General features: G+C 47.6%; 1 protein-coding gene across 2 annotated transcripts; it reads left to right on the plus strand.

The window, feature by feature from the left end:
- Nucleotides 1-14,395: 14,395 nt before the first annotated feature.
- On the plus strand, nt 14,396-104,009 carry LOC120990594 (zinc finger protein 420-like). Of its 2 annotated transcripts, none has more exons than XM_040419513.1 (10): nt 14,396-14,476; nt 46,803-47,033; nt 62,870-63,008; nt 63,113-63,274; nt 63,358-63,549; nt 65,585-65,734; nt 65,818-65,941; nt 66,055-66,152; nt 72,759-72,816; nt 101,603-104,009. In XM_040419513.1, exons 3-10 carry the CDS (start codon nt 62,901-62,903, stop codon nt 103,474-103,476), a joined length of 2,766 nt encoding a protein of 921 aa, XP_040275447.1. In that variant the 5' UTR covers nt 14,396-14,476; nt 46,803-47,033; nt 62,870-62,900; the 3' UTR covers nt 103,477-104,009. The 2 variants fall into 2 exon arrangements, with proteins under 2 accessions (XP_040275447.1, XP_040275448.1); XM_040419514.1 differs by lacking the exon at nt 14,396-14,476 and adding an exon at nt 46,302-46,339 and having other exon boundaries at nt 46,720-47,034; nt 62,871-63,008.
- The last annotated feature ends 40,170 nt before the right edge of the window (nt 104,010-144,179 follow it).

Here is a 144,179-nt window from a genome sequence, read left to right on the forward strand (position 1 = left end):
GGGAACGTCGCAGGGTGGATAAAAATCAACGATTTAAAAAAAAAAAGTTTATTTTTTTTTTAATATAAAATGCTTTTTGGAGGAAAATATATTACCATCAAAAGGTTATTCCATCATGAAATAAAGATTAGTTTTTTAATTATGTAGAATAAGGCTGTACGTGGACTCCCATATTGTGGAATGGATTAGGCAGTGGCTGAGGGACAGACAGCAGAGGGTTGTAGTCAATGGAGGATATTCAGACCAAGGTCTTGTTACCAGTGGGGTCCCTCAGGGATCTGTTCTGGGACCCATATTGTTTAATATCTTTGTGGTCCTGGCTACGGCACGAAGCCTAGCATGCGAGTCCTAATAACCTAATCTAACTAGGTAGGCTAGTGGTGTGCCCTTAGCCACGTACGAGGGTAGGCAAATAAAGGGGGCATACGCTGAAGGAGATGTACTGAAGAAGGGCCGGGAGGGTGGGGCGATAGAGGACCCATGTGCTGGGCGGAGGGGCTTATGAAGTCCCCTATGCCCCTCTTACAAATGCAGGCAGCCTGCTAGATTTGTGGTCCTGGCTACGGCACGAAGCCTAGCATGCGAGTCCTAATAACCTAATCTAAGTAGGCTAGTGGTGTGCCCTTAGCCACATACGAGGGTAGGCAAATAAAAAGGGGCAAAAATGCGAGTAGGAAAGGTTTATTGACACAACCTTTTTTTTTTTTTTACAGAACCAAGTCGGAAAAAGCTCTGGCGATCTCATCTTTCGGATGCGGGATGTACCGCGAGAAACACGATGATTGCCATCGTCCCATTTTGCGAATGATGTGAGCCGGGTCCCCGTGTTTAGATGCAGTCGGAGGCGGCTCCGATCCGGAAAGAATGACCCGTTATGATCCGGGGGTTAAACCCTGAACCTGATGCGAGGCTGCGCATGTGCTGAGTGAACTGCGTGGATGAGAGTGGCCGTGAAGGGAAAGGAAGTTAAGGGCTGGCTAGAGCCCGGTTACCTAGGGTGGCTAGTAATTTATTGAGGACGGCCACTGGGCACCATGGATTGGTAGTCGGGAAATATTCGATCCGCACGGGGGGCCCTACTTGCGAGGTTTTGGAAATGGGTAAGGTGAAGACGAAATGATCAAGTCTGCGGGCGAGTTGGCTTAGTACAGGACCCGAATTATGAGGGGAGGTGCTAGTAAATTCCCCAGGCCGGAGAAACTTAAGTAGAGGGCAGCTTTGAGAAGGCTGCTTTTAAATGGCCTAAAAGGATTGTCATCTAGGGAGGTTGAGATCTTCCTGAACAAGTCCCCAGACACGGGTTGCCTGGTGGGTTCGGACTTTGTGGAGCTCTTCTGAATGCCCCGCAATGTGGCTTTGATGACATGGGAGAAAAATATGGAGTTGCTGCCAGGGTGAAAGATCATGAGGTGATGCTGGACCCCTGACAAATACAACCTGATGGTATTATATGAAAGGTGAAGGTCCTTGTGGCAGTATGCCAGGAAAGCCATGATAAATGTGACTTCATCCGTGATGCCCCTAGAGTGAAGGTGAGAAAAAACCTTAAATGCCTTCCAGCCTGATTGGTAGTTTCTGGTGGAGTTCGCAGACAGAAACTTGCGTATGAGAGACTGTGCCACTGATATGTGCCTGTCTAGTCCAAGATCAGGGATTCGAAATCCGGGGGAGGGGGGGGGGTTATCCCGACTCTGTCGGCTTGTGGCATGACCTGGAAGAAAAGGTTAAGGTTTAGGCGTGACAAAGCATCTGCTGCTACGTTCTTGATGCCCTGGATGTGGGCACAAGAGATGTGGAAATTATATTTTAAAGCTAGCCAAGTGAGACCTGCCTTTGGTGAGGATGTCAACTACGGTGTGGTTGTCTGTGATGAAAGACCCTCCACATGGCTAGGTCGGCCAGGGCCTCTTGATCCAACTGGATAAGAGAGTCTTGAGCCGGGGCCGTGGGCAACAATTGGAGGAGTCTTGATGTGAAGGAGCGACCCTGTGGCATGATTCTGGTGGCGAAATTGAGAGAGCCCAATAATGACTAAGTCGCCCTTAGACATGGTCCTGGATCCCACGTGAGTGGAAATGGATGTTTGGAGCCTGTCTAATTTGTCCTCTGGGAGTCTGGCCTCCATCCTAAGGGTGTCTAAGGAGATACCTAAGAAAGTGATGACCGTGGAGGAGCCTTCGACTTTTGACGGTGCCACTGGGACCCATAATGCAGCGAAAATGTTGAGGAGACTTTCCAACCTGTTGTTTTTACCAATGGACCCATTAACATATGTTGGGACACAATACTACAATTATTTACAATAGGTCACGAGGACCATAAGTTGTCCCTAGGTTTACATAGGTTACTAATATATTTTATATAAAATGTAACGTTTATTGCTTGTCTCTAAAAATTACTACCTATAACTGACACTTTAAAATTATCAGCTGTGTCTTCAATGCTGTTTGTATATCGCTATAGTCAGCCGCGTCTATCGCTATAGTCAGCCGCGTCTATCGCTATAGTCAGCCGCGTCTATCGCTATAGTCAGCCGCGTCTATCGCTATAGTCAGCCGCGTCTATCGCTATAGTCAGCCGCGTCTATCGCTATAGTCAGCCGCGTCTATCGCTATAGTCAGCCGCGTCTATCGCTATAGTCAGCCGCGTCTATCGCTATAGTCAGCCGCGTCTATCGCTATAGTCAGCCGCGTCTATCGCTATAGTCAGCCGCGTCTATCGCTATAGTCAGCCGCGTCTATCGCTATAGTCAGCCGCGTCTATCGCTATAGTCAGCCGCGTCTATCGCTATAGTCAGCCGCGTCTATCGCTATAGTCAGCCGCGTCTATCGCTATAGTCAGCCGCGTCTATCGCTATAGTCAGCTGAATATCGCGATATACAAACAGCATTGCAGACAGAGCTGATCATTTTAAAGTGTCAGTTCTAGGTAGTAATTTTTAGAGACAAGCAATAAACGTTACATTTTATATAAAATATATTAGTAACATATGTAAACCTAGGGACAACTTATGGTCCCAGTGACCTATTGTAAATAATAGTTTCCAACCTGTCGGGCACGTGGTTGGGACTTCCGATCAGGAAGAAGTCGTCCAGGTAATGGATTACTCTGGGACAATGGCCATGGTTTACCAGAATCCAATGGAGGGCCTGGGCGAGCTGATGAAAGAGCCAGGGGCTGCTCTTTGACCCGAACGTGAGACGAGTGGCAAAGTAGTAGCACTGGTCCCTCCGTTTGATTCCATGAAACCTCCATAGATGCGGTTGGACTGGCAATAGCTTGAAAGCGTCAGAGATATCCGCTTTCCGCCCACCCCCATTTGTAATATCAGTTGCATTGCTTCCTCCAGAGAAGAGTATTGCATGGAATACTCCTGGGACGGGATCAATGAATTAAGGCTTGGAATGCTGGAGGCATGAGGCGCTGACAAATCGTAGATCAGACGCTTTTTATTGGTATTTTTCTTGGTGACCAGACGGATGGGGCTTACTCTGTAGACGTGAAAATGGGCCTATGATGAACCCCTTCTGTAGTTCAGCCTGCAGGAGAGAATCCACCGAGCCCGGGTCATCCGTGGCTGACACCAGGTTTGGTGTTTCCCATGAAACCTGGGGCAAGGTTACGAGACCGGTATGGAAGCCTTCGGTAAATCCAGATTGCACGAATTTGGGATTGTGATGATTTTTGAGGAGAGAGACTAAAGCGGGAACGTTGATGTCAGCTAGTCAGGAACCTTTCGCTGCGCGTTGGGAGCAGGAGGATTGAGGATGGGCCCGGAAGCAAATAGAACAAATATGGCGTTCCTTACACTTATTATAGTTGCAGAAAGTGGAATTATAATTGTTACACATCTGATTTTCCCCCAGGAATACTATGGGCCGACCTAATTTGTCCAGGGGCGGACCCGGCTTTTGGGGAGCTGAAGCGGTGGGCTGCTGTTTCGCTTGGGAAGTGACGTGTGAGTTGGGGCAATTAGAGCAATACGGGGCTCGAAGACCAGCAAAAGGCCTACAGAAAAGCTCCATATCTAAGGACGCCCAGTTGGTGACATGCTGAAACTGGGAGAGGGCGGCGGCGGCCTTCACCGAGAATGACCTAGGATAATCCTCCGTATTTGTACCCGAGCTCCGTGACCCTGTACAGGTATGTGTCGAGCTCCTCCCTTCTAGCCGGCTGCGCGGAGCAGATGATGTCCCGGTACAGTCTGAACGCTAGAACAAATTCTGGGATGGAGAGTGTTTTGTTGAGGTGCGTGTCCTTCGACTTGAGTACCACTGACACACCGCCGTAGGCGATGGTCCCGCTTTCAACGGTGTCATGGGTAGAAATAAGGACTGCCGCTAAGTAGACGTCCTTGCCTGCCAGTATGTCCTTGCGCAAGTTCTCTGGAAGGAAAAAGGAGGGAGCAATCTCGGGAACCCCAGAAACCCTACCTGGGGAGAAGGCCGGGAAGTGGAAGGACCTGGTGTGGGATGGATGGTGCCGACTGCCTGAAGTCTGGTGTTGATGTCGGAGATGGAACTGGACAGGTTATTGATGGACCAGTAATGGCTGCCTGCACACCGTTCACACCACCACTATTCGTTTCTGTTGTTCCGCTCTGTTAGATGAAGGGCTGGATTTTGGTCATATGTTTAACGTATACATAGAAGCTATATGTTACTGGACGCCTCAGACAGACGCCGTGCGGTGGCATCCATTACCATACAGTTCCATTGTAAAACACATATCCGCTAACAGAGGTCACAGGAACGCCTGTACAAGCGTCAGACATCAGGCTGTTCTACTAAGGCATACCACTACGCCGTAGACTTCGCCCCTACATTCGTCAGCGCTGTGAACGGCGCGGGCAGCGATGCTGCCTGCAATAACCAATAGCAAAGCTCCGGACAGCAAAGAGCGTTGTTATTGGTTGGTATAGGCGCGCACCGGAGCGATACGGGTCCTGCAGCAGGGGAAGGAGGAGGGGCCGGTCCGGGGGTGGCTGTTGTAAGGAGAGCAGGGCGCGAGGGCCCCGGGAAACATGGCAGGGGCGCTGGAGAGGTAAGGAGCCACGGACTCCGGTGACTGGTCCACGGTCTGAGAGAAGAGCTGAGTGGAGCGGGCTGGGGGAGTAGTTGTTCTGTCCATCTTGCCATCACCCCATGACTAGTACCCCCGTCCGGCTGCAGGATAATGAGGAGCGTAGTCTCTAGGTGTGCAGAATAGTTATGATGAGGACATGTCCTACAGAAAGAAGGGGAGAAGGTAAAGGGCTGGTCAGGAGGGGGTTAAAGCTAGGGATCAACCCATCCAATACCAATGAGGGCAAATACCGATAATCTGAACTTTCAGGCCGATATTTTATATCTCAGAATATATATTATACTAGTTGGTAGTCACTGAGGTGGTGGGAACGGGCATTGGGCGCTAGTGGATTAGAGATGTACGGAAAATTATAAATAAAGCCCTCAGCTGGTCGTCAATTTATAATTTACTAGTGCCAAATGCACATTTCTACACTGACTTTATTAACCCCTATCAGACCTCGGATCAGCCCTTTATTAACCCTTATCAAGACCTCGGATCAGCCCTTTATTAACCCCTATTAGACCTCGGATCAGCCCTTTATCAACCCCTATCAGACCTCGGATCAGCCCTTTATCAACCCCTATCAGACCTCGGATCAGCGCTTTATTAACCCCTATCAGACCTCGGATCAGCGCTTTATTAACCCCTATCTGTCACGGATGGTGTACAGGAAACAAGACAATGCCATATTGTGACAAACTGCCATTTGCCACTGGGCATTGTAGAGGACTTATGGCTAGCCTCCTGCCCTACGACTATGGCCCCGGGACATATTACCCTTCAGGAACAGAACTATGCCGCATGTCTGGACTGTTCTTAGGACCGAACGCGGTCAGCGGTGTATACTAAAGAATCTATGGAACTGTTTTGGGCAGGAAATTGTGCTTGCGGTCGGTCATAAAGGACTTCCACTAAACTTTTGATCCGCTGGAGGGATTTGTGTGATTTTTGGAAGTGTTTCTGTTTGATGTATGCAGAGTTTAAATATGTAATTTTTATGGAGATGGAATGTATGGTTTTAAAGTTATAGAGTATGTTTAAAAACTGTATTTTTACTGTCTGTGATAGTTATGTTAATCCATAATTATATCCCAGACAGAAGGGAGGTTTTTGTGTATTCGGGTGGAAATTCCTGCCCTATTGTTCCCACATGTGTATTCGTGGTTTCCCTTTGTCCTGGAAGATAATTGAATTGCACTTCGGGTGTCTCCAGAGCAGAGAGGAGGAAACCATGATGCATTGTGGGGACCTGCATAAATACGGGCGGGTAGCCCTCAATAAAGAGTTCATGCTCAGTTCATGTTTTTCTAACCCTTCAAAACTCAGCCTCGTCTCGTTATTGGAGGGAATTGCTGCATCACGCTGGGGATTGCTATGCTCTGCATATTCCCTGGAGGAGAGATTTTTCCCACACGGTCCTGAATGCTGGAGGTTCGTTCAGGGTGGAAGGAAGACGGCGCGGCTCCAGTTAAGCTACGGCGGTTGTGGAGTCTGCGGTGGTTGTGGTCCTCTGCGCAAGCTAGGAAGCGTCCATTAACGGAAGCGGATCCGTTACACATATAAACAATGTCTCTCTGGATCCACAACTAAGGAACAAAGGGAGACCCCTGCAATAGACCTGCCGCTCTCCCTCACTGCTCAGCCTATGCGAACACCCCAAAGGTGGGTGGCCGCATATCCACGTTCCTCGGCTATCTATTACCTGAAGGCCCTACAATAGTGAGGGGACACGACCACCGGCTCCCTACACTGACACGGAGGGAGTCAGGGTCACCTGGATCCAGAAAAGACAAAATCATAAATACATAAACAGCACTTATCTTGCAGACGAATGACGACTGGGGACTGGGAACAGCATGCACACACACTCCAGGAAGTTGTATCAGCCGCACACTACTGCATTATGGGGAGGAACTTAAAGGGTAGCGATCAGTCTAACTGCATGACAGCTGAGATAGACTAACGAGATGAGAAACTAAACCAAAACAAAGAAACTCAAGGAGGAGGATCTGAGAAGCTCCTGTGAGCGCTTCTCAGCTGTCTGGCTGTGAAAGTACCCCTCCCTCTAGGAGTGGACTCCGGACACTCAGGGCCCACCTTCTCAGGATGGGACCTATGGAAAGCCCTGATGAGACGAGAGGCCTTAATGTCCGTCACTGGGACCCACATCCTCTCCTCAGGACCATAACCCTCCCAATGAACGAGGTACTGGAGGGAACCGCGGATAAGACGAGAATCCACAATCCTAGAGACCTGAAATTCAAGATTTCCATCAACCATAATCGGAGGAGGAGGCAAAGGCGAGGGTACAATAGGTTGAACATAAGGTTTCAATAAGGACTTATGAAAAACATTATGGATCTTCCAAGTCTGAGGAAGATCAAGACGGTAGGCAACAGGATTGATGACAGACAGGATCTTGTAAGGCCCAATAAACCTAGGACCCAACTTCCAGGAGGGAACCTTCAATTTGATATTCTTGGTAGACAACCACACCAGATCACCAACATTCAGGTCCGGACCAGGCACACGTCTCTTATCCGCCACACGCTTATATCTCTCACTCATGCTCTTTAGATTATCCTGAATCTTTTGCCAAATAGATGACAAAGACGAGGAGAATCTGTCCTCATCAGGCAAACCAGAAGAGCCCTCTCCCGAGAAAGTCCCAAACTGCGGATGGAACCCATATGCACCAAAAAATGGTGACTTATCAGAGGACTCCTGACGACGGTTATTTAAAGCAAACTCAGCAAGGGACAAAAACGAACACCAATCCTCCTGATTCTCCGCCACAAAACAGCGCAGATATGTCTCCAGATTCTGATTGACACGCTCTGTCTGACCATTCGACTGCGGATGGAAAGCAGAAGAGAACGACAACCGAACCCCTAAGCGAGAACAGAAGGCCTTCCAGAATCTGGAAACAAACTGCGTGCCCCTATCAGAGACTATGTCTGAAGGAATCCCATGCAATTTGACAATGTGGTCAATAAATGCCTGCGCCAGCGTCTTAGCATTGGGCAAACCAGGAAAAGGGATAAAATGCACCATTTTGCTAAAACGGTCCACCACCACCAGAATCACAGACTTCCCCGAGGAACGAGGCAAGTCCGTTATGAAGTCCATGGACAGATGTGTCCAAGGACGGGAAGGAATGGGCAAAGGAAGGAGAGGACCTGATGGCCGTGAATAAGGGACCTTGGCACGAGCGCAAGTCTCGCAAGCTGCCACAAAACCCTCAACCGACTTACGAAGCGCAGGCCACCAGAATCTCCGAGCGATGAGATCCAGTGTGGCTCTTGCCCCCGGGTGCCCAGCAAGGACCGTATCGTGGTGTTCTTTAAAAATCTTGTGTCTCAAAGCGAGAGGCACAAACAACTAGGGATCGACCGATTATCGGTTTGGCCGATATTATCGGCCGATATTGAGGATTTTGAACGTTATCGGTATCGGCATCTATTTTGCCGATATACCGATAACGTATGGGGAACACAGAACGCGCTGCTGACTGAGAGGAGATAAGAGGAGGGGAGGGGCTGTGGCCGCTGCGCCACCAATGAGAGGAGAGAAGACAAGAGGAGGGGAGGGGCTGTGGCCGCTGCGCCACCAATGAAGATAAGCCTCTCATTCATTCATATACAGGAGGCGGGAGCTGGCTGCAGAATCACATAGCCGGCTCCCGGCCTCTATGAGCGGCAGCTGCGGTCCGCGGTAGTTAACTCCTCAGGTGCCGCGGATCGCAGCTACCGCTGATAGAGGTCGGGAGCCGGCTATGTGATTCTGCAGCCAGCTCCCGCCTCCGGTATATGAATGATTGAGAGACTTATCTTCATTGGTGGCGCAGTGCGCCCCCCCAAGCCCCCCAGTATTAATCATTGGTGGCGCAGTGCGCCCCCACCCCCATCCCGGCCAATAGTAAAAACATTGGTGGCGCAGTGCGCCCCCCCACCCAGTATTACTCATTGGTGGCAGTGGCCACAGGATCCCCTCTCCCCTGCTCCTCCGATCGGAGCCCCAGCTGTGTAAGCCTGGGGCTCCGATCGGTTACCATGGCAGCCAGGACGCTATTGAAGCCCTGGCTGCCATGGTAAGCTCCATGCTGCTGTGTGCACAAAGCACAGAGCAGCAGGGACAGTGCGAGCTCCTATTCACCCTGATAGAGATCTATCAGGGGGAATAGGACAAGGGTTCTAGTCCCTAAGGGGGGTTAAAAGTTAGTAAAAAAAAACACACAAAAATATTAAGTATAAATGAAAAAGATTTATAAAAAAAAAATACACATTAACAATAAACATATTAATTTTCAGCAGATTTGTGTAGGAATTTTTTTTTTTCTCAAAAATGAAAATTCCCAGAATATCGGTATAAATTATCGGCTATCGGCCTGAAAGTTCACAAATTATCGGTATCGGTATCGGCCCTAAAAAATCAATATCGGTCGATCCCTACAAACAACCTCCCAGGAGGACAAAGATCAGGAGCTTCTGACTGGGCTGCCTGCACCTCTGCCTCCAATTCAGAAAAAAGAGCAGAGACCACCACACCTTCAGCCAAAATGGGACCCGGGTCCTCAAAATTCCCACCTCCCGGGAAACAACGTGACAGGGCATCTGCCTTCACATTCTTAACCCCAGGGCGGAACGTGACAACAAAATTAAACCTTGAAAAGAACAAAGACCATCTGGCCTGTCTCGGGTTCAGACGCTTGGCTGACTCCAAGTAGGCCAGATTTTTATGGTCAGTAAACACGGTAATAGGGTGTCTGGCTCCCTCTAGCCAATGGCGCCATTCCTCAAAAGCCAACTTGATGGCCAACAACTCCCTATCTCCCACATCATAATTTCTCTCTGCGGAGGAGAGTTTCTTTGAGAAAAAGGCACACGGTTGCCATTTGGCAGGAGAGGAACCCTGAGACAAGACCGCACCCACCCCTACCTCAGAAGCATCAACCTCAACTATGAAGGGTAACGAAACATCAGGTTGTACTAGGATGGGAGCGGAAGCAAAGCTCTCCTTGATATTAGAAAAGGCCTTACGCGCCTCTCCCGACCAGGAAGAAAAATCTACCCCCTTTCTGGTCATATCAGTGAGTGGTTTAACAACAGAGGAATAATTCAGAATAAACTTCCTGTAATAATTAGCAAAGCCCAAAAAACGCATCAGCGCCTTCTGATTCTCAGGAAGCTCCCACTCAAGCACAGCGCGGACCTTCTCGGGGTCCATGCGAAAACCAGAAGCGGAGACAAGAAACCCCAGAAATTGGATCTCTGGAACCGCAAACACACATTTCTCCAGTGTCGCGTATAATTTATTCTCCCGCAGGATGAGCAAGACCTGACGTAAGTGTTCCTTATGAGTCTTGAAATCAGGAGAAAAAATCAAAATGTCATCCAAATACACTAATACAAATTTTCCCATTAAATGATAAAAAATGCTGTTGACGAAATGCTGAAAAACGGCTGGGGCATTCATCAAACCAAAAGGCATAACCAAATTCTCGAAATGGCCCTCAGGGGTATTGAAAGCCGTCTTCCATTCGCCCCCTTCTCTGACCCTAACCAGGTTGTATGCCCCTCTTAGGTCTAATTTGGAAAAGACTTTCGCCCCAACAACCTGGTTAAACAGGTCCGGGATCAGAGGAAGCGGATAAGGGTCACGAATAGTGATACTGTTCAGCTCCCTGAAATCCAGACAAGGTCTTAAAGAACCATCTTTTTTCTTAACAAAGAAAAAAACAGCGGCAACAGGTGACTTCGAGGGTCGTATGTGTCCTTTTCTCAGACTCTCAGAGATATAAGCACGCATCGCGACCCTCTCAGGTTGGGAAAGATTGTATAAACGAGATTTAGGCAGCTTGGCGCCTGGGATGAGATCAATAGGGCAATCATACTCCCTGTGCGGAGGTAAACCCTGAACTCCACTCTCAGAGAAGACATCCGAAAACTCAGAGAGGAAAGGTGGTACAGTCTTAGTAGAAACCTCAGAAATAGATGTTATGAGGCAATTCTCTCTGCAAAAGTCACTCCAACCATTTATTTGCCTCGCTTGCCAATCAATGGTGGGGTTATGTTTAGTGAGCCAGGGTAGCCCCAACACTAGAGGAGTAGGCAAACCGCTAAGGACGAAACATGACACATCCTCAACATGAGCATCACTCACAATTAAACGGATATTGTGAACTATGCCCTTTAATGATTTCTGAGAAAGTGGAGCGGAATCAATAGCAAAAACAGGAATATCCTTTCCCAAAGTGCATACCTGGAAACCATGAGTTATTGCAAATTGATTATCAATGAGGTTGACAGCTGCTCCACTATCCACAAAAATCTCACAAAAAAATGCTCTTGCTCTCTAGCGCCACCCTAGCAGGCAGGACAAAACGGGAACTACAAGCAAACGGAAAACCTTCAATTTCCGCCTCAACCCTGCCAATAGTAACAGACGGAACATTTTTAAAAGATTTTTTCCTTTTTGTCTCTTTATTACTCCCAGAAAACTGCCTGAATCTCCTAGAGGGACAAACATTTGCCAGATGATTTATACCTCCACAACAAAAACAAACCCTCCCATGCGGGCTGAATCTTCTATTGTCTGAGGCAATCAACCCCAGCTGCATGGGCTCCTGCTCAGAAGGGGCTGACAGCGACTGAGACCCCTGCGCACAGAAAGAGACCGCTGCACTGTCCCGGGACTGAGTATGACAGGAAGGAGAGATCTCTCCTCTCTCTCTAAGACGCCTGTCAATACGAACGGCCTGAGACATAGCAGAATTCAAGGAGGTAGGTCTTTCATGAAAGGCAAATGCATCTCTCAATCCCTCTGAAAGACCATAGCAAAATTGACTTCGGAGTGCAGCATCATTCCAACCCGTATCTGCTGCCCATCTCCGAAATTCTGAGCAGTATATCTCTGCGGATTGTTTACCCTGGCATAACAGACGTAGTCTAGACTCAGCCAGAGCAATACGATCCGGATCATCATATATCTGACCCAGGGCTAAAAAGAATTAATCCACTGAACGAAGGGGCCGTGCCCACTCCGGCAGCGAAAAGGCCCAGGACTGAGCGTTACCCCTGAGCAGCGATATAATGATCCCCACCCTCCGTTCTTCATCACCAGAAGAATGGGGAAGAAGGCGAAAATGGAGTTTGCAAGCCTCTCTAAAACGCACAAAATTCTCACTACCCCCGGAGAACGTATCCGGGAGCGAGATCTTAGGCTCAGCACAAACTCCATGAACGCAAGCTGAACCGGTCACTTGAAACTGAGAAAAAGTCTTACGGAGATCAGCTACCTCCAAAGAAAGACCCTGAAAGCGTTCAGCCAAAAGTGAAACCGGATCCATGCTTGAGACGGTTTAGGCGGCTGATAATGTCACGGATGGTGTACAGGAGACAAGACAATACCATATAAACAATGTCTCTCTGGATCCACAACTAAGGAACAAAGGGAGACCCCTGCAATCGACCTGCCGCTCTCCCTCACTGCTCAGCCTATGCGAACACCCCAAAGGTGGATGGCCGCATATCCACGTTCCTCGGCTATCTATTACCTGAAGACCCTACAATAGTGAGGGGACACGACCACCGGCTCCCTACACAGACACGGAGGGAGTCAGGGTCACCTGGATCCAGAAAACAGAAAATCACAAATACATAAACAGCACTTATCTTGCAGACGACAGACGACTGACGACTGGGAACAGGGAACGGGGAACTGGGAACTGCATGCACACACACTCCAGGAAGTTGTATCAGCCGCACACTACTGCATTATGGGGAGGAACTTAAAGGGCAGCAATCAGTCCAACTGCATGACAGCTGAGATAGACTAACGAGATGAGAAACTAAACCAAAACAAAGAAATTCAAGGAGGAGGATCTGAGAAGCTCCTGTGAGCGCTTCTCAGCTGTCTGGCTGTGACACTATCAGACCTCAGATCAGCCCTTTATTAACCCCTATCAGACCTCGGATCAGCCCTTTATCAACCCCTATCAGACCTCGGATCAGCGCTTTATTAACCCCTATCAGACCTCGGATCAGCGCTTTATTAACCCCTATCAGACCTCGGATCAGCCCTTTATTAACCCCTATCAGACCTCGGATCAGCCCTTTATTAACCCCTATCAGACCTCGGATCAGCCCTTTATTAACCCCTATCAGACCTCGGATCAGCCCTTTATTAACCCCTATCAGACCTCGGATCAGCCCTTTATCAACCCCTATCAGACCTCGGATCAGCGCTTTATTAACCCCTATCAGACCTCGGATCAGCCCTTTATTAACCCCTATCAGACCTCGGATCAGCCCTTTATTAACCCCTATCAGACCTCGGATCAGCCCTTTATTAACCCCTATCAGACCTCGGATCAGCCCTTTATTAACCCCTATCAGACCTCGGATCAGCCCTTTATTAACCCCTATCAGACCTCGGATCAGCCCTTTATTAACACCCTATCAGCCCTTTATTAAGAGGTCTGATAGGGGTTAATAAAGGACTGATCTGAGGTCTGATAGGGGTTAATAAAGGGCTGATCCGAGGTCTGATAGGGGTTAATAAAGGGCTGATCTGAGGTCTGATAGGGGTTAATAAAGGGCTGATCTGAGGTCTGATAGGGGTTAATAAAGGGCTGATAGGGTGTTAATAACCCCTATCAGACCTCAGATCAGCCCTTTATTAACCCCCACAGTGGCCACCAAGGATGGGGGGGCTCTTCTCCACAGTGGCCACCAAGGGGGGGCTCTTCTCCACAGTGGCCAAGGGGGGGGGGGGGCTACTTCTCTGCAGTGGTCGGGGGGGGGGGGGGGGGGCTCTTCTCCACAGTGGCGGGGGGGGGGGGGGGAAGGGGGGGCTCTTCAGTGGTTGTGATGCGCTGACATCAGCTCACTTCTCTACGTCATTCTGCCGTCACTATGGGCAGCAGTAAGATGAGGACAGGGTCCCTTTAATAGGAGGCGTCACCCTTTGTGCAGCAGGGAGGGGGGGACTTAACCCTTCACACCCCCATCACTCTGCTACATAAATTAGAAAGAAACATCCCAGTAAATGAGCACGTGACCTCTGACAACCTGACACCTCAGAGTCTGCAGCGGCTCCACTGCACCGAGTTCTCACATAACACAAGGCGCATGATGGGGGTTGTAGTCACAGTGACCTCACCACCACTTACCGCCCAAGTTCTCAGTCCGGCACCTCAGACTGAGCTGATGACGTCATGGTCGTTTGATATCAGCAGTCAGAGGAAGTACGTCAGTAAATAGGCGGGGCCTGGAATACAAAAGCCCCGCCTCTTCCTATGACATCATAACCACCTGGAAATATCAACTACGGAGTGAAGAAGAGAAAGTGTGAGAAGCCGGACAGTGTGACTACAACCCCCATCATCCTGCAGGGTCAGCCCCAGGTATTACAGTAGTGCTGTATATATATATATATATAGTATAGGACATTGTATACATGAGGACAGTGTGACTACAACCCCCATCATCCTGCAGGGTCAGCCCCAGGTATTACAGTAGTGCTGTATATATATATATATATAGTATAGGACATTGTATACATGAGGACAGTGTGACTACAACCCCCATCATCCTGCAGGGTCAGCCCCAGGTATTACAGTAGTGCTGTATATATATATATATATATATATATAGTATAGGACATTGTATACATGAGGACAGCGAGACTACAACCCCCATCATCCTGCAGGGTCAGCCCCAGGTATTACAGTAGTGCTGTGTATATATAGTATAGGACATTGTATACATGAGGACAGTGAGACTACAACCCCCATCATCCTGCAGGGTCAGCCCCAGGTATTACAGTAGTGCTGTGTATATATAGTATAGGACATTGTATACATGAGGACAGCGTGACTACAACCCCCATCATCCTGCAGGGTCAGCCCCAGGTATTACAGTAGTGCTGTGTATATATAGTATAGGACATTGTATACATGAGGACAGTACGACTACAACCCCCATCATCCTGCAGGGTCAGCCCCAGGTATTACAGTAGTGCTGTGTATATATATAGTATAGGACATTGTATACATGAGGACAGTGCGACTACAACCCCCATCATCCTGCAGGGTCAGCCCCAGGTATTACAGTAGTGCTGTGTATATATATATAGTATAGGACATTGTATACATGAGGACAGTGTGACTACAACCCCCATCATCCCGCAGGGTCAGCCCCAGGTATTACAGTAGTGCTGTATATATATAGTATAGGACATTGTATACATGAGGACAGTGTGACTACAACCCCCATCATCCTGCAGGGTCAGCCCCAGGTATTACAGTAGTGCTGTGTATATATATAGTATAGGACATTGTATACATGAGGTCAGTGTGACTACAACCCCCATCATCCTGCAGGGTCAGCCCCAGGTATTACAGTAGTGCTGTATATATATATATAGTATAGGACATTGTATACATGAGGACAGTGTGACTACAACCCCCATCATCCTGCAGGGTCAGCCCCAGGTATTACAGTAGTGCTGTGTATATATATATAGTATAGGACATTGTATACATGAGGACAGTGTGACTACAACCCCCATCATCCCGCAGGGTCAGCCCCAGGTATTACAGTAGTGCTGTGTATATATAGTATAGGACATTGTATACATGAGGACAGTACGACTACAACCCCCATCATCCTGCAGGGTCAGCCCCAGGTATTACAGTAGTGCTGTGTATATATATAGTATAGGACATTGTATACATGAGGACAGTGCGACTACAACCCCCATCATCCTGCAGGGTCAGCCCCAGGTATTACAGTAGTGCTGTGTATATATATATAGTATAGGACATTGTATACATGAGGACAGTGTGACTACAACCCCCATCATCCCGCAGGGTCAGCCCCAGGTATTACAGTAGTGCTGTATATATATAGTATAGGACATTGTATACATGAGGACAGTGTGACTACAACCCCCATCATCCTGCAGGGTCAGCCCCAGGTATTACAGTAGTGCTGTGTATATATATAGTATAGGACATTGTATACATGAGGTCAGTGTGACTACAACCCCCATCATCCTGCAGGGTCAGCCCCAGGTATTACAGTAGTGCTGTATATATATATATAGTATAGGACATTGTATACATGAGGACAGTGTGACTACAACCCCCATCATCCTGCAGGGTCAGCCCCAGGTATTACAGTAGTGCTGTGTATATATATATAGTATAGGACATTGTATACATGAGGACAGTGTGACTACAACCCCCATCATCCCGCAGGGTCAGCCCCAGGTATTACAGTAGTGCTGTATATATATAGTATAGGACATTGTATACATGAGGACAGTGCGACTACAACCCCCATCATCCTGCAGGGTCAGCCCCAGGTATTACAGTAGTGCTGTGTATATATATATATATAGTATAGGACATTGTATACATGAGGACAGTGTGACTACAACCCCCATCATCCTGCAGGGTCAGCCCCAGGTATTACAGTAGTGCTGTGTATATAGTATAGGACATTTGTATACATGAGGACAGTGTGACTACAACCCCCATCATCCTGCAGGGTCAGCCCCAGGTATTACAGTAGTGCTGTATATATATAGTATAGGACATTGTATACATGAGGACAGTGCGACTACAACCCCCATCATCCTGCAGGGTCAGCCCCAGGTATTACAGTAGTGCTGTATATATATATATATAGTATAGGACATTGTATACATGAGGACAGTGTGACTACAACCCCCATCATCCTGCAGGGTCAGCCCCAGGTATTACAGTAGTGCTGTGTATATATATAGTATAGGACATTGTATACATGAGGACAGTGTGACTACAACCCCCATCATCCCGCAGGGTCAGCCCCAGGTATTACAGTAGTGCTATATATATATATATATATATATATATATATATATATATATAGTATAGGACATTGTATACATGAGGACAGCGAGACTACAACCCCCATCATCCTGCAGGGTCAGCCCCAGGTATTACAGTAGTGCTGTGTATATATAGTATAGGACATTGTATACATGAGGACAGCGTGACTACAACCCCCATCATCCTGCAGGGTCAGCCCCAGGTATTACAGTAGTGCTGTGTATATATAGTATAGGACATTGTATACATGAGGACAGTACGACTACAACCCCCATCATCCTGCAGGGTCAGCCCCAGGTATTACAGTAGTGCTGTGTATATATATAGTATAGGACATTGTATACATGAGGACAGTGCGACTACAACCCCCATCATCCTGCAGGGTCAGCCCCAGGTATTACAGTAGTGCTGTGTATATATATATAGTATAGGACATTGTATACATGAGGACAGTGTGACTACAACCCCCATCATCCCGCAGGGTCAGCCCCAGGTATTACAGTAGTGCTGTATATATATAGTATAGGACATTGTATACATGAGGACAGTGCGACTACAACCCCCATCATCCTGCAGGGTCAGCCCCAGGTATTACAGTAGTGCTGTGTATATATATAGTATAGGACATTGTATACATGAGGTCAGTGTGACTACAACCCCCATCATCCTGCAGGGTCAGCCCCAGGTATTACAGTAGTGCTGTATATATATATATAGTATAGGACATTGTATACATGAGGACAGTGTGACTACAACCCCCATCATCCTGCAGGGTCAGCCCCAGGTATTACAGTAGTGCTGTGTATATATATATAGTATAGGACATTGTATACATGAGGACAGTGTGACTACAACCCCCATCATCCCGCAGGGTCAGCCCCAGGTATTACAGTAGTGCTGTATATATATAGTATAGGACATTGTATACATGAGGACAGTGCGACTACAACCCCCATCATCCTGCAGGGTCAGCCCCAGGTATTACAGTAGTGCTGTGTATATATATATATATAGTATAGGACATTGTATACATGAGGACAGTGTGACTACAACCCCCATCATCCTGCAGGGTCAGCCCCAGGTATTACAGTAGTGCTGTGTATATAGTATAGGACATTGTATACATGAGGACAGTGCGACTACAACCCCCATCATCCTGCAGGGTCAGCCCCAGGTATTACAGTAGTGCTGTATATATATATATATAGTATAGGACATTGTATACATGAGGACAGTGTGACTACAACCCCCATCATCCTGCAGGGTCAGCCCCAGGTATTACAGTAGTGCTGTATATATATATATATATATATATATATATATATAGTATAGGACATTGTATACATGAGGACAGCGAGACTACAACCCCCATCATCCTGCAGGGTCAGCCCCAGGTATTACAGTAGTGCTGTGTATATATAGTATAGGACATTGTATACATGAGGACAGCGAGACTACAACCCCCATCATCCTGCAGGGTCAGCCCCAGGTATTACAGTAGTGCTGTGTATATATAGTATAGGACATTGTATACATGAGGACAGCGTGACTACAACCCCCATCATCCTGCAGGGTCAGCCCCAGGTATTACAGTAGTGCTGTGTATATATATAGTATAGGACATTGTATACATGAGGACAGTACGACTACAACCCCCATCATCCTGCAGGGTCAGCCCCAGGTATTACAGTAGTGCTGTGTATATATATAGTATAGGACATTGTATACATGAGGACAGTGCGACTACAACCCCCATCATCCTGCAGGGTCAGCCCCAGGTATTACAGTAGTGCTGTGTATATATATAGTATAGGACATTGTATACATGAGGACAGTGTGACTACAACCCCCATCATCCTGCAGGGTCAGCCCCAGGTATTACAGTAGTGCTGTATATATATAGTATAGGACATTGTATACATGAGGACAGTGCGACTACAACCCCCATCATCCTGCAGGGTCAGCCCCAGGTATTACAGTAGTGCTGTGTATATATATAGTATAGGACATTGTATACATGAGGACAGTGTGACTACATCCCTCATCATCCTGCAGGGTCAGCCCCAGGTATTACAGTAGTGCTGTGTATATATAGTATAGGACATTGTATACATGAGGACAGTGCGACTACAACCCCCATCATCCTGCAGGGTCAGCCCCAGGTATTACAGTAGTGCTGTGTATATATATAGTATAGGACATTGTATACATGAGGTCAGTGTGACTACAACCCCCATCATCCTGCAGGGTCAGCCCCAGGTATTACAGTAGTGCTGTATATATATATATAGTATAGGACATTGTATACATGAGGACAGTGTGACTACAACCCCCATCATCCTGCAGGGTCAGCCCCAGGTATTACAGTAGTGCTGTGTATATATATATAGTATAGGACATTGTATACATGAGGACAGTGTGACTACAACCCCCATCATCCCGCAGGGTCAGCCCCAGGTATTACAGTAGTGCTGTATATATATAGTATAGGACATTGTATACATGAGGACAGTGCGACTACAACCCCCATCATCCTGCAGGGTCAGCCCCAGGTATTACAGTAGTGCTGTGTATATAGTATAGGACATTGTATACATGAGGACAGTGTGACTACAACCCCCATCATCCTGCAGGGTCAGCCCCAGGTATTACAGTAGTGCTGTATATATATAGTATAGGACATTGTATACATGAGGACAGTGCGACTACAACCCCCATCATCCTGCAGGGTCAGCCCCAGGTATTACAGTAGTGCTGTATATATATATATATAGTATAGGACATTGTATACATGAGGACAGTGCGACTACAACCCCCATCATCCTGCAGGGTCAGCCCCAGGTATTACAGTAGTGCTGTGTGTATATATATATAGTATAGGACATTGTATACATGAGGACAGTGTGACTACAACCCCCATCATCCTGCAGGGTCAGCCCCAGGTATTACAGTAGTGCTGTATATATATATATAGTATAGGACATTGTATACATGAGGTCAGTGTGACTACAACCCCCATCATCCCGCAGGGTCAGCCCCAGGTATTACAGTAGTGCTGTGTATATATATAGTATAGGACATTGTATACATGAGGTCAGTGCGACTACAACCCCCATCATCCTGCAGGGTCAGCCCCAGGTATTACAGTAGTGCTGTGTATATATAGTATAGGACATTGTATACATGAGGACAGTGTGACTACAACCCCCATCATCCTGCAGGGTCAGCCCCAGGTATTACAGTAGTGCTGTATATATATATATAGTATAGGACATTGTATACATGAGGTCAGTGTGACTACAACCCCCATCATCCCGCAGGGTCAGCCCCAGGTATTACAGTAGTGCTGTGTATATATATAGTATAGGACATTGTATACATGAGGTCAGTGCGACTACAACCCCCATCATCCTGCAGGGTCAGCCCCAGGTATTACAGTAGTGCTGTGTATATATATATATAGTATAGGACATTGTATACATGAGGACAGTGTGACTACAACCCCCATCATCCTGCAGGGTCAGCCCCAGGTATTACAGTAGTGCTGTGTATATATAGTATAGGAAATTGTATACATGAGGACAGTGTGACTACAACCCCCATCATCCTGCAGGGTCAGCCCCAGGTATTACAGTAGTGCTGTATATATATATATAGTATAGGACATTGTATACATGAGGACAGTGTGACTACAACCCCCATCATCCTGCAGGGTCAGCCCCAGGTATTACAGTAGTGCTGTATATATATAGTATAGGACATTGTATACATGAGGACAGTGTGACTACAACCCCCATCATCCTGCAGGGTCAGCCCCAGGTATTACAGTAGTGCTGTATATATATATAGTATAGGACATTGTATACATGAGGACAGTGTGACTACAACCCCCATCATCCTGCAGGGTCAGCCCCAGGTATTACAGTAGTGCTGTGTATATATATAGTATAGGACATTATATACATGAGGACAGTGCGACTACAACCCCCATCATCCTGCAGGGTCAGCCCCAGGTATTACAGTAGTGCTGTGTATATATAGTATAGGACATTGTATACATGAGGACAGTGTGACTACAACCCCCATCATCCTGCAGGGTCAGCCCCAGGTATTACAGTAGTGCTGTGTATATATATAGTATAGGACATTGTATACATGAGGACAGTGTGACTACAACCCCCATCATCCTGCAGGGTCAGCCCCAGGTATTACAGTAGTGCTGTGTATATAGTATAGGACATTGTATACATGAGGACAGTGCGACTACAACCCCCATCATCCTGCAGGGTCAGCCCCAGGTATTACAGTAGTGCTGTATATATATAGTATAGGACATTGTATACATGAGGACAGTGTGACTACAACCCCCATCATCCTGCAGGGTCAGCCCCAGGTATTACAGTAGTGCTGTGTATATATATATAGTATAGGACATTGTATACATGAGGACAGTGTGACTACAACCCCCATCATCCTGCAGGGTCAGCCCCAGGTATTACAGTAGTGCTGTATATATAGTATAGGACATTGTATACATGAGGTCAGTGTGACTACAACCCCCATCATCCTGCAGGGTCAGCCCCAGGTATTACAGTAGTGCTGTATATATATAGTATAGGACATTGTATACATGAGGACAGTGTGACTACAACCCCCATCATCCTGCAGGGTCAGCCCCAGGTATTACAGTAGTGCTGTGTATATATATATAGTATAGGACATTGTATACATGAGGTCAGTGTGACTACAACCCCCATCATCCTGCAGGGTCAGCCCCAGGTATTACAGTAGTGCTGTATATATAGTATAGGACATTGTATACATGAGGACAGTGTGACTACAACCCCCATCATCCTGCAGGGTCAGCCCCAGGTATTACAGTAGTGCTGTATATATATAGTATAGGACATTGTATACATGAGGTCAGTGTGACTACAACCCCCATCATCCTGCAGGGTCAGCCCCAGGTATTACAGTAGTGCTGTATATATATATAGTATAGGACATTGTATACATGAGGACAGTGCGACTACAACCCCCATCATCCTGCAGGGTCAGCCCCAGGTATTACAGTAGTGCTGTATATATATATAGTATAGGACATTGTATACATGAGGACAGTGCGACTACAACCCCCATCATCCTGCAGGGTCAGCCCCAGGTATTACAGTAGTGCTGTATATATATATATATATAGTATAGGACATTGTATACATGAGGACAGTGCGACTACAACCCCCATCATCCTGCAGGGTCAGCCCCAGGTATTACAGTAGTGCTGTGTATATATAGTATAGGACATTGTATACATGAGGACAGTGCGACTACAACCCCCATCATCCTGCAGGGTCAGCCCCAGGTATTACAGTAGTGCTGTGTATATATATATATAGTATAGGACATTGTATACATGAGGACAGTGAGACTACAACCCCCATCATCCTGCAGGGTCAGCCCCAGGTATTACAGTAGTGCTGTGTATATATAGTATAGGACATTGTATACATGAGGACAGTGAGACTACAACCCCCATCATCCCGCAGGGTCAGCCCCAGGTATTACAGTAGTGCTGTGTATATATATATATAGTATAGGACATTGTATACATGAGGACGGTGTGACTACAACCCCCATCATCCTGCAGGGTCAGCCCCAGGTATTACAGTAGTGCTGTGTATATATATATAGTATAGGACATTGTATACATGAGGACAGTGTGACTACAACCCCCATCATCCTGCAGGGTCCGCCCCAGGTATTACAGTAGTGCTGTGTATATATATATAGTATAGGACATTGTATACATGAGGACAGTGCGACTACAACCCCCATCATCCTGCAGGGTCAGCCCCAGGTATTACAGTAGTGCTGTATATATATAGTATAGGACATTGTATACATGAGGTCAGTGCGACTACAACCCCCATCATCCTGCAGGGTCAGCCCCAGGTATTACAGTAGTGCTGTGTATATATATAGTATAGGACATTGTATACATGAGGACAGTGTGACTACAACCCCCATCATCCTGCAGGGTCAGCCCCAGGTATTACAGTAGTGCTGTATATATATATATAGTATAGGACATTGTATACATGAGGACAGTGCGACTACAACCCCCATCATCCTGCAGGGTCAGCCCCAGGTATTACAGTAGTGCTGTATATATATATAGTATAGGACATTGTATACATGAGGACAGTGCGACTACAACCCCCATCATCCTGCAGGGTCAGCCCCAGGTATTACAGTAGTGCTGTGTATATATAGTATAGGACATTGTATACATGAGGACAGTGTGACTACAACCCCCATCATCCTGCAGGGTCAGCCCCAGGTATTACAGTAGTGCTGTGTATATATATATAGTATAGGACATTGTATACATGAGGACAGTGTGACTACAACCCCCATCATCCTGCAGGGTCAGCCCCAGGTATTACAGTAGTGCTGTGTATATATATAGTATAGGACATTGTATACATGAGGACAGTGTGACTACAACCCCCATCATCCTGCAGGGTCCGCCCCAGGTATTACAGTAGTGCTGTGTATATATATATAGTATAGGACATTGTATACATGAGGACAGTGCGACTACAACCCCCATCATCCTGCAGGGTCAGCCCCAGGTATTACAGTAGTGCTGTGTATATATATAGTATAGGACATTGTATACATGAGGACAGTGTGACTACAACCCCCATCATCCTGCAGGGTCAGCCCCAGGTATTACAGTAGTGCTGTGTATATATAGTATAGGACATTGTATACATGAGGACAGTGCGACTACAACCCCCATCATCCTGCAGGGTCAGCCCCAGGTATTACAGTAGTGCTGTATATATATATAGTATAGGACATTGTATACATGAGGACAGTGCGACTACAACCCCCATCATCCTGCAGGGTCAGCCCCAGGTATTACAGTAGTGCTGTGTATATATATAGTATAGGACATTGTATACATGAGGACAGTGTGACTACAACCCCCATCATCCTGCAGGGTCAGCCCCAGGTATTACAGTAGTGCTGTGTATATATATATAGTATAGGACATTGTATACATGAGGACAGTGTGATTACAACCCCCATCATCCTGCAGGGTCAGCCCCAGGTATTACAGTAGTGCTGTATATATATATATATATAGTATAGGACATTGTATACATGAGGACAGTGTGACTACAACCCCCATCATCCTGCAGGGTCAGCCCCAGGTATTACAGTAGTGCTGTGTGTATATATAGTATAGGACATTGTATACATGAGGACAGTGTGACTACAACCCCCATCATCCTGCAGGGTCAGCCCCAGGTATTACAGTAGTGCTGTATATATATATAGTATAGGACATTGTATACATGAGGACAGTGCGACTACAACCCCCATCATCCTGCAGGGTCAGCCCCAGGTATTACAGTAGTGCTGTATATATATATATAGTATAGGACATTGTATACATGAGGACAGTGTGACTACAACCCCCATCATCCTGCAGGGTCAGCCCCAGGTATTACAGTAGTGCTGTGTATATATATATAGTATAGGACATTGTATACATGAGGACAGTGTGACTACAACCCCCATCATCCTGCAGGGTCAGCCCCAGGTATTACAGTAGTGCTGTGTATATATATAGTATAGGACATTGTATACATGAGGACAGTGTGACTACAACCCCCATCATCCTGCAGGGTCAGCCCCAGGTATTACAGTAGTGCTGTGTATATATATAGTATAGGACATTGTATACATGAGGACAGTGTGACTACAACCCCCATCATCCTGCAGGGTCAGCCCCAGGTATTACAGTAGTGCTGTGTATATATATATAGTATAGGACATTGTATACATGAGGACAGTGTGACTACAACCCCCATCATCCTGCAGGGTCAGCCCCAGGTATTACAGTAGTGCTGTATATATATATATAGTATAGGACATTGTATACATGAGGACAGTGCGACTACAACCCCCATCATCCTGCAGGGTCAGCCCCAGGTATTACAGTAGTGCTGTGTATATATAGTATAGGACATTGTATACATGAGGACAGTGTGACTACAACCCCCATCATCCTGCAGGGTCAGCCCCAGGTATTACAGTAGTGCTGTATATATATATAGTATAGGACATTGTATACATGAGGACAGTGTGACTACAACCCCCATCATCCTGCAGGGTCAGCCCCAGGTATTACAGTAGTGCTGTATATATATAGTATAGGACATTGTATACATGAGGTCAGTGTGACTACAACCCCCATCATCCTGCAGGGTCAGCCCCAGGTATTACAGTAGTGCTGTATATATATAGTATAGGACATTGTATACATGAGGACAGTGTGACTACAACCCCCATCATCCTGCAGGGTCAGCCCCAGGTATTACAGTAGTGCTGTATATATATAGTATAGGACATTGTATACATGAGGACAGTGTGACTACAACCCCCATCATCCTGCAGGGTCAGCCCCAGGTATTACAGTAGTGCTGTGTATATATAGTATAGGACATTGTATACATGAGGACAGTGTGACTACAACCCCCATCATCCTGCAGGGTCAGCCCCAGGTATTACAGTAGTGCTGTATATATATAGTATAGGACATTGTATACATGAGGACAGTGTGACTACAACCCCCATCATCCTGCAGGGTCAGCCCCAGGTATTACAGTAGTGCTGTGTATATATATATAGTATAGGACATTGTATACATGAGGACAGTGCGACTACAACCCCCATCATCCTGCAGGGTCAGCCCCAGGTATTACAGTAGTGCTGTGTATATATATATATAGTATAGGACATTGTATACATGAGGTCAGTGTGACTACAACCCCCATCATCCTGCAGGGTCAGCCCCAGGTATTACAGTAGTGCTGTGTATATAGTATAGGACATTGTATACATGAGGACAGTGCGACTACAACCCCCATCATCCTGCAGGGTCAGCCCCAGGTATTACATTAGTGCTGTGTATATATATAGTATAGGACATTGTATACATGAGGTCAGTGTGACTACAACCCCCATCATCCTGCAGGGTCAGCCCCAGGTATTACAGTAGTGCTGTATATATAGTATAGGACATTGTATACATGAGGTCAGTGTGACTACAACCCCCATCATCCTGCAGGGTCAGCCCCAGGTATTACAGTAGTGCTGTATATATATATAGTATAGGACATTGTATACATGAGAACGGTGTGACTACAACCCCCATCATCCTGCAGGGTCAGCCCCAGGTATTACAGTAGTGCTGTATATATATAGTATAGGACATTGTATACATGAGAACGGTGTGACTACAACCCCCATCATCCTGCAGGGTCAGCCCCAGGTATTACAGTAGTGCTGTATATATATATAGTATAGGACATTGTATACATGAGGACAGTGTGACTACAACCCCCATCATCCTGCAGGGTCAGCCCCAGGTATTACAGTAGTGCTGTGTATATATAGTATAGGACATTGTATACATGAGGACAGTGTGACTACAACCCCCATCATCCTGCAGGGTCAGCCCCAGGTATTACAGTAGTGCTGTGTATATAGTATAGGACATTGTATACATGAGGACAGTGCGACTACAACCCCCATCATCCTGCAGGGTCAGCCCCAGGTATTACAGTAGTGCTGTGTATATATATATATATAGTATAGGACATTGTATACATGAGAACGGTGTGACTACAACCCCCATCATCCTGCAGGGTCAGCCCCAGGTATTACAGTAGTGCTGTGTATATATATATATATAGTATAGGACATTGTATACATGAGGACAGTGTGACTACAACCCCCATCATCCTGCAGGGTCAGCCCCAGGTATTACAGTAGTGCTGTATATATAGTATAGGACATTGTATACATGAGAACGGTGTGACTACAACCCCCATCATCCTGCAGGGTCAGCCCCAGGTATTACAGTAGTGCTGTGTATATATATATATAGTATAGGACATTGTATACATGAGAACGGTGTGACTACAACCCCCATCATCCTGCAGGGTCAGCCCCAGGTATTACAGTAGTGCTGTGTATATATATAGTATAGGACATTGTATACATGAGGACAGTGTGACTACAACCCCCATCATCCTGCAGGGTCAGCCCCAGGTATTACAGTAGTGCTGTATATATATATAGTATAGGACATTGTATACATGAGGACAGTGCGACTACAACCCCCATCATCCTGCAGGGTCAGCCCCAGGTATTACAGTAGTGCTGTATATATATATATAGTATAGGACATTGTATACATGAGGACAGTGCGACTACAACCCCCATCATCCTGCAGGGTCAGCCCCAGGTATTACAGTAGTGCTGTATATATATATAGTATAGGACATTGTATACATGAGGACAGTGCGACTACAACCCCCATCATCCTGCAGGGTCAGCCCCAGGTATTACAGTAGTGCTGTATATATATAGTATAGGACATTGTATACATGAGGTCAGTGTGACTACAACCCCCATCATCCTGCAGGGTCAGCCCCAGGTATTACAGTAGTGCTCTATATATATAGTATAGGACATTGTATACATGAGGACAGTGTGACTACAACCCCCATCATCCTGCAGGGTCAGCCCCAGGTATTACAGTAGTGCTGTATATATATATATATATAGTATAGGACATTGTATACATGAGGACAGTGTGACTACAACCCCCATCATCCTGCAGGGTCAGCCCCAGGTATTACAGTAGTGCTGTGTATATATATAGTATAGGACATTGTATACATGAGGACAGTGTGACTACAACCCCCATCATCCTGCAGGGTCAGCCCCAGGTATTACAGTAGTGCTGTGTATATATATAGTATAGGACATTGTATACATGAGGTCAGTGTGACTACAACCCCCATCATCCTGCAGGGTCAGCCCCAGGTATTACAGTAGTGCTGTGTATATATATATAGTATAGGACATTGTATACATGAGGACAGTGTGACTACAACCCCCATCATCCTGCAGGGTCAGCCCCAGGTATTACAGTAGTGCTGTGTATATATATAGTATAGGACATTGTATACATGAGGACAGTGTGACTACAACCCCCATCATCCTGCAGGGTCAGCCCCAGGTATTACAGTAGTGCTGTATATATATAGTATAGGACATTGTATACATGAGGTCAGTGTGACTACAACCCCCATCATCCTGCAGGGTCAGCCCCAGGTATTACAGTAGTGCTGTGTATATATATAGTATAGGACATTGTATACATGAGGTCAGTGTGACTACAACCCCTATCATCCTGCAGGGTCAGCCCCAGGTATTACAGTAGTGCTGTGTATATATAGTATAGGACATTGTATACATGAGGACAGTGCGACTACAACCCCCATCATCCTGCAGGGTCAGCCCCAGGTATTACAGTAGTGCTGTGTATATATATAGTATAGGACATTGTATACATGAGGACAGTGTGACTACAACCCCCATCATCCTGCAGGGTCAGCCCCAGGTATTACAGTAGTGCTGTGTATATATAGTATAGGACATTGTATACATGAGGACAGTGTGACTACAACCCCCATCATCCTGCAGGGTCAGCCCCAGGTATTACAGTAGTGCTGTGTATATATAGTATAGGACATTGTATACATGAGGACAGTGTGACTACAACCCCCATCATCCCGCAGGGTCAGCCCCAGGTATTACAGTAGTGCTGTGTATATATATAGTATATGACATTGTATACATGAGGACAGTGCGACTACAACCCCCATCATCCTGCAGGGTCAGCCCCAGGTATTACAGTAGTGCTGTGTATATATATAGTATAGGACATTGTATACATGAGGACAGCGAGACTACAACCCCCATCATCCTGCAGGGTCCGCCCCAGGTATTACAGTAGTGCTGTGTATATATATAGTATAGGACATTGTATACATGAGGACAGTGTGACTACAACCCCCATCATCCTGCAGGGTCAGCCCCAGGTATTACAGTAGTGCTGTGTATATATATATAGTATAGGACATTGTATACATGAGGACAGTGTGACTACAACCCCCATCATCCTGCAGGGTCAGCCCCAGGTATTACAGTAGTGCTGTGTATATATATAGTATATGACATTGTATACATGAGGACAGTGCGACTACAACCCCCATCATCCTGCAGGGTCAGCCCCAGGTATTACAGTAGTGCTGTGTATATATATAGTATAGGACATTGTATACATGAGGACAGCGAGACTACAACCCCCATCATCCTGCAGGGTCCGCCCCAGGTATTACAGTAGTGCTGTGTATATATATAGTATAGGACATTGTATACATGAGGACAGTACGACTACAACCCCCATCATCCTGCAGGGTCAGCCCCAGGTATTACAGTAGTGCTGTGTATATATATAGTATAGGACATTGTATACATGAGGACAGTGTGACTACAACCCCCATCATCCTGCAGGGTCAGCCCCAGGTATTACAGTAGTGCTGTGTATATATATATAGTATAGGACATTGTATACATGAGGACAGTGTGACTACAACCCCCATCATCCTGCAGGGTCAGCCCCAGGTATTACAGTAGTGCTGTGTATATATATAGTATAGGACATTGTATACATGAGGACAGTGCGACTACAACCCCCATCATCCTGCAGGGTCAGCCCCAGGTATTACAGTAGCGCTGTGTATATATATATAGTATAGGACATTGTATACATGAGGTCAGTGTGACTACAACCCCCATCATCCTGCAGGGTCAGCCCCAGGTATTACAGTAGTGCTGTATATATATAGTATAGGACATTGTATACATGAGGACAGTGCGACTACAACCCCCATCATCCTGCAGGGTCAGCCCCAGGTATTACAGTAGTGCTGTGTATATATATAGTATAGGACATTGTATACATGAGGACAGCGAGACTACAACCCCCATCATCCTGCAGGGTCCGCCCCAGGTATTACAGTAGTGCTGTGTATATATATAGTATAGGACATTGTATACATGAGGACAGTGTGACTACAACCCCCATCATCCTGCAGGGTCAGCCCCAGGTATTACAGTAGTGCTGTGTATATATATATAGTATAGGACATTGTATACATGAGGACAGTGTGACTACAACCCCCATCATCCTGCAGGGTCAGCCCCAGGTATTACAGTAGTGCTGTGTATATATATAGTATATGACATTGTATACATGAGGACAGTGCGACTACAACCCCCATCATCCTGCAGGGTCAGCCCCAGGTATTACAGTAGTGCTGTGTATATATATAGTATAGGACATTGTATACATGAGGACAGCGAGACTACAACCCCCATCATCCTGCAGGGTCCGCCCCAGGTATTACAGTAGTGCTGTGTATATATATAGTATAGGACATTGTATACATGAGGACAGTACGACTACAACCCCCATCATCCTGCAGGGTCAGCCCCAGGTATTACAGTAGTGCTGTGTATATATATAGTATAGGACATTGTATACATGAGGACAGTGTGACTACAACCCCCATCATCCTGCAGGGTCAGCCCCAGGTATTACAGTAGTGCTGTGTATATATATATAGTATAGGACATTGTATACATGAGGACAGTGTGACTACAACCCCCATCATCCTGCAGGGTCAGCCCCAGGTATTACAGTAGTGCTGTGTATATATATATAGTATAGGACATTGTATACATGAGGACAGTGTGACTACAACCCCCATCATCCCGCAGGGTCAGCCCCAGGTATTACAGTAGTGCTGTGTATATATATATAGTATAGGACATTGTATACATGAGGACAGTGTGACTACAACCCCCATCATCCCGCAGGGTCAGCCCCAGGTATTACAGTAGTGCTGTGTATATATATAGTATAGGACATTGTATACATGAGGACAGTGCGACTACAACCCCCATCATCCTGCAGGGTCAGCCCCAGGTATTACAGTAGCGCTGTGTATATATATATAGTATAGGACATTGTATACATGAGGTCAGTGTGACTACAACCCCCATCATCCTGCAGGGTCAGCCCCAGGTATTACAGTAGTGCTGTATATATATAGTATAGGACATTGTATACATGAGGACAGTGTGACTACAACCCCCATCATCCTGCAGGGTCAGCCCCAGGTATTACAGTAGTGCTGTGTATATATATAGTATAGGACATTGTATACATGAGGACAGTGTGACTACAACCCCCATCATCCTGCAGGGTCCGCCCCAGGTATTACAGTAGTGCTGTGTATATATATAGTATAGGACATTGTATACATGAGGACAGTGTGACTACAACCCCCATCATCCTGCAGGGTCAGCCCCAGGTATTACAGTAGTGCTGTGTATATATATATAGTATAGGACATTGTATACATGAGGTCAGTGTGACTACAACCTCTATCATCCTGCAGGGTCAGCCCCAGGTATTACAGTAGTGCTGTGTATATATAGTATAGGACATTGTATACATGAGGACAGTGCGACTACAACCCCCATCATCCTGCAGGGTCCGCCCCAGGTATTACAGTAGTGCTGTGTATATATATATAGTATAGGACATTGTATACATGAGGACAGTGTGACTACAACCCCCATCATCCCGCAGGGTCAGCCCCAGGTATTACAGTAGTGCTGTGTATATATATATAGTATAGGACATTGTATACATGAGGACAGTGTGACTACAACCCCCATCATCCTGCAGGGTCAGCCCCAGGTATTACAGTAGTGCTGTATATATATATATATATAGTATAGGACATTGTATACATGAGGACAGTGTGACTACAACCCCCATCATCCTGCAGGGTCAGCCCCAGGTATTACAGTAGTGCTGTGTATATATATAGTATAGGACATTGTATACATGAGGACAGTGTGACTACAACCCCCATCATCCTGCAGGGTCAGCCCCAGGTATTACAGTAGTGCTGTGTATATATATAGTATAGGACATTGTATACATGAGGACAGTGTGACTACAACCCCCATCATCCTGCAGGGTCAGCCCCAGGTATTACAGTAGTGCTGTATATATATATATATATATATATATAGTATAGGACATTGTATACATGAGGTCAGTGTGACTACAACCCCCATCATCCTGCAGGGTCAGCCCCAGGTATTACAGTAGTGCTGTGTATATATATAGTATAGGACATTGTATACATGAGGACAGTGTGACTACAACCCCCATCATCCTGCAGGGTCAGCCCCAGGTATTACAGTAGTGCTGTGTATATATAGTATAGGAAATTGTATACATGAGGACAGTGAGACTACAACCCCCATCATCCCGCAGGGTCAGCCCCAGGTATTACAGTAGTGCTGTGTATATATATAGTATAGGACATTGTATACATGAGGTCAGTGTGACTACAACCCCCATCATCCTGCAGGGTCAGCCCCAGGTATTACAGTAGTGCTGTATATATATATATATATATATAGTATAGGACATTGTATACATGAGGTCAGTGTGACTACAACCCCCATCATCCTGCAGGGTCAGCCCCAGGTATTACAGTAGTGCTGTGTATATATATAGTATAGGACATTGTATACATGAGGACAGTGTGACTACAACCCCCATCATCCTGCAGGGTCAGCCCCAGGTATTACAGTAGTGCTGTGTATATATAGTATAGGAAATTGTATACATGAGGACAGTGAGACTACAACCCCCATCATCCCGCAGGGTCAGCCCCAGGTATTACAGTAGTGCTGTGTATATATAGTATAGGACATTGTATACATGAGGACAGTGTGACTACAACCCCCATCATCCTGCAGGGTCAGCCCCAGGTATTACAGTAGTGCTGTGTATATATATATAGTATAGGACATTGTATACATGAGGACGGTGTGACTACAACCCCCATCATCCTGCAGGGTCAGCCCCAGGTATTACAGTAGTGCTGTGTGTATATATAGTATAGGACATTGTATACATGAGGACGGTGTGACTACAACCCCCATCATCCTGCAGGGTCAGCCCCAGGTATTACAGTAGTGCTGTATATATATAGTATAGGACATTGTATACATGAGGACAGTGTGACTACAACCCCCATCATCCTGCAGGGTCAGCCCCAGGTATTACAGTAGTGCTGTGTATATATATAGTATAGGACATTGTATACATGAGGTCAGTGTGACTACAACCCCCATCATCCTGCGGGGTCAGCCCCAGGTATTACAGTAGTGCTGTATATATATAGTATAGGACATTGTATACATGAGGACAGTGCGACTACAACCCCCATCATCCTGCAGGGTCAGCCCCAGGTATTACAGTAGTGCTGTGTATATATATAGTATAGGACATTGTATACATGAGGTCAGTGTGACTACAACCCCCATCATCCTGCAGGGTCAGCCCCAGGTATTACAGTAGTGCTGTATATATATATATATAGTATAGGACATTGTATACATGAGGTCAGTGTGACTACAACCCCCATCATCCTGCAGGGTCAGCCCCAGGTATTACAGTAGTGCTGTATATATATATATAGTATAGGACATTGTATACATGAGGACAGTGTGACTACAACCCCCATCATCCTGCAGGGTCAGCCCCAGGTATTACAGTAGTGCTGTGTATATATATATATATATATAGTATAGGACATTGTATACATGAGGACAGTGCGACTACAACCCCCATCATCCTGCAGGGTCAGCCCCAGGTATTACAGTAGTGCTGTATATATATATAGTATAGGACATTGTATACATGAGGACAGTGTGACTACAACCCCCATCATCCTGCAGGGTCAGCCCCAGGTATTACAGTAGTGCTGTGTATATATATATAGTATAGGACATTGTATACATGAGGTCAGTGCGACTACAACCCCCATCATCCTGCAGGGTCAGCCCCAGGTATTACAGTAGTGCTGTGTATATATATAGTATAGGACATTGTATACATGAGGTCAGTGCGACTACAACCCCCATCATCCTGCAGGGTCAGCCCCAGGTATTACAGTAGTGCTGTGTATATATAGTATAGGACATTGTATACATGAGGACAGTGTGACTACAACCCCCATCATCCTGCAGGGTCAGCCCCAGGTATTACAGTAGTGCTGTGTATATATATATATATAGTATAGGACATTGTATACATGAGGTCAGTGTGACTACAACCCCCATCATCCTGCAGGGTCAGCCCCAGGTATTACAGTAGTGCTGTGTGTATATATAGTATAGGACATTGTATACATGAGGTCAGTGCGACTACAACCCCCATCATCCTGCAGGGTCAGCCCCAGGTATTACAGTAGTGCTGTATATATATATATATATATAGTATAGGACATTGTATACATGAGGACAGTGTGACTACAACCCCCATCATCCTGCGGGGTCAGCCCCAGGTATTACAGTAGTGCTGTATATATATAGTATAGGACATTGTATACATGAGGTCAGTGCGACTACAACCCCCATCATCCTGCAGGGTCAGCCCCAGGTATTACAGTAGTGCTGTATATATATATAGTATAGGACATTGTATACATGAGGTCAGTGTGACTACAACCCCCATCATCCTGCGGGGTCAGCCCCAGGTATTACAGTAGTGCTGTATATATATATAGTATAGGACATTGTATACATGAGGTCAGTGCGACTACAACCCCCATCATCCTGCAGGGTCAGCCCCAGGTATTACAGTAGTGCTGTGTATATATAGTATAGGACATTGTATACATGAGGACAGTGCGACTACAACCCCCATCATCCTGCAGGGTCAGCCCCAGGTATTACAGTAGTGCTGTGTATATATATAGTATAGGACATTGTATACATGAGGTCAGTGTGACTACAACCTCTATCATCCTGCAGGGTCAGCCCCAGGTATTACAGTAGTGCTGTGTATATATATAGTATAGGACATTGTATACATGAGGACAGTGTGACTACAACCCCCATCATCCCGCAGGGTCAGCCCCAGGTATTACAGTAGTGCTGTATATATATATATAGTATAGGACATTGTATACATGAGGTCAGTGCGACTACAACCCCCATCATCCTGCAGGGTCAGCCCCAGGTATTACAGTAGTGCTGTGTATATATAGTATAGGACATTGTATACATGAGGACAGTGTGACTACAACCCCCATCATCCTGCAGGGTCAGCCCCAGGTATTACAGTAGTGCTGTGTATATATAGTATAGGACATTGTATACATGAGGACAGTGTGACTACAACCCCCATCATCCCGCAGGGTCAGCCCCAGGTATTACAGTAGTGCTGTATATATATATAGTATAGGACATTGTATACATGAGGTCAGTGCGACTACAACCCCCATCATCCTGCAGGGTCAGCCCCAGGTATTACAGTAGTGCTGTGTATATATAGTATAGGACATTGTATACATGAGGACAGTGTGACTACAACCCCCATCATCCTGCAGGGTCAGCCCCAGGTATTACAGTAGTGCTGTATATATATATATATATAGTATAGGACATTGTATACATGAGGACAGTGTGACTACAACCCCCATCATCCTGCAGGGTCAGCCCCAGGTATTACAGTAGTGCTGTGTATATATATATATATATATATAGTATAGGACATTGTATACATGAGGACAGTGTGACTACAACCCCCATCATCCTGCAGGGTCAGCCCCAGGTATTACAGTAGTGCTGTGTATATATAGTATAGGACATTGTATACATGAGGACAGTGCGACTACAACCCCCATCATCCTGCAGGGTCAGCCCCAGGTATTACAGTAGTGCTGTGTATATATAGTATAGGACATTGTATACATGAGGTCAGTGTGACTACAACCCCCATCATCCTGCAGGGTCAGCCCCAGGTATTACAGTAGTGCTGTGTATATATATATAGTATAGGACATTGTATACATGAGGACAGTGTGACTACAACCCCCATCATCCTGCAGGGTCAGCCCCAGGTATTACAGTAGTGCTGTGTATATATAGTATAGGACATTGTATACATGAGGACAGTGCGACTACAACCCCCATCATCCTGCAGGGTCAGCCCCAGGTATTACAGTAGTGCTGTATATATATATATATATAGTATAGGACATTGTATACATGAGGACAGTGTGACTACAACCCCCATCATCCTGCAGGGTCAGCCCCAGGTATTACAGTAGTGCTGTATATATATAGTATAGGACATTGTATACATGAGGACAGTGTGACTACAACCCCCATCATCCTGCAGGGTCAGCCCCAGGTATTACAGTAGTGCTGTGTATATATATAGTATAGGACATTGTATACATGAGGACAGTGCGACTACAACCCCCATCATCCTGCAGGGTCAGCCCCAGGTATTACAGTAGTGCTGTATATATATAGTATAGGACATTGTATACATGAGGACAGTGTGACTACAACCCCCATCATCCTGCAGGGTCAGCCCCAGGTATTACAGTAGTGCTGTATATATATAGTATAGGACATTGTATACATGAGGACAGTGTGACTACAACCCCCATCATCCTGCAGGGTCAGCCCCAGGTATTACAGTAGTGCTGTATATATATATAGTATAGGACATTGTATACATGAGGACAGTGTGACTACAACCCCCATCATCCTGCAGGGTCAGCCCCAGGTATTACAGTAGTGCTGTGTATATATATAGTATAGGACATTGTATACATGAGGACAGTGCGACTACAACCCCCATCATCCTGCAGGGTCAGCCCCAGGTATTACAGTAGTGCTGTGTATATATAGTATAGGACATTGTATACATGAGGACAGTGTGACTACAACCCCCATCATCCCGCAGGGTCAGCCCCAGGTATTACAGTAGTGCTGTGTATATATATAGTATAGGACATTGTATACATGAGGACAGTGTGACTACAACCCCCATCATCCCGCAGGGTCAGCCCCAGGTATTACAGTAGTGCTGTATATATATATAGTATAGGACATTGTATACATGAGGACAGTGTGACTACAACCCCCATCATCCTGCAGGGTCAGCCCCAGGTATTACAGTAGTGCTGTGTATATATAGTATAGGACATTGTATACATGAGGTCAGTGTGACTACAACCCCCATCATCCTGCAGGGTCAGCCCCAGGTATTACAGTAGCGCTGTGTATATATATATATAGTATAGGACATTGTATACATGAGGACAGTGTGACTACAACCCCCATCATCCTGCAGGGTCAGCCCCAGGTATTACAGTAGTGCTGTATATATAGTATAGGACATTGTATACATGAGGTCAGTGTGACTACAACCCCCATCATCCTGCAGGGTCAGCCCCAGGTATTACAGTAGTGCTGTGTATATATATATATAGTATAGGACATTGTATACATGAGGACAGTGCGACTACAACCCCCATCATCCTGCAGGGTCAGCCCCAGGTATTACAGTAGTGCTGTGTATATATATAGTATAGGACATTGTATACATGAGGACAGTGTGACTACAACCCCCATCATCCTGCGGGGTCAGCCCCAGGTATTACAGTAGCGCTGTGTATATATATATAGTATAGGACATTGTATACATGAGGACAGTGCGACTACAACCCCCATCATCCTGCAGGGTCAGCCCCAGGTATTACAGTAGTGCTGTGTATATATATAGTATAGGACATTGTATACATGAGGACAGTGTGACTACAACCCCCATCATCCTGCAGGGTCAGCCCCAGGTATTACAGTAGTGCTGTATATATAGTATAGGACATTGTATACATGAGGACAGTGCGACTACAACCCCCATCATCCTGCAGGGTCAGCCCCAGGTATTACAGTAGTGCTGTATATATATATATAGTATAGGACATTGTATACATGAGGACAGTGCGACTACAACCCCCATCATCCTGCAGGGTCAGCCCCAGGTATTACAGTAGTGCTGTGTATATATATAGTATAGGACATTGTATACATGAGGTCAGTGTGACTACAACCCCCATCATCCTGCGGGGTCAGCCCCAGGTATTACAGTAGCGCTGTGTGTATATATATATAGTATAGGACATTGTATACATGAGGACAGTGCGACTACAACCCCCATCATCCTGCAGGGTCAGCCCCAGGTATTACAGTAGTGCTGTATATATAGTATAGGACATTGTATACATGAGGACAGTGCGACTACAACCCCCATCATCCTGCAGGGTCAGCCCCAGGTATTACAGTAGTGCTGTGTATATATATAGTATAGGACATTGTATACATGAGGTCAGTGTGACTACAACCCCCATCATCCTGCGGGGTCAGCCCCAGGTATTACAGTAGCGCTGTGTATATATATATAGTATAGGACATTGTATACATGAGGACAGTGCGACTACAACCTCCATCATCCTGCAGGGTCAGCCCCAGGTATTACAGTAGTGCTGTGTATATATATAGTATAGGACATTGTATACATGAGGTCAGTGTGACTACAACCCCCATCATCCTGCAGGGTCAGCCCCAGGTATTACAGTAGTGCTGTGTATATATATAGTATAGGACATTGTATACATGAGGACAGTGCGACTACAACCCCCATCATCCTGCAGGGTCAGCCCCAGGTATTACAGTAGTGCTGTATATATAGTATAGGACATTGTATACATGAGGACAGTGCGACTACAACCCCCATCATCCTGCAGGGTCAGCCCCAGGTATTACAGTAGTGCTGTGTATATATATAGTATAGGACATTGTATACATGAGGACAGTGTGACTACAACCCCCATCATCCTGCAGGGTCAGCCCCAGGTATTACAGTAGTGCTGTATATATAGTATAGGACATTGTATACATGAGGACAGTGCGACTACAACCCCCATCATCCTGCAGGGTCAGCCCCAGGTATTACAGTAGTGCTGTATATATATATATAGTATAGGACATTGTATACATGAGGACAGTGCGACTACAACCCCCATCATCCTGCAGGGTCAGCCCCAGGTATTACAGTAGTGCTGTATATATATATATAGTATAGGACATTGTATACATGAGGTCAGTGTGACTACAACCCCCATCATCCTGCGGGGTCAGCCCCAGGTATTACAGTAGCGCTGTGTGTATATATATATAGTATAGGACATTGTATACATGAGGACAGTGTGACTACAACCCCCATCATCCTGCAGGGTCAGCCCCAGGTATTACAGTAGTGCTGTGTATATATATATAGTATAGGACATTGTATACATGAGGACAGTGCGACTACAACCCCCATCATCCTGCAGGGTCAGCCCCAGGTATTACAGTAGTGCTGTATATATAGTATAGGACATTGTATACATGAGGACAGTGCGACTACAACCCCCATCATCCTGCAGGGTCAGCCCCAGGTATTACAGTAGTGCTGTGTATATATATAGTATAGGACATTGTATACATGAGGTCAGTGTGACTACAACCCCCATCATCCTGCGGGGTCAGCCCCAGGTATTACAGTAGCGCTGTGTATATATATAGTATAGGACATTGTATACATGAGGACAGTGCGACTACAACCCCCATCATCCTGCAGGGTCAGCCCCAGGTATTACAGTAGTGCTGTATATATAGTATAGGACATTGTATACATGAGGACAGTGCGACTACAACCCCCATCATCCTGCAGGGTCAGCCCCAGGTATTACAGTAGTGCTGTGTATATATATAGTATAGGACATTGTATACATGAGGACAGTGTGACTACAACCCCCATCATCCTGCAGGGTCAGCCCCAGGTATTACAGTAGTGCTGTATATATAGTATAGGACATTGTATACATGAGGACAGTGCGACTACAACCCCCATCATCCTGCAGGGTCAGCCCCAGGTATTACAGTAGTGCTGTATATATAGTATAGGACATTGTATACATGAGGACAGTGTGACTACAACCCCCATCATCCTGCAGGGTCAGCCCCAGGTATTACAGTAGTGCTGTGTATATATATAGTATTTGTATTGTATACATGAGGTCAGTGTGACTACAACCCCCATCATCCTGCAGGGTCAGCCCCAGGTATTACAGTAGTGCTGTATATATATAGTATAGGACATTGTATACATGAGGTCAGTGTGACTACAACCCCCATCATCCTGCAGGGTCAGCCCCAGGTATTACAGTAGTGCTGTATATATATAGTATAGGACATTGTATACATGAGGTCAGTGTGACTACAACCCCCATCATCCTGCAGGGTCAGCCCCAGGTATTACAGTAGTGCTGTATATATATATATATAGTATAGGACATTGTATACATGAGGACAGTGTGACTACAACCCCCATCATCCTGCAGGGTCAGCCCCAGGTATTACAGTAGTGCTGTATATATATATATATAGTATAGGACATTGTATACATGAGAACAGTGTGACTACAACCCCCATCATCCCGCAGGGTCAGCCCCAGGTATTACAGTAGTGCTGTGTATATATAGTATAGGACATTGTATACATGAGGTCAGTGTGACTACAACCCCCATCATCCTGCAGGGTCAGCCCCAGGTATTACAGTAGTGCTGTGTATATATATAGTATAGGACATTGTATACATGAGGACAGTGTGACTACAACCCCCATCATCCTGCAGGGTCAGCCCCAGGTATTACAGTAGTGCTGTGTGTATATATATAGTATAGGACATTGTATACATGAGGACAGTGTGACTACAACCCCCATCATCCTGCAGGGTCAGCCCCAGGTATTACAGTAGTGCTGTGTATATATATATATAGTATAGGACATTGTATACATGAGGTCAGTGTGACTACAACCCCCATCATCCTGCAGGGTCAGCCCCAGGTATTACAGTAGTGCTGTATATATATAGTATAGGACATTGTATACATGAGGTCAGTGTGACTACAACCCCCATCATCCTGCGGGGTCAGCCCCAGGTATTACAGTAGTGCTGTATATATATAGTATAGGACATTGTATACATGAGGACAGTGTGACTACAACCCCCATCATCCTGCAGGGTCAGCCCCAGGTATTACAGTAGTGCTGTGTATATATATATATAGTATAGGACATTGTATACATGAGGTCAGTGTGACTACAACCCCCATCATCCTGCAGGGTCAGCCCCAGGTATTACAGTAGTGCTGTGTATATATATATAGTATAGGACATTGTATACATGAGGACAGTGTGACTACAACCCCCATCATCCTGCAGGGTCAGCCCCAGGTATTACAGTAGTGCTGTGTATATATATAGTATAGGACATTGTATACATGAGGACAGTGTGACTACAACCCCCATCATCCTGCAGGGTCAGCCCCAGGTATTACAGTAGTGCTGTATATATATAGTATAGGACATTGTATACATGAGGTCAGTGTGACTACAACCCCCATCATCCTGCGGGGTCAGCCCCAGGTATTACAGTAGTGCTGTATATATATAGTATAGGACATTGTATACATGAGGACAGTGTGACTACAACCCCCATCATCCTGCAGGGTCAGCCCCAGGTATTACAGTAGTGCTGTGTATATATATAGTATAGGACATTGTATACATGAGGACAGTGTGACTACAACCCCCATCATCCTGCAGGGTCAGCCCCAGGTATTACAGTAGTGCTGTGTATATATATAGTATAGGACATTGTATACATGAGGACAGTGTGACTACAACCCCCATCATCCTGCAGGGTCAGCCCCAGGTATTACAGTAGTGCTGTATATATATAGTATAGGACATTGTATACATGAGGACAGTGTGACTACAACCCCCATCATCCTGCAGGGTCAGCCCCAGGTATTACAGTAGTGCTGTGTATATATATAGTATAGGACATTGTATACATGAGGACAGTGTGACTACAACCCCCATCATCCCGCAGGGTCCGCCCCAGGTATTACAGTAGTGCTGTATATATATATAGTATAGGACATTGTATACATGAGGTCAGTGCGACTACAACCCCCATCATCCTGCAGGGTCAGCCCCAGGTATTACAGTAGTGCTGTGTATATATATAGTATAGGACATTGTATACATGAGGACAGTGTGACTACAACCCCCATCATCCTGCAGGGTCAGCCCCAGGTATTACAGTAGTGCTGTATATATATAGTATAGGACATTGTATACATGAGGACAGTGCGACTACAACCCCCATCATCCTGCAGGGTCAGCCCCAGGTATTACAGTAGTGCTGTATATATATATATATATATATAGTATAGGACATTGTATACATGAGGTCAGTGCGACTACAACCCCCATCATCCTGCAGGGTCAGCCCCAGGTATTACAGTAGTGCTGTGTATATATATAGTATAGGACATTGTATACATGAGGACAGTGCGACTACAACCCCCATCATCCTGCAGGGTCAGCCCCAGGTATTACAGTAGTGCTGTATATATATATATATAGTATAGGACATTGTATACATGAGGACAGTGCGACTACAACCCCCATCATCCTGCAGGGTCAGCCCCAGGTATTACAGTAGTGCTGTATATATATAGTATAGGACATTGTATACATGAGGACAGTGTGACTACAACCCCCATCATCCTGCAGGGTCAGCCCCAGGTATTACAGTAGTGCTGTATATATATAGTATAGGACATTGTATACATGAGGACAGTGTGACTACAACCCCCATCATCCTGCAGGGTCAGCCCCAGGTATTACAGTAGTGCTGTATATATATAGTATAGGACATTGTATACATGAGGACAGTGTGACTACAACCCCCATCATCCTGCAGGGTCAGCCCCAGGTATTACAGTAGTGCTGTATATATAGTATAGGACATTGTATACATGAGGACAGTGTGACTACAACCCCCATCATCCTGCAGGGTCAGCCCCAGGTATTACAGTAGTGCTGTATATATATAGTATAGGACATTGTATACATGAGGTCAGTGCGACTACAACCCCCATCATCCTGCAGGGTCAGCCCCAGGTATTACAGTAGTGCTGTATATATATAGTATAGGACATTGTATACATGAGGACAGTGCGACTACAACCCCCATCATCCTGCAGGGTCAGCCCCAGGTATTACAGTAGTGCTGTATATATAGTATAGGACATTGTATACATGAGGTCAGTGTGACTACAACCCCCATCATCCTGCGGGGTCAGCCCCAGGTATTACAGTAGCGCTGTGTATATATATATAGTATAGGACATTGTATACATGAGGACAGTGCGACTACAACCCCCATCATCCTGCAGGGTCAGCCCCAGGTATTACAGTAGTGCTGTATATATAGTATAGGACATTGTATACATGAGGTCAGTGTGACTACAACCCCCATCATCCTGCAGGGTCAGCCCCAGGTATTACAGTAGTGCTGTATATATATAGTATAGGACATTGTATACATGAGAACAGTGTGACTACAACCCCCATCATCCCGCAGGGTCAGCCCCAGGTATTACAGTAGTGCTGTGTATATATAGTATAGGACATTGTATACATGAGGACAGTGTGACTACAACCCCCATCATCCTGCAGGGTCAGCCCCAGGTATTACAGTAGTGCTGTGTATATATATATATAGTATAGGACATTGTATACATGAGGTCAGTGTGACTACAACCCCCATCATCCTGCAGGGTCAGCCCCAGGTATTACAGTAGTGCTGTATATATATAGTATAGGACATTGTATACATGAGGTCAGTGTGACTACAACCCCCATCATCCTGCGGGGTCAGCCCCAGGTATTACAGTAGTGCTGTATATATATAGTATAGGACATTGTATACATGAGGACAGTGTGACTACAACCCCCATCATCCTGCAGGGTCAGCCCCAGGTATTACAGTAGTGCTGTGTGTATATATATAGTATAGGACATTGTATACATGAGGACAGTGTGACTACAACCCCCATCATCCTGCAGGGTCAGCCCCAGGTATTACAGTAGTGCTGTGTATATATATAGTATAGGACATTGTATACATGAGGACAGTGTGACTACAACCCCCATCATCCTGCAGGGTCAGCCCCAGGTATTACAGTAGTGCTGTGTGTATATATATAGTATAGGACATTGTATACATGAGGTCAGTGTGACTACAACCCCCATCATCCTGCAGGGTCAGCCCCAGGTATTACAGTAGTGCTGTATATATATAGTATAGGACATTGTATACATGAGGACAGTGTGACTACAACCCCCATCATCCCGCAGGGTCCGCCCCAGGTATTACAGTAGTGCTGTGTATATATATATAGTATAGGACATTGTATACATGAGGTCAGTGCGACTACAACCCCCATCATCCTGCAGGGTCAGCCCCAGGTATTACAGTAGTGCTGTGTATATATATAGTATAGGACATTGTATACATGAGGACAGTGTGACTACAACCCCCATCATCCTGCAGGGTCAGCCCCAGGTATTACAGTAGTGCTGTATATATATATAGTATAGGACATTGTATACATGAGGTCAGTGCGACTACAACCCCCATCATCCTGCAGGGTCAGCCCCAGGTATTACAGTAGTGCTGTATATATATATATAGTATAGGACATTGTATACATGAGGACAGTGTGACTACTACCCCCATCATCCTGCAGGGTCAGCCCCAGGTATTACAGTAGTGCTGTGTATATATAGTATAGGACATTGTATACATGAGGTCAGTGTGACTACAACCCCCATCATCCTGCAGGGTCAGCCCCAGGTATTACAGTAGTGCTGTATATATATATATATATATAGTATAGGACATTGTATACATGAGGTCAGTGCGACTACAACCCCCATCATCCTGCAGGGTCAGCCCCAGGTATTACAGTAGTGCTGTGTATATATATAGTATAGGACATTGTATACATGAGGACAGTGCGACTACAACCCCCATCATCCTGCAGGGTCAGCCCCAGGTATTACAGTAGTGCTGTATATATATAGTATAGGACATTGTATACATGAGGACAGTGTGACTACAACCCCCATCATCCTGCAGGGTCAGCCCCAGGTATTACAGTAGTGCTGTATATATATAGTATAGGACATTGTATACATGAGGACAGTGTGACTACAACCCCCATCATCCTGCAGGGTCAGCCCCAGGTATTACAGTAGTGCTGTATATATATAGTATAGGACATTGTATACATGAGGTCAGTGTGACTACAACCCCCATCATCCTGCAGGGTCAGCCCCAGGTATTACAGTAGTGCTGTATATATATATATAGTATAGGACATTGTATACATGAGGACAGTGCGACTACAACCCCCATCATCCTGCAGGGTCAGCCCCAGGTATTACAGTAGTGCTGTGTGTATATATATATAGTATAGGACATTGTATACATGAGGACAGTGCGACTACAACCCCCATCATCCTGCAGGGTCAGCCCCAGGTATTACAGTAGTGCTGTATATATATAGTATAGGACATTGTATACATGAGGACAGTGTGACTACAACCCCCATCATCCTGCAGGGTCAGCCCCAGGTATTACAGTAGTGCTGTGTATATATATAGTATAGGACATTGTATACATGAGGACAGTGCGACTACAACCCCCATCATCCTGCAGGGTCAGCCCCAGGTATTACAGTAGTGCTGTGTATATATATAGTATAGGACATTGTATACATGAGGACGGTGTGACTACAACCCCCATCATCCTGCAGGGTCAGCCCCAGGTATTACAGTAGTGCTGTGTATATATATATAGTATAGGACATTGTATACATGAGGACGGTGTGACTACAACCCCCATCATCCTGCAGGGTCAGCCCCAGGTATTACAGTAGTGCTGTATGTATATATAGTATAGGACATTGTATACATGAGGACAGTGTGACTACAACCCCCATCATCCCGCAGGGTCAGCCCCAGGTATTACAGTAGTGCTGTATATATAGTATAGGACATTGTATACATGAGGACAGTGTGACTACAACCCCCATCATCCTGCAGGGTCAGCCCCAGGTATTACAGTAGTGCTGTGTGTATATATATAGTATAGGACATTGTATACATGAGGACAGTGTGACTACAACCCCCATCATCCTGCAGGGTCCGCCCCAGGTATTACAGTAGTGCTGTATATATATAGTATAGGACATTGTATACATGAGGTCAGTGTGACTACAACCCCCATCATCCTGCAGGGTCAGCCCCAGGTATTACAGTAGTGCTGTATATATATAGTATAGGACATTGTATACATGAGGACAGTGTGACTACAACCCCCATCATCCTGCAGGGTCAGCCCCAGGTATTACAGTAGTGCTGTGTATATATAGTATAGGACATTGTATACATGAGGACAGTGTGACTACAACCCCCATCATCCTGCAGGGTCAGCCCCAGGTATTACAGTAGCGCTGTGTATATATATATAGTATAGGACATTGTATACATGAGGACAGTGCGACTACAACCCCCATCATCCTGCAGGGTCAGCCCCAGGTATTACAGTAGTGCTGTGTATATATATAGTATATGACATTGTATACATGAGGACAGTGTGACTACAACCCCCATCATCCTGCAGGGTCAGCCCCAGGTATTACAGTAGTGCTGTGTATATATATATATAGTATAGGACATTGTATACATGAGGACAGTGTGACTACAACCCCCATCATCCTGCAGGGTCAGCCCCAGGTATTACAGTAGTGCTGTATATATATAGTATAGGACATTGTATACATGAGGACAGTGCGACTACAACCCCCATCATCCTGCAGGGTCCGCCCCAGGTATTACAGTAGTGCTGTGTGTATATATATAGTATAGGACATTGTATACATGAGGACAGTGTGACTACAACCCCCATCATCCTGCAGGGTCCGCCCCAGGTATGGCTGTATATCCTATGGTGGTGACATTGTGAGACCCTCCCTTTGGTCATGTCTTCTCCTCCAGGCAGGATGTGTGAGGTCCCCTGTAGAGGAGGAGGTGGTTGGATCAGCTGATGGCGAGGACGCCCTATAGATGACCGTTGGTGGCTCATGTAGATGAGCTCCTCAGGAGGCGTCTGCGGTCTCGGACCAGAATGTCAGCACCCACAGAGATTTACTGAATATTATGAAGGGTTGAGGTGCGTTCCGCATCTCCGAGTTCTGTGAAGACCGAACATCCAAAGACAACTGATAGAGGTAAGGGTAGACCAGTATAGAGGTCTCCACTGTGGACCGGCTGCTGCTCAGCTCATTGGTCGGAAGAAGGACTGTGAGACCGTATGGTAGTGGATTTCTATTCATTTAAAATATAGGATGTTGAATATAGGACAGGGTTTTGTGGAGGGGATTCCCCCTTTTTAGGGCGCCCTGGGGGGAGGGGATTCCCCCTTTAGGACGACCTCCTATGGGCAGTGAGAGGCATTGTAGTCAGGAATAAGCCCTGCATTGGAGAACAGAGTTGCTGCCACAGCGAATGAGACAGTGGCCGAAATAGGGGCTGTGGAGATGGTGTGTCGCCTCCGGGGCCCCTAGCGATGTGCATCTTCTGGGGCCTCTAACCCTCAACCTCTTGGAATGGTGTTTGACATGGCATCGCACATGTTTTTCTCTTTGAACTGTATTTTCCATGACGGCACCACAGGAGGATGTCCTTCTAGTCCTCTGTAGGGACAGAGATGAAAAGGTCCCACGCCCCCCTCTGCATTGTTCTTCTTCTCCCTACGATGGAAGCAGAGAGAATCCCTGCTGGCGTGAAGAAAGGACGACCCGATATAGGGATTTACGTATACACCGGGGTTGTGGGGGGTGTCCGACCTCTCCTCCCAGTCCTCCATAGGCATAGCTGTCACCTCTCCGTGAGGTGGTCCCCTAGCTTCCCAGACTACCTTATGGCTGGCCCGTGGGGAAGCCATTTTTCCACAGCTGTGTTTTCTGGAGCTGTTGGCTCTGGGCTGCGTGTATGTTCCGGCCTCCATGCTGCAGGTGGACATGATGTGGTCACGTCGGATACAGCTCAGCATGACAACGTGGTATGCGTCAGCGTCTGGAAGATGATGGTGGCCGGCAGCAGCAATGCTTGAGGCCTTGGAGAACTCGCATCGTGGGGTACTGAATATCCCAATAGGAATGAGCACCCCATAAGGTAAGCCCCTTTTTAAGAGGACTGGACTCGACCTAGGGTCAGACTGACTTTATGGACGCCCAAATACCTGCAAGAGCTGATGGCCACGCAGACTCCGCCGGCATGCCTATGTAAGTTACATTCCTTATTCCTTTATCTCCTGCACTTAATCAGACAGAGAAAGAACCGGGACAGAAGTCCCATACAGAAAGCACGAAATTGTGGAAATGTGCGACCTGTTGTAAAAAACTTCAGGAAGCTTAAAAGAAACAGATCTGTGTGGATTGTGTCTCAAGTTTGCTTAAGGAAGAACAGCCGACCTTTTGAACGGATCTGAGATGATTAGAGAGGAGGTTAATGGGTCAGTATCGGGCCTGATTCCTTCAATATCTCTCCCCCCCCCCCCCATCCTTCTCCTGCAAAAAGATCCAGGAGTCAGAAGAAGAAGAAAAGGGGAGCCAGGAATATATCTGATGGTGAGATTGCAGATGAGGAAGGGCGATGGTCCATCCACTTCTTCTAAGGACTCTAACAGTGGTTAGGGAGACTCTAGCAGACGAGAACGGTGAGATGTGTCAGGATCAGGGACTTGGATTCAGGAGGGGCACCTGCAGGGTGACACTGGACCCCCCTCTATCAGGTCTCCGTCATCTGAAACGAATCAATCTTAGCTGCCACCACTCGTCCTATCAGGCTGACGAGACACCTTGCATGAAATAACACCTAGGTACTCTCTACAGCTGCTAGCATTCACAGGGTTAATTACTCAATCTAGGTGACGCTTCTTCTAAGGTCCTGGAATCGTTAGAACACAAGAAGGCTCTTATTAAAGTGAAGTTTTAATATAAAAAAAGGACAAGTGCGTACAAACCATGGGGTCATCATAAAAAACCTAACAGACAAAGCAAGATAACAGCGTGGAAGATAAAAGGGAGAAAACAGAACTTAATACGCGGCGGTTACGTCCGATTACCTGGGGAAGCAGAAATATTGGTCAGTCCATCAGCTAATGACCCCCAAAGAATGACCGTTTGCTTCTCTCCCTGCATGTGTTAAAAAGGGTCGGTATCGCCCCCCCCCGTCCCCCCACTTGCGATGTCAGAGGAGGCCGGGGAGGATGGGAAGGACCTTCTATGACCGTGTTTACGACCACTTGCTGGAAACCAAGTCTGCCTCAAAATCTTTGTATGGAAATATCTTTTGGGATATTCACCCTAGCAATTTCATCTTACCGCCATCCACTCCGTCTGAATGTCGCGCACACGCACTACACATGGCGGAGGTGATGGCTGGAGTTATCTGATACTGAGCGGAGATTGATTTGGTTTTAACATGGAAGCAGATACGTGGCCTGAGTTCTCAGGAGGAAGCACGTGGCTCAGATATGGATTTGTCCACGTATTTCTTTGAGGTATATTGCCAGATAGGGGTTTCATGTGTGACCTCGGCTGGAGAGGACACGAGCCTCCTCCTGACCCCTCTTGACAGGTCTGGTCTGTATCACGCTGGTACACGACATCTTCACACTTTATGGTAGGGCTCTGGTATCTTACTGGTTTTCATTGCTACAATCTCCGGCCTGGACGGACCTGGAAGAGGTGATGACCCCCTACGGGAATGGAAAGCGAGGGGTGCCGACTCCTAACAATCATCTTAATATCTGGATCCCGCAATCACCACAGGTCAACTAAGAGCCAAGAAGAAAAAACTCTTTCCTGTAAACGCAAACTTAAATGAATTTAGAGCAGGGATGCCCAACCTGCGGCCCTCGAGCTGTTGCAGAACTACAGCTCCCAGTATGCCTGGACAACCTACAGCTATTAGAACATGCTGGGAGTTGTAGTTTTGCAACAGCTAGAGGATTGGGATGATGCAGAAAATAAATGATCTATTCCAAGGGAATCCAGGGATAGGTTCTTGTTTGATGAAGCTCATACTGGACTTTGGTAAGAAATTCCAAAACTTGCCATACCAGTTGGTAAGGTGGTAAAAAAGACAACCTTCCCCTTTGAAGATTCCTCTTCTCCTAAAGACCAACTGCCTTTTTAAAGAAACATGGCAATCAGCAGCGGTAGTAATAAACGCCAACATAGCCGCCACATCCATAGCGAGATCTATGATGTTGTGGTTGAACCAATAGGACCACCGCCTAAGGATCCAGAATTCAATATGTCTTCTGTTGGCGTCTCTTCCATTACGGAAAATGATAACCGCATTCATGGCGGATGCCTCTGCGGAATCTATCCGTTCTGCAGCTGGAAGTGGAACCTTGAGAAATAAGGCAAGACGTGCGCTGTGGCTTGACTTGTTCTTGGAGGCTACGTCCCCTGTCCAAGACTTTTATGTCCGACTCCTTTCTGTGATTTTTATGTCTTTGGCCCAGAACTGGACAAGTTACTGGAAAGAGCGGCTGATGAGAGAGAATTCCCCAGAAGAGAAACCAAAACAACCCCAGCCATTCTGTAAATCCTCAGGAATACTATACTATGGAGAGGGAAAGGAAAGACTGGAAGATGGAGCTATCCCTAAGGGGGTAGAGGAAGAGGGTTCCTCCTTAACCCCAACAAAAATAAATCAGGTAAACAATGATGCCAGTGCTGGGACCCCACAGGACTATCCTAAATCTAAAATATCATCTGAGGTTCAAAATCTAGTCCGTCAAGATGACTACACTACTAATAGTTCCAGGGGCAGTAATGTGCATTGGAAAGCACTTGAAGGACACCTACTACCACATTTACATTCATCCATACTACTAGCAATTTCTGAGATTCCCAATAAGGGTGGGTTCACATTACGTTTATGTAAACGGATGTCTCAGACTGATGCCATGCTGTGACATCCGTACCATAGAATTACATAGTGGTGTGAGGGGCAATATTGGGTGCTACCAGTTTCAGTGCCTACCGTTAGGAATATCGTCGGCCCCCTGTGTATTCAGAAAGCTGATGGTGGAGATAATGGCCTATCTATGACAATAACTAGAACGATAATCCCATACCTGGATGATTTTTTTGTTAACGGTGTAGTTGGAACAACGTCTTCACATTCCTCTACAGGTGACCTTATCTCTACTAATCAGATTAGGTTGGATAGTCAACTACGAAACATCAAACTTACTCACCAGCACTAAGACAATATTTCTGGGTACTCTGTTGGACATTAAATGTCTTTCCTCCCCTCCACCAAACAGGAGATGATGATCTCTGGATTTACAACCTTAAGGAAAAAGAAGGTATGCTGTTTGAGGGAAGCGATGAGCATGCTAGGCCTCATGACCTCATGTATTCCCACCATACCATGGGCCCAGTTTCACTCCAGACTATTACAGCAGATGATCTTGTTAAACTGGAACCGGGACCACCATTACTAGGACAAAAAAAATATCCCTGCAGACAGCAACAGAGAAATCCTTGTTATGGTGGACAAATTCAATAAATCTGGAAAAAGGAGTTTCTTGGACTCTGAATCCATCTTTAGTTGTCACCACAGATGCCAGCAAAAAGGAATGGGGAGCCGAGATAAAGGCTACCTACCTTCAAGACCATTGGTCACAAAAATGGCAGAGAAATCCTTAAATTACTGGGAGTTAATGGCAATATTAGAATCCCTAAATTAAGGCAAACCTCTCCTAAGAGGACAACACTTAAGATACTGTTGCTCTATTGTCCGAGAGGATTCTCATTTCAAACATCAGAAAAATTGGCCTTACCACAGATCGATCTGTTCGCCATATAAAAATAAAAATACACAGGCAACTTTTTTTTCTCACTAAACCCCAGCTACAACCCCAGGGGAGTAGATGTACTCTCTAGGTATAGGACATGAACTTAGCGTATGCCTTTCTGCTTATTCCAGCAGTACTCAGAAAGATCTGCACCAGTCCAGCAAAAATCATCTTGATCACACCATCACGGCCAAAGAGAAACTGGTTACCTCTCCTCAGACCCTTGTCCCTGGAAGACCTGATGGTCCTACCCAAGACAAAAGACCTTCAAGACCTCAGATATCCAGAGGTGCAGATACTGGATTTGATTACATGGATCCTGTGAGGCAAATATTAAAGAAGCATAGTCTACCCTACAGGCCAGCCATAAACCAGTAACCTCTGCCATATATAAAAAATATGGGTCTTGGCTAAAAAGTAATCATCCTGTTTGTTTTTTCCCTTCAGTTGCAGACATACTGGAATTTCTACAGGCTGATTTTGACCTGGGGTTAAAGTCTATGTACACCGTTGGGGGCAATTTCTTTTTTATTATTGCATTATACTCATTTTGAGCTAAAAAAAAAAATGTTTTTTCAATTGGTCTTTATTGAAAAAATGGACCACTTTTCTCTGTACGGAGCAGAGATGCTCTAGTAGCAGCCTCTGGATTTTCTCTCTTCCTTCAGTTGGGGAGCTGATGGCTCCTTATCTCTGCTCTCTGACATTGTAAACACTCATTATAGCTCAGTTCTTATCTTAGCAATATCCTGAATAAGGCCATCTAAGACAAACTGTTCCTGCCCTGGGATCTTACCTTTAGTGCTTAATGCCCTGTGTGAACCTCCTTTTGAACTGTTAGATATTTTAGGGAGATGTTTTGTATCTTTCACATCGGAGGAGGACATAAAGCACCGTGTTCTTCTCGGGGGACGGTAATGGTGATCAGCCTCTACTATCACATCGGAGGAGGACATAAAGCACTGTGTTCTGCTGGGGGACGGTAATAGTGATCAGCCTCTACTATCACATCAGAGGAGGACATAAAGCACCGTGTTCTGCTGGGGTACGGTAATGGTGATCAGCCTCTACTATCACATCAGAGGAGGACATAAAGCACCGTGTTCTTCTGGGGGACGGTAATAGTGATCCACCGCTCCTATCACTTCGGAGGACATAAAGCGCTGTGTTCTGCTGGGGTACGGTAATGGTGATCCGCCGCTCCTATCACAAGACCCCTGCGCCTTTATACAAACGTGGTTGATAGAACAACTAGGCCAGGACATCTCATACCATAAAAACTTTGTGGAAAGAGTATATAGAATACCGGCAAAGACATCTCCCCCAGGAACGAGGCCGAGAGTAATGATGATAAGTCTTCTATCGGTTAGAGACGAGGATGAGGGGGATACTACGATAATGTTGTTTTCTGACTATGCAAAACAAACGGCCAATGAAAGGAGCCGATTTGCTGAAGTGAAGAAAACACTGCGATTAAAGAACGTGAAATACTCGATGTTGTTCCCGGCTAAGCTGAGGTTAGAATGGGAAAACAAAACATGTTTTTTTGATTCACCAGAAGTGGCGGGGGAAAGGGTTAGAGATAAGATCAAGAGCTGAGCAGGAATAGGGCCGGGCGGGGGCCGAGAGGGGGAAAGGGTTAGAGATAAGATCAAGAGCTGAGCAGGAATAGGGCCGGGCGGGGGCCGAGAGGGGGAAAGGGTTAGAGATAAGATCAAGAGCTGAGCAGGAATAGGGCCGGGCGGGGGCCGAGAGGGGGAAAGGGTTAGAGATATGATCAAGAGCTGAGCAGGAATAGGGCCGGGCGGGGGCCGAGAGGGGGAAAGGGTTAGAGATAAGATCAAGAGCTGAGCAGGAATAGGGCCGGGCGGGGGCCGAGAGGGGGAAAGGGTTAGAGATAAGATCAAGAGCTGAGCAGGAATAGGGCCGGGCGGGGGCCGAGAGGGGAATGCTAAGTCAGAGAACCAGGTCTTAGGTTACCCTGGCTCATTTGGGGTGGGAGGGTCGGGTTGGAGTTATGCTTGCCGCTTGTTGTGTGTGGGGTGCTGTGTGTTTTATTTATTCTTTTCTTCTCTCTCTTTCTCTCTCTCTCTCGCTCTCGCTCTCGCTAATATTCTGGAAATGGGTTGAGCTACAAACAATAACTCATGAGAATGGTCTCATGGAATATTAGGGGTTTGAGTAGAGGTTTAAAGAGACTGGCTGTTTTTGATGCTGTACATAGGTTTCTTCCTGCAAGAAACACACCTGACAGATGAGACGGTGGTTGGGGTCTCTAGGCCGTATATTCATCATATGTGAGGGGTGTGAGTATAGTAATACATGGGGATATCTATATTAAAATAGTGAAAGGGAGGGCCGCTACGTCTTGTTAGATTGCATACTGGAAGGTAGAGAATGAATAATAGCTGGTGTTTATATACCGCCACCCTTTAAGAATGATGTTCTATTAAAAATACACGATTTTGCACTTAATGCGGGGGATAAATCACTTAGTTATGGGAGATTTCCACACTGTAATGGATGGAAGAACAGACAGATGTAGAATAGGTAACACTCGAGCTTGAGGAAATGGGGTGGATTGACATTTGGAGGGAATGGTTATATTTACTGTTTAACTGATGAATCGGGACAAAAAAACTACTGCACATACGGCAAAAATACAACAGTTTAAAAAATTTTTTTGAAGATATATACAGTAGTAAGGTTAATAAGAATGCAGAGGAGATACGACGGATCTATCTCCGGATTGACAGCAGATCAATGTGAGTGTTTGGAAACTCTCCTAACCTCTCTAGAAGTAGAGGATACACTATCCAGGATAACCAAAAATAAGGCCCCGGGAATAGACGGTATTCCGTTCGAGGTATATGTACAATATAAAGAAATGAGTATTACACTCACCGGTAATCCGGTTTCCTGGAAGTCTCCATGACAGCACAAACTGAGATTGCCTTCCTCTGATAGGACAGGAAAAAGCACACAGAGAGGTTAAAACCCCACCCCCACCCCTCATCGCCAGTGTATTATAACAGGACTAGGACAAGGGGTAGAACATAAAGCTAGCCAAATAGTCTATTGACAGAGAAAAAAACAAGGGCGGGACAAAGTTGTGCTGTCATGGAGACTTCCAGGAAACCGGATTACCGGTGAGTGTAATACTCATTTCCCCAGTCGTCTCCATGACAGCACAAACTGAGAACTAACAAAGTAACTTAGGGGGGGACTACAGCACCTAGGACTTTACGTCCAAAGGCCAAGTCCTCGTCAGCAAACACATCCACCCTATAATGCTTGGTGAAGGTGTGGGCCCTCTTCCAGGTAGCTGCCCTGCAGATCTGTTCTAACGAAGCAGAGGCTCTCTCAGCCCAAGAAGTGGAGACCGATCTAACCGAGTGGGCTCTAAGGGATGTAGGAGCCTCCTTGCCAGAAGCTCTATAGGCCTCAGAAATGGTGCATCTAATCCAGCGGGATATAGAGCTCTTAGCTGCCTTCTTACCCTTATTTGGACCTGCAAATTGGATAAATAAATTTTTATCGATACGCCATTCCTCCGTGGCGTGCAAATAATGAAGAACTGAACGCCTAACGTCTAAATTGTGGAATCTAGATTCCTGCTCGTCTTTAGGATTAGGAAAAAAAGACGGGATAACTATATCTTGCGACCTATGAAAGGAGGAGACCACCTTAGGGAGAAAACAGGGGTCTAATTTGAAAATGAGCTTGTCGTCTAGCACCTTGAGGAAGGGTTCCTGTATGGACAGGGCCTGGAGCTCGCAAACCCTCCTTGCGGAGGATATGGCCACTAGGAAGATGGTTTTCAGAGTGAGCCACTTAATAGATAGGGAGAGCAGAGGCTCAAACGGAACATCTGACAGCCCTAAAAGGACAGTGTTGAGGTTCCATGGTGCGACCATATTCCTGACTCTGGGTTTTAGTCGATCTGCCGCTTTCAGGAATCTTGCTACCCAGGGGACCTCATAGAGGCTGGTATTATAGAGGGCCCCCAAGGCAGACACCTGAACTCGCAATGTGTTAGGAGCAAGACCCAAATCCAGCCCATCCTGGAGGAATTCCAGGATAAGCGGGATATTAGGGGTGGACTGGTTGAACCTGACTCCTCCCCAGGAGGCGAACTTCCTCCAAACCTTGAGGTACGCTTTGGAGGTGTTAGACTTCCTACTGAGTAAGAGGGTCTTAACTACTCTCTCAGAGAGCCCTAGCCCTAGCAAGAGGGATTGCTCAGAATCCAAGCGGACAGCTTGAGGAGGTTGGTATTGGGGTGCGGTATGGGACCCTGGGTTAGAAGACCCTCCTCCGGCCGGAAACGAATGGGATCTTCCGGGCTGAGGGACCTGAGGAGCCCGAACCAGCTTCTCCTGGGCCAGAATGGGACCACCAGAATCAGTCTGCACCTTTCGGACTGAAACTTTTGGAGCACTCTTGGGATTACTGGTATCGGGGGGAAAAGTGTAGACAAGGCCAGTCGTCCAGCTCTGGGTAAAAGCGTCTATTGCCACACATGGGTCTCTCCGATTGAGGGAGAAGAAATTCTGAACCTTGCGATTCTTTGCTGATGCGAACAGGTCTAGGATGGGATTCCCCCAACGGTCCCGAATTTGTTGGAAAGCGATCTGGGACAAAGACCACTCGCCTGGATCCAGACTTTGCCGACTGAGGTAATCCGCCTGGAGATTCAGGGATCCCTTTAGATGTACTGCCGCAAGGGATTGTAGATTCTTTTCTGCCCAAAGGAAGATTCGGTCTGAGAGCCTCTGGAGATGACCGTGTCTTGTTCCTCCTTGGTGCTGGATAAAAGCCACCGCTGTAGAATTGTCCGAATGGACCAGAACGTGGCGATTTTTGGCCTGTATTTGGATGGACCTGAGGCCTTCCCACACCGCACGGAGCTCTCTGTAGTTGGAGGACATCTCTCTCTGGTCCTCGGACCAAATCCCCTGGAAAGTCTCCGAAGCCGTGAGGGCCCCCCAGCCCCAAGAGCTGGCGTCCGTCGTGAGGGAAAACACACTTTCCTGCCTCCATGGAACTCCCGATTCCAGGTTCTTTGCCTTGAGCCACCAGCCCAGTGAAGCCTTTACCTCCCGGGACACTGACAGCCCCTGGTCCAGGGATGATCGATACCCATTCCATTGCTTTAGAACCAGCTTCTGTAAAGGCCTCGTATGGAATTGGGCCCAGGCTACCGCGGGGATGCAGGAGGTGAGATGGCCCAGCATTTCCATGCCCTGCCTTATTGAGCAACGGGACTGTTTGGTGAAGTGGAGGACCCTTGACCTCAGCTTCTGTACCTTTAGCGGAGGGAGAAAAGATTTTTGAAGAACTGAATCCAAGAGAATACCCAGGAATACCTTCCGATGGTCTGGGAACATGTCGGACTTCTCCCGGTTGATCAACCAGCCCAAGTTCTGGAGGCGCGAGAGAACCACCTGGATGTGTCTGTGAAGGAGATCTGAGGATTCTGCTACTATTAGCAGGTCGTCTAGGTAAGGGACGATTATTATCCCCTCCTTGCTTAGGGAGGCTACGACCTCCGCCATCACTTTGGTGAATATGCGGGGTGCCGATGATATGCCGAACGGGAGGCACTTGAACTGAAAGTGGCAAAGTGTCCCGCCTTGCTCCACCGCGAACCTCAGATATCTTCTGGAACGGACCTGTATTGGGATGTGGAAGTATGCGTCGGAGAGGTCTATTGTAGCCATCATAGACCCTCTCTTGATGAGCTTCACCGCTGACTTGACTGTCTCCATCCTGAACTTGTGGTAGGTGATGTGTTTGTTCAGGGGTTTCAAATTTATGATGGTCCGAAAATTGCCATTCGATTTCCGGACCAGGAATAAGGGGGAATAGTGACCCTTCCCCAAATCTCTGGCGGGTACCTTTTCTACTGCCCCCAGGCGTAATAAGTTTCTTACGCCCTCGGATAAGGGAGACTCGAGGCCCCTGGTGAGCTTGGTCAGGACGAACCTCTGCGGAGGAAGGGAATCCAGTTCTATAGTGTAGCCATGTTCTACGATGCCTAATATATATGGATCCGTGATGGTTTGCTCCCAAACCCCTAGAAAGGAGCTGAGCCTTCCTCCGACCGGGATGATGTCATTGTTTTGATGAAGAGGGAGAGGGATCTCCCCTGTTGGGATTAAGGAAAAAACCTTTTCCTCTCCCGCCTCTCGTAAATCCGCGACCCTCGCGGCTCCTCCTATTGGCCCTGGGATCCTGCTGGGGCCTCCGAAAAAACTGTCTCCTGGACTTGGATTTGTCCTCTGGAAAGCCCTTCTTACGGTCCGTGGCATTCTCAAGGATTTTGTCCAGGTCGGACCCGAACACGTACTGACCGTGAAAGGGTAGGGATATCAGCCTGTTTTTCGATACGGAGTCGCCCGACCAGGCTTTAAGCCATAGTACCCGTCTGGTGGTATTGGACAGAACCGCCGTGCGGGCAGAAAGCCTAACCGATTCTGCAGCGGCATCGGCAAGGAAGAAAGTAGCCTTCTTCAGAAGAGGAATACTATCCAGGATCTCCTCCCGAGGGGCCTTATTCGCTAAATGGTGCTCTAGTTGTTCAAGCCACACCGCGAGTGTACGAGCCACACATGTCGCTGCTACCCCCGGTTTTAGGAGAGCTGCTGTAGCTTCCCAGGTTCTCTTGAGCAGACTCTCGGCTTTCCTATCTAGGGGGTCCTTGAGCTGCGCTGCGTCCTCAAACGGAAGGACCGTACGTTTCGCTACCTTAGCGACGGGAGCATCCACCCTGGGAATGGTCTCCCAGTCGGCACAGTCCGCTTCGTCGAAGGGGTATCGCCTTTTGAGGCCCCGTGGGATAAAGGAACCCTTCTCTGGCTTCTCCCATTCTGCCCGTATCATCTTCTGGATATTGTCCGGGACCGGGAACACTGATTTGTGCCTCTCCCCTAAACCCCCGAAAATCTCCTCCTGGACTGACTTGGACCTCTTAGGGACCTCCATCTTAATAGTAGCCCTGATGGTTCGGATCAATTCTTCTATATCCTCTGGGTTAAAGAGGAATCTCCTGTACTCACTACTTTCCTCCAATTCCTGAGATCTAGCCGAAGTCCCCGCATCTGACAAAACAGAGTCGGCCGAGTCCAGATCACTCCCGGAGTAGTCCAGGCCTCTGGAGGAGGGTGGTCTGTGGCCCTGACAGGGCTGGGGTATAGGGGAGGCAGGGGGGTCCCTAGCGGCCAACGCTGATTGGACCTCCGTTCTGACCAGAGTCTTGATCTCCTCCATAAAACTAGAGGACTCTGCCTTCACCACGGTAGAGGTGCAGTCCTTACACAGTAACTTGGACCCTGAGGAAGGAAGGCGCTTAGAACAGACGCCGCACTTCCTGGGTTTGGATTTAACAGAGGAGGTAGACTCCTTTTCTCCCTGCAACACACAAGGGAGGAAAGGGTCAGCCACTGCAGGGAAAATATGCAATAAGAAAAGGTGCCAGCAGGCTACTCACACCGCCCAGAGTGGTAGGGGGCTCAGGACCCGAGCCAGTGGTGGTAGGGGCGCTCATCCTCTCAGCTCCCGTCCACTTACGATGCTGTCAGCAGGTAGGGTGAATCGTAGAGGCCTCAGAGCGGTCCGAATCGGTGTCCCTTTTTGAATTTGGCGCCGGCTGCGGCCTCCGTGACGTCACGACGCTGGCCACGCCTCCCGGCGTCCGACGTCATCACCTGGCGACTGGAGGGAAGCGCGTCATAGCGTCGCTCCAGCCGCCCTACCGCACTGCTTCAAGCCCGCCTGGGCCGCCGCAGAGGGAATTTTCGCCGGGGTCACCATGAATGAGGGTGACCCGGGCATAGACCGCACCTGGAGGAGGGAAGAGCCGGACCCCGGAACCGACCTCCGGTCTAACGGATGACCCCCTGCCGTAGCAGGGCGAGAAGAAAAAAGGTAAAAACCGAAGAAAAAAAGGACTAGGGAACCCAGAAGAGCTCCCAGCACCTCTCTGGCATTCCTTCCTTGTCAGGACAGGAAAAAACACTGGCGATGAGGGGTGGGGGTGGGGTTTTAACCTCTCTGTGTGCTTTTTCCTGTCCTATCAGAGGAAGGCAATCTCAGTTTGTGCTGTCATGGAGACGACTGGGGAAATACTAATACCAAAACTGCTCACTATGTGGGTGGGAAAACGGCCAGACTCCCTGCGAGAAGCCCTAATCGCACTCCTTTTAAAACCTGGAAAGGATCCAGCCTCCTATCGCCCTATTTCCCTGATTAGTACTGATAATAAAATACTAGCCCGGGAATTGGCAGCCAGACTCGGGAGCGTGGTCGCGGGGCTCATTCATGAGGATCAGACCACAGCCGACAATCTTATTGTGGGGAACGAATGATTGTAACTATAGACGCTTCAAAAGCCTTTGATGCTGTCGAATGGCCCTTTTTAATTAATACGCTGAAGAAAATGGGATTTGGTGAAAACTTTATCTCTTGGGTAAATCTATTGTACACTGACATCTCAGTAAATGGAGAACATTCTGACGATATACACATTGGCGGGGGAGTCAGACAGGGTTGTCCCCTCTCTGCCCTGCTTTTCACTATAGCCATGGAACCACTTGCAGGATAAAGAAATTGTAGGGTTTAAGTCTGGTAGACATACGGAAATAATTGCCCTTTTATGCAGATGATATTATGCTGTTTGTGGGTTCACATGGTTCGATAACTAGCAGCTTCCAAGTCTTTGATCAGTACAGTAAATTTGCTGGACTTAGAATAAATTGGTCTAAATCCGCCTGTGTCCCGATTGATCCCCTGTATGATTTCAGATCGGGAACACTTGAAATTAAAAGGATCAATGATCCGGTTAAGTATTTAGGTATTAATATCACCCCAAACTTCAGAGATTACCTCCAGATGAACGTGGTTCCAAAAATAAAGGAAATTAGAAAAAATGATAGGTTTCAATGGCGGGTCGTATCTCACTGGTGAAGATGTGCTTATTCCAAAAAGAATTTTCTAAATAATAACTAGTTTACTATCGGATCTAATATGGCGAGGGGAAAAAACTAGGATAAAGGCACAAATATTGTGCATTCACGAGAAGGAGGGTGGACTATCAGTACCAGACCTGGAGCTCTACTTTAGTTCCGACCATTTAAAAAAATCTGTTAACATGGAGTAGTAGTACGCCAAGAGTATGATGGTGGAGATTAACAAAAGATCGGAAAAATGTAACCTCTTCCAGACATTGGAGGCAGGTACTTTGATGCAACAGCGGGAGGGGAAGCCATCAATATTTGAGTTGGAAGGAAGCTAGAGAAGTGTGGTGGCAGAGCGGGCCCCGTATTGGTACCATATTGTGGGATAATATTTGTCTTACAGAACTACAGAATCTGGTGGAAATACGGAACATACAAACTGGGCCAGGTATGGAAGGAGGGGGATATAACTCCCTATGAAGATCTTACAGATACTGAAACAAGCACTGAGGAAAATGTTAGGAAAAGGTGCACAAATCACCACCCTATCGACACCACTAGTAAACATGATGGCGCTGACACCAGGCAAAAAACTAAGAGCAGAGCAGTTGGTAGTTTTAATGTAGAAGTGGTGAGGGGCAGTGCAGGTTCTAGGTAAAACTTCTCTCAGGGCGAGTGTCAAAAAAACTGCTCAGGGCGGGCGGTAACAGGCAGGCAGTGCGGCGCTCACTCACTGTACGTCACGCGCCTGCGCCGCCTAGTGGGAGGAGCAGGCGCGTGAAGTCAGTAAGTGCCGCCCGCAGGTACCGGAGCTGTGGACACTGTAGATAAGAGTGAGAGGACTCGGCGAGATCTCAGAGGGAGGGTGCCAGGGCGCACGGCACGACAGTAATAACAGGCAGAGAAACGACAAGAGGGCGCCCCCCTTCTGACAGCGCCCCGGGCGGCCGGCCCTGGTAAGGGGTTATAAATCCCCAACGGGAAGAATTCTGGGAACTGGCCATACAGGAGAAAAGCAGGGTCTCAAAGAATGTTTTGCATAGAATTATCCAACTCCATAGACTGTACCGCCTCTACTACTCTCCTAAGGTTCTAATGAAGTGTTCTGAATCCAGAGTGTTTGGAGAGTTGCAGTTGACGATACACATATACTTTGGACATGTGTAAGAATTCGAGAGTCCTGGGCAAAGGTAAACGGAAAAATAGAGGAATATCATCGGTTTAAAGTCAATTAGAAAACTGTATTTTGGGGGTGATGGAAAGAGTGGACCCCCCTCAACACCGGGAGATAGCAGCATCTAAACTTCTATTCTGTGCTAGGAGATGTAGTATTCGTCCCTGGGGGGGGAGTGCTGCTCCCACGGTTGATGAATGGGAGAGGTCCACTAGATTCTCGTGGCCAGTGAGGAATTTCATCTGGTAAATTAAAAAAATATATCTAGATTTGCCAGAATATGGCAGAAATGTCTAAACTAAATGATGGAGGGGGGGGGGGGGAGAGATTGGGGAGAGAAATTATTATTTTTATTAGAGATTTTTATTTTTTGCGGCAGCTTAGGGGGGGATTTTATATGTATGTAAATGAATTAAATTGTTGTAAAAACTATTATTGTTTGTAAAAAAGTAATAAAGATACTAAAAAAAAAAAAAAAAAAAAGTTAGCAGTTCTAGTTCTGCTCCAGGGAGTTATTCTGGTTGCCACATTTGGAGTTGGGAAGGACTACAAAATTGTTGCTTCATATCACGTGTGTACTCTACCAGCACGTGATGTGGGAGCAACTGTAAGGGGTTAATCTGTTTACATTCAGGCTGCAAACTGAATATAAATTGCATCCCAAACACAGTTCCTGTATCCCAAATATACACTGAACACCCATCGTTGCCACTCCGGCACATACTACTGTCAGGTGTCAGACAGATTAACCACTCTCTGAAAGGCTATGGATTCTTAAGGCCTACAAGGACTAAACATACTAAAGTATTAGGCTTTATCGGAACAAGGTGCAGCAGTTAAATAAAAGGACCTAAAACAAGCACAACAGTTCTAAAAGAAAAGAGGTTAACAAAGGGAACTATAGAACATAAGTCTCTCCGCTTCGTTGAGGGTCGGAGGAACTAAGGAAGGCACCTCAGTCTTGGCTGGCCCTTAAAGTATGTGGACTCTTATATGTACAGTTATGCACCTCTTCAGATTAGATGTTCTTCTTTTTGCTCAGTCCTCCTTGTTTGCCCTCAGGTGTATGACAGATGAAGTCAGACAATGGTCCTTTACATCTATGACCCACCACAGATGGCCAGGGCCCGGCACCGCATGACAGCGAGCATATTAGACCTCACCCTAGAGATAATCGAGCTGATCACTGGAGAGGTGAGAGATTCACAAAACGTCAGTATTGTCTCCATTGATAAAATAAAGTGAACGATGAAGGACTCCTGGAATATATGTAGTGATCGGCGTCTCTCCATACATAGGATTACACCCTAGTGAAGAAGTCGTCTGGTGAGTGTGTGGCCCTCCATGAGTCAGGATGGTGGGGTAAGACCCCCATTACAGAGCCTCCCACTTGCCCCCTGATACATGAGCAGAAGATCCTAGGACTCACCCACAAGATGATGGAGCTGCTGACTGGAGAGGTGACACTGCTGGGAATACTGGGAGGTTCTCCAGTAACAGCGCTGGAGGGGTCTGGGTGATGACGGTGTCATTGTGTTGTCAGGTTCCTGTAAGGTGTCAGGATGTCACCGTCTTTTTCTCCATGGAGGAGTGGGAGTATATAGAAGGACATAAGGACCTGTACAAGAATGTTAGAATGGAGAATAATCCACAAAAGATGGAGAAGGACCGGCACCGCATGACAGCGAGGATATTGGACCTGACCCTAGAGATAATCGAGCTGATCACTGGAGAGGTGAGAGATTCACAAGACGTCAGTATTGTCTGCATTAGTAAAACCAGTGAATGATGCAGGACTCCTGGAATATACAGTGGATATATAAAGTCTACACACCCCTGTTATAATGTCAGGTTTCTGTGATGTAAAACAATGAGACAAAGAGAAATCCTTTCAGAACTTTCTCCACCTTTTAATGTGACCTATAAACTGTACAACTCAACGGAAAAACAAACTGAAATCTTTTGGGTGGAGGGAAGAAAACAAAATAAACTAAAATAATGTGGTTGCATAAGTGTGCACACCCTGTTATAACTGGGGATGTCGCTGTGTTCAGAATGAAGCAATCACATTCAGAATCTTGTTAGATCGCAGTCAGCATACACCGGCCATCATGTAAAGGGCCTCTAATTAACCCCAGATAAAGTGCAGCTGCTCGAGTTGGTCTTCCCTGAAATGTTCTTGGTCACATCCCACAGCAGAAGCCACGGTCCACAGAAAGCTTCCAAAGCATCAGAGGGGTCTCATTGTTAAAAGGTATCAGTCAGGAGAAGGGGACAAAAGAATGTCCAAGGCATTAGATCTACCGTGGAACACAGTGGAGACCGTCATCATCAAGTGGAGGAAATATGGCACAACAGTGACATTACCAAGAACTAGACGTCCCTCCAAAACTGATGAAAAGACGAGAAGAAAACTGGTCTGGGAGGCGACCAAGAGGTCTACAGCAACATTACAGGAGCTGCAGGAATATCTGTCAAGTCCTGGCTGTGTGGTCCATGTGACAACCATCTCCCGTATTCTTCATATGTCTGGGCTATGGGGCAGAGGGGCAAGACGAAACCTTTTCTTGCCAAGAGAAACATCCAAGCCGGGCTACATTCTGCAAAAACACATCTGAAGTCTCCCAAAAGCATGTGGGAAAAGGTTTTATGGTCTGATGAAACCAAGATTGGACTTTTTGGCCATAATTCCAAAAGATATATGTTTGGTGCAAAAACAACCCTGCCCATCACCAGAAGAACCCCATCCCCACAGTGAAGCCTGGTGGTGGCAGCATCATGCCAAGGGGCTGCTCTTCAGATGGAACTGGGGCCTTAGTTAAGCTAGAGAGAATTCTGAACAGTTCCAGATACCAGTCAATATTGTCCCCAAACCTTCAGGCTTCTGCTAGAAAGCTGGACATGAAGAGGAACTTCATCTTTCAGCATGACAACGACCCAAAGCAGACATCCAAATCAACCAAGGAATGGCTTCACCAGAAGAAGAGGAAAGCTTTGGAATGGCCCAGACCTGAATCCGATTGACAATCTGTGGGGTGATCTGAAGAGGGCTGTGCCCAGGAGATGCCCAGGCAATATATGGGGTGATCTGAAGAGGGCTGTGCCCAGGAGATGCCCTCGCAATCTGTGGGGTGATCTGAAGAGGGCCGTGCCCAGGAGATGCCCTCGCAGTCTTTGGGGTTATCTGAAGAGGGCCGTGCCCAGGAGATGCCCTCGCAATCTGTGGGGTGATCTGAAGAGGGCTGTGCCCAGGAGATGCCCTCGCAATCTGTGGGGTGATCGGAAGAGGGCCGTGCCCAGGAGATGCCCTCGCAATCTGTGGGGTGATCTGAAGAGGGCCGTGCCCAGGAGATGCCCTCGCAGTCTGTGGGGTTATCTGACAGATTTGGAGGGTTCTGACAGATTTGGAGGGTTTCTGCAAAGAAGAGTCAAAATGTGCCCATGCTGATAGACTCATCCCCAAAAAGACTGAGTTCTGGAATAACATCAAAAGGGGCTTCAACAAAGTATTAGTGTAAGGGTGTGCACACTTATGCAACCAGATTATTATTTTTTTTATATATTTGTTTTCTTCCCTCCACCTAAAAGATTTCAGTTTGTTTTTCCATTGACTTGTACAGTTTATAGGTCACATTAAAGGTGGAAAAAGTTCTGAAATGATTTATCTTTGTCTCATTTTTTTACATCACAGAAACCGGACATATTTTAACAGGGGCGTGTAGACTTTTTATATCCACTGTATGTAGTGATCGGCGTCTCTCCATACACAGGATTACACCCTAGTGAAGAAGTCGTCTGGTGAGTGTGTGTTAGGAGAGCAGAGCAGGACCCCCATCACAGAGGATCCGCCTCAACCCCTGATACATGAGCAGAAGATCCTAGGACTCACCAGCAAGATCACTGAGCTGCTGACTGGAGAGGTGACACTGCTGGGAATGCTGGGAGGTTCTCCAGTAACAGCGCTAGAGGGGTCTGGGTGATGATGGTGTTATTGTGTTGTCAGGTCCCTGTAAGGTGTCAGGATGTCGCTGTCTATTTCTCCATGAAGGAGTGGAAGTATATAGAAGGACATGAGGACCTGTACGTGGACGCCATGAGGGAGGACCACCGGCCCCTCACATCACAGGGTAAGAGGAGACATCAGGGTTGAGGGTCACTTATATTTAACCTTCATCTGATCATCATACACAGATATGTATAGAAATTTTATATAATCAGTCACTGTGTATGTTCTCTATAGATTACTCCAGTCGGAGAACTCCACCAGAAAGATGTCCCCGTCCTCTATATTCCCAGGATTGTCTGAAAGAAAAGCAAAGTATCCCACTGGATCATCAGGTAGATGACACTGAGATTTCTATACGTCCTCTATAAACTGATGTCATGAAGCTTTCTACTAAACCTCTCCAGCAGTGGTGGAGGATAGGCTCCAGGCACAATGCCAATCAGCTGCTTGTAAGGCTAACAGAATACTGTCATGTACTGAAGAAGTCTAATCTTACTGCCTTACATATCAATAGTGCAGCCTCCTCTAGAATATACAGTCCAGTCCTGGGCTCCAGAGTCATCTAAGGAGGACATGAATTGTACAGATCATTAGTGCAGCCTCATCTAGAATATACAGTCCAGTCCTGAGCTCCAGAGTCATCTAAGGAGGACATGAATTGTACAGATCATTAGTGCAGCCTCATCTAGAATATACAGTCCAGTCCTGGGCTCCAGAGTCCTCTAAGGAGGACATGAATTGTACAGATCATTAGTGCAGCCTCATCTAGAATATACAGTCCAGTCCTGGGCTCCAGAGTCCTCTAAGGAGGACATGAATTGTACAGATCATTAGTGCAGCCTCATCTAGAATATACAGTCCAGTCCTGGGCTCCAGAGTCATCTAAGGAGGACATGAATTGTACAGATCATTACTGCAGCCTCATCTAGAATATACAGTCCAGTCCTGGGCTCCAGAGTCATCTAAGGAGGACATGAATTGTACAGATCATTAGTGCAGCCTCATCTAGAATATACAGTCCAGTCCTGAGCTCCAGAGCCATCTAAGGAGGACATGAATTGTACAGATCATTAGTGCAGCCTCATCTAGAATATACAGTCCAGTCCTGAGCTCCAGAGTCAACTAAGGAGGACATGAATTGTACAGATCATTACTGCAGCCTCATCTAGAATATACAGTCCAGTCCTGAGCTCCAGAGTCATCTAAGGAGGACATGAATTGTACAGATCATTAGTGCAGCCTCATCTAGAATACACGGTCCAGTCCTGGGCTCCAGAGTCATCTAAGGAGGACATGAATTGTACAGATCATTAGTGCAGCCTCATCTAGAATATACAGTCCAGTCCTGGACACCAGAGTCATCTAAGGAGGACATGAATTGTACAGATCATTAGTGCAGCCTCATCTAGAATATACAGTCCAGTCCTGGGCTCCAGAGTCATCTAAGGAGGACATGAATTGTACAGATCATTACTGCAGCATCATCTAGAATATACAGTCCAGTCCTGGGCTCCAGAGTCATCTATGGAGGACATGAATTGTACAGATCAATAGTGCAGCCTCATCTAGAATATACAGTCCAGTCCTGGGCTCCAGAGTCATCTAAGGAGGACATGAATTGTACAGATCATTAGTGCAGCTTCATCTAGAATATACAGTCCAGTCCTGGACACCAGAGTCATCTAAGGAGGACATGAATTGTACAGATCATTAGTGCAGCCTCATCTAGAATACACGGTCCAGTCCTGGGCTCCATAGTTATTAGTGCAGCCTCATCTAGAATATACATTCAGTCCTGAGCTCCAGAGTCATCTAAGGAGGACATAAATTGTACAGATCATTACTGCAGCCTCATCTAGAATATACAGTCCAGTCCTGAGCTCCAGAGTCATCTAAGGAGGACATGAATTGTACAGATCATTAGTGCAGCCTCATCTAGAATATACAGTCCAGTCCTGAGCTCCAGAGTCATCTAAGGAGGACATGAATTGTACAGGTCATTACTGCAGCCTCATCTAGAATATACAGTCCAGTCCTGGGCTCCAGAGTCATCTAAGGAGGACATAAATTGTACAGGTCATTAGTGCAGCCTCATCTAGAATATACAGTCCAGTCCTGAGCTCCAGAGTCATCTAAGGAGGACATAAATTGTACAGGTCATTAGTGCAGCCTCATCTAGAATATACAGTCCAGTCCTGGGCTCCAGAGTCATCTAAGGAGGACATGAATTGTACAGATCATTAGTGCAGCCTCATCTAGAATATACAGTCCAGTCCTGAGCTCCAGAGTCATCTAAGGAGGACATGAATTGTACAGATCATTAGTGCAGCCTCATCTAGAATATACAGTCCAGTCCTGGGCTCCAGAGTCATCTAAGGAGGACATGAATTGTACAGATCATTAGTGCAGCCACATCTAGAATATACAGTCCAGTCCTGAGCTCCAGAGTCAACTAAGGAGGACATGAATTGTACAGATCATTAGTGCAGCCTCATCTAGAATATACAGTCCAGTCCTGGGCTCCAGAGTCATCTAAGGAGGACATGAATTGTACAGATCATTAGTGCAGCCTCATCTAGAATATACAGTCCAGTCCTGAGCTCCAGAGTCATCTAAGGAGGACATGAATTGTACAGATCATTAGTGCAGCCTCATCTAGAATATACCGTCCAGTCCTGAGCTCCAGAGTCATCTAAGGAGGACATGAATTGTACAGATCATTAGTGCAGCCTCATCTAGAATATACAGTCCAGTCCTGAGCTCCAGAGTCATCTAAGGAGGACATGAATTGTACAGATCATTAGTGCAGCCTCATCTAGAATATACAGTCCAGTCCTGGGCTCCAGAGTCAACTAAGGAGGACATGAATTGTACAGATCATTAGTGCAGCCTCATCTAGAATATACAGTCCAGTCCTGGGCTCCAGAGTCAACTAAGGAGGACATGAATTGTACAGATCATTAGTGCAGCCTCATCTAGAATATACAGTCCAGTCCTGGGCTCCAGAGTCATCTAAGGAGGACAGGAATTGTACAGATCATTAGTGCAGCCTCATCTAGAATATACAGTCCAGTCCTGAGCTCCTGAGTCATCTAATGAGGACATGAATTGTACAGATCATTAGTGCAGCCTCATCTAGAATATACAGTCCAGTCCTGGGCTCCAGAGTCATCTAAGGAGGACATGAATTGTACAGATCATTAGTGCATCCTCATCTAGAATATACAGTCCTGGGCTCCAGAGTCATCTAAGGAGGACATGAATTGTACAGGTCATTAGTGCAGCCTCATCTAGAATATACAGTCCAGTCCTGAGCTCCAGAGTCATCTAAGAAGGACATGAATTGTACAGATCATTAGTGCAGCCTCATCTAGAATACACGGTCCAGTCCTGAGCTCCAGAGTCATCTAAGGAGGACATGAATTGTACAGATCATTAGTGCATCCTCATCTAGAATATACAGTCCAGTCCTGGGCTCCAGAGTCATCTAAGGAGGACATGAATTGTACAGATCATTAGTGCAGCCTCATCTAGAATACACGGTCCAGTCCTGAGCTCCAGAGTCATCTAAGGAGGACATGAATTGTACAGATCATTAGTGCATCCTCATCTAGAATATACAGTCCAGTCCTGGGCTCCAGAGTCATCTAAGGAGGACATGAATTGTACAGATCATTAGTGCATCCTCATCTAGAATATACAGTCCAGTCCTGGGCTCCAGAGTCATCTAAGGAGGACATGAATTGTACAGGTCATTAGTGCAGCCTCATCTAGAATATACAGTCCAGTCCTGGACACCAGAGTCATCTAAGGAGGACATGAATTGTACAGATCATTAGTGCAGCCTCATCTAGAATATACCGTCCAGTCCTGAGCTCCAGAGTCATCTAAGGAGGACATGAATTGTACAGATCATTAGTGCAGCCTCATCTAGAATATACAGTCCAGTCCTGAGCTCCAGAGTCATCTAAGGAGGACATGAATTGTACAGATCATTAGTGCAGCCTCATCTAGAATATACAGTCCAGTCCTGGGCTCCAGAGTCAACTAAGGAGGACATGAATTGTACAGATCATTAGTGCAGCCTCATCTAGAATATACAGTCCAGTCCTGGGCTCCAGAGTCATCTAAGGAGGACATGAATTGTACAGATCATTAGTGCAGCCTCATCTAGAATATACAGTCCAGTCCTGGGCTCCAGAGTCATCTAAGGAGGACAGGAATTGTACAGATCATTAGTGCAGCCTCATCTAGAATATACAGTCCAGTCCTGAGCTCCTGAGTCATCTAATGAGGACATGAATTGTACAGATCATTAGTGCAGCCTCATCTAGAATATACAGTCCAGTCCTGGGCTCCAGAGTCATCTAAGGAGGACATGAATTGTACAGATCATTAGTGCATCCTCATCTAGAATATACAGTCCTGGGCTCCAGAGTCATCTAAGGAGGACATGAATTGTACAGGTCATTAGTGCAGCCTCATCTAGAATATACAGTCCAGTCCTGAGCTCCAGAGTCATCTAAGAAGGACATGAATTGTACAGATCATTAGTGCAGCCTCATCTAGAATACACGGTCCAGTCCTGAGCTCCAGAGTCATCTAAGGAGGACATGAATTGTACAGATCATTAGTGCATCCTCATCTAGAATATACAGTCCAGTCCTGGGCTCCAGAGTCATCTAAGGAGGACATGAATTGTACAGATCATTAGTGCAGCCTCATCTAGAATATACAGTCCAGTCCTGGGCTCCAGAGTCATCTAAGGAGGACATGAATTGTACAGATCATTAGTGCAGCCTCATCTAGAATATACAGTCCAGTCCTGAGCTCCAGAGTCAACTAAGGAGGACATGAATTGTACAGATCATTAGTGCAGCCTCATCTAGAATATACAGTCCAGTCCTGGGCTCCAGAGTCATCTAAGGAGGACATGAATTGTACAGATCATTAGTGCAGCCTCATCTAGAATATACAGTCCAGTCCTGAGCTCCAGAGTCATCTAAGGAGGACATGAATTGTACAGATCATTAGTGCAGCCTCATCTAGAATATACCGTCCAGTCCTGAGCTCCAGAGTCATCTAAGGAGGACATGAATTGTACAGATCATTAGTGCAGCCTCATCTAGAATATACAGTCCAGTCCTGAGCTCCAGAGTCATCTAAGGAGGACATGAATTGTACAGATCATTAGTGCAGCCTCATCTAGAATATACAGTCCAGTCCTGGGCTCCAGAGTCAACTAAGGAGGACATGAATTGTACAGATCATTAGTGCAGCCTCATCTAGAATATACAGTCCAGTCCTGGGCTCCAGAGTCAACTAAGGAGGACATGAATTGTACAGATCATTAGTGCAGCCTCATCTAGAATATACAGTCCAGTCCTGGGCTCCAGAGTCATCTAAGGAGGACATGAATTGTACAGATCATTAGTGCAGCCTCATCTAGAATATACAGTCCAGTCCTGGGCTCCAGAGTCATCTAAGGAGGACAGGAATTGTACAGATCATTAGTGCAGCCTCATCTAGAATATACAGTCCAGTCCTGAGCTCCTGAGTCATCTAATGAGGACATGAATTGTACAGATCATTAGTGCAGCCTCATCTAGAATATACAGTCCAGTCCTGGGCTCCAGAGTCATCTAAGGAGGACATGAATTGTACAGATCATTAGTGCATCCTCATCTAGAATATACAGTCCTGGGCTCCAGAGTCATCTAAGGAGGACATGAATTGTACAGGTCATTAGTGCAGCCTCATCTAGAATATACAGTCCAGTCCTGAGCTCCAGAGTCATCTAAGAAGGACATGAATTGTACAGATCATTAGTGCAGCCTCATCTAGAATACACGGTCCAGTCCTGAGCTCCAGAGTCATCTAAGGAGGACATGAATTGTACAGATCATTAGTGCATCCTCATCTAGAATATACAGTCCAGTCCTGGGCTCCAGAGTCATCTAAGGAGGACATGAATTGTACAGATCATTAGTGCAGCCTCATCTAGAATATACAGTCCAGTCCTGGGCTCCAGAGTCATCTAAGGAGGACATGAATTGTACAGGTCATTAGTGCAGCCTCATCTAGAATATACAGTCCAGTCCTGGGCTCCAGAGTCATCTAAGGAGGACATGAATTGTACAGGTCATTAGTGCAGCCTCATCTAGAATATACAGTCCAGTCCTGGGCTCCAGAGTCATCTAAGGAGGACATGAATTGTACAGATCATTACTGCAGCATCATCTAGAATATACAGTCCAGTCCTGAGCTCCAGAGTCATCTAAGGAGGACATGAATTGTACAGATCATTAGTGCAGCCTCATCTAGAATACACAGTCCAGTCCTGGGCTCCAGAGTCATCTAAGGAGGACATGAATTGTACAGATCATTAGTGCAGCCTCATCTAGAATATACAGTCCAGTCCTGAGCTCCAGAGTCATCTAAGGAGGACATGAATTGTACAGATCATTAGTGCAGCATCATCTAGAATACACAGTCCAGTCCTGGGCTCCAGAGTCATCTAAGGAGGACATGAATTGTACAGATCATTAGTGCAGCCTCATCTAGAATATACAGTCCAGTCCTGAGCTCCAGAGTCATCTAAGGAGGACATGAATTGTACAGATCATTAGTGCAGCCTCATCTAGAATATACAGTCCAGTCCTGAGCTCCTGAGTCATTAGTGCAGCCTCATCTAGAATACACGGTCCAGTCCTGAGCTCCTGAGTCATTAGTGCAGCCTCATCTAGAATACACGGTCCAGTCCTGGACATCTAAGCAGTTATCCCTCCAGTTTCCTCTGAGATCATTTTAAGAAGTAAAATAAGAGAAGTCCTTCTGTCTTTGTGAGACCCTTGGGTGAATGCTGGTCCTGATCCTGAATATTGGACGCTGTAGCTCCTTTTCTTTCTCCTCATGTCTTTAACATGTGGTCCTTATAGGGAACTTCTGATGGAACAACCAGGGGACTGGATAAGCCCACCGCCGTGTCAGTGAATGGTAAGAGCCTCTCTTGAATCCTGCGGTTTAATCTGCCCTTGTACATTGTAGCAGAATGTCTCACCAGCTGTTCTCCAGTGGAGGAGATGTATTTGGCATACATTCCTGCTGACTGTTTCCTGATGTCATCGTCCAGTGAGTACGGTCAGGTGCTATGAAGGAAGGTTACTGTAGGGCTCAGGGAATTATGATATTTTTCTCTTTTTGGAATATGTTAGGCTGGAGATACAGGACCATCCAGTTCTGTATTCATGGGATGAATCCTGGCCATGATCAGTAATGTTATTAGTAATTCATATTCCATGGCACTGGTACAGCGCGATACAGAAGGGTAAAATACACCATCAGCGCCAAACCGATTGGAGTGGAAAGGCAGATCCTGAGCAAAAAAGAACCTTTCCTCTATGAACATATGTCCTACAACCGAGGTTCTCTACCCGTGATGCTCACAGCCCATGTGGAGTCTGTCTACTGGTCTGCAGGGTATAATGGTCTATGTACCCGTCTGCAGAGGATAATGAGGTCTATGTACCCGTCTGCAGGGGATAATGAGGTCTATGTACCCGTCTGCAGGGGATAATGAGGTCTATGTACCCGTCTGCAGGGGATGATGAGGTCTATGTACCCGTCTGCAGGGGATAATGAGGTCTATGTACCCGTCTGCAGGGGATGATGAGGTCTATGTACCCGTCTGCAGGGGATAATGAGGTCTATGTACCTGTCTGTAGGGGATAATGAGGTCTATGTACCCGTCTGCAGGGGATGATGAGGTCTATGTACCCGTCTGCAGGGGATGATGAGGTCTATGTACCCGTCTGCAGGGGATAATGAGGTCTATGTACCCGTCTGCAGGGGATGATGAGGTCTATGTACCCGTCTGCAGGGGATGATGAGGTCTATGTACCCGTCTGCAGGGGATGATGAGGTCTATGTACCCGTCTGCAGGGGATGATGAGGTCTATGTACCCGTCTGCAGGGTATAATGAGGTCTATGTACCCGTCTGCAGGGGATAATGAGGTCTATGTACCCGTCTGCAGGGGATGATGAGGTCTATGTACCCGTCTGCAGGGTATAATGAGGTCTATGTACCCGTCTGCAGGGGATAATGAGGTCTATGTACCCGTCTGCAGGGGATAATGAGGTCTATGTACCCGTCTGCAGGGGATGATGAGGTCTATGTACCCGTCTGTGGGGGATGTCGGGACCCCTGTACCCGTCTGTGGGGGATGTCGGGACCCCTGTACCCGTCTGTGGGGGATATTGAGGTCCATGTAATATTCATGTAAACAGAAAAGAAGGAAACGCGTAAATCGGGTGCGAGTGGGAGAAGGTGTCACTGGATTTGTATATGTCTTTTTGGTGAAATAAAGACCGGAGCGAAAACTTTCACAGTTGGTGCTGGATCCTTCTTTTCTGTTTACATTCATCAGGATATAGTGTATAGTATATGGTGAGCTGGATATATCCCTTTTTGGTCCATAGGGGATATTAGGGTCCATGTACCAGTCTTGGTGGATATTGGGGTCCATGTACCAGTCTTGGTGGCTATTGGGGTCCATGTACCAGTCTTGTAGAGAAGGATCATGGTACTAATAATAAGATAAGATAAAATGTATTTATTGTCACTGTACAATACAATGAATACAATGCACTCCTAGGAGGAGTAACACTGGAGAGTCACTTGTAGAGAAGGAGCAGGTACAAGGATTCTCTACAAGTGACTCTCCAGTGTTACTCCTCCTAGGACATAAGATCTATGTGGACTATTAGTACCTGATCCTTCTCTACAAGTAACTCTCCAGTGTTACTCCTCCTAGGACATAAGATCTATGTAGACTATTAGTACCTGATCCTTCTCTACAAGTAACTCTCCAGTGTTACTCCTCCTAGGACATAAGATCTATGTAGACTATTAGTACCTGATCCTTCTCTACAAGTAACTCTCCAGTGTTACTCCCCCTAGGACATATGATGTATGTAGATTATTAGTACCTGATCCTTCTCTACAAGTAACTCTCCAGTGTTACTCCTCCTAGGATATAAGATCTATGTAGACTATTAGTACCTGATCCTTCTCTACAAGTAACTCTCCAGTGTTACTCCTCCAAGGACATAAGATCTATGTAGACTATTAGTACCTGATCCTTCTCTACAAGTGACTCTCCAGTGTTACTCCTCCTAGGACATAAGATCTATGTAGACTATTAGTACCTGATCCTTCTCTACAAGTAACTCTCCAGTGTTACTCCCCCTAGGACATATGATGTATGTAGACTATTAGTACCTGATCCTTCTCTACAAGTAACTCTCCAGTGTTACTCCTCCTAGGACATAAGATCTATGTAGACTATTAGTACCTGATCCTTCTCTACAAGTGACTCTCCAGTGTTACTCCTCCAAGGACATAAGATCTATGTAGACTATTAGTACCTGATCCTTCTCTACAAGTGACTCTCCAGTGTTTCTCCTCCAAGGACATAAGATCTATGTAGACTATTAGTACCTGATCCTTCTCTACAAGTGACTCTCCAGAGTTACTTCCCCAGGACATATGATGTATATAGATTATTAGTACCTGATCCTTCTCTACAAGTAACTCTCCAGTGTTACTCCCCCTAGGACATATGATGTATGTAGACTATTACTACCAAGATGCAGAACTTTGATTTATTCACATTGAATTTCATTTGCCAAGTTGATGCCCAATCACTGTGTCCCAGTCAGCTTGTAGTTTTTTCATACCTTCCATAGACCGTACAGTACTACATAGTTTTGTCATCTGCAAAAATAGCAACTTTACTGTTAATCCAATCCTCTGTCATTATTAATAAATAGGTTAAAGGAACATTGACAGGCCCGATAAACATATTTAGTTATTCCTATGCAGTCATAGGTCTATTAAAGTGTATTACAATCACATAAGAGTACCCCCTGTCCGCATTTTAAAGTCCGCTTTTACAGTCCCCGATCCTCCCGAGCCGACGCAGGCGCAGCAGGAGACCCTGGCATTGAACTCACTTGTACCTTCTGCGCGTGCGCCGGATAACTTGCCCGGCACCCTCACTCGCAGTGCGCCTGCGTCCCTTATTCAATGCCAGGGTCTACTGCTGCGCCTGCGTCGGCTCGGGAGGATCGGGGACTGTAAAAGCCGCCCAGCCAGTGAATAATAATGAGCTGGGCGGCGCTAGGAAGCGACAGTTGAGGCGCGGCTGGGCACAAAGGTAGGAGTAAAAACGCCCCTTGGGCATAAAGGAAGGTGATTGACAGATGATTATAAAGTTGTTTTTACATGGTTTAAAATGCAGACAGGGGGTACTCTTATGTGATTGTAATACACTTTAATAGACCTATGACTGCATAGGAATAACTAAATATGTTTATCGGGCCTGTCAGTGTCCCTTTAAATAATTGGGGACCCAGAACTGAACCTTACCACCCGGGACCATTCAAAATAGGAATCATTGACCACAATTCTCTGGACACGATCCTTCACCCAGTTTTCAATCAAATTGCAAATTATACTTTCTAATCCTATAAACCTTATTTTACCAATTAAACATCTATGAGGGACAGTATCATATGTACATATTCACAGCCGCCCCTCTGTCCAGGCTTCTACTCAAAAATCAATGGTAAAGTGAAGAGGTCAGATCAGGGTGTGTCTGCGCTCTGGATTATCTAAATAATGGAGCAGAATACTGAGGAAATAATCCTAATAAATAAAACATAACATTTATTGATATGCTAATAAAATCCTAGATAATGTGTGCAACAACTGTATACTGGGATGGACAAGAAAAGTGGCCACTAGTGGCAGTGGTCAATGGTCACCCCAGTAACAAATACAAAGATAGTTAAAGTGCACAGAGGCACTGAGTAGGTAACCAGTGTGTCCTACCGGTACCCAGGGAAGGTAGTCAGAAGCTTCACCACACGATATATTAGTAGTTCATCCTGTATGGATAGACGGATAAATCACAGGGGGGAAAGAATACAACGGCTGACAGTAGAACACATGCGTGTAGGGTCCCTAGGGTGTACCCTATAGCTGTCTAACCGTAGACCCTGATACTAAAAGTGTGGTAGCAGCCTGACCACAGGGCACTCGTCCTTAAAAGGACGACCCTGTCTGGAACCTGTCCCTAACTCTGGAAACTATATGTCCCTAAATATGCATAGGCAAGATCCCTACATGCATGTTTTGCTGCCGGGACATGCGGCAGTTCATCAGGGGAGATGATGAGCAATCAGGCAAGTCGATCCTTGATGAAGCGGTCAAGCCTGTAGACCAAGTATGACACGGTCAGTCATATGGTCAGGAGGTGCATGATGATAGTCAACCCCTCCAAGGGCTACCTCATAGGTAAGAGGTTTACAGGTAAATGCAGTATGCAGATGAGAGTGACTGCATATGGGACGCCAACTAACCTGGTGTACCCACCTTATTTAAATACACCTCGTTTCCCGCCACTGCCGTCCATAGTAGAGGCCAATGGGCGCGTCTGCCCGCTTGCACGTGAGCGCGGCGCATGCGCCCATCACAGGGTGGAAACGAGGCCTGCAGCGCAGGAAGAGTGCGTGATACGAGATGCACTCCTGCGCATGCGCGAACTCGCATTAGGTATCGCGAGATCGCGGGAGCTGTGCAGGGCAGCAAAAAAGATAGGAAGCAACATAGGTATCGATTACTTCATAATATTCGGCTAAGTACATACGATCGGACAAACGGAAGTACAGCCGAATATACCGAACCACAATCGGTTCTAATTTAAAGATATTTGTGGCTTTTAACCCTGTGTTGGATAAGTACAGCTAGAACATAGTGGAACAAACGTGAAGACAAGTCAGTGTAGGTAGTCATGAGAGATATATTGAAATCCCATGTGGGGTCATAGTCAATGGTGATAATAAACCTAGAGACTATTAATAAAGAATTAAGATATTAATGAATAATATCAGAAAGAGGTACAGGCTACGTGCATGATGTTTTTACAAAAAGAAGGAAGTGCATACTGCGCATACAAACTGCACGTATATACAGCGTCTCGGTATACATAATAATTCACTGCTCGCAGAAGGATGATTAATACAAGATAGTTACGGCTAGATCAGTATCTGCCCAGTAGACAGGTACAGATGGCAATAAGACTAACAGAAGGTCCATTCTACAAAAAGCAACTATAATTCAGCTGCTCATTAAGACCATTAGGTGTAACAGTCCTCAAAAGGAATATCCAACGTGACTCCCGTTGTAGAAGGATCTTATCCCAATCACCACCTCTTTTGGGGGGACTGACAACTTCAATACCCATGACTTTAATGGCCTTGCGCTGCAGGCCTCGTTTCCACCCTGTGATGGGCGCATGCGCCGCGCTCACGTGCAAGCGGGCAGACGCGCCCATTGGCCTCTACTATGGACGGCAGTGGCGGGAAACGAGGTGTATTTAAATAAGGTGGGTACACCAGGTTAGTTGGCGTCCCATATGCAGTCACTCTCATCTGCATACTGCATTTACCTGTAAACCTCTTACTTATGAGGTAGCCCTTGGAGGGGTTGACTATCATCATGCACCTCCTGACCATATGACTGACCGTGTCATACTTGGTCTACAGGCTTGACCGCTTCATCAAGGATCGACTTGCCTGATTGCTCATCATCTCCCCTGATGAACTGCCGCATGTCCCGGCAGCAAAACATGCATGTAGGGATCTTGCCTATGCATATTTAGGGACATATAGTTTCCAGAGTTAGGGACAGGTTCCAGACAGGGTCGTCCTTTTAAGGACGAGTGCCCTGTGGTCAGGCTGCTACCACACTTTTAGTATCAGGGTCTACGGTTAGACAGCTATAGGGTACACCCTAGGGACCCTACACGCATGTGTTCTACTGTCAGCCGTTGTATTCTTTCCCCCCTGTGATTTATCCGTCTATCCATACAGGATGAACTACTAATATATCGTGTGGTGAAGCTTCTGACTACCTTCCCTGGGTACCGGTAGGACACACTGGTTACCTACTCAGTGCCTCTGTGCACTTTAACTATCTTTGTATTTGTTACTGGGGTGACCATTGACCACTGCCACTAGTGGCCACTTTTCTTGTCCATCCCAGTATACAGTTGTTGCACACATTATCTAGGATTTTATTAGCATATCAATAAATGTTATGTTTTATTTATTAGGATTATTTCCTCAGTATTCAGGCTTCTACTCACCTCACTACATCCACAGCCGCCCCTCTGTCCAGGCTACTACTCACCTCACTACATCCACAGCCGCCCCTCTGTCCAGGCTACTACTCCCCTCACTATATCCACAGCCGCCCCTCTGTCCAGGCTACTACTCACCTCACTACATCCACAGCCGCCCCTCTGTCCAGGCTACTACTCACCTCACTACATCCACAGCCGCCCCTCTGTCCAGGCTTCTACTCACCTCACTACATCCACAGCCGCCCCTCTGTCCAGGCTTCTACTTACCTCACTACATCCACAGCCTCCCCTCTGTCCAGGCTACTACTCCCCTCACTACATCCACAGCCGCCCCTCTGTCCAGGCTTCTACTCACCTCACTACATCCACAGCCGCCCCTCTGTCCAGGCTTCTACTCACCTCACTACATCCACAGCCGCCCCCTGCTGTCCAGGCTACTACTCACCTCACTAAATTCACAGCCGCCCTCTGTCCAGGCTACTACTCACCTCACTACATCCACAGCCACCCCTCTGTCCAGGCTACTACTCCCCTCACTACATCTACAGCCGCCCCTCTGTCCAGGCTACTACTCACCTCACTACATCCACAGCCACCCCTCTGTCCAGGCTTCTACTCCCCTCACTACATCCACAGCTTCCCCTCTGTCCAGGCTACTACTCCCCTCACTACATCCACAGCCGCCCCTCTGTCCAGGCTTCTACTCCCCTCACTACATCCACAGCCGCCCCTCTGTCCAGGCTTCTACTCACCTCACTACATCCACAGCCGCCCCTCTGTCCAGGCTTCTACTCACCTCACTACATCCACAGCCGCCCCCTGCTGTCCAGGCTACTACTCACCTCACTACATCCACAGCCGCCCCTCTGTCCAGGCTTCTACTCCCCTCACTACATCCACAGCCGCCCCTCTGTCCAGGCTTCTACTCACCTCACTACATCCACAGCCGCCCCTCTGTCCAGGCTTCTACTCACCTCACTACATCCACAGCCGCCCCCTGCTGTCCAGGCTACTACTCACCTCACTAAATTCACAGCCGCCCTCTGTCCAGGCTACTACTCACCTCACTACATCCACAGCCACCCCTCTGTCCAGGCTACTACTCCCCTCACTACATCTACAGCCGCCCTCTGTCCAGGCTACTACTCACCTCACTACATCCACAGCCACCCCTCTGTCCAGGCTTCTACTCCCCTCACTACATCCACAGCTTCCCCTCTGTCCAGGCTACTACTTACCTCACTACATCCACAGCCACCCCTCTGTCCAGGCTTCTACTCACCTCACTATATCCACAGCCGCCCCCTCTGTCCAGGCTTCTACTAACCTCACTATATCCACAGCCATCCCTCTGTCCAGGCTACTACTCCCCTCACTACATCCACAGCCGCCCCTCTGTCCAGGCTTCCACTCACCTCACTACATCCATAGCCACCCCTCTGTCCAGGTTACTACTCACCTCACTACATCCACAGCTGCCCCTCTGTCCAGGCTTCTACTTACCTCACTACATTCACAGCCGCCCCTCTGTCCAGGCTTCTACTCACCTCACTACATCCACAGCCGCCCCTCTGTCCAGGCTTCCACTCACCTCACTACATCCATAGCCACCCCTCTGTCCAGGTTACTACTCACCTCACTACATCCACAGCTGCCCCTCTGTCCAGGCTTCTACTTACCTCACTACATCCACAGCCGCCCCTCTGTTCAGGCATCTACTCCCCTCACTACATCCATAGCCGCCTCTCTGTCCAGCCTACTACTCCCCTCACTATATCCACAGCCGCCCCCTCTGTCCAGGCTACTACTCACCTCACTACATCCACAGTTGCCCCCTCTGTCCAGGCTTCTACTCCCCTCATTACACCCGCAGCCGCCCCTCTGTCCAGGCTTCTACTCACCTCACTACATCCACAGCCGCCCCTCTGTCCAGGCTACTACTCACCTCACTACATCCACAGCCGCCCCTCTGTCCAGGCTACTACTCCTCTCACTGTATCCACAGCCTCCCCTCTGTCCAGGCTTCTACTCACCTCACTACATCCACAGCCGCCCCTCTGTCCAGGCTACTACTCCTCTCACTATATCCACAGTTGCCCCCTCTGTCCAGGCTTCTACTCACCTCACTACATCCACAGCTGCCCCCTCTGTCCAGGCTACTACTCACCTCACTACATCCACAGCCGCCCCCTCTGTCCAGGCTTCTACTTACCTCATTACACCCACAGCCGCCCCTCTGTCCAGGCTACTACTCACCTCACTACATCCACAGCCGCCCCCTCTGTCCAGGCTACTACTCATCTCACTACATCCACAGCCGCCCCTGTGTCCAGGCTACTACTCACCTCACTACATCCACAGCCGCCCCTCTGTCCAGGCTACTACTTACCTCACTATATCCACAGCCGCCCCTGTGTCCAGGCTACTACTTACCTCACTATATCCACAGCTGCCCTTCTGTCCAGGCTACTACTCACCTCACTACATCCACAGCCGCCCCTGTGTCCAGGCTACTACTCACCTCACTACATCCACAGCCGCCCCTCTGTCCAGGCTACTACTTACCTCACTATATCCACAGCCGCCCCTGTGTCCAGGCTACTACTTACCTCACTATATCCACAGCTGCCCTTCTGTCCAGGCTACTACTCACCTCACTACATCCACAGCCGCCCCTCTGTCCAGGCTACTACTCACCTCACTACATCCACAGCCGCCCCTCTGTCCAGGCTACTACTCACCTCACTATATCCACAGCTGCCCCTCTGTCCAGGCTTCTACTTACCTCACTACATCCACAGCCGCCCCTCTGTCCAGGCTTCTACTTACCTCACTACATCCACAGCCGCCCCTCTGTCCAGGCTTCTACTCACCTCACTACATCCACAGCCTCCCCTGTCCAGGCTACTACTCACCTCACTATATCCACAGCCGCTCCTCTGTCCAGGCTTCTACTCACCTCACTACATCCACAGCCGCCCCTCTGTCCAGGCTACTACTTACCTCACTATATCCACAGCCGCCCCTGTGTCCAGGCTACTACTTACCTCACTATATCCACAGCTGCCCTTCTGTCCAGGCTACTACTCACCTCACTACATCCACAGCCGCCCCTCTGTCCAGGCTACTACTCACCTCACTACATCCACAGCCGCCCCTCTGTCCAGGCTACTACTCACCTGCTCATAAAAACAAATCGGGTTACTCTGATAACTTCTCTCCTTGGCAAACTCATGCTGGATATCACTTATCTGATTATCGGTCACATACTCCTATATATAGTCCCTTTAAAAGTTCTTCAAACATTTTTACCACATCAGAAATTAAGCTTGCTGGTCTACAATTACCTGTGGGAGACCTAGAGGCCTTTTTGAATATGGGCCTCACCATTGCTTTGTGCTAGTCACTTGGCTCTATATAATCTCCAAAAGATTATAAACAGGGGCACAGCAATAACTGAACTGAGTTCTTTAGGAACTCTTGGGTGTAATCCATCTGGACCCAGAGCCATGTTCACATTTACCTTATTAACTTAGCTTGGCCCATATCTACAGTTAGCTAATTGAGTATATTACTGGATGTACTAACGGCCCTGGCCCCCCAGCCACGAGCTCCTCGGCCCTGGCCCCCCAGCCACGAGCTCCTCGGCCCTGGCCCCCCAGCCACGAGCTCCTCGGCCCTGGCCCCCCAGCCACGAGCTCCTCGGCCCTGGCCCCCCAGCCACGAGCTCCTCGGCCCTGGCCCCCCAGCCACGAGCTCGTCGGCCCTGGCCCCCCAGCCACGAGCTCGTCGGCCCTGGCCCCCCAGCCACGAGCTCGTCGGCCCTGGCCCCCCAGCCACGAGCTCGTCGGCCCTGGCCCCCCAGCCACGAGCTCGTCGGCCCTGGCCCCCCAGCCACGAGCTCGTCGGCCCTGGCCCCCCAGCCACGAGCTCGTCGGCCCTGGCCCCCCAGCCACGAGCTCGTCGGCCCTGGCCCCCCAGCCACGAGCTCGTCGGCCCTGGCCCCACAGCCATCAGCTCTTTTCTCTTCTCTTCTTTTGTATATACAGAACTAAAAAACCCATTTAGTAACTCTGCCTTTACAGTCATTCGCATCAAGCTGTCGCCAGTGGGGCTCACAATTAAATGTCCCTATCAGGATGTCTTTGGAGTGTGGGAGGAAACCGCAGAATCCAGAGGAAACCCCCACAGACACAGCGGGAACATAGAAACTACTTGCAGATGTTGTCCTTGGTCGGATTCGATCCCAGGACCCCAGCACTGCAAGGCTCCAGTGCTAACCACTGAGTCTTCAGTGACCATCCCCCTTTACCATTATTTAGAGGGTCTGCCTGCTCTGACCTTTTTTGTTTATACAGTATCTCACAAAAGTAAGTGAACCCCTCACATTTTTGTAAATATTTTCTTCTATCTTTTCCTGGGACAACACTGAAGATTTGACACTTTGATACAATGTACAGTAGTCAGTGCACGGCTTGTATAACAGCGTAAATTGGGCGTGTCCTCAAAATAACGCAACACACCGCCATTAATGTCTAAACTGCTGGCAACAAAAGTGAGGACACCCCTTAGTGACAATGGCCAAATTGTGCCCAAAGTTTCCATATTTTGTGTGGCCACCATTATTTTCCAGCACTGCCTTAACTCTCTTGGGCATGGAGGTCACTAGATCTTCACAGGTTCCACTGGAATCCTCTTCTATCCTCCATGACAACTTTGCGTTGCTGGTGGATGTTAGAGACCTTGCGCTCCTCCACCTTCTATTTGAGGAGGCCCCACAGATGCTCCATAAGGTTTAGGTTGGGGGACATGCTTTGCCAGTCCAGCACCTTTACCCTCAGTTTCTTTACCAAGGCAGTGGTCGTCTTGGAGGTGTTTGGGGTCGTTATCATGTTGGATACTGCCCTGCGGCCCAGAAGGGAAGGGATCCTGCTCTGCTTCAGTATGTCACAGGACATGTTCCCATTCATGGTTCCCTCAATGAACTGTAACCCCCTTTAAAAGAGTCTTCTGACCCCCACCCCTGTAACCTCTGCAGCAATGCTGGCAGCACTCATACAACCTCTGGATATGACACTGAGCACTGACAGGCTGACCCCCCACTCCTGTAACCTCTGCAGCAATGCTGGCAGCACTCATACAACCTCTGGATATGACGCTGAGCACTGACAGGCTGACCCCCCACTCCTGTAACCTCTGCAGCAATGCTGGCAGCACTCATACAACCTCTGGATATGACGCTGAGCACTGACAGGCTGACCCCCCACCCCTGTAACCTCTGCAGCAATGCTGGCAGCACTCATACAACCTCTGGATATGGTGCTGAGCACTGACAGGCTGACCCCCCGCCCCTGTAACCTCTGCAGCAATGCTGGCAGCACTCATACAACCTCTGGATATGACGCTGAGCACTGACAGGCTGACTCCCCACCCCTGTAACCTCTGCAGCAATGCTGGCAGCACTCATACAACCTCTGGATATGACGCTGAGCACTGACAGGCTGACCCCCCACCCCTGTAACCTCTGCAGCAATGCTGGCAGCACTCATACAACCTCTGGATATGACGCTGAGCACTGACAGGCTGACCCCCCACCCCTGTAACCTCTGCAGCAATGCTGGCAGCACTCATACAACCTCTGGATATGACGCTGAGCACTGACAGGCTGACCCCCCACCCCTGTAACCTCTGCAGCAATGCTGGCAGCACTCATACAACCTCTGGATATGACACTGAGCACTGACAGGCTGACCCCCCACCCCTGTAACCTCTGCAGCAATGCTGGCAGCACTCATACAACCTCTGGATATGACTCTGAGCACTGACAGGCTGACCCCCCCCCCCACCCCTGTAACCTCTGCAGCAATGCTGGCAGCACTCATACAACCTCTGGATATGACGCTGAGCACTGACAGGCTGACCCCCCCCCCCACCCCTGTAACCTCTGCAGCAATGCTGGCAGCACTCATACAACCTCTGGATATGACGCTGAGCACTGACAGGCTGACCCCCACCCCTGTAACCTCTGCAGCAATGCTGGCAGCACTCATACAGCCTCTGGATATGACGCTGAGCACTGACAGGCTGACCCCCACCCCTGTAACCTCTGCAGCAATGCTGGCAGCACTCATATATCCTCTGGATATGACGCTGAGCACTGACAGGCTGACCCCCCACCCCTGTAACCTCTGCAGCAATGCTGGCAGCACTCATACAACCTCTGGATATGACGCTGAGCACTGACAGGCTGACCCCCCACCCCTGTGACCTCTGCAGCAATGCTGGCAGCACTCATACAACCTCTGCTTATGACGCTGAGCAGTGACAGGCTGACCCCCCACCCCTGTAACCTCTGCAGCAATGCTGGCAGCACTCATACAACCTCTGGATATGACGCTGAGCACTGACAGGCTGACCCCCCACCCCTGTAACCTCTGCAGCAATGCTGGCAGCACTCATACAACCTCTGGATATGACGCTGAGCACTGAGAGGCTGACCCTCCCACCCCTGTAACCTCTGCAGCAATGCTGGCAGCACTCATACAACCTCTGGATATGACGATGAGCACTGACAGGCTGACCCCCCACCCCTGTAACCTCTGCAGCAATGCTGGCAGCACTCATACAACCTCTGGATATGACGCTGAGCACTGACAGGCTGACCCCCACCCCTGTAACCTCTGCAGCAATGCTGGCAGCACTCATACAGCCTCTGGATATGACGCTGAGCACTGACAGGCTGACCCCCCACCCCTGTAACCTCTGCAGCAATGCTGGCAGCACTCATACAACCTCTGGATATGACGCTGAGCACTGACAGGCTGACCCCCACCCCTGTAACCTCTGCAGCAATGCTGGCAGCACTCATACACCCTCTGGATATGACACTGAGCACTGACAGGCTGACCCCCCACCACTGTAACCTCTGCAGCAATGCTGGCAGCACTCATACAGCCTCTGGATATGACACTGAGCACTGACAGGCTGACCCCCCACCCCTGTAACCTCTGCAGCAATGCTGGCAGCACTCATACAACCTCTGGATATGACACTGAGCACTGACAGGCTGACCTCCCACCCCTGTAACCTCTGCAGCAATGCTGGCAGCACTCATACAACCTCTTGATATGACGCTGAGCGCTGACAGGCTGACCCCCCCCCCCCCCCCCCCCTGTAACCTCTGCAGCAATGCTGGCAGCACTCATACAACCTCTGGATATGACGCTGAGCACTGACAGGCTGACCCCCCACCCCTGTAACCTCTGCAGCAATGCTGGCAGCACTCATACAACCTCTGGATATGACGCTGAGCACTGACAGGCTGACCCACACCCCTGTAACCTCTGCAGCAATGCTGGCAGCACTCATACAACCTCTGGATATGACGCTGAGCACTGACAGGCTGACCCCCCACCCCTGTAACCTCTACAGCAATGCTGGCAGCACTCATACAACCTCTGGATATGACGCTGAGCACTGACAGGCTGACCCCCCACCACTGTAACCTCTGCAGCAATGCTGGCAGCACTCATACAACCTCTGGATATGACGCTGATCACTGACAGGCTGACCCCCCACCCCTGTAACCTCTGCAGCAATGCTGGCAGCACTCATACAACCTCTGGATATGACGCTGAGCAGTGACAGGCTGACCCCCCACCCCTGTAACCTCTGCAGCAATGCTGGCAGCACTCATACAACCTCTGAATATGACACTGAGCACTGACAGGCTGACCTCCCACCCCTTAACCTCTGCAGCAATGCTGGCTGCACTCATACAACCTCTGGATATGACGCTGAGCAGTGACAGACTGACCCCCCACCCCTGTAACCTCTGCAGCAATGCTGGCAGCACTCATACAACCTCTGGATATGACGCTGAGCACTGACAGGCTGACCCCCCACCCCTGTAACCTCTGCAGCAATGCTGGCAGCACTCATACATCCTCTGGATATGATGCTGAGCACTGACAGGCTGACCCCCCACCCCTGTAACCTCTGCAGCAATGCTGGCAGCACTCATACAACCTCTGGATATGACGCTGAGCACTGACAGGCTGACCCCCCACCCCTGTAACCTCTGCAGCAATGCTGGCAGCACTCATACATCCTCTGGATATGACACTGATCACTGACAGGCTGACCCCCCACCACTGTAACCTCTGCAGCAATGCTGGCAGCACTCATACAACCTCTGGATATGACGCTGAGCACTGACAGGCTGACCCCCCCACCCCTGTGACCTCTACAGCAATGCTGGCAGCACTCATACAACCTCTGGATATGACGCTGAGCACTGACAGGCTGACCCCCACCCCTGTAACCTCTGCAGCAATGCTGGCAGCACTCATACAACCTCTGGATATGACGCTGAGCACTGACAAGCTGACCCCCCCCCCCCCCCCACACCCCCACCCCTGTAACCTCTGCAGCAATGCTGGCAGCACTCATACAACCTCTGGATATGACGCTGAGCACTGACAGGCTGACCCCCACCCCTGTAACCTCTGCAGCAATGCTGGCAGCACTCATACAACCTCTGGATATGACGCTGGGCACTGACAGGCTGACCCCCCCCACCCCTGTAACCTCTGCAGCAATGCTGGCAGCACTCATACAACCTCTGGATATGACGCTGAGCACTGACAGGCTGACCCCCCACCCCTGTAACCTCTGCAGCAATGCTGGCAGCACTCATACAACCTCTGGATATGACGCTGAGCACTGACAGACTGACCCCCCCCACCCCTGTAACCTCTGCAGCAATGCTGGCAGCACTCATACAACCTCTGGATATGACGCTGAGCACCGACAGGCTGACCCCCACCCCTGTAACCTCCGCAGCAATGCTGGCAGCACTCATACAACCTCTGGATATGACGCTGAGCAGTGACAGGCTGACCCCCCACCCCTGTAACCTCTGCAGCAATGCTGGCAGCACTCATACAACCTCTGGTTATGACGCTGAGCACTGACAGGCTGACCCCCCACCACTGTAACCTCTGCAGCAATGCTGGCAGCACTCATACAACCTCTGGATATGACACTGAGCACTGACAGGCTGACCCCCCACCACTGTAATCTCTGCAGCAATGCTGGCAGCACTCATACAACCTCTGGATATGACGTTGAGCACTGACAGGCTGACCCCCCACCACTGTAACCTCTGCAGCAATGCTGGCAGCACTCGTACAACCTCTGGATATGACGCTGAGCACTGACAGGCTGACCCCCCACCCCTGTAACCTCTGCAGCAATGCTGGCAGCACTCATACAACCTCTGGATATGACGCTGAGCACTGACAGGCTGACCCCCACCCCTGTAACCTCTGCAGCAATGCTGGCAGCACTCATACAACCTCTGGATATGACGCTGAGCACTGACAGGCTGACCCCCCACCACTGTAACCTCTGCAGCAATGCTGGCAGCACTCATACAGCCTCTGGATATGACACTGAGCACTGACAGGCTGACCCCCCACCCCTGTAACCTCTGCAGCAATGCTGGCAGCACTCATACAACCTCTGGATATGACGCTGAGCACTGACAGGCTGACCCCCCACTCCTGTAACCTCTGCAGCAATGCTGGCAGCACTCATACAACCTCTGGATATGACGTTGAGCACTGACAGGCTGACCCCCCCCCCCCCCCCCCCCCCGTAACCTCTGCAGCAATGCTGGCAGCACTCATACAGCCTCTGGATATGACGCTGAGCAGTGACAGGCTGACCCCCCACCCCTGTAACCTCTGCAGCAATGCTGGCAGCACTCATACAACCTCTGGTTATGACGCTGAGCACTGACAGGCTGACCCCCCACCACTGTAACCTCTGCAGCAATGCTGGCAGCACTCATACAGCCTCTGGATATGACGCTGAGCACTGACAGGCTGACCCCCACCCCTGTAACCTCTGCAGCAATGCTGGCAGCACTCATACAACCTCTGGTTATGACGCTAAGCACTGACAGGCTGACCCCCACCCCTGTAACCTCTGCAGCAATGCTGGCAGCACTCATACAACCTCTGGATGTGACGCTGAGCACTGACAGGCTGACCCCCCACCCCTGTAACCTCCGCAGCAATGCTGGCAGCACTCATACAACCTCTGGATATGACGCTGAGCACTGACAGGCTGACCCCCCACCCCTGTAACCTCCGCAGCAATGCTGGCAGCACTCATACAACCTCTGGATATGATGCTGAGCACTGACAGGCTGACCCCCCACCCCTGTAACCTCTGCAGCAATGCTGGCAGCACTCATACAACCTCTGGATATGACGCTGAGCACTGACAGGCTGACCCCCCACCCCTGTGACCTCTGCAGCAATGCTGGCAGCACTCATACAACCTCTGCTTATGACGCTGAGCAGTGACAGGCTGACCCCCACCCCTGTAACCTCTGCAGCAATGCTGGCAGCACTCATACAACCTCTGGATATGACGCTGAGCACTGAGAGGCTGACCCTCCCACCCCTGTAACCTCTGCAGCAATGCTGGCAGCACTCATACAACCTCTGGATATGACGATGAGCACTGACAGGCTGACCCCCCACCCCTGTAACCTCTGCAGCAATGCTGGCAGCACTCATACAACCTCTGGATATGACGCTGAGCACTGACAGGCTGACCCCCACCCCTGTAACCTCTGCAGCAATGCTGGCAGCACTCATACAGCCTCTGGATATGACGCTGAGCACTGACAGGCTGACCCTCCACCCCTGTAACCTCTGCAGCAATGCTGGCAGCACTCATACAACCTCTGGATATGACGCTGAGCACTGACAGGCTGACCCCCCACCCCTGTGACCTCTGCAGCAATGCTGGCAGCACTCATACAACCTCTGCTTATGACGCTGAGCAGTGACAGGCTGACCCCCACCCCTGTAACCTCTGCAGCAATGCTGGCAGCACTCATACAACCTCTGGATATGACGCTGAGCACTGAGAGGCTGACCCTCCCACCCCTGTAACCTCTGCAGCAATGCTGGCAGCACTCATACAACCTCTGGATATGACGATGAGCACTGACAGGCTGACCCCCCACCCCTGTAACCTCTGCAGCAATGCTGGCAGCACTCATACAACCTCTGGATATGACGCTGAGCACTGACAGGCTGACCCCCACCCCTGTAACCTCTGCAGCAATGCTGGCAGCACTCATACAGCCTCTGGATATGACGCTGAGCACTGACAGGCTGACCCCCCACCCCTGTAACCTCTGCAGCAATGCTGGCAGCACTCATACAACCTCTGGATATGACGCTGAGCACTGACAGGCTGACCCCCACCCCTGTAACCTCTGCAGCAATGCTGGCAGCACTCATACACCCTCTGGATATGACACTGAGCACTGACAGGCTGACCCCCCACCCCTGTAACCTCTGCAGCAATGCTGGCAGCACTCATACAACCTCTGGATATGACACTGAGCACTGACAGGCTGACCCCCCACCACTGTAACCTCTGCAGCAATGCTGGCAGCACTCATACAGCCTCTGGATATGACACTGAGCACTGACAGGCTGACCCCCCCACCCCTGTAACCTCTGCAGCAATGCTGGCAGCACTCATACAACCTCTTGATATGACGCTGAGCGCTCACAGGCTGACCCCCCCCCCCCCCCCCTGTAACCTCTGCAGCAATGCTGGCAGCACTCATACAACCTCTGGATATGACGCTGAGCACTGACAGGCTGACCCCCCACCGCTGTAACCTCTGCAGCAATGCTGGCAGCACTCATACAGCCTCTGGATATGACGCTGAGCACTGACAGGCTGACCCCCCCACCCCTGTAACCTCTGCAGCAATGCTGGCAGCACTCATACAACCTCTGGATATGACGCTGAGCACTGATAGGCTGACCCCCACTGCTGTAATCTCTGCAGCAATGCTGGCAGCACTCATACAACCTCTGGATATGACGCTGAGCAGTGATAGACTGACCCCCCACCCCTGTAACCTCTGCAGCAATGCTGGCAGCACTCATACAACCTCTGGATATGACGCTGAGCACTGACAGGCTGACCCTCCACCCCTGTAACCTCTGCAGCAATGCTGGCAGCACTCATACAACCTCTGGATATGACGCTGAGCACTGACAGGCTGACCCCCCACCCCTGTAACCTCTGCAGCAATGCTGGCAGCACTCATACAACCTCTGGATATGACGCTGAGCACTGACAGGCTGACCCCCCACCCCTGTAACCTCTGCAGCAATGCTGGCAGCACTCATACAACCTCTGGATATGACGCTGAGCACTGACAGGCTGACCCCCCACCCCTGTAACCTCTGCAGCAATGCTGGCAGCACTCATACATCCTCTGGATATGACACTGATCACTGACAGGCTGACCCCCCACCACTGTAACCTCTGCAGCAATGCTGGCAGCACTCATACAACCTCTGGATATGACGCTGAGCACTGACAGGCTGACCCCCCACCACTGTAACCTCTGCAGCAATGCTGGCAGCACTCATAGAACCTCTGGATATGACGCTGAGCACTGACAGGCTGACCTCCACCCCTGTAACCTCTGCAGCAATGCTGGCAACACTCATACAACCTCTGGATATGACGCTGAGCACTGACAAGCTGACCCCCCCCCCCCCCACACCCCCACCCCTGTAACCTCTGCAGCAATGCTGGCAGCACTCATACAACCTCTGGATATGACGCTGAGCACTGACAGGCTGACCCCCCACCCCTGTAACCTCTGCAGCAATGCTGGCAGCACTCATACAACCTCTGGATATGACGCTGGGCACTGACAGGCTGCCCCCCCCCCCCCCTGTAACCTCTGCAGCAATGCTGGCAGCACTCATACAACCTCTGGATATGACGCTGAGCACTGACAGGCTGACCCCCCACCCCTGTAACCTCTGCAGCAATGCTGGCAGCACTCATACAACCTCTGGATATGACGCTGAGCACTGACAGACTGACCCCCCCCACCCCTGTAACCTCTGCAGCAATGCTGGCAGCACTCATACAACCTCTGGATATGACGCTGAGCACCGACAGGCTGACCCCCACCCCTGTAACCTCCGCAGCAATGCTGGCAGCACTCATACAACCTCTGGATATGACGCTGAGCACTGACAGGCTGACCCCCCACCCCTGTAACCTCTGCAGCAATGCTGGCAGCACTCATACAACCTCTGGATATGACGCTGAGCACTGACAGGCTGACCCCCCACCACTGTAACCTCTGCAGCAATGCTGGAAGCACTCATACAACCTCTGAATATGACACTGAGCACTGACAGGCTGACCCCCCCCCACCCCTGTTACCTCTGCAGCAATGCTGGCAGCACTCATACAACCTCTGGATATGACGCTGAGCACTGACAGGCTGACCCCCACCCCTGTAACCTCTGCAGCAATGCTGGCAGCACTCATACAACCTCTGGATATGACACTGAGCACTGACAGGCTGACCCCCCACCCCTGTAACCTCTGCAGCAATGCTGGCAGCACTCATACAACCTCTGGATATGACGCTGAGCACTGACAGGCTGACCCCCACCCCTATAACCTCTGCAGCAATGCTGGCAGCACTCATACAACCTCTGGATATGACGTTGAGCACTAACAGGCTGACCCCCCACCCCTGTAACCTCTGCAGCAATGCTGGCAGCACTCATACAACCTCTGGATATGACGTTGAGCACTGACAGGCTGACCCCCACCCCTGTAACCTCTGCAGCAATGCTGGCAGCACTCATACAACCTCTGGATATGACGCTGAGCACTGACAGGCTGACCCCCCACCCCTGTAACCTCTGCAGCAATGCTGGCAGCACTCATACAACCTCTGGATATGACGCTGAGCACTGACAGGCTGACCCTCCCCACCCCTGTAACCTCTGCAGCAATGCTGGCAGCACTCATACAACCTCTGGATATGACGTTGAGCACTGACAGGCTGACCCCCACCCCTGTAACCTCTGCAGCAATGCTGGCAGCACTCATACAACCTCTGGATATGACGCTGAGCACTGACAGGCTGACCCCCCACCCCTGTAACCTCTGCAGCAATGCTGGCAGCACTCATACAGCCTCTGGATATGACGCTGAGCACTGATAGGCTGACCCCCCCACCCCTGTAACCTCTGCAGCAATGCTGGCAGCACTCATACAACCTCTGGATATGACGTTGAGCACTGACAGGCTGACCCCCCCCCCCCCCCCCCCCCTGTAACCTCTGCAGCAATGCTGGCAGCACTCATACAGCCTCTGGATATGACGCTGAGCAGTGACAGGCTGACCCCCCACCCCTGTAACCTCTGCAGCAATGCTGGCAGCACTCATACAACCTCTGGATATGACACTGAGCACTGACAGGCTGACCCCCCACCACTGTAATCTCTGCAGCAATGCTGGCAGCACTCATACAACCTCTGGATATGACGTTGAGCACTGACAGGCTGACCCCCCACCACTGTAACCTCTGCAGCAATGCTGGCAGCACTCGTACAACCTCTGGATATGACGCTGAGCACTGACAGGCTGACCCCCCACCCCTGTAACCTCTGTAGCAATGCTGGCAGCACTCATACAGCCTCTGGATATGACGCTGAGCACTGATAGGCTGACCCCCCACCACTGTAACCTCTGCAGCAATGCTGGCAGCACTCATACAACCTCTGGATATGACGCTGAGCACTGACAGGCTGACCCCCCACTCCTGTAACCTCTGCAGCAATGCTGGCAGCACTCATACAACCTCTGGATATGACACTGAGCACTGACAGGCTGACCCCCACCCCTGTAACCTCTGCAGCAATGCTGGCAGCACTCATACAGCCTCTGGATATGACGCTGAGCAGTGACAGGCTGACCCCCCACCCCTGTAACCTCTGCAGCAATGCTGGCAGCACTCATACAGCCTCTGGATATGACGCTGAGCACTGACAGGCTGACCCCCACCCCTGTAACCTCTGCAGTAATGCTGGCAGCACTCATACAACCTCTGGTTATGACGCTGAGCACTGACAGGCTGACCCCCCACCACTGTAACCTCTGCAGCAATGCTGGCAGCACTCATACAGCCTCTGGATATGACGCTGAGCACTGACAGGCTGACCCCCACCCCTGTAACCTCTGCAGCAATGCTGGCAGCACTCATACAACCTGTGGTTATGACGCTAAGCACTGACAGGCTGACCCCCACCCCTGTAACCTCTGCAGCAATGCTGGCAGCACTCATACAGCCTCTGGATATGACGCTGAGTACTGACAGGCTGACCCTCACCCCTGTAACCTCTGCAGCAATGCTGGCAGCACTCATACAACCTCTGGATATGACGCTGAGCACTGACAGGCGGACCCCCCCCCCACCCCTGTAACCTCTGCAGCAATGCTGGCAGCACTCATACAACCTCTGGATATGACGCTGAGCACTGACAGGCGGACCCCCCCCACCCCTGTAACCTCTGCAGCAATGCTGGCAGCACTCATACAACCTCTGGATATGACGCTGAGCACTGACAGGCGGCCCCCCCCCACCCCTGTAACCTCTGCAGCAATGCTGGCTGCTCTCATACAACCTCTGGATATGACGCTGAGCACTGACAGGCTGACCCCCCCACCCCTGTAACCTCTGCAGCAATGCTGGCAGCACTCATACAACCTCTGGATATGACGCTGAGCACTGACAGGCTGCCCCCACCAATGTAACCTCTGCAGCAATGCTGACAGCACTCATACAACCTCTGGATATGACGTTGAGCACTGACAGGCTGCCCCCCCTCCCCTGTAACCTCTGCAGCAATGCTGGCAGCACTCATACATCCTCTGGATATGACACTGATCACTGACAGGCTGACCCCCCACCACTGTAACCTCCGCAGCAATGCTGGCAGCACTCATACAACCTCTGGATATGACGCTGAGCACTGACAGGCTGACCCCCCCCCCCCCCCCACCCCTGTAACCTCTGCAGCAATGCTGGCAGCACTCATACAACCTCTGGATATGACGCTGAGCACTGACAGGCTGCCCCCACCCCTGTAACCTCTGCAGCAATGCTGGAAGCACTCATTCAACCTCTGTATATGACGTTGAGCGCTGACAGGCTGACCCCCCCACCCCTGTAACCTCTGCAGCAATGCTGGCAGCACTCATACAACCTCTGGATATGATGCTGAGCACTGACAGGCTGACCCCCCACCCCTGTAACCTCTGTAGCAATGCTGGCAGCACTCATACAACCTCTGGATATGACGCTGAGCACTGACAGGCTGACCCCCACCCCTGTAACCTCTGCAGCAATGCTGGCAGCACTCATACAACCTCTGGATATGACGCTGAGCACTGACAGGCTGACCCCCCACCCCTGTAACCTCTGCAGCAATGCTGGCAGCACTCATACAGCCTCTGGATATGACGCTGAGCACTGATAGGCTGACCCCCCACCACTGTAACCTCTGCAGCAATGCTGGCAGCACTCATACAACCTCTGGATATGACGCTGAGCACTGACAGGCTGACCCCCCACTCCTGTAACCTCTGCAGCAATGCTGGCAGCACTCATACAACCTCTGGATATGACACTGAGCACTGACAGGCTGACCCCCACCCCTGTAACCTCTGCAGCAATGCTGGCAGCACTCATACAGCCTCTGGATATGACGCTGAGCAGTGACAGGCTGACCCCCCACCCCTGTAACCTCTGCAGCAATGCTGGCAGCACTCATACAGCCTCTGGATATGACGCTGAGCACTGACAGGCTGACCCCCACCCCTGTAACCTCTGCAGTAATGCTGGCAGCACTCATACAACCTCTGGTTATGACGCTGAGCACTGACAGGCTGACCCCCCACCACTGTAACCTCTGCAGCAATGCTGGCAGCACTCATACAGCCTCTGGATATGACGCTGAGCACTGACAGGCTGACCCCCACCCCTGTAACCTCTGCAGCAATGCTGGCAGCACTCATACAACCTGTGGTTATGACGCTAAGCACTGACAGGCTGACCCCCACCCCTGTAACCTCTGCAGCAATGCTGGCAGCACTCATACAGCCTCTGGATATGACGCTGAGTACTGACAGGCTGACCCTCACCCCTGTAACCTCTGCAGCAATGCTGGCAGCACTCATACAACCTCTGGATATGACGCTGAGCACTGACAGGCGGGCCCCCCCCCCACCCCTGTAACCTCTGCAGCAATGCTGGCAGCACTCATACAACCTCTGGATATGACGCTGAGCACTGACAGGCGGACCCCCCCCACCCCTGTAACCTCTGCAGCAATGCTGGCAGCACTCATACAACCTCTGGATATGACGCTGAGCACTGACAGGCGGACCCCCCCCACCCCTGTAACCTCTGCAGCAATGCTGGCTGCTCTCATACAACCTCTGGATATGACGCTGAGCACTGACAGGCTGACCCCCCCACCCCTGTAACCTCTGCAGCAATGCTGGCAGCACTCATACAACCTCTGGATATGACGCTGAGCACTGACAGGCTGCCCCCACCAATGTAACCTCTGCAGCAATGCTGACAGCACTCATACAACCTCTGGATATGACGTTGAGCACTGACAGGCTGCCCCCCCTCCCCTGTAACCTCTGCAGCAATGCTGGCAGCACTCATACATCCTCTGGATATGACACTGATCACTGACAGGCTGACCCCCCACCACTGTAACCTCCGCAGCAATGCTGGCAGCACTCATACAACCTCTGGATATGACGCTGAGCACTGACAGGCTGACCCCCCCCCCCCCCCCACCCCTGTAACCTCTGCAGCAATGCTGGCAGCACTCATACAACCTCTGGATATGACGCTGAGCACTGACAGGCTGCCCCCACCCCTGTAACCTCTGCAGCAATGCTGGAAGCACTCATTCAACCTCTGTATATGACGTTGAGCGCTGACAGGCTGACCCCCCCACCCCTGTAACCTCTGCAGCAATGCTGGCAGCACTCATACAACCTCTGGATATGATGCTGAGCACTGACAGGCTGACCCCCCACCGCTGTAACCTCTGCAGCAATGCTGACAGCACTCATACAACCTCTGGATATGACGCTGAGCACTGACAGGCTGACCCCCACCCCTGTAACCTCTGCAGCAATGCTGGCAGCACTCATACAACCTCTGGATATGACGCTGAGCACTGAGAGGCTGACCCCATACCCCAGTAACCTCTGCAGCAATGCTGGCAGCACTCATACAACCTCTGGATATGACGCTGAGCACTGACAGGCTGACCCCCACCCCTGTAACCTCTGCAGCAATGCTGGCAGCACTCATACAACCTCTGGATATGACGCTGAGCACTGACAGGCTGACCCCCCACTCCTGTAACCTCTGCAGCAATGCTGGCAGCACTCATACAACCTCTGGATATGACGCTGAGCACTGACAGGCTGACCCCCCACCCCTGTAACCTCTGCAGCAATGCTGGCAGCACTCATACAACCTCTGGATATGACGCTGAGCACTGACAGGCTGACTCCCCACCCCTGTAACCTCTGCAGCAATGCTGGCAGCACTCATACAACCTCTGGATATGACGCTGAGCACTGACAGGCTGACCCCCCACTCCTGTAACCTCTGCAGCAATGCTGGCAGCACTCATACAACCTCTGGATATGACGCTGAGCACTGACAGGCTGACCCCCCACCCCTGTAACCTCTGCAGCAATGCTGGCAGCACTCATACAACCTCTGGATATGACACTGAGCACTGACAGGCTGACCCCCCACCCCTGTAACCTCTGCAGCAATGCTGGCAGCACTCATACAACCTCTGGATATGACGCTGAGCACTGACAGGCTGACCCCCCACCCCTGTAACCTCTGCAGCAATGCTGGCAGCACTCATACAACCTCTGGATGTGACGCTGAGCACTGACAGACTGACCCCCACCCCTGTAACCTCTGCAGCAATGCTGGCAGCACTCATACAACCTCTGGATATGACACTGAGCACTGACAGGCTGACCCCCCACCCCTGTAACCTCTGCAGCAATGCTGGCAGCACTCATACAACCTCTGGATATGACGCTGAGCACTGACAGGCTGACCCCCCACCCCTGTAACCTCTGCAGCAATGCTGGCAGCACTCATACAACCTCTGGATATGACGCTGAGCACTGACAGGCTGACCCCCCACCCCTGTAACCTCTGCAGCAATGCTGGCAGCACTCATACAACCTCTGGATATGACACTGAGCACTGACAGGCTGACCCCCCACCCCTGTAACCTCTGCAGCAATGCTGGCAGCACTCATACAACCTCTGGCTATGACGCTGAGCACTGACAGGCTGACCCCCCACCCCTGTAACCTCTACAGCAATGCTGGCAGCACTCATACAACCTCTGGATATGACGCTGAGCACTGACAGGCTGACCCCCCACCCCTGTAATCTCTGCAGCAATGCTGGCAGCACTCATACAACCTCTGGCTATGACGCTGAGCACGTTCACTCAACTTCTGTGGTTGGCCACGGTGTGGCCTGTTCTGATGGAACCAGTCTTGGTAAAGCACTGGATGGTCTTGGACACCGCGCTGCAGCTCAGTTTGGCCACATATTATAGCCACACACTTAAAGCAAAAATTATTTTCTTCAGATCCTCAGAAAGTTCTTTGCCATAAGGAGCTGACCGGAGACCAGTATGAGAGAGTGTGAGAGCCATAACACCAAATTTAGCTCACTTGTTCCCCTATTCACACCTGAGACCTTGTAACACTAACGAGTCACATGACACCAGGGAGGGAAAATGGCTAATTGGGCACAATTTTCCCATTTTCACTTAGGGGTGTCCTCACTTTTGTTGCCAGCAGTTTATACATTAATGGCGGTGTGTTGAGTTATTGTTCGCCTCCTGTCGTTCATTTTTCTCTTTCCTCACGGATTTTATTAAGCCCACCGCTGACCTCCTCAGATTTTTACTTTTTAAATGGCCTTTTTTTTTGTCATTTATTGCCCCTTTTACAGTAGCTGTAATCTATGTGTGGTTATATAGCCTGCTTTTTATAGTTCAGAGGGCGTATAATGCTGCCTTCCCTGTGATGAATGGGATCACACAGCTAGTTACACTAAGACTTCTAATACAACACTTCCCCCTAATTCCCAAGACTTGAACCCAATTGAGCATCTGTAGGACCACCTCAATGGTTCTCTCTATGGATCCTCCCCCACACCCCCTCCAGCAGCTGTGGGGCCACCTCAATGGTCATGTTTGTGTTTTGGATTCCCCCTACACCCCTTCCAGCAGCTGTGGGACCACCTCGGTGGCTGTGTTCACTCTATGGATCCCCTCTACACTCCCTACAGTTGCTGTGGGACCACCTCAATGGTCATGTTTGTGCTTTGGATTCCCCCTACACCCCTTCCAGCAGCTGTGGGACCACCTCGGTGGCTGTGTTCACTCTATGGATCCCCTCTACACTCCCTACAGTTGCTGTGGGACCACCTCAATGGTGATGTTCGCTCTATGGATCCTCCCCCATGACCCCTCCAGCAGCTGTGGAACCATCTCGATGGTCGTGTTGCCTCTATAGATTCTTCCCACACCTCCTTCCAGCAGTTGTGGGACCATCTTGATAGTTGTGTTCTCTCTATGGATCCTCCCCCATGACCGCTCCAGCAGCTGTGGGACCATCTCGATGGTCGTGTTCCCTATATGGATCCTCCCCACATCCCCTCCAGCAGTTGTGGGACCATCTCGACGGTTGTGTTTGCTTTATGGATCGCAGCTGTGCGATGCATGGCTTCAGATACCTGTCACAACCTACTAGGACCTTATTAGGTCACTCCCACTGTCTCCCAGCCCATCAAGCTACTGTCCAAATGCACATGGAGATTACTCTGGATATTAGTTGGTTTTCATAATAATGGGACTTGAGTGTGTGTACATGTCTGTGTATATATGTGTGTATATCTTTCCCATATTTTTGTTTGTACATTCAACATTTTGATCTTTTTATAAAAGGAAAAAAACAAATAGAAAACGATAGTTTATGGTGAAAGAGAAACTGTTCTGCGTGATGGGTTAACCTTTTCCATCTGTCAGAAATCGATGAGATCTTTCTCTTGTAGTGATTGTCGCCATTACTGAAGAGTGTAATGGATATCACTAGAGAAGCGGTCTTCAGGTCTTATGGTAAAGATCCAGTATGGACAGGAGGACAGTGTAACATGGAGAGTTTACTGATGTCTGTGTGTTTAGTGCCACTAATCTGATGCCATCACCTGGACACGGGTAAATGTCCGTGTCATGGCGTAAACATTCTCATTAGGTGCACTCTTTTTCTACAAAAAAAAGAAAGACCACCCTATGTTACAATCAGAGAGCAAGTATGCTGTCTTATTGGGTGGATTTAAAACATTAAGAGGTGAGGCTGCGGTATCGCAGCAGAACCGCACACAACTGCTGCACTGAACAGATACACTTTGAAATAATAAAGGGATACAGCAAACTTAAATGCCTCGCAAGAACGTGTGGTCCTGCCTGTCAGGAGAATACCTGCGGTGTTGTTGTAACTTCTATTTACCTTATGATTGAAGTCCTTTTCTTCCCACGTGTATCTCCCTCTGTAGCTGGTTCGGAACGTGAGAGCGCAAGCCGCTAACTCCTTTGCTTGTACAGCGGGAGATGTCAATTCCAGCATCTGATCTGCGATAGTGTGGGTCCCGAACCAGCTGCAGAGGGAGATACATGCGGGAAAAGAAGGACTTCACAGGCAGGACCACACATTCTTGCGAGGCATTTAAGTGCACGGTATCCCTTTATTATTTCTAAGTGGATTTCAAACATGCACTGAAGTCTTACTCCTCGCTGGGGATCATTTACAGTTATACAAGGAGAAGGGGATCTCTACCTCTCTTCCTCTCCCTGTCGCCTGTAAACATCTCCGACACTGGCTCCTCTCTTCTCCTTCATGCTGGCTGGCATGAAAGATGAAAGCTGAAAGTTCTATCATGGGTTGTGTTGCGTCTAACATCTTGCTCCAGGTCTTGTTTAAAACTTTAGATTCTTACCAAACAAGACCTGGCTCGCATCTCATCATAGCTATGATATGGCCCAAGACAGAGCCTTTAGAAAGCAGGCACTACTGACCTCATTTTTTAAAGGCACTTTCTCCAGGTACCCCTTCTGGTCTTGTTTTAAAGCTAAGAGTCTTAGCTTTAAATGGGTTCTTTGGCTTTTTAGCAAATTTGTATTCCTCCCCTTCTAAACTTTTGATATTGATGGGGGTCACGTGTGCCGCTGCTAAGAAGGATGGGCTGCAGCAGTGACGTTTCCCCTAAGTGGCGGGCCCAAGAAAGCATCCTTGACCAGGTAAGTATGCTTCCCTCCTCAGGTCCCAGTGGGGCTTAATTTGTTTAAAAGCTGGAGAACCTTTTTAAAAGAAGACCTGGCTCACATTTCTAGCTGCTATACAGCTTGAGAGAGCCCTTAGTAGCTGCTGTTCCCTCTGTCTTTGGACTATAAGATTTTCTTGCTAAAAGATGTGTCGTCTTGTCCATATAGTTGACTGCTTGTTAATGACACACTGCTTTATGTTAAATTATAAAATTATTTAAAAAATGTTCTTTCTCCAGGTGAAGACTGCAGAAGAGGCTCCCATGGACATTTCCTTTCATCTCCCTATTGTGAAGTTGAAGATAATCAATTCCAAATTGGCAAAAAAAGACCTAGACATAAACTGGGGAAAAATTTTACATGTTCTGACTGTGGCAAACAATTTAGAAAGAAATCAAATCTTACCCTACATGAGAGAATTCACATAGGTGAAAGGCCATTTTCGTGCTCGGAATGTGGAAAATCTTTTACTAGGAAGGCAGTTCTTGCTGAACACCAGGCACTTCATACAGGGGAGAAACCATTTTCATGTTCAGAATGTGGGAAATCTTTTGTAAGGAAATCTCATCTCGTCGTACATCAGAGAATCCACACAGGAGAGAAGCCATATTCATGCTCAGAGTGTAGAAAAGGTTTTATTCGTAAAGATTCTCTTGAAAGACATCAAAGAATCCACACAGGAGAGAAGCCATTTCCATGCCCAGAATGTGTAAAGTGTTTTACCAATAAATCAAATCTTACTGAACATCTGAGAATTCACACAGGAGAAAAGCCATTTTCATGTTCAGAATGTGGAAAATGCTTTATGCGTAAAGATTCTCTTGTGGAACATCTTAGAATTCACACAGGGCCTCATCCACATTCACATCCTGAACCAGGGAGCTGTTTTAGTCAGAATTCAGGTCTTGAGTGCTTAGAGAAGCCCTTTTCATGTTCAGACTGTGGGAAATGCTTTAAAAAGAAGTATAATCTTTCCATGCATGAGAGAATTCACATTAATAAGAGACCATTTTCATGTTCAGAATGTGGGAAGTCTTTTACTAGGAAATCACATCTCCATGGACATCAAATAACTCACACAGAAGAGAAGACATTTTCATGCCTGGAATGTGGGAAGTGGTTTAAGCTTAAACATCATCTTGAGAGACATCAAGGAACTCACACAGGGGAGAAGCCATATTCATGTTCAGAATGTGGGAAATGTTTTACACAGAAATCAGATCTGGGAAAACATCAGAGAATTCACACAGGAGATAATCGAACAGTAGATAAACCATTTTCATGTCCGGACTGTGGGAAATGTTTTAGTCAGAAATCAGGTCTTATGCAACATCTAAGAAGTCACACAGGGGAGAAGCCATTTTCATGTTCACAGTGTGGGAAATGTTTTACTAGAAAATCACATCTTGTTGAACATGGGAGAATTCACACAGGAAATAAACCATGTTCACACCTAAAATGTGGAAAGTGGTGTAAGCATAAACATTATCTTGAGAGACATTTTGGAATTGACACCAGGAAGAAGCTATTTTCATGCTCAGAATGTGGGAGATGTTTTAACAGGAAATCACGTTTTATTGCACATCAGAGAATCCACTCGGGAGAGAAGCCATATTCATGTTCAGAATGTGGAAGATGTTTTAGCCAGAAATCAAGTCTCACTGAACATCTGAAAACTCACACAGGGGAGAAGCCATTTTCATGTTCAGAGTGTGGGAAATGTTATAGGCGGAAATTGGGTCTTATGAAACATCTAAGAATTCACACAGGGGAGAAGCTGTTTTTATCTTCCGATTGTGGGAAATGTTTTAGCCAGCAATCTGGTCTTATTATACGTGAGAGAAGTCACACAGGAGAGAAGCCATTCTCATGTCTGGATTGTGGAAAGTGCTTTATGCTTAAAGATTCCCTTGTGGAACATCTAAGAACTCACACAGAAGATAAACCATTTTCATGTTCGGAATGTGGGAAATGCTTTATGCTTAAAGGTCATCTTGAGAGACATCAGAGAATTCACACAGGGGAAAAACTATTTTCATGCACGGAATGTGGACAGTGCTTTGCCCATAAAACAACTCTTGTTGAACATCAGAGAATTCACACATGGGAATAGCGGTTTCATGGACTGAAGGTGGGACATATTTTACCAAAAAAATTAGGCCTTGTGGAGCATAAGAGAAGTTACACAGAGGAGAAGCCAGTGTCATATCCTGAAAGTGGAAAATATTTTACCCAGAAGTTGGATCATGTTAAACATCAAAGATCTTGCACAAAAGAGAAGCCACTTTAATATTGAGATGATATCTTGTGGTGTATGACTTAAAGGGGTTATCCTGAAAAAGATGAGGATGACCCATCCTCAGGATAGGTCATCATTATCACATGGGGCAGGGGTCCAAGTCCCGACACTCCTACCAATCAGCTGTTTCAGGGAGCCGCTGCGCTCACCAGAGCTCTGGTAAGCGACGCAGGCTCCCAGGAGCTTCCAAGCACAGCTCTGTACATAGTATAGTGGCCGTGCTTGGTATTGCAGCTCAGCCCTGTTCTCTTCAGTAGGGCTGGGCTGTAAATAAGCCATGTGACCCATGTACAGTAATGTCACAGGCCTAGGAAGAGGCTACAGTTCTCAAGGCCTCTAACAGCCCATTGGCGGGGTCCCAGGTGTTGCACTCCCGAAGATCTGATACTGATGACCTATCCTGAGGATAACGCATAAATATCTTTTCTTGGATAATCCCTTTAAAGAGGAAATGCAATCTGAGCAGGAGGAGCTAAGCAGCTTGATATATAGTTTTGTGGGAAAAGCTGATTTGATAGCATAGTGTGTAAGTGTTCATAAGAGATCTCCCTGAGAAGATTACTGGGGCTTCTTTCCCTAGCGTTGAGAATGTGGCTGAGCGAGAAGCATTATTGGGGATTCGTCGCACCCCCCACAGTCTGTTTAATATCCTCCTGTACCAATAGCGTTTACTGATAATACCCCCTCCTGTACTGATAGCTGTCAGTCCCTGATAACCCCTCCTCCTGTACTGATAGCTGTCACTGATAACCCCTCCTCCTGTACTGATAGCTGTCACTGATAACCCCTCCTCCTGTACTGATAGCTGTCACTGATAACTCCTCCTCCTGTACTGATAGCTGTCACTGATAACTCCTCCTCCTGTACTAATAGCTGTCACTGATAACTCCTCCTCCTGTACTGATAGCTGTCACTGATAACACCTCCTCCTGTACTGATAGCTGTCACTGATAACTCCTCCTCCTGTACTGATAGCTGTCACTGATAACTCCTCCTCCTGTACTGATAGCTGTCAGTCCCTGATAACTCCTCCTCCTGTACTGATAGCTGTCACTGATAACTCCTCCTCCTGTACTGATAGCTGTCACTGATAACTCCTCCTCCTGTACTGATAGCTGTCACTGATAACTCCTCCTCCTGTACTGATAGCTGTCACTGATAACACCTCCTCCTCCTGTACTGATAGCTGTCACTGATAACTCCTCCTCCTGTACTGATAGCTGTCACTGATAACACCTCCTCCTGTACTGATAGCTGTCACTGATAACTCCTCCTCCTGTACTGATAGCTGTCACTGATAACACCTCCTCCTCCTGTACTGATAGCTGTCACTGATAACTCCTCCTCCTGTACTGATAGCTGTCACTGATAACACCTCCTCCTGTACTGATAGCTGTCACTGATAACTCCTCCCTCCTGTACTGATAGCTGTCACTGATAACTCCTCCTCCTGTACTGATAGCTGTCACTGATAACTCCTCCCTCCTGTACTGATGGCTGTCACTGATAACTCCTCCTCCTGTACTGATAGCTGTCACTGATAACTCCTCCCTCCTGTACTGATAGCTGTCCCTGATAACCCCTCCTCCTGTACTGATAGCTGTCACTGATAACACCTCCTCCTGTACTGATAGCTGTCACTGATAACACCTCCTCCTGTACTGATAGCTGTCACTCACTGATAACTCCTCCTCCTGTACTGATAGCTGTCACTCACTGATAACTCCTCCTCCTGTACTGATAGCTGTCACTGATAACTCCTCCCCCTGTACTGATAGCTGTCAGTCACTGATAACCCCTCCTCCTGTACTGATAGCTGTCAGTCACTGATAACTCCTCCTCCTGTACTGATAGCTGTCAGTCACTGATAACACCTCCTCCTCCTGTACTGATAGCTGTCACTCACTGATAACTCCTCCTCCTGTACTGATAGCTGTCACTGATAACTCCTCCTCCTGTACTGATAGCTGTCACTGATAACACCTCCTCCTGTACTGATAGCTGTCACTGATAACTCCTCCCTCCTGTACTGATAGCTGTCACTGATAACTCCTCCTCCTGTACTGATAGCTGTCACTGATAACTCCTCCCTCCTGTACTGATGGCTGTCACTGATAACTCCTCCTCCTGTACTGATAGCTGTCACTGATAACTCCTCCCTCCTGTACTGATAGCTGTCACTGATAACACCTCCTCCTGTACTGATAGCTGTCACTGATAACTCCTCCCTCCTGTACTGATAGCTGTCACTGATAACTCCTCCTCCTGTACTGATAGCTGTCACTGATAACTCCTCCCTCCTGTACTGATGGCTGTCACTGATAACTCCTCCTCCTGTACTGATAGCTGTCACTGATAACTCCTCCTCCTGTACTGATAGCTGTCAGTCACTGATAACACCTCCTCCTGTACTGATAGCTGTCACTGATAACACCTCCTCCTGTACTGATAGCTGTCACTGATAACTCCCCCTCCTGTACTGATAGCTGTCACTGATAGCTCCTCCTCCTGTACTGATAGCTGTCACTGATAACTCCTCCTCCTGTACTGATAGCTGTCACTGATAACTCCTCCTCCTGTACTGATAGCTGTCACTGATAACACCTCCTCCTGTACTGATAGCTGTCACTGATAACTCCTCCTCCTGTACTAATAACTGTCAGTCACTGATAGCTCCTCCTCCTGTACTGATAGCTGTCACTGATAACTCCTCCTCCTGTACTGATAGCTGTCACTGATAACTCCTCCTCCTGTACTGATAGCTGTCACTGATAACTCCTCCTCCTGTACTGATAACTCCTCCTCCTGTACTGATAGCTGTCACTGATAACTCCTCCTCCTGTACTGATAGCTGTCACTGATAGCTCCCCCTCCTGTACTGATAGCTGTCACTGATAGCTCCTCCTCCTGTACTGATAGCTGTCACTGATAACTCCTCCTCCTGTACTGATAGCTGTCACTGATAACTCCTCCTCCTGTACTGATAGCTGTCAGTCACTGATAACACCTCCTCCTGTACTGATAGCTGTCACTGATAACTCCTCCTCCTGTACTGATAGCTGTCACTGATAACTCCTCCCTCCTGTACTGATAGCTGTCACTGATAACTCCTCCTCCTGTACTGATAGCTGTCAGTCACTGATAACACCTCCTCCTGTACTGATAGCTGTCACTGATAACTCCTCCTCCTGTACTGATAGCTGTCACTGATAACTCCTCCTCCTGTACTGATAGCTGTCACTGATAACTCCTCCTCCTGTACTGATAGCTGTCACTGATAACTCCTCCCCCTGTACTGATAGCTGTCACTGATATCTCCTCCTCATCTACTGATAGCTGTCACTGATAACACCTCCTCCTGTACTGATAGCTGTCACTGATAACACCTCCTCCTGTACTGATAGCTGTCACTGATAACTCCTCCCCCTGTACTGATAGCTGTCAGTCACTGATAACTCCTCCTCCTGTACTGATAGCTGTCACTGAAAACCCCTCCTCCTGTACTGATAGCTGTCAGTCACTGATAACTCCTCCTCCTGTACTGATAGCTGTCACTGATAACTCCTCCTCCTGTACTGATAGCTGTCACTGATAACACCTCCTCCTGTACTGATAGCTGTCAGTCACTGATAACTCCTCCCCCTGTACTGATAGCTGTCACTGATAACCCCTCCTCCTGTACTGATAGCTGTCACTGATAACTCCTCCTCCTGTACTGATAGCTGTCACTGATAACTCCTCCTCCTGTACTGATAGCTGTCACTGATAACTCCTCCTCCTGTACTGATAGCTGTCAGTCACTGATAACACCTCCTCCTGTACTGATAGCTGTCACTGATAACTCCTCCTCCTGTACTGATAGCTGTCACTGATAACTCCTCCTCCTGTACTGATAGCTGTCACTGATAACTCCTCCTCCTGTACTGATAGCTGTCACTGATAACTCCTCCTCCTGTACTGATAGCTGTCACTGATAACTCCTCCTCCTGTACTGATAGCTGTCACTGATAACACCTCCTCCTGTACTGATAGCTGTCACTGATAACACCTCCCCCTGTACTGATAGCTGTCACTGATAACTCCTCCTCCTGTACTGATAGCTGTCACTGATAACCCCTCCCTCCTGTACTGATAGCTGTCACTGATAACTCCTCCTCCTGTACTGATAGCTGTCACTGATAACTCCTCCTCCTGTACTGATAGCTGTCACTGATAACTCCTCCTCCTGTACTGATAGCTGTCAGTCACTGATAACTCCTCCTCCTGTACTGATAGCTGTCACTGATAACTCCTCCTCCTGTACTGATACCTGTCACTCACTGATAACCCCTCCTCCTGTACTGATAGCTGTCACTGATAACTCCTCCTCCTGTACTGATAGCTGTCAGTCACTGATAACACCTCCTCCTGTACTGATAGCTGTCACTGATAACTCCTCCTCCTGTACTGATAGCTGTCACTGATAACTCCTCCTCCTGTACTGATAGCTGTCACTGATAACTCCTCCTCCTGTACTGATAGCTGTCAGTCACTGATAACACCTCCTCCTGTACTGATAGCTGTCACTGATAACTCCTCCTCCTGTACTGATAGCTGTCACTGATAACTCCTCCTCCTGTACTGATAGCTGTCACTGATAACTCCTCCCCCTGTACTGATAGCTGTCACTGATAACTCCTCCTCCTGTACTGATAGCTGTCACTGATAACACCTCCTCCTGTACTGATAGCTGTCACTGATAGCTCCCCCTCCTGTACTGATAGCTGTCACTGATAGCTCCTCCTCCTGTACTGATAGCTGTCACTGATAACTCCTCCTCCTGTACTGATAGCTGTCACTGATAACTCCTCCTCCTGTACTGATAGCTGTCAGTCACTGATAACACCTCCTCCTGTACTGATAGCTGTCACTGATAACTCCTCCTCCTGTACTGATAGCTGTCACTGATAACTCCTCCCTCCTGTACTGATAGCTGTCACTGATAACTCCTCCTCCTGTACTGATAGCTGTCAGTCACTGATAACACCTCCTCCTGTACTGATAGCTGTCACTGATAACTCCTCCTCCTGTACTGATAGCTGTCACTGATAACTCCTCCTCCTGTACTGATAGCTGTCACTGATAACTCCTCCTCCTGTACTGATAGCTGTCACTGATAACTCCTCCCCCTGTACTGATAGCTGTCACTGATAACTCCTCCTCATCTACTGATAGCTGTCACTGATAACACCTCCTCCTGTACTGATAGCTGTCACTGATAACACCTCCTCCTGTACTGATAGCTGTCACTGATAACTCCTCCCCCTGTACTGATAGCTGTCAGTCACTGATAACTCCTCCTCCTGTACTGATAGCTGTCACTGATAACACCTCCTCCTGTACTGATAGCTGTCACTGAAAACCCCTCCTCCTGTACTGATAGCTGTCAGTCACTGATAACTCCTCCTCCTGTACTGATAGCTGTCACTGATAACTCCTCCTCCTGTACTGATAGCTGTCACTGATAACACCTCCTCCTGTACTGATAGCTGTCAGTCACTGATAACTCCTCCTCCTGTACTGATAGCTGTCACTGATAACACCTCCTCCTGTACTGATAGCTGTCACTGATAACCCCTCCTCCTGTACTGATAGCTGTCACTGATAACTCCTCCTCCTGTACTGATAGCTGTCACTGATAACTCCTCCTCCTGTACTGATAGCTGTCACTGATAACTCCTCCTCCTGTACTGATAGCTGTCAGTCACTGATAACTCCTCCCCCTGTACTGATAGCTGTCACTGATAACTCCTCCTCCTGTACTGATAGCTGTCACTGATAACTCCTCCTCCTGTACTGATAGCTGTCACTGATAACACCTCCTCCTGTACTGATAGCTGTCAGTCACTGATAACTCCTCCCCCTGTACTGATAGATGTCACTGATAACCCCTCCTCCTGTACTGATAGCTGTCACTGATATCTCCTCCTCCTGTACTGATAGCTGTCACTGATAACTCCTCCTCCTGTACTGATAGCTGTCACTGATAACTCCTCCTCCTGTACTGATAGCTGTCAGTCACTGATAACACCTCCTCCTGTACTGATAGCTGTCACTGATAACACCTCCTCCTGTACTGATAGCTGTCACTGATAACACCTCCTCCTGTACTGATAGCTGTCACTGATAACTCCTCCTCCTGTACTGATAGCTGTCACTGATAACACCTCCTCCTGTACTGATAGCTGTCAGTCACTGATAACTCCTCCCCCTGTACTGATAGCTGTCACTGATAACTCCTCCTCCTGTACTGATAGCTGTCACTGATAACTCCTCCTCCTGTACTGATAGCTGTCAGTCACTGATAACCCCTCCTCCTGTACTGATAGCTGTCACTGATAACTCCTCCTCCTGTACTGATAGCTGTCACTGATAACACCTCCTCCTGTACTGATAGCTGTCACTGATAACACCTCCTCCTGTACTGATAGCTGTCACTGATAACTCCTCCTCCTGTACTGATAGCTCCTCCTCCTGTACTGATAGCTGTCACTGATAACACCTCCTCCTGTACTGATAGCTGTCACTGATAACTCCTCCCCCTGTACTGATAGCTGTCACTGATAACCCCTCCTCCTGTACTGATAGCTGTCAGTCACTGATAACACCTCCTCCTGTACTGATAGCTGTCACTGATAACCCCTCCTCCTGTACTGATAGCTCCTCCTCCTGTACTGATAGCTGTCACTGATAACCCCTCCTCCTGTACTGATAGCTGTCAGTCACTGATAACACCTCCTCCTGTACTAATAGCTGTCAGTCACTGATAACACCTCCTCCTGTACTGATAGCTGTCACTGATAACCCCTCCTCCTGTACTGATAGCTCCCCCTCCTGTACTGATAGCTGTCACTGATAACCCCTCCTCCTGTACTAATAGCTGTCAGTCACTGATAACACCTCCTCCTGTACTGATAGCTGTCACTGATAACCCCTCCCCCCTGTACTGATAGCTGTCACTGATAACCCCTCCTCCTGTACTGATAGCTGTCACTGATAACTCCTCCTCCTGTACTGATAGCTGTCACTGATAACTCCTCCTCCTGTACTGATAGCTGTCACTGATAACTCCTCCTCCTGTACTGATAGCTGTCACTGATAACTCCTCCTCCTGTACTGATAGCTGTCACTGATAACTCCTCCTCCTGTACTGATAGCTGTCACTGATAACTCCTCCTCCTGTACTGATAGCTGTCACTGATAACACCTCCTCCTGTACTGATAGCTGTCACTGATAACACCTCCTCCTGTACTGATATCTGTCACTGATAACTCCTCCTCCTGTACTGATAGCTGTCACTGATAACCCCTCCTCCTGTACTGATAGCTGTCACTGATAACTCCTCCTCCTGTACTGATAGCTGTCACTGATAACTCCTCCTCCTGTACTGATAGCTGTCACTGATAACTCCTCCTCCTGTACTGATAGCTGTCAGTCACTGATAACACCTCCTCCTGTACTGATAGCTGTCACTGATAACACCTCCTCCTGTACTGATAGCTGTCACTGATAACACCTCCTCCTGTACTGATAGCTGTCACTGATAACTCCTCCTCCTGTACTGATAGCTGTCACTGATAACACCTCCTCCTGTACTGATAGCTGTCAGTCACTGATAACTCCTCCCCCTGTACTGATAGCTGTCACTGATAACTCCTCCTCCTGTACTGATAGCTGTCACTGATAACTCCTCCTCCTGTACTGATAGCTGTCAGTCACTGATAACCCCTCCTCCTGTACTGATAGCTGTCACTGATAACTCCTCCTCCTGTACTGATAGCTGTCACTGATAACACCTCCTCCTGTACTGATAGCTGTCACTGATAACACCTCCTCCTGTACTGATAGCTGTCACTGATAACTCCTCCTCCTGTACTGATAGCTCCTCCTCCTGTACTGATAGCTGTCACTGATAACACCTCCTCCTGTACTGATAGCTGTCACTGATAACTCCTCCCCCTGTACTGATAGCTGTCACTGATAACCCCTCCTCCTGTACTGATAGCTGTCAGTCACTGATAACACCTCCTCCTGTACTGATAGCTGTCACTGATAACCCCTCCTCCTGTACTGATAGCTCCTCCTCCTGTACTGATAGCTGTCACTGATAACCCCTCCTCCTGTACTGATAGCTGTCAGTCACTGATAACACCTCCTCCTGTACTAATAGCTGTCAGTCACTGATAACACCTCCTCCTGTACTGATAGCTGTCACTGATAACCCCTCCTCCTGTACTGATAGCTCCCCCTCCTGTACTGATAGCTGTCACTGATAACCCCTCCTCCTGTACTAATAGCTGTCAGTCACTGATAACACCTCCTCCTGTACTGATAGCTGTCACTGATAACCCCTCCTCCTGTACTGATAGCTCCCCCTCCTGTACTGATAGCTGTCACTGATAACCCCTCCTCCTGTACTGATAGCTGTCACTGATAACTCCTCCTCCTGTACTGATAGCTGTCACTGATAACTCCTCCTCCTGTACTGATAGCTGTCACTGATAACTCCTCCTCCTGTACTGATAGCTGTCACTGATAACTCCTCCTCCTGTACTGATAGCTGTCACTGATAACTCCTCCTCCTGTACTGATAGCTGTCACTGATAACTCCTCCTCCTGTACTGATAGCTGTCACTGATAACACCTCCTCCTGTACTGATAGCTGTCACTGATAACACCTCCTCCTGTACTGATATCTGTCACTGATAACTCCTCCTCCTGTACTGATAGCTGTCACTGATAACCCCTCCTCCTGTACTGATAGCTGTCACTGATAACTCCTCCTCCTGTACTGATAGCTGTCACTGATAACTCCTCCTCCTGTACTGATAGCTGTCACTGATAACTCCTCCTCCTGTACTGATAGCTGTCACTGATAACTCCTCCTCCTGTACTGATAGCTGTCACTGATAACTCCCCCTCCTGTACTGATAGCTGTCACTGATAACTCCTCCTCCTGTACTGATAGCTGTCACTGATAACTCCTCCTCCTGTACTGATAGCTGTCAGTCACTGATAACACCTCCTCCTGTACTGATAGCTGTCACTGATAACCCCTCCTCCTGTACTGATAGCTGTCACTGATAACTCCTCCTCCTGTACTGATAGCTGTCACTGATAACTCCTCCTCCTGTACTGATAGCTGTCAGTCACTGATAACACCTCCTCCTGTACTGATAGCTGTCAGTCACTGATAACTCCTCCTCCTGTACTGATAGCTGTCACTGATAACACCTCCTCCTGTACTGATAGCTGTCACTGATAACTCCTCCTCCTGTACTGATAGCTGTCACTGATAACTCCTCCTCCTGTACTGATAGCTGTCACTGATAACTCCTCCTCCTGTACTGATAGCTGTCAGTCACTGATAACACCTCCTCCTGTACTGATAGCGGTCACTGATAGCTCCCCCTCCTGTACTGATAGCTGTCACTGATAGCTCCTCCTCCTGTACTGATAGCTGTCACTGATAACTCCTCCTCCTGTACTGATAGCTGTCACTGATAACTCCTCCTCCTGTACTGATAGCTGTCAGTCACTGATAACACCTCCTCCTGTACTGATAGCTGTCACTGATAACTCCTCCTCCTGTACTGATAGCTGTCACTGATAACTCCTCCTCCTGTACTGATAGCTGTCACTGATAACCCCTCCTCCTGTACTGATAGCTGTCACTGATAACTCCTCCTCCTGTACTGATAGCTGTCACTGATAACTCCTCCTCCTGTACTGATAGCTGTCACTGATAACTCCTCCTCCTGTACTGATAGCTGTCACTGATAACTCCTCCTCCTGTACTGATAGCTGTCAGTCACTGATAACACCTCCTCCTGTACTGATAGCTGTCACTGATAACTCCTCCTCCTGTACTGATAGCTGTCAGTCACTGATAACACCTCCTCCTGCACTGATAGCTGTCACTGATAACACCTCCTCCTGTACTGATAGCTGTCACTGATAACTCCTCCTCCTGTACTGATAGCCGTCACTGATAACTCCTCCTCCTGTACTGATAGCTGTCAGTCACTGATAACTCCTCCTCCTGTACTGATAGCTGTCACTGATAACTCCTCCTCCTGTACTGATAGCTGTCACTGATAACTCCTCCTCCTGTACTGATAGCTGTCAGTCACTGATAACACCTCCTCCTGTACTGATAGCTGTCAGTCACTGATAACTCCTCCTCCTGTACTGATAGCTGTCAGTCACTGATAACCCCTCCTCCTGTACTGATAGCTGTCACTGATAACTCCTCCTCCTGTACTGATAGCTGTCAGTCACTGATAACTCCTCCTCCTGTACTGATAGCTGTCACTGATAACTCCTCCTCCTGAACTGATAGCTGTCAGTCACTGATAACCCCTCCTCCTGTACTGATAGCTGTCACTGATAACTCCTCCTCCTGAACTGATAGCTGTCAGTCACTGATAACACCTCCTCCTGTACTGATAGCTGTCAGTCACTGATAACTCCTCCTCCTGTACTGATAGCTGTCACTGATAACTCCTCCTCCTGTACTGATAGCTGTCACTGATAACTCCTCCTCCTGTACTGATAGCTGTCAGTCACTGATAACTCCTCCTCCTGTACTGATAGCTGTCAGTCACTGATAACTCCTCCTCCTGTACTGATAGCTGTCAGTCACTGATAACCCCTCCTCCTGTACTGATAGCTGTCACTGATAACTCCTCCTCCTGTACTGATAGCTGTCAGTCACTGATAACTCCTCCTCCTGTACTGATAGCTGTCACTGATAACTCCTCCTCCTGTACTGATAGCTGTCAGTCACTGATAACACCTCCTCCTGTACTGATAGCTGTCAGTCACTGATAACTCCTCCTCCTGTACTGATAGCTGTCAGTCACTGATAACTCCTCCCCCTGTACCGATAGCTGTCACTGATAACCCCTCCTCCTGTACTGATAGCTGTCACTGATAACTCCTCCTCCTGTACTGATAGCTGTCACTGATAACACCTCCTCCTGTACTGATAGCTGTCACTGATAACCCCTCCTCCTGTACTGATAGCTGTCACTGATAACTCCTCCTCCTGTACTGATAGCTGTCAGTCACTGATAACTCCTCCTCCTGTACTGATAGCTGTCAGTCACTGATAACTCCTCCTCCTGTACTGATAGCTGTCACTGATAACACCTCCTCCTGTACTGATAGCTGTCACTGATAACCCCTCCTCCTGTACTGATAGCTGTCAGTCACTGATAACACCTCCTCCTGTACTGATAGCTGTCAGTCACTGATAACCCCTCCTCCTGTACTGATAGCTCCTCCTCCTGTACTGATAGCTGTCACTGATAACTCCTCCTCCTGTACTGATAGCTGTCAGTCACTGATAACTCCTCCTCCTGTACTGATAGCTGTCAGTCACTGATAACACCTCCTCCTGTACTGATAGCTGTCACTGATAACCCCTCCTCCTGTACTGATAGCTGTCAGTCACTGATAACTCCTCCTCCTGTACTGATAGCTGTCAGTCACTGATAACTCCTCCTCCTGTACTGATAGATCTTCACAGGAAGTGGAAAAATCAAAGATATAAATGTATACATTACAGGTTTTACAGAATTTTTCTGCTCGGGTCCCCCAGCTCTATAACTTCCTACTTTCAGATTGCACTGTATTTTGTGGGTCCTATGTAAATGCCTGGCTGCAACACACAGATCTCTGGTTTGACCTCAGTGATGGCCTGAAGCTGAAAGCTCCAGAAAGGGGACATCATGGAGCAATGCCAGCATCTTCCAAGTAAACAGTTGGCAGTAGAAGTCCTAGGATTTATCTTAAACTATTAAAGGTTGTATACTTAGCATTAGTAACATTTAAAATCCGTGTATTCAGAGCGCTGGTATTTTTTGTATTCGCTCTTTGTAGTCACAGAGCACGTGCACCTACCATTAATATCATCTAATAGGATGTGCTGATTCCGTTTTTGTATAAGAAATAAAGAAGGAATACGGTGACTCCACATTTCAGTTTTCATTGTAATTATCGTTTAGATCTGGATCGAGGCTTATTTTTTTAAAACTATAAAGATAAATTGAACCCAAAATCATTTTATGCGTTTCTTAATGCAACCTCTGGAACCTCCACCAGTACAGGGAACGGCCCCAGTCTGTAACAGTCTTCATGCTCTAACCCTGAATATTACACTGGTGGAAGAGAGTACAGTCAGGTCCATAAATATTGGGACATGGACACAATTGTAACATTTTTGGCTCTATACACCACCACAATGGATCTGAAATGAAACAAACAAGATGTGCTTTACCTGCAGACTGTCAGCTGTAATCTGAGGTATTTACATCCACATCAGGTGAACGGTGCAGGAATTACAACAGTTTGCATATGTGCCTCCCACTTGTTAAGGGACCAAAAGTAATGGGACAATTGTCTTCTCAGCTGTTGCATGGCCAGGTGTGTGTTATTCCCTCATTATCCCAATTACAATGAGCAGATAAAAGGTCCACAGGACATTTCCAGTCTGTTATCTGCATTTGGAATCTGTTGCTGTCAACTCTCAAGATGAGATCCAAAGAGCTGTCACTATCAGTGAAGCCATCATTAGGCTGAAAAACACCACAAACCCATCAGAGAGATAGCAAAAACATTAGGCCTGGCCAAAACTGGAACATTCTTAAAAAGAAGGAACGCACCGGTGAGCTCAGCAACACCAAAAGACCCGGAAGACCACGTAAAACAACTGTGGTGGATGACCGAAGAATTCTTTCCCTGGTGAAGAAAACCCCCTTCACAACAGTTGGCCAGATCAAGAACACTCTCCAGGAGGTAGGTGTATGTGTGTCAAAGTCACCAATCAGGAGAAGACTTCACCAGAGTGAATAGAGAGGGTTCACCACAAGATGTAAACCATTGGTGAGCCTCAAAAACAGGAAGGCCAGATTAGAGTTTGCCAAACGACATCTAGAAAAGCCTTCACAGTTCTGGAACAACATCCTATGGACAGATGAGACCAAGATCAACTTGTACCAGAGTGATGGGAAGAGAAGAGTATGGAGAAGGAAAGGAGCTGCTCATGATCCTAAGCATACCACCTCATCAGTGAAGCATGGTGGTGGTAGTGTCATGGCGTGGGCATGTATGGCTGCCAATGGAACTGCTTCTCTTGTAGTTATTGATGATGTGACTGCTGACAAAAGCAGCAGGATGGATTCTGAAGTGTTTCGGGCAATATTATCTGCTCATATTCATCCAAATGCTTCAGAACTCATTGGACGGTGCTTCACAGTGCAGATGGACAATGACCCAAAGCATACTGCAAAAGCAACCAGAGAGATTTTTAACCCCTTAAGGACTTAGGACGTACCGGTACGGCATGTTTGCTGAGTCCTTAAGGACCCATGACGTACCGGTATGTCATGAGTTTAAAATGAGATTGCGGCGCTGCTGGGGTTAATCCGCACAGGATGCCGGCTGAAATCATTCTGCCAGCATCCTGTCACAATGCCGGGGGGTCATATGACATATCGGCGATCGCAGCAAACCGCAGGTCAATTGAGACCTGCGGTTTGCTGCGCTTTTGGCTGATTCTGACGCGGGGATCAAACTTCAAAATGCCGCATATACATTTTTTTCCACCCCCCCTGCACCCCTGAATGGTTTTATGGCGGCGGGTGGTGCAGGGGGGGTGTTGCGGGAGGCGGGCGGTGTGCGCGCCTCCCCTTGAATAATCGTTGGTGGCCAGTGGTTATACCAGAGTGTCAGCACATTGCTGACACCCTGGTATAAACGGCTGACATCGGTGATGCGATGTCAGCCGTTTAACCCTTTCCATACAGCGGTCCGTACGGGAGGGAGAGAGCCCCCAGAGCGCCCTGTCCTTACCCTTCCCCGTCTGCGAAGTTCTGACAACTACTGAGCAGACGGGGAAGGTTCCCATGGCAACAGGACGCCGTCTCAGGCATCCTGCTGTCCATGGTGCTGAACAGATCTGTGCTAAAGGCAGAGATCTGTTCAGACAAAGTGTAAGTAAAATACAGTACAGTACAATATATATTGTACTGTACTGTATTATACAGACATCAGACCCACTGGATCTTCAAGAACCAAGTGGGTCTGGGTCAAAAAAAAAGTAAAAATCAAAAAACACATTTATCACTGATTTAAAAAAGAAAATTCCCTACACATGTTTAGTATCGGCGCGTCCGTAACGACCTGATCTAAAAACGGTCATGTTACTTTACCCGAACGGTGAACGCCATAAAAATAAAAAACTATGATGAAATTTAAATTTTGCCCACCTTACTTCCCAAAAAAGGTAATAAAAGTGATCAAAAAAGTCGCATGTACGCCAAAATTGTAACAATCAAACCGTCATCTCATCCCGCAAAAATCATACCCTACCCAAGATAATCGCCAAAGAACTGAAAAAGCTATGGCTCTCAGACTATGGAGACACTAAAATATGATTTTTTTTTTTGTTTCAAAAATGAAATCATTGTGTAAAACTTACATAAAGAAAAAAAAAGTATACATATTAGGTATCGCCGCATCCGTATCGACCGGCTCTATAAAAATATCACATGAGTTAACCCCTCAGGTGACCATCGTAAAAAAAATAAAAACGGTGTAAAAAAAGCCATTTTTTGTCATCTTACATCACAAAAAGTGTAATAGCAAGCGATCAAAAAGTCATATGCACCAGAAAATAGTGCCAATAAAACAGCCATCTCATCCCGCAAAAAATGAGACCCTACTTAACCTCTTAAGGACATAGGGCGTACAGGTACGCCCTTGTGCCCTGGTACTTAAGGACACAGGGCGTACATGTACGCCCTGTGTATTTTCGATCACCGCCGCGCGGCGGGCGGTGATCGGAACCCCGTGCCTGCTCAAATCATTGAGCAGGCACTTGGGGCAAATGCGCCGGGGACCCCCCCCATGTATGCGATTGCAGAAAACCGCAGGTCAATTTAGACCTGCGGTTTTCTGCGTTTCCGGGTTGTTCGGGTCTCTGAAGACCCGATAACCCGGAACAGGATGGTGATGGTGGTGTGATTTCACCCCACCAATCACCATCCAGCGATCCTGAGTGGTGATGGTGACATCACCACTCAGGATAGCTTTCTGATTGGTCTGTGGGCGGTCCAGCGGCAGATTCAAAAGAGGCAGGTGCTCCTCTCCTCCTCCTTTTGTGTTCCGGAGGAGAGAGGAGCTGCCTGCACGTGTGTCCACCATCGCTGCCAGCGCCCCCAGGACCCGATCTGTGCCCCAGCACCCCCCATCAGGTACATAGGGACAGCATAGGGAAAGTTTGGTTTAGGCAGGGGAAAAAAAAAGGGAAAGTTAGTTTCTGAACTTATCTGAACTTTTATTGCATCACCCTAAGTTAGGGTGTCTGGGATCCACAGCACAGCTGTGTGACCCTAGACCCCCCAGGGGTGCTGCCACTTGCCCCCGATCAGCCCTCCAAAAACCAAACGGCGCACCTTTCACTCTACGCCCCGCTGTGTGGCCGTACAGTAGTTTACGGCCACATATGGGGTGTTTCTGTAAACGGCAGAGTCAGGGCAATAAAGATACAGTCTTGTTTGGCTGTTAACCCTTGCTTTGTTAGTGGACAAAAATGGGTTAAAATGGAAAATTTGACAAAAAAAATGAAATTCTCAAATTTCATCCCCATTTGCCAATAACTCTTGTGCAACACCTAAAGGGTTAACGACGTATGTAAAATCTGTTTTGAATACCTTGAGGGGTGTAGTTTCTTAGATGGGGTCATTTTTGGGTGGTTTCTATTATGTAAGCCTCGCAAAGTGACTTCAGACCTGAACTGGTCCCTAAAAATTTAGTTTTTGTAAATTGCTGAAAAATTTCAAGATTTGCTTCTAAACTTCTAAGCCTTATAACATCCCCAAAAAATAAAATATCATTCCCAAAATAATTCAAACATAAAGTAGACATATGGGGAATGAAAAGTCATCACAATTTTTGGGGGTATCACTATGTATTACAGAAGTAGAGAAACTGAAACTTTGAAATTTGCTAATTTTTCCAAATTTTTGTTAAATTAGGTATTTTTTGGCGCAAAAAAAATAATTTTTTTGACTTCATTTTACCAGTGTCATGAAGTACAATATGTGACGAAAAAACAATCTCAGAACGGCCTGGATAAGTCAAAGCGTTTTAAAGTTATCAGCACTTAAAGTGACACTGGTCAGATTAGCAAAAAATGGCCAGGTCCTAAGGTGTAAAAAGGCTGTGTCCTTAAGGGGTTAAGATAATCGCCCAACAACTGAAAAAACGATGGCTCTTAGACTATGGAGACACTAAAACTTTTTTTGTTTTAAAAATGAAATCATTGTGTAAAACTTACATAAATAAAAAAAATGTATACATATTAGGTATCGCCGCGTCCGCGACAACCTGCTCTATAAAATTACCACATAATCTAACCTGTCAGATGAATGTTGTAAATAACAAAAAAAAAAACGGTGCCAAAAAAGCTATTTCTTGTTACCTTGCCGCACAAAAAGTGTAATATAGAGCAACCAAAAATCATATGTACCCTAAACTAGTACCAACAAAACTGCCACCCTATCCCGTAGTTTCTAAAATGGGGTCACTTTTTTGGAGTTTCTACTCTAGGGGTGCATCAGGGGGGCTTCAAATGGGACATGGTGTCAAAAAACCAGTCCAGCAAAATCTGCCTTCCAAAAACCGTATGGCATTCCTTTCCTTCTGCGCCCGGCCGTGTGCCCGTACAGCGGTTTACGACTACATATGGGGTGTTTCTGTAAACTACAGAATCAGGGCCATAAATATTGAGTTTTGTTTGGCTGTTAACCCTTGCTTTGTTAAAATATTAAAATGGAAAATCTGCCAAAAAAGGGAAATTTTGAAATTGTATCTCTATTTTCCATTAAATCTTGTGCAACACCTAAAGGGTTAACAAAGTTTGTAAAATCAGTTTTGAATACCTTGAGGGGTGTAGTTTCTTAGATGGGGTCACTTTCATGGAGTTTCTACTCTAGGGGTGCATCAGGGGGGCTTCAAATGGGACATGGTGTCAATAAACCAGTCCAGCAAAACCTGCCTTCCAAAAACCAAACTGCGCACCTTTCCCTCTACGTCTTACTGTGTGCCCGTACAGTAGTTTACGGCCACATATGGGGTGTTTCTGTAAACGGCAGAGTCAGGGCAATAAAGATACAGTCTTGTTTGGCTGTTAACCCTTGCTTTGTTAGTGGAAAAAATGGGTTAAAATGGAAAATTAGGCAAAAAAATGAAATTCTCAAATTTCATCCCCATTTGCCAATAACTCTTGTGCAACACCTAAAGGGTTAACGAAGTTTGTAAAATCAGTTTTGAATACCTTGAGGGGTGTAGTTTATAGAATGGGGTCATTTTTGGGTGGTTTCTATTATGTAAGCCTCGCAAAGTGACTTCAGACCTGTAGTGGTCCCTAAAAATTGGGTTTTTGTAAATTTCTGAAAAATTTCAAGATTTGCTTCTAAACTTCTAAGCCTTATAACATCCCCAAAAAATAAAATATCATTCCCAAAATAATTCAAACATGAGGTAGACATATGGGGAATGTAAAGTCATCACAATTTTTGGGGGTATTACTATGTATTACAGAAGTAGAGAAACTGAAACTTTGAAATTTGCAAATTTTTCAAAATTATTTGTAAATTAGGTATTTTTTTATGGAAAAAAAATATTTTTTTTTACTTCATTTTACCAGTGTCATGAAGTACAATATGTGATGAAAAAAACAATCTCAGAACGGCCTGGATAAGTCAAAGCGTTTTAAAGTTATCACCACTTAAAGTGACACTGGTCAGATTTGCAAAAAATGGCCAAGTCCTTAAGGTGAAATAGGGCTGAGTCCTTAAGGGGTTAAGGGAAAGAAGTGGAATGTTCTGCAATGGCCGAGTCAATCACCGGACCTGAATCCGATTGAGCATTTCACTTGCTGAAGACAAAACTGAAGGGAAAATGCCCCAAGAACAAGCAGGAACTGAAGACAGTTGCAGTAGAGGCCTGGCAGAGCATCACCAGGGATGAGACCAGCGTCTGGTGATGTCTATGCGTTCCAGACTTCAGGCTGTAATTGACTGCAAAGGATTTGTAACCAAGTATTAAAAAGTGAAAGTTTGATTTATGATAATTATTCTGTCCCATTACTTTTGGTCCCTTAACAAGTGGGAGGCACATATGTAACTGCTGTAATTCCTGCACCGTTCACCTGATTTGGATGTAAATACCTCAGATTACAGCTGACAGTCTGCAGGTAAAGCACATCTTGTCCGTTTCATCTCACATCTATTGTGGTGGAGTATAGAGCCAAACATGTTACAATTGTGTCCATGTCCTAATATTTATGGACTTGACTGTAGATCATTTGCTTGAGGAAACTCCAAAGGTTCTCCGTAGGGCTGAGGTCAGGGGAAGATGGTGGCCACACCGTGGGTTTCTCTCCTTTTATCCCCAGAGCAGCCGATGACTCGGGTCTTCTGTGCAGCATGAGGGGGCATTGCCAGCATCCAGATGAACTTACTAGGGAAGGGACGGTTCTTTTTGTACCATGGAAGAAAGTAGTCAGTCACAAAACCATCCACTACTCTATCCATCTGGACCATCCATGGTTGCACAGGAGTCATCAGTTAACAAGACTGTATGTCTGGGCCCACTTCAACCATTTCTGTTTGTGAGCACTGGTTAGGGGTAGCAAGGGCATAGCTAAAGGGCCCTCCCCCCCATGCCAAATTCTCAACCTAACCCCTTCCCTCCAGTCCTACTTTTAAACGGGTTGTCTTCAGGATAGGGCATCAATTTCAGATCAGACACCCGGCACCACCACCGATCAGCTGTATGAAGAGAGGTCAGCGCTCATATGAGAGCTGCTTTCTCTGCTCTGTTTAACTGCTTGCCACTGCAATTGCAGTGATGAGCAGGTAAACAGAGCAGAGAATGCAGCGTTCGCACAAAAAAAAAAAGCGGACAACCCCTTTAAAGACATACATGGAAAACATTACATACAGCACTACAGAACACACAGGGTAATATAGCCCCACATATGTACCTCTTACATCCAGTGACTTCTCCTCTGATGTAGATGTTCTCTTTCTTCATCTTCTCCTTTCAGTCCAGACCGCCATGATGATTTCTTTCAGCCGTGTCTTGTCTCTGCAGAGTTTAACAAACAACAGACATCTTAGTTTCCTACCTTTCCATCCTCCTCCCACCTTCTCAACACTCCCTCCTGCCACCCCCAATACTGTGCCTGCCAATACAATCCTGCAGAAACAGTCCCCCTGAAAATACTGGTACCCATGGGCATTGCTAGGGTCTCAAAAGATCTGGGGCCCAAGCCCCAATGCATATAGCCCAATTCTCTGAGTCGACCAAACATCTCCCCCCCCCCCCCCCCCCCGGAAAACACCAGCACTGAAGACATTTTCCTGTACTTGCTATACAGCAGCACGTACCGCTCACATCCAGGGCCTCCAGGTGACGTCTCCTCTGATGTAGAGCTTCATCATCTTCTCCATTTGGTCCATACAACTTCTCTCAGCCGCCTCGTCTCTTTACAGTGTGACACACGGACATCTTAGCTTCCTGACATTTCTATCATCATCTCCCAACCTGGAGTCCCCACTGTGTTATGCTGCTGCTCGCTGTGCTCCCCAATATCCCCAAATACTATCCTGAGGGAAAATGAGTGCCATATGCATTATTTATGCACCCAACAAAAAGATGGCCAAGTGGCTAAAAGACATGCTACACACAATTTCATTGTTTACCTCATTATTGGGGGAGACCTAAATCTAACTCTGAACCCCCTGCTGGATTCCTCAGAACAAAAATCAGCAATTTCCCAAAGAGCATTAAGAGGCATTTTGCATAAACTACAGGAACTAGCGGTTTGCGACATTTGGCGATCCTTACATGCAGACCACAAGGATTATACCTTCTACTCAAATGCCCATGGGTCTTATCAGAGACTAGACTATCTCTTCATAAGCAGCAGATGCCTTCCTATGGTGGTTGATGCGGATGTACTTTGCATAGCTGACTCTGACCATGCACCAGTCACCTTCTCATTGGCCTTACAAGACCTCCTTAAAAAGGAATGGTCGTGGAGACTGAACGCTACGCTACTTGACAATCCCAGCACTATAACCAAGCTATCAAACTGTATTGACAGTTATTTCTCAACTAATATTTCTCCAGATGTGACCTGGGCAGCCACTTGGGAAGCTCATAAAGCAGTGTTCAGGAGGGAACTTAAAGCCCTGGGCACACACCTGAAGAAGGCCAGGACTTCCCAGATAACCTCACTAGTTGACCAGATCATCCAATTAGAGAATAAACACAAGAAATCTCTGGTTCCTAGTGATCTTGAAAAGTTGTCCAAACTCAGATCTTCTCTCCGAGATCTTCTGAACATTAAAGCTGCACATAACTATCTCAGGATTAAACACAAACATTATGCCCATGGAGAGAAGGGCAATAAAATAATGTCTGCACTGGTAAGAAAAAGATGTGAACAGTCCCATATCAAGCATATCAGATCTGCTAGCGGTACACTTGTAAAAAACTCCCCAGATATAGCTAGAGCTTTTTCAGCCTTCTATCAGGAGCTTTACAATCTAAATCTAAATACAGACGCATCCCCAAAAAATAGGGAAGAAAAACAGATCATGACAAAACAATTCTTGTCTTCCTTGCACTTACCCAAATTGAAGAAAGACCATCTTTCACAACTCCTGGCCCCCATTACTTTACAAGAAATAAAACAGTTCATGAAGAGCATCCCACTAGGTAAAAGTCCGGGACCAGATGGCTTCCCTATAGTGTACTACAAAAAATTCTTCCACATCCTAGGACCAAACATGGTACATTATTTCAATCATTTACTTGCTGGCCTGCCAATGGCAAAACAAGCACTAGAAGCGCACATTGTGGTACTCCCCAAACCTGGAAAGGATCAGGAACTAACGTTTAGCTACAGACCCATCTGCCTACTAAATTCCGACACCAAATTATGGGCCAAAATACTTGATTCCTTAATATCCCCGGAACAGACAGGCTTTATCAGAGGGAGAGAGTGTAGAGATAGCACCTTTAGAGTCATCCAGGCGGTGGAATTTGCCATCAGAAATAAAACCAAACTGGCCTTACTTGGCACTGACGCCGAGAAGGCCTTTGATAGAGTCGAATGGGGCTTCGTGGAATTAACACTTTTCAAATTCAGCCTTCCTCAATTTATCAAGGCGATAATGTCACTATATACATCCCCATATGCCAGAGTGAAAGTAAACGGTATATTCTCCCCGAGCTTTGAAATTCGCAATGGTACTAGACAGGGATGTCCTCTATCACCTTCCCTATTTATACTCTGTTTAGAAACCCTCATCCAAGCCATCAGACAGGATTCCTCCATCGCAGGCCTCACAATTAACAAAATCACACATCATGTAGCCGCATTCGCGGATGATATGCTCCTTTTCCTCACTGATCCTAGTAAAGCTTTTCCTGCTCTGATCTCCTTGTTAGACAAGTTCGGCCAAATATCCAACTTTAAAATCAACTTATCAAAATGTACAACACTAGGCATAAATGTCCCTAAAGCCGAGCTGACAAATCTGGCCCCTAATGCTCCCTTCAGATGGGAACCCACCTCAATAAAATATCTGGGAATTCAAATCCCCAAAGACCTGAATTATCCCCCGCTATTAGCTGCAATAAAATCCCAACTGTCATCCCTAGAACTCCCGTTCATGACTTGGATGGGCAGAAAAAAACTAATAAAAACATATATTGCCCCTAGGTTGCTGTATACACCTTACAAACAGTCCCTATCCTCCTACCGGAAAGTTTTCTCTTAGGCTACTTTCACACTTGCGTTCAGAGCGGATCCATCTGGTGTCTGCACAGACGGATCCGCTCCTATAATGCTGACGTTGGGATCTGTTCAGAACGGATCCGTCTGCATTATAGTTTAAAAAAAATTCTAAGTGTGAAAGTAGTTCAGACGGATCCATCCAGACTTTACATTGAAAGTCAATGGGGGACGGATCCGTTTGAAAATTGAGCCATATTGTGTCAACTTCAAACGGATCCGTCCCCATTGACTTACATTGTAAGTCTGGACGGATCCGTTTGCCTCCGCGCGGCCAGGCGGACACCCGAACGCTGCAAGCAGCGTTCGGGTGTCCGCTTGCGGAGCGGAGGCTGAACGCTGCCAGACTGATGCATTCTGAGCGGATCCGCGTCCACTCAGAATGCATTGGGGCTGGACGGATGCGTTCGGGGCCGGCTGTGAGCCCCTTCAAACGGAGCTCACAAGCGGAGCCCCGATGCTAGTGTGAAAGTAGCCTTAGCCACTCGCATACTCTTCTCCAAGTTTATATGGAAGCAAGCAAGACCGTGATTGCATACTCTTCCCTATGCCAACCCAAACACACAGGAGGCTTTGGCCTCCCAGACATAAAAAGCTATTACAGAGCTATCCAACTGAGACTTCACACAGAAATATTACTCCACAGCAACAACAAACTGGGTTGGCAGATAGCGTCAGCTCTTATCTCGCCCATAGACTATTCAGGACTGTGGCAAATGCCAAATCCTGCTTCTAAGACCCTTAGCTTTACTCCCAAAACTTTGAGAGAGCTCTAAGCTCTCCCATGAATTTGTGGCATAACCCCTCATTATTCATGCCGATTTCCCTCCTCCCGTATGTAGTGGACCCACATTATACAGATGCATTGGGCATACGGGGGGGTTTAGGAAACATCTCGGTGGGAGACCTCTTGAAAGGTAAAAAGATCCCTACTCTCTCTGAGCTCCACACAGCTCAACTGGCCACAGCTCAACCCTTAACAGGATATGTGGAATGTTTTTGGCAAAAGTTAAGGGAGACCATGTTCCCTCATGGTATGAAACCATTGCCATGTCAGACTTACCTTGTAAAGGTAAGTTAGCCTACATATATAGGAAGGTTTTAGAGCACAGTGCCCCGTCTAAACCCTCTTATATCCTAAGTTGGGAAAAAGATCTTGCAAGGACCTTCTCAGAGTCCGAGCTGTCACAGATATTACGGAGCTCACATGGTCCTTCCAGGTGCATTCGTATTCAAGAAAATTCTTACAAACTAATGACTAGGCGGTATAAAACTCCCGAGACACTGCACAAGATGAACCCCACTAATCCTGCTGTTTGCTGGAGATGCCACTCTGAGGTGGGCTCGATGCTGCATATATGGTGGCTTTGCCCACTAATAACTCCCTACTGGACTGAAATAGGTAGGGCCATAAACCACATATGTAATGTTGATATCAGCCTCTCCCCTACACTGGTCCTTCTTAACCTTTAGGTAAGCAAATGCCCGGTAGCAAAGCACGACCTATCCTCTCTACTCATTACAGCAGCCAAATTACTCATACCACTAAACTGGTTGAGCACCAAAGTGATTGGATGAGGAAGGAACTTCCTAGCTGGGAAGCGTTATCACAAGATAAGTTTATTCCAATGTGGTCCCCTTGGATAGAACAATTCTGGGGTAGTAGAGCAGCACGCTTACTGAGACCATCCTCTCCATTCACCCCGCAGTAACCTATTCTATATTTCCCCACACACCCTAATTGCTGTACTTGTCACTCCTGTATCTCTTCTGCTACGGCTCACACTTGTAACTAAACTGTGCAAACTTCAAAAAAGTGACCTTGTTGGCAATGTTGCCACTCTTTTTGATGTAGTGATACCATTATCAATTATTCTGCATCTTATTATACCAGTGGAGGAAATAATTATTTGACCCCTCACTGATTTTGTAAGTTTGTCCAATGACAAAGAAATGAAAAGTCTCAGAACAGTATCATTTCAATGGTAGGTTTATTGTAACAGTGGCAGATAGCCCATCAAAAGGAAAATCGAAAAAATAACTTTAAATAAAAGATAGCAACTGATTTGCATTTCATTGAGTGAAATAAGTATTTGAACCCTCTAACAAAAAAAGACTTAATACTTGGTGGAAAAACCCTTGTTTGCAAGCACAGAGGTCAAACGTTTCTTGTAATTGATGACCAAGTTTGCGCACATTTTAGGAGGAATGTTGGTCCACTCCTCTTTGCAGATCATCTCTAAATCCCTAAGGTTTCGAGGCTGTCTCTGTGCAACTCTGAGCTTGAGCTCCCTCCATAGGTTTTCGATTGGATTAAGGTCCGGAGACTGACTAGGCCACTCCATGACCTTAATGTGCTTCTTCTTGAGCCACTCCTTTGTTGCCTTTGCTGTATTTTTTGGGTCATTGTCGTGCTGGAACACCCATCCACGACCCATTTTCAGTTTCCTGGCAGAGGGAAGGAGGTTGTCGCTCAGGATTTCACGATACATGGCTCCGTCCATTTTCCCGTTTATGCGAATAAGTTGTCCTGTGCCCTTAGCAGAAAAACACCCCCAAAGCAAAATGTTTCCACCCCCATGCTTGACGGTGGGGACGGTGTTTTGGGGGTCATAGGCAGCATTTTTCTTCCTCCAAACACAGCGAGTTGAGTTAATGCCAAAGAGCTCTATTTTGGTCTCATCAGACCACAGCACCTTCTCCCAGTCACTCTCTGAATCATTCAGGTGTTCATTGGCAAACTTCAGACGGCCCTGCACATGTGCCTTCCTGAGCAGGGGGACCTTGCGAGCCCTGCAGGATTTTAATCCATTGCGGTGTAATGTGTTTCCAATGGTTTTCTTGGTGACTGTGGTCCCTGCTAATTTGAGGTCATTAACTAACTCCTCCCGTGTAGTTCTAGGATGCTTTTTCACCTTTCTCAGAACCATTGACACCCCACGAGGTGAGATCTTGCGTGGAGCCCCAGAGCGAGGTCGATTGATGGTCATTTTGTGCTCCTTCCATTTTCGAACAATCGCACCAACAGTTGTCACCTTCTCTCCCAGCTTCTTGCTAATGGTTTTGTAGCCCATTCCAGCCTTGTGCAGGTCTACAATTTTGTCTCTGACATCCTTGGACAGCTCTTTGGTTTTTCCCATGTTGGAGAGTTTGGAGTCTGCTTGATTGATTGATTCTGTGGACAGGTGTCTTTTATACAGGTGACTAGTTAAGACAGGTGTCCTTAATGAGGGTGACTAATTGAGTAGAAGTGTCTAACCACTCTGTGGGAGCCAGAACTCTTAATGGTTGGTAGGGGTTCAAATACTTATTTCACTCAATGAAATGCAAATCAGTTGCTATCTTTTATTTAAAGTTATTTTTTCGATTTTCCTTTTGATGTGCTATCTGCCACTGTTACAATAAACCTACCATTGAAATGATACTGTTCTGAGACTTTTCATTTCTTTGTCATTGGACAAACTTACAAAATCAGTGAGGGGTCAAATAATTATTTCCTCCACTGTATATGAAAACCAAATGAAGATTTTATAAAAAACATACAGTCCCATGTAAATAACATCACCCCCTCAATATTCAGTCCCATGTAAATAACATCACCCCCTCCCCCCAGACACCTTAAACATACAGTCCCATGTAAATAAAATCACCCCCTCCCCAGCCACCTTCAACATACAGTCCCATGTAAATAGCATTACCCCTCAACATTCAGTCCCATATAAATAATATCACTACCTCCAACAGCCACCTCCAACATGCATTCCCATGTAAATAACATCACCCCCTCAACTTTGAGTCCCATGTAAATATCACTGCACCCACTGTCCTATGTAAATAGCTTTCCTCCCTTCAGCCCTAACATACAGTCCCAGTTAAATAACTACAACTCCCAGCGTTGCTTTGCCTCTCCCTTCACTTACCTCTTCTCATGTACAGACCTCACCACAGCTTCTTCCTAGGACTTCTATTCACTGCTGAGCCGTCCTCTCCTGCACTGGTCACATGTTTGTGACATCATCGCAGGTCCTTTTCAGCTACTGCATTAAGAACTGATCACATGGACTGTGATGTCATCACAGGTCCTTCAGCTCTTGCAGGGCAATAGATTCAATTGTACTGCTGTCCTGAGTACAGCAATACAGTTGTATCTAGCTGGCAGGCAGGACATTCGGAGCCTAGGACAAAACATCAGGGGCCCAGGCCCCGAATGTTTTAACCTAGCAACGCCCCTGCTGGTAACAGTGCGGTACACTATCCTGCCCCGGTATTTTCCCCCTTTCCCCATACGCGGACCCTCTTGGACCTTCAGCTTCCTCTAATCATGAGAGCTAGTCTGGTTGACATGTAATTCTAGGTCCAGAGCAATGCTTAGCCTGTTTTTGGGTGTCCCTCCCCTTTTATCCGTTGACTTTCAATAAAGATTAGTTGTTTTATTTTAGTGTCTACAACAGGCAGTGACACGTTAGTTTCAGCAGACGCACACCCTTTTACTATTCACCGTGAACCCACCACACAGTGCGCCAGTACAAAAATACCCCTTTATATTGTGTGCCAGTACATAAAAATACCCTCTTACCTTTCAGATCAGACCCCCATATAAAACCCCAGATGAGACCCCCCCCATCTCAGACCAGAACCCCTTTAGACCTCTATGTCAGACCCAATATTAGACCACAGTTTTAGACCTCAGATCAGGCCCCATTAGACCTCCATGTCAGATCCTGCCCCAATATCAGACCTGAAATAAGACCCCCATTAGACCTCGGGACACCCATATCAGACCTCCAGACCCCCATATCAGACCTCAGACCAGACCTCCAGACACCATTTAGACCTCAGACCAGACCTCCAGACCCCCATTAGACCTCCAAACCCCCATATCAGACCCCCATTAGACCTCCAGACACCATTTAGACCTCAGACCAGACCTCTAGACCCCCATTCGACCTCCAAACCCCCATACCAGACCCCCATTAGACCTCCAGACCCCCAAGCAACCATACCAGACCTCAGACTAGTCCTTCAGACCCCATTAGACCTCAGACCAGACCTCCAGATCCCCATATCAGACCTCAGACTAGTCCTTCAGACCCCATTAGACCTCAGACCAGACCTCCAGATCCCCATATCAGACCTCAGACCTCCAGATCTCTATATCAGACCAGACACCATTTAGACCTCAGACCAGACCCCCATTAGACCTCCAAACCCCCACTAGACCTCCAAACCCCCACATCTGACCCCCATTAGACCTCCAGACCCGCAATCAGACCCCATTAGACCTCCAGACCCCCATGCAACCATACCAGACCTCAGACTAGTCCTTCAGACCCCATTAGACTTCAGACCAGACCTCCAGATCCCCATATCAGACCTCAGACCAGACCTCCAGACACCATTTAGACCTCAGACCAGACCTCCAGACCATTAGACCTCCAAACCCCCATATCTGACCCCCATTAGACCTCCAGACCCCCAATTAGACCCTATTAGACCTCCAGACACGCTATCAGACCCCCATTAGACCTCTTCAGACCACCAGTCACACCTCCAGACACCTAATCAGACCTCCTGGCCCCCATTAGACCTCTCAGATCCCCATATCAGACTGTAAAATAAATAAATTAAAGGGATTCTGTCATGACATTTTAGGCCTATAACCTAAACATATGGCCAGGTCCGTCCAAATAGCATGAATCCGAAACTGTCCTTATTAAATCTGCCTGTGGCTCTATTAGCACATAAAACAGGTTTTTATAGCCTGTCATTCACCTACCTAAGGTGCCCAAGGGGCCGTCGCTTCATACAGGGTGCCCGGCTGCACCCATCTCCTTCTGGTGCCCGGCGCCGCCTTCCCAGTTGAAATCGCTGCCTTCCTCACCTCAGCCCCGCCTCCGCAATCGTCCGGTCCCTCAGGTTATGCCTGGTGCGCACGCGCGGGATCTAGCAGAGGGACCGGACGATTGTGGAGGCGCGGCTGAGGTGAGGGGGCGGCGATGGGCACCAGACGGAGATGGCTGCAGCCGGGCACCCTGTATGAAGCGACGTCCCCTTGGGCACCTTAGGTAGGTGAATGACAAGTTATAAAAACCTGTTTTATGTGCTAATAGAGCCACAGGCAGATTTAATAAGGACAGTTTCGGATTCATGCTATTTGGACGGACCTGGCCATATGTTTAGGTTATAGGCCTCAAATGTCAGGACAGAATCCCTTTAACTTACCTCTACTGCCGCCACTCTCCCTGTCCTGGCTCTCTTCTCTTCTCGGGGCCCGCGCTGCAGTCACCTGACTGCTTCCAGCATCAGGTCATCGAGCACTCTGTAGGTCCTGACGCTGCAGGCAGTCAGGACACAGCTGCGCGGGCCCCGGGAAGAGCGAGTACAGCGCTTCACTCCCCGCCTCCTGCATACTAGTGAGCCATTCCATTATGGAAGATCATAAATGAAGCTCAAAGGCAATAATAAAGGTGCTTCATATGTGGTGGAGTTTTTGAAGTTTTTATGGAGTTGTATTGGATCACACTTACTCTCATGGTTTTGCAAACAGAGGAAAATCTCCCGTAATCTCTTTTCAAGCAATAGCCCCTGGCCCCACAGCTGCCAACCCTTCCCCATATCCTAATTCATGTTTAGTATTTTTTCTCAGACTATGATGTCATGGGCTCCTTGCCTACCCTCATAATCCCTACCTCTGTATTTTACAAACGACACACCTATGTATTTAGTCATGTCCTCCACCTGAACCTTCTCCTCATGGCAGTCCACAAGCTCACTGTTCTCAGAAACCCCGCTAGGAGGGGTCAGTGAAGACAGAGATAATGGAAAGAAATGCTTCTCTCAGACCTCATGTTATCTCTTATGGAGGGGGAGTGGAAAGGTGCTGAACACTTGCATCCAGATGTGACTGAAGACGAGTCCACAATGTCAATGGCTTCCTCTGCAATACTATGCTGTTGATTACTGGAGGTGATGGCTACTCCTGACTGAGCACTCGGTGCCAATGGTGCTGCTGCTACTCCTGACTGAGCACTCGGTGCCAATGCTGCTGCTACTCCTGACTGAGCACTCGGTGCCAATGCTGCTGCTACTCCTGACTGAGCACTCGGTGCCAATGGTGCTGCTGCTGCTACTCCTGACTGAGCACACGGTGCCAATGCTGCTGCTACTCCTGACTGAGCACTCGGTGCCAATGCTGCTGCTGCTACTCCTGACTGAGCACTCGGTGCCAATGCTGCTGCTACTCCTGACTGAGCACTCGGTGCCAATGCTGCTGCTACTCCTGACTGAGCACTCGGTGCCAATGCTGCTGCTGCTACTCCTGACTGAGCACACGGTGCCAATGCTGCTGCTACTCCTGACTGAGCACTCGGTGCCAATGCTGCTGCTGCTACTCCTGACTGAGCACTCGGTGCCAATGGTGCTGCTGCTACTCCTGACTGAGCACTTGGTGCCAATGCTGCTGCTGCTGCTACTCCTGACTGAGCACTTGGTGCCAATGCTGCTGCTGCTGCTACTCCTGACTGAGCACTCAGTGCCAATGGTGCTGCTGCTGCTACTCCTGACTGAGCACTTGGTGCCAATGGTGCTGCTGCTACTCCTGACTGAGCACTTGGTGCCAATGCTGCTGCTGCTGCTACTCCTGACTGAGCACTCGGTGCCAATGCTGCTGCTGCTGCTACTCCTGACTGAGCACTTGGTGCCAATGCTGCTGCTGCTGCTACTCCTGACTGAGCACTCAGTGCCAATGGTGCTGCTGCTGCTACTCCTGACTGAGCACTTGGTGCCAATGCTGCTGCTGCTGCTACTCCTGACTGAGCACTCGGTGCCAATGCTGCTGCTGCTACTACTGACTGAGCACTTAGTGCCAATGCTGCTGCTACTCCTGACTGAGCACTCGGTGCCAATGGTGCTGCTGCTGCTACTCCTGACTGAGCACTCGGTGCCAATGGTGCTGCTGCTGCTACTCCTGACTGAGCACTTAGTGCCAATGCTGCTGCTACTCCTGACTGAGCACTCGGTGCCAATGCTGCTGCTGCTGCTACTCCTGACTGAGCACTCGGTGCCAATGGTGCTGCTGCTGCTACTCCTGACTGAGCACTCGGTGCCAATGGTGCTGCTGCTGCTACTCCTGACTGAGCACTCTGTGCCAATGCTGCTGCTACTCCTGACTGAGCACTCGGTGCCAATGCTGCTGCTACTACTGACTGAGCACTCGGTGCCAATGCTGCTGCTACTCCTGACTGAGCACTCGGTGCCAATGCTGCTGCTGCTGCTACTCCTGACTGAGCACTCGGTGCCAATGCTGCTGCTGCTGCTGCTACTCCTGACTGAGCACTTGGTGCCAATGCTGCTGCTGCTGCTACTCCTGACTGAGCACTCAGTGCCAATGGTGCTGCTGCTGCTACTCCTGACTGAGCACTTGGTGCCAATGCTGCTGCTGCTGCTACTCCTGACTGAGCACTCGGTGCCAATGCTGCTGCTGCTACTACTGACTGAGCACTTAGTGCCAATGCTGCTGCTACTCCTGACTGAGCACTCGGTGCCAATGGTGCTGCTGCTGCTACTCCTGACTGAGCACTCGGTGCCAATGGTGCTGCTGCTGCTACTCCTGACTGAGCACTTAGTGCCAATGCTGCTGCTACTCCTGACTGAGCACTCGGTGCCAATGCTGCTGCTGCTGCTACTCCTGACTGAGCACTCGGTGCCAATGCTGCTGCTACTACTGACTGAGCACTCGGTGCCAATGGTGCTGCAGCCTGCTACTCCTGACTGAGCACTCGGTGCCAATGGTGCTGCTGCTGCTACTCCTGACTGAGCACTCGGTGCCAATGGTGCTGCTGCTGCTACTCCTGACTGAGCACTCTGTGCCAATGCTGCTGCTACTCCTGACTGAGCACTCGGTGCCAATGCTGCTGCTACTACTGACTGAGCACTCGGTGCCAATGCTGCTGCTACTCCTGACTGAGCACTCGGTGCCAATGCTGCTGCTGCTGCTACTCCTGACTGAGCACTCGGTGCCAATGCTGCTGCTACTCCTGACTGAGCACTCGGTGCCAATGCTGCTGCTGCTGCTACTACTGACTGAGCACTCGGTGCCAATGCTGCTGCTACTCCTGACTGAGCACTCGGTGCCAATGCTGCTGCTGCTGCTACTCCTGACTGAGCACTTTGTGCCAATGCTGCTGCTGCTGCTACTCCTGACTGAGCACTCGGTGCCAATGCTGCTGCTGCTACTACTGACTGAGCACTTAGTGCCAATGCTGCTGCTACTCCTGACTGAGCACTCGGTGCCAATGGTGCTGCTGCTGCTACTCCTGACTGAGCACTCGGTGCCAATGGTGCTGCTGCTGCTACTCCTGACTGAGCACTTAGTGCCAATGCTGCTGCTACTCCTGACTGAGCACTCAGTGCCAATGCTGCTGCTGCTGCTACTCCTGACTGAGCACTCGGTGCCAATGCTGCTGCTACTACTGACTGAGCACTCGGTGCCAATGGTGCTGCAGCCTGCTACTCCTGACTGAGCACTCGGTGCCAATGGTGCTGCTGCTGCTACTCCTGACTGAGCACTCGGTGCCAATGGTGCTGCTGCTGCTACTCCTGACTGAGCACTCTGTGCCAATGCTGCTGCTACTCCTGACTGAGCACTCGGTGCCAATGCTGCTGCTACTACTGACTGAGCACTCGGTGCCAATGCTGCTGCTACTCCTGACTGAGCACTCGGTGCCAATGCTGCTGCTGCTGCTACTCCTGACTGAGCACTCGGTGCCAATGCTGCTGCTGCTGCTGCTACTCCTGACTGAGCACTTGGTGCCAATGCTGCTGCTGCTGCTACTCCTGACTGAGCACTCAGTGCCAATGGTGCTGCTGCTGCTACTCCTGACTGAGCACTTGGTGCCAATGCTGCTGCTGCTGCTACTCCTGACTGAGCACTCGGTGCCAATGCTGCTGCTGCTACTACTGACTGAGCACTTAGTGCCAATGCTGCTGCTACTCCTGACTGAGCACTCGGTGCCAATGGTGCTGCTGCTGCTACTCCTGACTGAGCACTCGGTGCCAATGGTGCTGCTGCTGCTACTCCTGACTGAGCACTCAGTGCCAATGCTGCTGCTACTCCTGACTGAGCACTCGGTGCCAATGCTGCTGCTGCTGCTACTCCTGACTGAGCACTCGGTGCCAATGCTGCTGCTACTACTGACTGAGCACTCGGTGCCAATGGTGCTGCAGCCTGCTACTCCTGACTGAGCACTCGGTGCCAATGGTGCTGCTGCTGCTACTCCTGACTGAGCACTCGGTGCCAATGGTGCTGCTGCTGCTACTCCTGACTGAGCACTCTGTGCCAATGCTGCTGCTACTCCTGACTGAGCACTCGGTGCCAATGCTGCTGCTACTACTGACTGAGCACTCGGTGCCAATGCTGCTGCTACTCCTGACTGAGCACTCGGTGCCAATGCTGCTGCTGCTGCTACTCCTGACTGAGCACTCGGTGCCAATGCTGCTGCTACTCCTGACTGAGCACTCGGTGCCAATGCTGCTGCTGCTGCTACTACTGACTGAGCACTCGGTGCCAATGCTGCTGCTACTCCTGACTGAGCACTCGGTGCCAATGCTGCTGCTGCTGCTACTCCTGACTGAGCACTTGGTGCCAATGCTGCTGCTGCTGCTACTACTGACTGAGCACTCGGTGCCAATGCTGCTGCTGCTACTACTGACTGAGCACTCTGTGCCAATGCTGCTGCTGCTACTCCTGACTGAGCACTCGGTGCCAATGCTGCTGCTACTACTGACTGAGCACTCGGTGCCAATGCTGCTGCTGCTACTACTGACTGAGCACTCGGTGCCAATGCTGCTGCTGCTACTCCTGACTGAGCACTCGGTGCCAATGCTGCTGCTGCTGCTACTACTGACTGAGCACTCGGTGCCAATGCTGCTGCTGCTACTACTGACTGAGCACTCAGTGCCAATGGTGCTGCTGCTGCTACTTGCACTACAGAAGATTCTGGTTGGGTGGCTCACCTCCCTTTTCACTGTGGATGGTGCTCCGACCTTATGACTCACCCCCTGAAATGAAGAGAATCCAATCAATTAGAACTATGGACAGGCACAACACACTTGGAGACACTCCAGACAGATCTTGCTCATGCCGCTTTTTATTGCTCCGTACATAGAGTACTAAAAGCATAAGACTACAAACATTGCACTAAATGAATAAAATACATTAAAAAAATGAATTGCAATTCATTATTATTACCATAACAAATCCTTTTCACTCTCTATACCATGATGGAAGAAAAATACACATAAAAAATAAAAATATAAAAAATAAGTTAATATACATAAATGATTCCACTGTATATTCGATATAAATTGATGCCCGTTGTGAAGAAATCCCCCATTTTCTAAAGTGATCGGCAAAGACACCCAAACTTATGGAACTATTTTGGGCAGCCCACCCAGGGTGAACCAGTCACAGAAGACTTCCATGTCTCTTTGAGAACCCCTAAACCGATCTGGGTGAAATTTGAATATGTTGATCACCCAGACCGGGGCTATCAGGGGACATATGATTTGTGGGGATACCTCATGTATAAAGGGGTGTTCCAGATATTGGGGAAAACTGTGACTTTTCTGCCTAGAGATAATCAAGTTGTTACTTTATCAGACTTGATTATCTCCAGGACTAGGGGAGGGCATTGTATGTTTATGCTGGAAGGGTTTATGTTTCCATTGTACTTGATTGGCTATACTGTGTCCCTCCCTGTGGGATGTCCCCTTGCATGGGGACTTGCATAAAAGCCTGTGTGTGTTAATTAAAGCGAGTTCTATTTGTACCCTTCTTCTGGACTTCGGCTGATGTTTGGGGATTCGCATGCTTTATTAGGGGAATCATCTTAAAAAGTTATTGGCATTTTGTATGGAATTCGTCTACTTCAACTGCCGAACGGAGCGCTATATTCACCAGGCGCGGGCGGTTCGGGAGGAAACTACTGAATGTGGTTTAAAGATACTTGGTTTCCTTACACCCGTATAGTTCACTTGCAGTATATAGTGTCTTGCAGGACAGTAAGCAGTTCCGATGGGTATTTTGCAGCAATTACTGACAGATCATCTGTAAACACAATGCACGGGTTTCCATCATATATTACAGCAATATTGGTTTGATAATACTGAAAAGATCTTTACTTGCTTTCCCAAGATCTTAAGTTGTTGCTTTCTTTTTTCATTCACTGGCTGTGCGGACAATTACTTTATATTCATTTGTGTCAGTCTGTATATGGCAACATACAGGTGAAACTCGAAAAATTTAGAATATCCTGCAAAGTGACAATTTTGAGGTCCCCTTTGCTCAGGGGTATGGATTAATTAGCTGACCAGAGTCTGACACTTTAAGTCTAGAATAGTCAACCTTTTCACAAAATTCTAATTTTAAGCTGCATTAATGCAATTTCTTTTAATTTGCATTACTGAAATAAATGGACTTTTGCACGATATTCTAATTTTTCGAGTTTCACCTGTATTGCGCTGGAATTATTGAGCAGTCTTTACTCACTGTTTGGAGATCTTGCGCTCTCAGTGTATACAACCTCTCCTATGATAAGAAGAGCTCGGCTCCAGCGAGGCAGTTCAGCTGTACTACACCAGTTGGATCCTGGCGTTCCACGTGGAGCAGCGTGCTGGACTTTTGGGAAGACAATCGCAGGTGAAGCTCTTCACACTTCTTAAAACAGTAAATATAGTGGGTTCTGGATTCCACATGCTTCTTGTACCAGACACGTTTCGGAGTTCAACTGACTCCTTCCTCAGTGGCCATGATAACATTGAGATCCTACCCACTTTTATACCCACTTTCCAGTCCCAGCAAAGACCCCCCACTGGATTTTTACTTTCTTGATAAATACCCGTGTTTTTGGACAGAAAATTTTCCATATTTATCATCAAGATGTTCTTTCTTCCATTGTTATCTATATCCTGATAATTATCTTTCAGGAGATCTTTTCAAATATACACCTAAAGTGCTTTGCGATTCCAATGCGTTTTTGATGCGCTTGTTATCTATATATGCGTTCTTTTGAAAATAGTTGCTTTTTTACTTGTTGTTTCAACCTAATGTGTTAAATATGCGATAATGTATATAAAAACTATAAAAACAAATAATATATATATATGATGTTTCTAATGAGAATAGTTAGCTCTCAGTTATTATTCCCAATATATCATATTTATATTCCTCATTTATCAATAAATGTGGGAAAGTTTGGAAAAACTGAGAAGATCTTTATCCTTCATTTTTCTGGAAGGTCCTTGATTAATAAACGATCCCTGTTTAATAAGGAATATACACATACAATGAATTGTTGTTTTTATGCATTTGATTTACCTATATATACATTTTTATACAAAATAATAGCTTTTTTTGTACTTGCACTACAGACGTCCCCAAGCTCACTGGTGGATAAGCTGACATGGTAGTTTTGCCTTACATTACCCCTTCCATTGACGCTTTGTTTGTTTTTTACTAGGCATTTTATTCTGACAGTTATCAAGAAAAAGAATCCGAAGTCAGTCTATCCACTAAAAGTCCAGTGTATTGTTGGAGAGCGTCTCGTTCTGGATATCTGTGACGCAGAACAATACTTCACGCACCTGTGATTAATTCAATTAACTATGAAATGTTTTGTAAGAATAAATGGTCAGAGTCCATTATAACTGCTATACAACTGTGACACAGAACGATAAATCAGGCACGCTATCAACACCAAGATTAAGATGTTTTGTAGAAGATTTGTGGTTGTCAATGATGCAATCATGAAGACTGAGGAACTAAATTCTAGTGTTTGTGTAAGGATGTGGGGCAAGGGATCTTAAATGTATTACGCTACTATGTTGTAAATTGTATAATTACTGCAACATCTCACTTTGGTCAGTAGATGGCAGCAAAGGACAATATGATAAAAGTCTACATTGTAGCTGCCTATCAGAGGAATACTATTACCTATTTAGTTTGCAAACTGGTAAATAGCTAATTTATGGGATGTTTTGGACCCTTACAAGTGTGATAGCAAACTGAATATGCAGGTTTGACACTGCACTTAGCAAATTACTTATTGCATCACACTCTTCCTGTCTAAGGGGAGGAGGTTCCTCTAGAAGCAGGAAGTGAGCAGACGGAGGCTGTGCTTGGTGCTGCTGGAAACCAGAAGAGGAGATCTCTGCTGAATCTGGAAGGGAATGGACCGGTTCACTGTGGAGACTGGCGACAGCACGAAGGGGAGGTTTGCAGCAACGATCCCAGGAGTGTCGTTTCTGTAGGATTTAGTTCTGGAGCAGGAAATAGGATAAAGCACCAAGAACTTGCTCAAGGAAATGTAAGTGCGGCTTTGCATCGTCACATTGCACCACAATGTTGAAGTAGCATTTGGACATACAATAACACTCCAAGTACAGTTACATTGCAGTGTACGGGCTGCAAGCTAATGCATAGCTATAAGGGACTCATCCGCTGACACCTTCCTATCTCACTGGCTGCTCATAGGGTGCTATATGCTAGGAGCTGGAGTAAAGATTAAAGTTACAAGAGACAGATATAATTTCCCTGTGGATTACAAATAGTATTACAATACTTAGAGTGAACCCCAACGAGGAACTCATCCAGGAACATACAAGTGCAGCTAGGCTTCTTAATGGACTTTGGGGGAAACATCACAATTTCTGGTTTATTGTTAGACAGCGATACATTTACTGTTGGTTTTATATATTCTCAGTTTCTTGATCACTACATTGTTCAGTAAACTCAACTGCTGGGAAAGAACCGTTGTCTGCGTCTGTGTGGCATCATGTACCCTCTGTACCTGGTTTTCTTTCATTTGGCGCTGTGAGTAGGGTACATTAATCGCCATGCAGAACCCTACCGGTTCCGGTTGTGGCCCCCATCACCCCTCCTGCCGTGGAACTAGTTCCGATTTATGTGTTTGCCTGCAGGGGCAATATTGAATCAGCTAGTGCGGTTTAATGGCCAAAATATGCTGTTAGAAGACTGGCCACCACACCTTAAGAGCACCCTCAGGTTGTACAACTTGGCTCCGGATTTACAATCGGATGTGGCGCTGAACGCCTTGAGAGGGGATTCTAGATGCACTGTAATGCTACATTCAGAAGAGGAAAGGAAGACAATGAATGCTATAGTCTCGAGTCTATTTACGGAGAAACGACCAGTACTGGCAACCTTAGGTCCCGTTTCTTCACTCACTTCCAGCGTGAAGATGAGACTATTCCCCAGTTTGCTAACGCCCTCCAGGAGATCTGGTCACATGTACAGAAGAGAGAGGCCAACAGTGCTAACGTTCTTGGAAAAGGAGATCAAATCCTCCGGGACCAGTTCATTTTTGCATTGCGTAGCCCTCCTCTTCATCAGGCTCTCAGGGAACGTATCCTGGTGAATGCTACGTTGCAGTTTCAGAAGATACAATGGGGCTTACACAGTGAGGATGCAGGTTGCAGGAAGTCGAAAAACTCCCTCTGATGAGGAGGATCTGCGTGAGACAGTGAAGGCACTTGGTCTGTCACCACCTACAGATGCACAGTCATGTGGTCCTCCAAAAGACCGGAAAGCAAGGGGGCCGCAGTGTTGGATTTGCAGAGAAAGAGGACATATCTCCCGTCAATGCCCACAAAAGGCCCTGAATCCAGAACAGCCAAAGGCAAGACTCCACTGTGATTGGATTGCGGCACAGCCAGGGAGAGGGAGACGACCATTGAGAAACCCTGGCGTCTCCTCCTCCCTGTACCGATGCTCAGTATTAGCATACCGAGCGGGAAAACCACAGGGGGGCACAGCGGGGTGCAGGAGCGATATTTAAAAAAAACAGGGTGGCAGCATCAGCGGGGGAAGGGGGGGGGGGGTACCCTGCCAGTAAAGTCCTTTATCTAGAATAAAAGAAAAAAACATGAAAGGTCCTCTTTAATAAATTTAATAAGCCTTGTTGCGAGCAGATTTTCCTGTGGTTACCGCTGAAGCAAATGAAAGAAGACCGAGGGCTGGGCCCACAGCTACAGAGGGTACACGAAGCCACTTAAAGGTCCTCTTTAAAAAGTCACTTGGACAGAGTCCAGTAATAACCACTGTAACTGACACAGAACAATACATCAGGCACACTATGAGCACCCAGATTAGTACACAGGTAGCCTACCTCCAATATCTCCAAATCAAACTGCCTAATCTCTTAGGGCACTTTCACACTTACGTTAAAGTTTTCCGGTATTGAGTTACGTCCTAGGGGCTCAGTACCGGAAAAAAACTAAAATTAGTTTTATCCTAATGCATTCTGAATGGAGAGCGATCCATTCAGTAATCATAGAAGCCTAGAATGTGTCTGCAGATAAGAACCATTTGGCCCATCTAGTCTGCCCAATATACTGAATACTATGGATAACCCCCGGCCCTATCTTATATGAAGGATGGCCTTATGCCTATCCCATGCATGCTTAAACCCCTTCACTGTATTTGCAGCTACCACTTCTGCAGGAAGGCTATTCCATGCATATGCATCAGGATGTCTTCAGTTCAGTCCCTCTAACGGTATTTGGCCGGAGAAAATACTGAAGCATGCTGCAGAAATTTTCTCAGTCCAAAATTCCGGAATACTTGCCCGGATCCGGCATGATTTTCCATTGTAATGCATTAATGCCGGATCTGGCACCAAGTGTTCCGGCAAAACGGATCCGGTTTTCCGGTCTGCGCATGCGCAGACCTTTAAAAATGCAAAAAAAATAACGGATCCGTTTTTCCGGATGACACCGGAGAGACTAATCTGGTGTTGTAATGCATTTGTTAGACGGATCTGCATCCGGATCAGTCTACAAATGCTATCCGTTTGCAGACAGATTTCCAACTTTCCAACGCAAGTGTGAAAGTACCCTTACTTGTCCATAGTAACCAGAGCCCTGTAGGAGCTAAAAGCTGGGCTCTTATTGGTTGCTCTAGGCAACTAAGACAGATTTATTATTCAGTTTGATAAAAGTGGCCGTTTGTGTCAGAAGGATGGAGTTCTCCCTGGAACAGGAAATAGTGATTGTGTAAGGCTATGTGTGAAGCAGATTGATTAAGGAAACGCAAGAGACCTTTGCGGACAAATACCAAGGAACAAAACCAGCAGCTAAACTTGTATTCACATTCTGGTTCGGAAATGGCATCAAACTGGACATGAAGAAACCGAAGCCTCCATCGATCGGGATGGCTGAAGTTCTGCATAAAAATCAGCAGCGGATTCCAAGTAACCTCCAAATATCAACTCGAAGACTCTTTCAGCTAGTTGGCGTATCACAAACAACTTATCAGTGAACGCAGAAATCTCTGAACCTGAAACCGTACAGAATAACGTGCGTGCAGGAACGAGGTGTCAGCGAGCGCAGAAATCTCTGAACCTGAAACCGTACAGAATAACGTGTGTGCAGGAACGAGGTGTCAGCGAGCGCAGAAATCTCTGAACCTGAAACCGTACAGAATAACGTGTGTGCAGAAACGAGGAGTCAGCGAGCGCAGAAATCTCTGAACCTGAAACCGTACAGAATAACGTGTGTGCAGAAACGAGGAGTCAGCGAGCGCAGAAATCTCTGAACCTGAAACCGTACAGAATAACGTGCGTGCAGGAACGAGGTGTCAGGGAGCGCAGAAATCTCTGAACCTGAAACCGTACAGAATAACGTGCGTGCAGGAACGAGGTGTCAGCGAGCGCAGAAATCTCTGAACCTGAAACCGTACAGAATAACGTGTGTGCAGGAACGAGGTGTCAGCGAGCGCAGAAATCTCTGAACCTGAAACCGTACAGAATAACGTGTGTGCAGGAACGAGGTGTCAGCGAGCGCAGAAATCTCTGAACCTGAAACCGTACAGAATAACGTGTGTGCGGGAACGAGGTGTCAGCGAGCGCAGAAATCTCTGAACCTGAAACCGTACAGAATAACGTGAGTGCGGGAACGAGGTGTCAGCGAGCGCAGAAATCTCTGAACCTGAAACCGTACAGAATAACGTGTGTGCAGGAACGAGGTGTCAGCGAGCGCAGAAATCTCTGAACCTGAAACCGTACAGAATAACGTGTGTGCAGGAACGAGGTGTCAGCGAGCGCAGAAATCTCTGAACCTGAAACCGTACAGAATAACGTGTGTGCGGGAACGAGGTGTCAGCGAGCGCAGAAATCTCTGAACCTGAAACCGTACAGAATAACGTGTGTGCAGGAACGAGGTGTCAGCGAGCGCAGAAATCTCTGAACCTGAAACCGTACAGAATAACGTGTGTGCAGGGACGAGGTGTCAGCGAGCGCAGAAATCTCTGAACCTGAAACCGTACAGAATAACGTGTGTGCAGGAACGAGGTGTCAGCGAGCGCAGAAATCTCTGAACCTGAAACCGTACAGAATAACGTGTGTGCGGGAACGAGGTGTCAGCGAGCGCAGAAATCTCTGAACCTGAAACCGTACAGAATAACGTGTGTGCGGGAACGAGGTGTCAGCGAGCGCAGAAATCTCTGAACCTGAAACCGTACAGAATAACGTGTGTGCAGGAACGAGGTGTCAGCGAGCGCAGAAATCTCTGAACCTGAAACCG

Source organism: Bufo bufo, chromosome 2 (assembly GCF_905171765.1).
Source record: "Bufo bufo chromosome 2, aBufBuf1.1, whole genome shotgun sequence".
Classification (NCBI taxonomy): Eukaryota; Metazoa; Chordata; class Amphibia; order Anura; family Bufonidae; genus Bufo; species Bufo bufo.

Coding starts and splice junctions, on each gene's coding strand:
- LOC120990594 (XM_040419513.1), top strand. CDS start 62,901: ATGGTCCTTTACATCTATGACCCACCACAGATGGCCAGGGCCCGGCAC. Junction 63,009..63,112: donor TCGAGCTGATCACTGGAGAG/GTGAGAGATTCA, acceptor CTCCATACATAG/GATTACACCCTAGTGAAGAA. Junction 63,275..63,357: donor TGGAGCTGCTGACTGGAGAG/GTGACACTGCTG, acceptor TTGTGTTGTCAG/GTTCCTGTAAGGTGTCAGGA.